Source organism: Megascapheus bottae, chromosome 30 (genome assembly GCF_031878675.1).
Source record: "Megascapheus bottae isolate mThoBot1 chromosome 30, mThoBot2.hap1, whole genome shotgun sequence".
Taxonomy (NCBI): Eukaryota; Metazoa; Chordata; class Mammalia; order Rodentia; family Geomyidae; genus Megascapheus; species Megascapheus bottae.
This window is the reverse complement of record NC_143538.1, coordinates 11,238,220-11,381,285: the sequence shown is the minus strand read 5'-3', so window position 1 is coordinate 11,381,285 and position 143,066 is coordinate 11,238,220. Positions and strand designations below refer to the sequence as shown.

The 143,066-nt window shown below is 48.8% G+C and overlaps 1 protein-coding gene across 6 annotated transcripts; it reads left to right on the top strand.

Annotated features, from left to right (window-relative positions):
- Positions 1-36,935: 36,935 nt before the first annotated feature.
- On the top strand, positions 36,936-113,347 carry Slco3a1 (solute carrier organic anion transporter family member 3A1). 6 transcript variants are annotated; one of them, XR_016533206.1, is made up of 12 exons: positions 36,939-37,279; positions 57,794-58,259; positions 90,500-90,598; positions 92,235-92,498; positions 94,391-94,555; positions 94,677-94,875; positions 95,114-95,240; positions 98,154-98,329; positions 98,842-98,906; positions 105,235-105,477; positions 109,614-109,714; positions 112,691-112,756. XR_016533206.1 is itself a non-coding variant. In XM_090321735.1 (11 exons), the coding sequence occupies exons 1-11, from the start codon at positions 37,100-37,102 to the stop codon at positions 112,771-112,773; spliced, it is 2,067 nt and encodes a 688-aa protein (XP_090177861.1). In that variant the 5' UTR covers positions 36,939-37,099; the 3' UTR covers positions 112,774-113,347. The 6 variants fall into 6 exon arrangements, 4 of the variants coding, with proteins under 4 accessions (XP_090177861.1, XP_090177862.1, XP_090177859.1 ...); XM_090321735.1 differs by lacking the exon at positions 109,614-109,714 and having other exon boundaries at positions 112,691-113,347; XM_090321736.1 differs by lacking the exon at positions 112,691-112,756 and having other exon boundaries at positions 109,614-110,100.
- The last annotated feature ends 29,719 nt before the right edge of the window (positions 113,348-143,066 follow it).

Sequence of the window (143,066 nt, the reverse complement as noted above, 5' to 3'; positions counted from 1 at the left end):
AACACACAGGCCTTTGGGGGCCTTGGGTGGGGGACACATAGAAATCACTCTATTTTGTTTGTTCCCAGATGGAGAGACTCCTCCAAGAAAGGACTGCGCCTCTCCCATTTTCAGCATTTAACTTAATGTAGAGCTTAAAGTGAATACAAGTCAGTGCGTGCCTGCCAGCGAGCTGATACCTGGCAGAATTCTCATCTTCTAGTGGAAATCGATAAGTCACAGTTAGTGGTAGAGGAAGGTAAATCTTGGCGTTTTTTCCCCCCTTAAACCGATTAGCAAAGCTGCCTTACAGGGACTATTGAGAAAATGATCACAAAATACCGTTAGTGCCTGAGCAAAAAAAAAAAAAAAAAGCACTCAAATTGAGGTTACATGACACAGCTGAGCTACCTTCATAGTTTCCAAATTAGGCTGGCCATAGAGCATCCATTGTGTTTCCTCTTCTGTCTTCAACTTCGATAGGCTGTCGACTGGAGAGAAACCTTCAGGACACCGTCATCAATATTACTTGGCAAGAATCCTGCCTCTTGGTATAATTAAATTTCTCCCTTGTGTTAATTAGCGTGCATGCCTGCGATCTCACTCTCCTCCCATTAAAAGCATCGCTCACCGACAATGCTTAACATTCAAAGCCAGTGTAAATAAGAAGTGAAACAGAAGTGCAGGCTCCGAGCTAGTGCTTCCCTGGCAGAGGTGTTTTCCTTCCGTACTTTGTGGGGTCACTTTTATGGTACTAACAGCTGTGCTATGGGGATGAAAACAATGGGTCACATTTATATTTGTGTCTTGAACTCTGGACCTGAGCACGATCTTTGGGCTTTCTCAAGGCTAGAGCCCTACCACTTGAGCCACAGCACCACTTCCAGCATTTATATATGTGGGACCAAGGACTCAAACCTGGGTTTTCCTGCATGTTACGCCAGCACTCTACCACTAGGCCAAACTCCCAGCCCAATGGATCACTTTTTTTTTTCCTTTTCTTTTTTCTGTTGACTCCTGTCACTGACGCAGCCTGGAAATGGGAAAAGAAGCACAATCCATGTTTGTGTTTTGTTCTTTTGTCTTATCGCAAGTGTGTGGTTTAAAGCTCTCCTTCTCAGATACTACTAAAGATCCATGACATTTTCTGAATTATCGTTGGCTGGTGACTGATGCTGTTATCACTCTTGTGAAAGACAATGAGACTGCATCCCCCCAAGTACAGTCCTGTCTCTGCTGCAGGAAATGCAAGTATCTAGACCTTCCTTCACAATTTTAAGGATCCCAGCACCCAGCTCTGAAATAATGAAATGGTGGACCTCATTCAGAACCAGAGATGGAATGCATTAGCAGGTACAAACAGTTTGGGAAGGATGGGAAATGTCAAAATCGCCCTTGCCTTTGACTTAGATTCTGAAGGTAGGTGGATCTGGACTGTTGATTCTTCTCCACAGTTGTTTCTTTCCCTATCTTGGCCGGCTCCATTTTTTCCCCTCTGTGGTCTGTTTCATGAAGACAGATTTCCTAATTCTTACTTCATTAATGTTGGCCTCCTGTGTGTCGAAGATAGCCAGAATGACTGTGATCATAGGCAGAATTTAATAGGGACGGGAAATATCTAATTACAGAGGTTAGCAGAGGAAGTCAGGAAGGTCCTGGAGGAAAAGATGCGCCTGTAAGTTTTAGAATCACCCAGCAGAGTGCAGAGTATCAACCCTCAGGGCCTGGGGTCAAGATCTCATCAGCCAAAAAACCCCCCCAAAAACCATCTTCCCAGCCCAATCCCAGAGCTTTTTTTTTCCCTTTACTTGGACTGTTCCTTTCTGATTGGTCCCAAACTGTTATGTAAATTTTGCAAGCCAAATTAGTGGCATCATGGCCTCATCTCAAATAGGAGAGGTACAGTTATCTTGGAGACTAGGTAAAAACTCTTTAATGTTCCTGTGATGTTGACCAAAAGTAGAAGTGTGGATTCCAGGCAGGTGTGGACAAGCACCCAGCCTGGTTCTAACCTCCCTCTGCTGCTCTCTTACAAGCTTCCTTCCCACTCCTAGGCAAATCCACTCACCAGGGATTACGGAGGGGGGGGTGGTATTGCAACACATTCTCCCAGTTGGGTTTGTTCAACAATTCAGAGACCTGTGTCCCTCATGTGTCTGCCTGTAGTTTGAGTCACCCAAGGCCCAACCTGGATCTGATAGATGGCACACCATCCGGCGTGATGAAACTGAACACAGAGGGGAAGAGTCACCCCTTGATTCAGTATCTCCCCATTGCTTGGATCGCCTGTACATTTGATCACGCAGCCCTCTTCCTTATCAGATTGTGCGTGCTTGAATTTATGCAACTGACAGTTTCTAACATGCAGGGCAGTGGTGGTGCTGTTCACTGACGAAGGCCCCCAGGCAGGTATAAGGTGCTTCCTTCAAAGGGAAAGCGGTGGTAGCCAGGGATCATTGAGAGTCAGGATTTCAGGTATCCATCCATCCATCCATCCATCCATCCATCCATCTGTCCATCTATCCCTCCCTCCATCCATCCCTCCAGGTTCCTGCATCTCCCACCCCACAATTCCATATCTTGACTATACATAACCAATGTATCCATTTTTGTCGACTCCGATTTCTTTCGGTGCTGTCACAGATGATGCGAAAGGAGTTATAGATTATTTCCATCACAGTCAATTTGAGAACACTTCTCCACATAGGTGTCTTCATTTAGGGTAATACATTTGGAATGCTTTTCTTCAGCAGCAAATTGTATGTGTACTAGCATTTCAAAAACAAGCGACTTCTCCTTCAGCGCTGAGGTTTGCTAAATCGGCCTCACAATTTATTTAAAATTAGCGTCAGCATTTCCCTTTTGACAAGGCGAGTTTCGCGAAGCTTTGTGACAATTTCATAAATTAGATGAAACATTGGATCCACTTAGGAAATCAGCCTAATTCATTATCTCCTGGCAGTATCTCCTTGCGAAATTCTTCTGACACATCACAACTCTTGCTTCGTTTTCTACATGGGCCCAAGAAAACAAGGAATAACAGTCAGAAACATCACGCTGGTAGTATCCAAATGATTTTCATTTAGTCTCGATCATAAGCCAGGCTCCCGAGAGGGTGTAAATTTTCGACAGAACTGGGTGCCTTCGTGCGTCTTCAGACACCCTCTCCTTAAAATAGAATCTCCAATCCAGCTCACAAGATTCAAGTTTACTCCACTTAGAAAAAGGAAAGGAGGTTGAATCATTTGTACTCGTGATATTATTTACTGAAAAAAAGGGAAATATCCACTTATGAATTCCTTGGAATATCGCAATACAGCAAGTATAGATAGGAAATATTTTTATCTTCCTAATTAGAAGGACAGCTGTAACCAAAGGCGATAGCTTGCAAATATTGAGTCTATCTTACTAATAATGTGGAGAAATTTTAATAAAAGAAATGCATAAGCATTGGCATGTATTTTACCAAATAAAATAAACTTAAAGTTATGTAAAACAAAAAGACAAGTCAGATTTTATGTGAAAAATTAAAAATACTGGATTATATAACTATTTAGCCTTCAGGGCCTTTTTTTCCTTTTCTTTCCTTATGATTGGAAAAGGAATGTAATCCAAATTATTAAGATGAACAGGAGACTATAGTGTTGGTGGCACTTTCTAATAACTTTATCTTGGTTAGGAAACAAGATTAGTGGAAAAAGACCTTATTAGTAGTAGCAATGGATAAAATAGCTAAAGTGTGATACAAGCTGGATACAAGTGTTTTAACTACACACGTTGCCCACTGGACTAGAAGTGGAATTTGATTAGAATAAAGGAAGTAGATAAGGAAAACAGTGGATATATAACTTGTATTCACTAACTCTGCTGTCTTATTTATCAGTGAATCTTCTGTTATCTAACAGTTGGACTTTTTGGCCTGGTCTGACTTAGAACTGTGATCCTCAGATCTCAGCCTCCTGAGTAGCTCTGATTACAGGCGTGAACCACAAGCACCTGGCTGAGATTTTGATTTATTTATTTTTGCCAGTCATGGGGCTTGAACTCAGGGTCTGGGAACCATGCTTGACCTTGGTTTTGCTCAAGGCTGAAACTCTACCACTCCTCTACTTCTGCGTTTTTAGTGATTATTTGGAGATAGAAGTCTCATGGACTTTTCCAGTCCAGGCTGGCTTTGAACCCTAGATCCTCAGGTCTCAGTCTCCTGAGTAGCTAGAATTTACAGGCTTGAACACAAGCACCCAGCAGAATAAGACTTTTAATAATTCAGTACTTTCTTTTCTACCATTACCCCTGCATTTACTTCGCTGAAAACAATTAGTATTCCTTCATATGAAAAATGAAGTTAGAGGGAAAAACATGTATTCTTTATTATTTATAAATCCAATTGTGCCTTTGCCTGATCCACTTGGTGCAGAATACCTTATTAAAATGGGCAATGAATTGTAGCAGCAGGAGAACATGTAAATGATAGCTTCCTATTAAATCTCAGCCTTATAGAGAGTGACCCTAATAGGAAAAATTGAGCTCATTCATTTAGGAAGCTATGAAAAATACTAAGAGAAAATGGAAATTAACTGATCAAATCTTAGCACAGGATTGGGATGATTTTTTTATATAAAAAGCAAAAACAACCAAACAGTGGAAGTTATAACTAACTAAGAGGAAGATTTTCATACCCAATTTATAATTTCTCAGAATCCTTCATCAGCCAGGGACAAAAGGGGAGATGTTAGCTTCAAATGAGAAAAAGGTTGATAAAAAAGTTCATGTTCCTAGGAGAGATTTACAATAGAGCAAAACCTAGATACATAAGGCCATCTAGTATGATGCTAAATGAAAGGACCTCCAGGATATAGAAACAAAAGCCATAGAATGAGTGATTGTTGTCCTTAATGCACTATGTTATCTCTCATCGCTTTTGCTGTCCCTTGGTTATCTCATATTGTTACAGTATTTTACCTTGTTATCTGATATATTGAATATATGCATATTTGGTTATTTGAAATCAGATAGGGAAGGGGGGGAAACAAGACGAGGAGTGGGGGTGAGGGGAAGGAAATGGGGACCAAGACATGAGAAAGGGGATCAATGTTTGTGAAGTAATGCACCTTCTATCTGGTGAATATAACGTAACCCTTCTATTAATTACAATAAAAATATATTAAAAAATTCATGTCACAAGGCAACAAAAGCTTTTGGTTTCCAATAAGTAAAGGGAACAAATGGTTTTAAAGCAGAGATATATCCAAGGCTCAAATGAGTATTTGAAATTTCCAAGCCCACTCACTCTTAATGAAATGGAAATTAGGAGAGCCACAAGATGCTGTTTTTTTAAACTTCAGATGAATAGAACTGTAAAACATTAGACTGGTCTGTACTGCAGGTGGGGTACCTCGATTCTATTCAGTAGAGCTGGACAAAACGTGGTTATCTTTGGCTTTCAGAGGAGGAATCTGGCACACAACCCACGAACTTTGAAAATATTCATAACCCTTAGTTCAGAAATTCTATTTCTAGAATCCTATTCATGGAAATAACCTGAAACAAAGAGAGGGATTTCTGTCTAAAGACATTTATTTCAATGCTATTTATAATATTAATGTCTGACAATTAACTATTTGCAAGCTACCTCCCCACACATACCCAGGAGGATATTAAATAAATGAGAGTAGAAGGAAATAATATATCCATTCAAAGACCTGCGATATATTTCAAATCATGTCATAAACTCTGTAGGTTTTAGTGTTAGGTATAAAAGTAGACTATGAACTTTATATAGAGAATGTGATCAAAGATGTAAAATGCCTATTCCGTTTAAAAGATGACTGGAGAGAATTAGAACAGCATAGAAGGTGGGTGCTGGCTTCTATGGGAGGCAGGGCTGCGGAAGAGTCATTTAGCTTCTGAGTGGAGCTACCTGGGAGATTGGCAGGGGGCTGGATCAGTGGTGGTGGACTGCATCCCGCTGCTGCAAGCTACATGGCTGCATTTCTCTCCAGTGAGGTGAACGCTAATTCTTGATGAATTATACTAGCCTACTACACAGACACATTTGAAAGAGGGTCTGGGATACGTGTGGTGAGACACACGGATAAAAGGAAACGATGGTATTGAGGATTGGAAAAATATGGAGTGGCCCAAAAGTAGGAAAATAATTCGTGGGAAATAATAAGGGAAGACGTTAAACAATGGCTCCGAGGTCCTGTCCAGCAACTGGTTTGCCAATCTCCAGGCCTAGCTTTCTTCCTCATGTGTGCCAGTCATCTCCTGAGAAGTCTCCTGGTGGAGACCGGTGAGCGTGATTGCATTTGTTCACCCATGACTCTTCTCCTTGCCCATGAAGGGGCTAGGTGCAAATCACTTCCCTTCTCTAAGATGCCAGGGGCTCTTTGACCACTTATGCGACATCCATAAGTGCTGTGGTCCAAAGCTCCAGCAAAGATCCTCAGGTTTATGACTTACCTTTCTCCCTGCTTGATCATATATAATGAAGAGACTTTCTGCAGGCTCATCAGCATCCCATCTTCTCTCCTTTTAGAAGAGAGAACCCCAAGACAACTCAGGTTGTGGGGGGAGAGGCCTCTGCAAGCTGAGGCAAGCTGAGCCAGCCTCCCTAGGCTAGACTCAATCCACGTGTAAATGGGAGAATGCATTGTGCCTGTCTGCCCAGGAGAGTGGCTGAGACTAAATTAGTTACATATACACACATGGAAAACAGCATGGTAAATATTATGCAATGGTAACAGCAGCGTGCACACACACATGTATGCAAACACACACACACACACACACACACACACACACACACACAGGGGTGGTGATGAAAGACGTGTATCAGCAAGGGAGGAGGAGAAGACCGCCCGTGGCTGTGGAACACGCGCGCGGGGCTTTGATGTAATGTGGTGTTTCAGATCCCAGTGCTTTGTGTGGACGAGGGCAATCTCCTCTCTGAGGAGTGTGTGATGTGCGTTTCCTAGAAGGGAGATGCAGAAGCAATGCTTGGTGTTTCATTTGAGCCTCTGTGGAGAGACCTACCTTTGACACAGGGAAGCGTGAAGCTGCTTCTTGTGGCCTGTATACATTTGACCTTTTGCCCATGACAAAGGTGCTTCATTTTATGATCTGTGATAAATCATGGGAGGGTGGGAGGGAAGGGAGAAAGCTACACCAATCCAACCAGAAGACCGACGCCCTGGAGTACTGCAAATGGGAGTGTAAGATCAAGCTGCATTGTACTTGTCAGTGGACAGGTTCCCTTGAGACTTCACTCCCTAAAGGTAATCTTTAGAAATGGAAAGAAAGCCCTGAAGTATAACCAGACTTAGGGAAGAGACCCCAGGAAGAGCAAACCAGAAAGGATTTCCCATACGACAGAGCACAGGTTTGCTGGAGCAGAGAGGGGCTATGATCCCAAGCCAGAGACAGGAACCTGGAGTGCTGGGACTTGGGAGTTTAGTCCTGCACAGCTTCAGATGGCGCTGATGCCCTGTGGCTGTCAGAGAACCCATCTCCAGTCCTCACCACCTCCTCTTCCTATAGTCACATTGACGGTAGAATGCCTACCTCTTTCCTGGCCATGATCTGGTGCCATGTTCTAAATGCAATCATACCATGGAGATCTCCTCCCAAGAAACAAACCTTCCTGTGCCTGGCATCCTGCGGGAAAATCCCATGCCTTTTATTATTATTTTTTAATGTCAGCGTTGGTAACAACTCCCCAAGAGTTATATTTAAGTTGATGCACTGCACTCCAAGGCAAAACTACCACTACACAACCTACCAGTACCACTGCACAACCTACTGCCAGCCTCACTTGTTATTACTGGGGACATTGTCTTCCCATCACCCGGGAAGTGCACCTCACATGTGTGTAATCACAGACGTGGGAACCTGGGAATGTATTCCCAAGCCACATTCCAGAGAGCAGCATCCATTTTCTGACTCATTACAAGGAGGTGGGAGGCGGGGGTCATCTGATAATCCCCTAAAGGCGTTGGGTAAATCTATTCCTTGGAACTGTCCCCCCCAAACCCCCCCCACCTCTGGGATAAACCAATAAAGCCATCATTTTGCTCACAGTGGTGTCTCTCACGCTAGTGGGCCATAATGGGGACTCCACAGGCATGGGGTGTGCCCACGGGGGGTGGGGGAGAGGGCTTCTGGTTTCCTTAGCAACACCCTGGCACCACATTCGTCCCAAGTTAAGACTCTGGGAGAGGGGGTGGGAGAAGGGCTGGCAGTATTTCAGTTGAGGCTTTACACACCTACACCCGCTTTACTCCAGAGAAAGGCATTCAGCATCGCTATCCTATTGGTAGTTGGCCTGTTGGTTTCTCACTGGAATATTCTGTCCTCCCAGCAGTGTGAGCTAGGATAGGAAGGCCCTGGGGGTAAAGGAGATTACACAAGATTTAATAACCCCACTTTCCAGGCGGAAGTCATTTTCCCATCGCTCCATTTTCCAATACAGCCCTGAGGGGAGCTAATTCAGAACCTCAGCAAGTCCCTTCAGTCCCATAGTATGGCGGTAGATGTCATTTAGTCTTTTCCCATTGTGTAATTTCATTATTGTTTTTTCCTCCTTCCAATAGAAAAGTTGGTATCTTGGTGAGATTGACTGCTGTCTTCTAATTCAGGGTTTTCAAGCTTGATTCTTCTGGTAATTATTATTACTGTGTTATTATTTTCTGTCTGTGGAGGATTGCTTTGTTTATCATAGGTGTCAAACTACATCTCCTTGGTGGCAGCCATCAGTCTCTTGGGAATTGCCAAATATACCCTGGGAGATAAAATGACTCCCATGGGTCTACTGTCCTCCCCTCCCCTCCAAGATGGCCTGGTGTAACTCTGTGGGCAACTCACTACCACTGTTCCTTGGTTAGCCCTAGGTTTCAGCCTCTTAAAGTAGATAACCGGTGAGGCGAGCTCTTAAGCAGTCACCACAAGGGTCCCCATCAAAGAGAGCTCTTGCTGGGCACACGCCTGTCATCCCTGTGCATTGTGGTTCAAAGCCAGCCTGGGCAGGAAAGTTCAGGAGACTCAAAGCGGTACGGCGCCAGCCTCAAGTGAAGGAGCTCAGTGAGAGCAGCGAGGCCCGCAGGTCAAGGCCCATGGCTGAGCTCTGTTATCGGATGTCTGATTTTGTAAGTTCTCTCAGCCATGAAGATATCCCACGTGAGAAGGAATGCATCCACCTTCCACTGGTTACTTCCCTGCTCGGTCATAGCCATTCTGACAGCACGATTCTCAAAAGCCAGGAGCCACACACACCTCCAACGCACAGAACGTGAACATGTAATTTGAAATGCAATCCTCATCTCTTCCTCTTGAATAGCGAGGATGATTTTATACCATTTTAAAAAGTCATAATTACTATTACTGTTTAGAGGAGAATATGGACCCTGCAGTTTTGCTACTGGTTGAGAGGCTTGCCAGCGCCCAGTGTGAAAGGACAAAAGAACAATTCATACCTCTTAGCCCTTTATATTCCGACACAGCTTTTTGCTTTAGCCCAAACTTCAAAAAATGTTTTAAAAATTGTTTCACAATAAACTGTTTCTAAACTTTTCCTTAAGCGTTTTTCCCCCAAATGGAAGCCATGTTTGTGAAACCAGAAAAACATCCATCAGTTGCTTAGCTTTCTCCTGAAATTCAAAGACCAAGACTAGGGGGAGAGAAAAGAAATGGATTCCTGATTACCATGGCTTCCTTTGCCATTCAGTGAAAAATTAAAGGCATTCACGCTGCGAGCTAGAGAAAGATTGCAGGTTGTGTATGCAATGCGCACTTCCTTTTCCCTTTTTAAGAGTAGTTAATTTTCTCCCGAGGATCTCTTGGCTGCTAGCCGCTCACTGATTCAGCATTCAGTGAGTGAAAGCCATTGTGTTTTTTGAACGGGGTTAAGGATGATATTTGTTTGTAATTTCACTTAAGAGATGAACCAGTTAAGACTTCTCTGTCATGTCGGTCCATGTACACATAGCCTGACCACAAGCCACATCCCTGGGATTTGAATGGGTGGTTTATATCCAAATTTGAGATTTAATTTCATATTTCAGTTCTGGCTAGGGCAAGGAAAGTTCACAGTTCTGCTGGTACATGTCCCCTGCTCCCTCCCCGTGAAGATAAATGAGAGAGAGCGAGAGAGAGAATATCAGTGTTCTCATCAGCTATTAAATAGATAAAGTAGGTTAACCCTCTGATTTATGAATCAGATGAAATACTGAGAAAGTGGGAACCCGGTAGCACAGAACAAGAAGAATGTGCAGCGCAGGGGGAGGTGGGTAGAGAGGACAGAAGTGAACACACCGTGGTGGAGCCCAAGCCATTCATGGGGTAAACGTAAGAAACTCTGCATCCATGCATCCCACCAACTACCAGCCAGACAGCATCCCAAACCACACACCCAAACCCTACTGGGCATGCTCAGCCTTCCCATTCTCTCTGCAACACACTATAGCTGTCATTCATGAGCCTCTATCAGTGCGGCAGACATTCCCAGAAACAGAGACAAGTTAGAGATGATCAGGAGGAGGTGGGGATAGGAAGAGCCCACTGGAGGCCAGCTCTAAGCAGAATTCGCCTTAGACCACATCGAAAACAGTCCGAGTCACAGTGAAGAAGGCAGGAGATGGGTCTTGTGGTCAGAGCCAAACTACCTGAGTTCAAGTCCCTCAACCATCGGGCAAAAGAAACAGCAAAGTTGCTATTTTAGATGTGACTTGGCTTTGTGGCCTTACATATTACGAAAGCCTGCGTCCCCACTGGTAAGTGGTGACTCATTTCAAGGCATAAGTAGTGTGTGTGACCAGCTCACAGTTAAATGCCCAGGGCTTGGTTGTGTTTCCTTAGCTCCCCACCTTCGTTCTGGACCTGGGTCAATGTGTTGGGGTGTGTGTGTGTGTGTGTGTGTGTGTGTGTAAAAATCTGGAAATGTGATTCATAAACAGAATCTTATACAAGTCTAAAGATGCTCTGTCAAACAACAGAGCTAGGAAATCGGTCCATGTTCTCGATCTTTTCATTCATGTCTCTGTCTGTCTCTCTTCTTTGCTCATTTTTCTTCTCTCTATCAGATCAGGGGCTCTTTCCGCCCCCACCCCCCAGATCCCCAGAGCCCAGTAATTGTGTCTTATTGATTCACACTGCTATTATCTGTTTATAGGTCTGAATCTCTCACCAGCTTGAGATGCTAAGGCTCTGTCTTCAATTTCTTTCTGTCCTTAGTACCCAGCAGCAAGTCTCCGGCACAGAGTAAACAGGAGATTAGTATACAGAAGGAATACACGAGTAAACGAATTGCTATCATTTAACTACATTGCTGGGGTACACAATGTTACATCGGAAATGACGGAGCCTTGCTATTCATGCCAAAGTACACAGTCTTAGCCTCTGCCTGGCAATTGTACTGAAGACGTCCATACCAGTTCTACGATTTGCAAATTATTAAATCCACTTAGGCTCATAGTCAACATAATAAGATCTCAGTGAGTACAGTGTAACTCGTAAAGCAAAATCACATGTAGGTAGAAGAGTTTAATCTTGTTTATATTAAGACAGATTGGAAAAAATTCAGCATGACATGAGAGTGCCAGATGGTGTCCGGGGCATTATACAGCCTGTCTATGCACACATTCAATTAGAGTTTAAATAAAAAACCAATGTGAGTAATTTATCTCATGGAGTTTTGTATACAACATCTGATTAAAAATTCCCATGCTGTTCAATTTCAATTCTTCACTTGGTAAACATTAGTCGATGAGAGGATGACATCTTTGAAGCAACAACAGAGGTAAAAGGTAATGGTTATGGTAATTCTAGATACAAGGTTATTTAGATAAAAATCCCACCGGGTCAGAAATTATATTGAATGAGCTACAGTCTCCTGCTCCCAACCCTTCTGCCCTCCTTAAAGAAATTGTGCAAACAAATCAATAACAACAACAAAAACCCAGAACTGTTATCTGTGTCTGGCTTGCCCTGCAGAGGATATGAAATAGAAATAGGAAAATATGAGGCCTTGATTAAATAAACTGTTGAGTCCCTCCCACCCCAGCTTCAAGTTTTTCCTTTTGTTGTATAAAAGAATTAATTAATTTCTTACCAGTCAGGCATTCCTCGTTTATTTAGGGGCATAAAAGTCACTACAGGTAAACTCAAGCTAGTAAGCTTGTATCTGTTTTAACAATGAGAAAGTTATTTACTTATTTTAACTTTTCTTCCTGTTTAGATTCAATCAAATATTCTTTTGCAAATCCACTATCACCTATGAGTCTTTTGTGAATGCTCCCAGAGCTAAAGGAAGCCAGGAGGATTATGGTAGGAGGGAAGCCCAATCAGAAAAGTCCACCAGACCCCATCTCAACAGAGGGAAGCTGGACATAGCTGGCCTGCCTTCCCATCGTCCCAGCAAACACAAGAAGCCTGAAGTGGCAGATGACACATGCCCGGGTGAGAAGCAAGATCCTATCTTCAAAAATATTCCATGAGGGGTGGGGAATGGATAGAAGGAGTAACTCAGCAACAGGAGACCTGCTGAGTGAGCATGAGACCCTGAGTTCAAATCCTAGTACCACCAAAAAGTTTTTTAAAAATGCCAAGGAGACCAATTACAAAAATGATAGGGTGAGAAGATGTACCAGCTGGGCCAAACTCCATACATAGGGATGTATTTCTTCCTACAAACAGTTTTCCTTCTTTAAGGGCCGTCTTGTATAAACTTATCTCAGCCATTTCGGAAACTATTTTCTATTTCTACTCTCTCTTGGAATCCCAAAGTTCCGTGTCATCTTCGTATTTTCTCTTCCTAAATTTGCCTCCTGCCAGCTAGTTTTTTTTTTTAATCAATCTACCAGTTCCTTCTCTGTGTGACCAGATTTAGCAAAGCCAAAAAAAAAAAAAAAAAAACCCATCCAGATTGAGAAGCAAAATACACTGAAAATTAGCTGTGTCAAAGTCGCTACAAAGTAAGTCCAGTCATGAATTTAGAACTGCATAGAAGTTGAAGATGCGATATTTTCCTGTCTTACATACTCTCACAAAACTCTGTGCTAGCCATGTCGACCATGTCTTACAGGTTTCCTGACTCCCTGGGGCTGCATCATGGCATGTTCTTAGGGCATGCCCAGGAGGTAAATGTCAGGAGCCAGCCTGCTTAGTCCTAGTTCTGCTGTGTGGCTGGGGGAGCTTCTAAATCTAACAGTGCCACTGTTTCTAATCCCGTAAGTAACGGAAATGATAAAAAAAAAACCCACAAAATTGCTGTGTTGTGTTTTCCTAAGGTGTTGCGATATTTCAGTTATGTAAGACTCTTGGAATGGGGACTTGTGTCCCAGACATATGCATGGAAACAAATGAAAAGCTGTGGCGTGTGGAGTAAGACTCTCAATACATATTTATTTTTTTGTTTCTTCTGTAACTAGTTTTCATTAAAAAAAATAGGAAGAAACTCTGTGGATTCTTCCCACATGAATCCAAGTTGCCCTCCAGCTGGCTTAATTGTTGAGACACTGAATTGCCAGAAATGCCCCACAAGTGAGGAGAGAGTTTAGACACAAAGGAGAACTTCCAGAAGGGTCTGAGGTGTTCTTCATGCATGTCCATACAAGGAAACGAGCTGGTGAAGTGATCTGGTGAGGAAATTTGCCTGATAGCCACGGGTTGGCCTGGACTCCTTTAACCAGCAAAGGATGTGTCCCCTTCTTCCTCCTATTCTCCTTTGGGTACAGAAGAATGTTCTAGAACCACATCCTTTCCACTTTATACCACACGTCCCAAACCAGCGTATGAAGTAATTGGCTGAAGGCATGCTATTCCTGGGAAGTAAGTATTCTTGAGCCCATTTCAAGTTCAGGAATTTAAATATCGGACGGTAGGACTTGCTTCTGTGGTCCCCTGGTGGCTGTGTTTTCAAGGTGGGACTTCCAGTGTGAAAAGATGGTTTGAATTCATGAGGGGCGGGGCAGCTAGACTGACCGCCGTGCTCTGGCCGATTGCAGGGCTTCCAGAGCTCACAGAACCTTGTCCTCAACCTAGTAGCATACTGGTTTGGTGGGGAAAAGTAAAATCCCGTCACAAGTTACTTTGCCCAAAAAAATGGGGGATTTTTTTGTCTCTGTCATGCTAGAAACCAGAGCTAATTTCCCTGACAAGCATATTTTATTTTTTTTCCCAGCACTTTAATCTGTGATCCATCACTTTAACTCAATCTCTAGAACCACTTTGGTCCTTATGATTTTCATTTACATAATTCATCAATTAAAAATATTGAGGGAGAGATAAATTTGTTTCCGTGGAGCACATACTCTGGAGTCTCCATCCATAAAATTATCTCCTATAAATTTTAGGCTTAACTGGGCTTTGCATAAATTGGCTAGGCCCCTAACTGCAAGAAGGAGTCTGTGTGTGTGTGTGCGTGTGCGCGCGCGCGCTCACACACACATATGCATGGTAGTCATTTGGTGACTTGACATTGACCTTTACTTTCTTCCTGGCCTCACTTGTTCTGTTCCTGGCAGCAGGCTCTCAAGAGCTAGGACCTCCCATTTTAGGTATGCCTGACTTTCAGGGAGCATGGGCGGTGTAGGGGAGAGTCCCATCGCTTTTTTTTTTTTTTTTTTTTGCTAGTCCAGGGCTTGGGCTCATGGCCTGAGCACTGTCCCTGGATTTTCTCCAGGCTAGGGCTCTACCACTTGAGCATCAGCACCACTTCCGGCTTTTTTGCTACGTATGTGGTACCGAGGAATCGAACCCGGGTCTTCGTGCATGCTAGGCAAGCACTCTATCACTAGGCCAAACTCCTGGCCCTAGTCCCATAGTTTTAAGATACGCTTCACATCATTGCATGCCATGTTGAGTCTCTAGATGGTATTTTGGCCAATTTTTCTGTTTAAGTCACAGATATTCAGTGTGACGTTGATAAAAACCATAGAAGAAGAAGAATGCCAGGGTTCCTTAAGGCAACCAACCACCACCACGTTTATAAAACCAAAAACCTAATTAAACGCTCAAAATATGCTTTTCTGAGTTCACCGGGAAACCAATGTCTGTAAAGCAACCTCTGGTGCTAAATAGCAGGCTTTGAGATTCTCCTCCTGAGTTGAGATAGCACCTTTCTTATTTATCATTATGTTTGCTTTTCAGAGAAAGAATCTGTCTTAGATTAACTGTTTACACTTATCTTTCAGACATGGTCTGGCTAAAGAAAACACCTTTTCACTGTCATTATCACAAATATCAATACTACCGCGGAATTGAACATTTTCTGTTTCTTTTCAGGGGCCAGCATTAACATAGGTGAGACAGGAGCACGGATCTGGGGACTCTGCTCCATAATTCTCTAGGTCCGCCCACTGCATAGGCACCCCGCATTCCTGAAACAAACACAGCCAGACCCCAGACGACCTCCACCCAGAACCAGGGAATGTGATGACAGTGTCTTAGTGCTCTCCCAGTGGTCGTGGTGGCAGTCAGCCTATGGCTTTGTCACAAATGAGGTGAGCTTCTGGGGGAAACTCTTCAAAAGGCCTCTCACCCCAAGTGGGGATTGACAACCCAGCAATGCTCCTGCTGAGCTTCAGAAAGAAAGCAGTGCCCCCACTCCACCAGGCACTATCTCCGTGAGTGAGAAAGCCACCCAGCCCATTTCCACTTCACTCGAGGAAAACCTGCCTCCTGGTGAGAGAGAAGAAATGTCCCCTGTCCTGGCCGATTATGGGGAGCTGATTCATCAGGTGTCACTGATTGGCTCTTGAGAAATTCATAAGGGCAAAAAAAAAAGCAAAATGACAGGGAAGGATTGGGGCAGCCTGTGAGTAAAGCACATCACTTGCTCTATATTAAGTCAGGAGAGAGAGCACTTAGCATGCTTAAAATGCCCTTTCTGACAACGCTCTTTCAGTCACAAAGAATAAGGCACTAACTTTGAAAGACGCAAATGTCAGCGTTCCAGGAGCTCGAGTTCCTTTCCTTGTGGCTGCGTTAGAAAGAGTATTATCTATAACTGCAAAATGGGAGCATGTTGCAACAGAAGTAAGTATGCACCATCATTTTTCTTTGTCAGTTTTATCCATATAAATAAATATTGACATAAAAAGTAATAACCAGAATGGATATAACAGTGCATGTGTTTAAGGTGAGTAATATCTATGTTTATAAAATTTAGGATCATTTCTAATTGTGGCTATTCAAAGTAAGACCGGCCTTGTGCCCAGCTTTGAGCAGAAAAAAAGCCAGGTATGTAGCCACAAGTTCAAACCTCAGTATTGGCACACACATACACACACACACACAAAGTTTTGATTTTGTTCTGCTTCTGTAACATATATGCGTTCAGTAAAGCAAAACCTAGAAAAGGTATATGTAAACAGGAAATGTTTTAGGGCTGGTAGATTATGGGTGATTTTTTATGTGAAATTAATATCGTTATATGTCATATTTTTTTACAAAGGTCAGAAAGAGTTTGAAAGAATTCATGTAACAAAAACACGACCCTGGAAGAGATGAGAAAAACGTTTGCAAACGCGCAGCTCTGAGACACATTTCACAGAATGGCAAACGAGAACCTGACAGATGTGGAGAATGGGGAATCTTCTCACCCTGTTCAGACCATTCCTGTCTTCTTAAAACATGAAGACATGTTCAGAAGTAGAATTGAAGGTTATATTGACATCATGTTAGGTAAAGAGCTGTCATTTTTCTGGAATTACCACCTTCCCAAGCCCCCCTAACTGTCGTCAATTACAATTTCAGTCAGCACTCTGCATAGCAATGCGTTTTAGAATACTTGGGATAAAATACCGAAGTACTTCAATGTTCCTTGCTCTCTTTGAGTCTTTGTGCTGCCTCTTGTTACTGGGTATCTTTCAAAACCACAATGACTATTTTTAAAAACTCTGTCAGCCTAAATTAATTGTACAGATAGAGATTATGAGAATTGAAACATGCATAGAATATACTTTGATCAAGTTTGCCCATTCAGGTTAGTATTGCTTAGTTTTAGCCCTGAAGAGCCACCTTAAATCAACTACTGGCATGTACTTACTGTGTCAGTTACAGTCTACTTTGTTCATGTGAACTATTATCAGAAGCAGAGAAGAACTGGGGAAACACTGAGAATAAAGTTATCGGCACAAGCCATTATAATAAGTCATTTGATTTGATGAATAATATTACGGTGACCTCCAGCCCTATTTATCTTTCAGGGAACCAAGCTGTTTCCATGTGTTCTCTAGACACCTTGAACTTCATTATCATCCAGTGTTCAGAAAACTCCAGACAAATGCTGGCATTTGGGCTGGACTAAGCAAGGCTGGCAGGTTCCCTGGAGAGCAAAAGGGGAAGCCATCTTGAATGAGTGGATTCTAAATCAAGGTGAGTTTTGTTAAGTGAAGAAGAGGTTTTTTGGGGTTTTTTTTCCTTCTAATAAAATACAGGGGGAAAAAATCTAACACAGTTTATTATCTAAGAGAGTGGAATGGCTTCTAAGAAAATTTACCTTGGCTGTCATAAGCCAGCTCATTATACAAATCCCCACTGCCCAGATAGGTAAGATGGATTTTTATAGAGCCTCAGCTTTGGAGCCAGATAGATGTGGATTTAGATTTTGCTTGGGGATCATTTGGGGTTACAGGAGAAGTAACATTTTCAAGTAAAATGTCATATGCAATAAAGTATTGTTTTATACCAAGAGGATGGGAGAGAGGATGGTTTCACAGTGTTTCACTCCAGGAAGCAGACACTGCCTGCATTCTTTATGAGCCTTCTTTGCTGTCTTGTGCTTTGGATTTTGTCCTCCAACGCTGGCTGGACACTGTAGCAGCTGTGTGTCCCCAGCCCCCCACAGTGACATCCAGTAAAGGGAGAGACTCACTCTCCTTTGGGTCCTATAGGAAAGGAATAAGCTTCTCTGGGACTTCAAAGCAGCCTGTTCCTTAGGTCTCATTGCTAATTGGGTCACATGCTTACCCCTTAACCAGTCACAGGCAGGGGATGGGAGGGATGGGAACATCTGGATTGGGGAGAAGGCAGAGAAATAGAAGCAGAAGAGCGAGGCAGGGAATTAACTTTGGAAGGTGGTAGGTATATTCTGGCCTTGACGGTGGTTTTACAGTATATTAAATTCTGGTATATCCTCTCATCAAGCTCTATTCATTGTATCTGTACAGCTTTTATTTGCCATTCCTCAACCATTCCCGAGTAACGTGGTTTTAAAGACGTTAATGGATAGCTTTTCCTAAAAACAAAACATTAATGGGATGCAGGTATGGCTTAACCATCAGGGGTCTGGTGGTACCACGAATGGGTAAGAGGAGATTGGAAGCCTGGATCTGGTGGAAGAGGCCCAGTGGACGTGGATGTCGCAGTCCTGTCGGGATCCAGTCTGGTTACGTTAGGAGCATCCACACATGCTGGAGAGAGACATCTGCACACGGGGTGACCAAGGATGAGAGGAGAGGAGAAGCTCAGCGGGAGGCAGGCCTTCTTGAATACCAACAGGTGGAGGCTCTGTCAACACCACAGCTGCCCCTGAAAGCCTTCTGCATTCCTCCAGCCACAGACAGCTCTTCCCTGAGGAAATCAATAGCAAAAGGTAACGATTTTAAAAATTAATAACAATAATAACGAAAAGTAATAAGAAGAATATAAAACCAAAGGCCTAAGCTTAGATCTTGTCTGAGTCTAATATGCGAGCTGGAGTCTTGTACACAAATCAGGTCACCTGTAGCCCCAGTCCACTGGGCCAGCATTCATCCTCCTTCACATTTGCCCATCATCATTTTCTAGCCTGCTTATTTCAACTTAATCATATTCATTTGTAGACTACTAAGGCTGTTTTTCCAGGCTGGCAAAGTGATGCCTTTTCTTCCATGGCCTCAAATGGCACCCAAAGGTCTTGCAGAGACATACTGTGCAAAGAAAATTAATGATTCTCCACCAATACATTAAAAACATTGGCAGAAGCATTTCTGAAATCTGCAAAGAAGAATAACTCACACTGGCATATATTTTCCCCCACTCAGAAACATAGTCTTGCACGCTTTCCAATAATGAATGTGTATTATGTGTTCAGTAAGGAGGAATAAATCGCTTTCAGAATGAATCAAAAACCCATCCAGTGAAGATTTAGCTAACAAACACAAGATGGTACAGGCATGTTACTAAGTGTGCAGAAAATAGACTTCAGGGGCCTCAGAGAATTGGTGTATTTTCCCTGTGATAGCTAGTGCAAGGGACATTGGAGAAAGGTCTATTAAGTCAAGAATTATTTGGCCCGTAAACCATTAGTGAGACTTGAAAAAGGTTTTTACTGATTAAATATTTACCAGTCACAGCTTGACAACAACCCAACCACTTCTTAAGCATTCAAAGAAGTGGCGAAAGTGCCCCAGAGGAGGGGAGCCGGGGAAATCACAAGCGGACATGTTTTAGCAACTTCCTGAATGCATTCTTTGGAATACTAAGGGAATGTCTGGTCAGCCGTCCACTCTGCACCTCTGTCTCTATGGAGGACACACACACACACACACACACACACCCTCCCTCCCCCCTCTTCTTCCCCCCCCCCCCCCCGTGAGTATGGAGACTGCAATTTTGAGCCACTCTGGGAATGACTCACACTTTTGGTAGAATGCTGATACACACGTCACAAATACAAAGAAGCCTGTGGCCAGAATCCCAGGAGGCTTTCTTCCAAAGTAGCAAAGAGTAAAGAGTCCAGTTGAACTCCATACTAAAGTCCCAGAAAATGTCAATTGAAAATCGATGGAAATATCTGCCTAGGGCTGCCGGGAGGTGGCGGGGGGGGGGGAATGTTTCTTCAAAGAAGTTATCACCAGTAATAAGCAGGCAGGAAGGGTGGGGAGAAAGAAGAGTAACAATGAAACAGTCTTTTTTTTAAAAAAGAGTTTATTATCAAGTAGTTGTACTTTTGTTAAAAAGAGTTTATTATCAAGTAGCTGTACAGAGGTTGCCGTCTATACATTCAGCTGAGCATCTAATGCATCTCAACCCACATCACCCCTTCCATTATTCTCCCCATTTCCACCCTCGAGCTCAGACCTGAGGGTTTAATGTACTCAGCACAGCACTCTTGAAGAAAGGGTACCACACATCTGCCACTGGCTGCAGGCATGCACGGCCTGGAACAAATCACTTCATCAGCTGGTTCTTTGGTGAATTCCTCTTCCAGTCCAGGGATGCTCACGAGGGCAGCCAACCATCGTGGGCCCCAGACTGTCTGCATCACCCTCTGAGGTCTTTCTCTTCCCGGCCTACATCCTCAAATGCTCCGGACACCAAGTAGGTGTGGATTTCTTTCTTGCACCAGCTCTGGCTCAGATCCCTGCGTTTACTATGCCCGCCGGCCACTACCCCATGACAGATGCCTGCTTCTCGCCTCATCGTTGCCTCAGGAAATACCAAGGTTGGTTGGATGTTTTCTTTCTTTCAGTATTTGCTTAGACCCACGTGCTAGGAGTCCAGCTTGCTGCCTCCTGCCACAACTTGCTGTTACTTCTCTCCTTTTGTGTAGCTCGCTTTGCGTTCCCCTTTGGTGTAAACCAAAGCAGCCTGGGAGAGCTTCTAGAAATGTCTCCCAAACCCCAGTTGTTCCCTTGAGTTGACTGAGTTCACAGCCATCGAAGGTGGCATGAGATAGGTGGGGATGAAGCAGAAACCGTGTGGCTTTGTAAAGGCAAGAGAAACAGAGGGTTGAATCTGGGTTGCTGCGATTCTTTCCTATCCGCCTGGCTCTTCTGTTCTTCAGGTATGATTAGGGTAGAGATGGCGTTTCCCTTTTACTTCATACCATCCTGCAATGCGTATCTGCGTCATGTGTGCAGGGATGACTTAGACATAAGAACTTGCCAGCAGACACTGTGAGACCCACAGGAAGATAACCAATGCCCATTTTCATGTGCTATGGGGAACAACTAAAAACATCATTTCTTTTGCACAGTGGCATGGATTCAGGTATTTTAGGGGAGGAGAAAGAACTAGCTATAATTGGTGTTGATAAAATCAATTTCTGACATGTCACTCACTGTATAGGTGCAAAAAAAACCCAGAAAAAAAAGAAAATTTTAACTCGGAGTACCAGGAGTATGCAGATCTTTGGCTTTATATCCAGATGATATTCAAGACTAAATCTGGGTTGTTATCTTGTTAGAATTTCAAATATTTCTCCAAGTTTCTCAGTATAAAAAGTTTAAGGGAGTTTGTGGCCAAGTTACCATTTCCTAGGCTCTCTGTTGAGATTCCACTGCTGTAGAGGTCCCCTTCACTTTTTCTTACCTGGACTGCTAGAGTCAACCTCATCTCAGGCCTACTTTCTCACTTCCAACTTGTATTCTTCATGGAGCATCCAGAATGGCCTTTGAAAATAAAAGGGATAAGGTCTATTTTTACAGTGATAGAGAAGTTGATGACAGATGATTTCTTTCATGCTTTAAAATATATTCAATACTATGTCTATAAGGAAAAGATAATAAAATACCTTTTCATCCTTATAATGGTCTTGCTTAGCCAATAGCTAAAAGCACTACTAGAAGAACAGATAGTTGAGTTGGGTATCAGTAGCTCATACCTGTCATCTTAGCTACTCAAGAGGCTGTGATCTGAGGATCATGGTTCAAAGCCAGCCAGGGCAGGAAAGTTCATGGGACGCTTATCTCTAATTAACCACTGGAAAACCAGCAATGGTGCTGTGACTCAGAGTGGTAGAGCTCTAGCCTTGAGCTGAAAAGCTCAGGGACAGCTCCTAAACCCCGAGTTCAAGGACTAACAACAACAAATAGTTGTAGAAGGGTTACATGGTTTTCTCAACATCAAGAAGATAAACAAGACAAGTTACACAGTCGGAGAAAATATATGCAAATGACCTATTTTTATAAGGAATTTATCCAAAATGTAGAAAGAGCTCTTAAAAACTCAACCGCAAGAGAATGACCGGATTAGTCACGACACTAAGACATTAAGATGACAAACATAGTTAAAGATGCTCTTCAGTCAGTGTGTGGCAACAGGGAAATGCGCAAATAATATTACCACTTCATGCTTATGCGAGTGGCCGAAGTCCAGAAAACTGACAACACACCCAAAGCCTGGCAAGAATGCAGGGCATTTCCCTGGCCCAGTAGAATGAACAGAAAGGTCTGGCTGATTCTTATAACATTACTCATACTCTTACCAGACAATCCAGCAATTGCAAATCTTGGAATATAGCCAAAGAAATGAAAATATATATATATACACACATACTGAAATCCTACCTGCACAAAAGCCTGCACATGGATGTTTATAGCAGTTTGATTCATGATTGCCCAAACCTGGAAGCAACCAAGTCGCCCTTCAGAATAGGACTGAGTTGGCTGTAGAAGAATATTCCATATCAGATTGTGATGAGATCCCCAGTGTTGGGAGAGGTGGAGGAAACTGAGGTAGACTATGCTGACTGAGGGAGGGAAGGAGGGAGGGAGTCAGTGACCGGACTGCACACTTTGTGACTGGGACACAGGGCATTCAGGGTTAGGCAGAGTGGCAGGGACTTCGTGGGGCTGGGAGAAAACGAGGGACGAGCGGGTAGCGAAGAGGGGATTGTGGGGAAGTGGTTTGCTCTGGGTGAGGCTACCGTGGGGGGTGAGGTGTCCAGGGTGGCATCAAGGGACGTGGGCTTGGGGCCCTTGGAGGCCCACGTTTGTTTCCCTGACCCGAAGTTCAGCTGGTGTTTCCCTCCACCCACTCAGGATATTTTGTGAATGGATTCAGATGCTGACTCACCTCTGCAGAGAGCTTGTTGGCACAGGGCATCCTGTTTAAAATTGGCCTCCCTCCTCCCAACTCCCCTCTTGGCTCTACTTTTTTTTAAGCATGGAGTTTATCGCCATCTGGCATACTACAGGCGGCTCTTCCTCAAGCTTTCGTCGTACTCATTCCTCCACTCGCGTGTAAGGCTTACGAGAGGAATAAACGGGCAGGTCCTATGCTTTTCCTATTTGGAAAAGCACCTAGCATACAGTCTGTGCTCAAGAATGGATGAGTCCAAACTAATGGACTGACACATGCTGGTCACTGACACAGGCCCTTTCTACCCTTCTGAGGGAAATTGTCTGATAGAGGTAAAAACAAAAACAAAAACAAAACAAACAAAAAACAGTGAAGATAAACCTGTATCCCATCATAGAGCTTCTCCTTTCCATAGCGCCTCTGGCTTCTGCTCAAATGCTTCTTCCCACAATGCCTTGGGTATCCACCAGACAAATGAAAAGATCCAGGGTAAAGCCTGACCAAGCCACCAGCCAGTCAGCACAAAGCCCAGGGGAAGAGCTAGGGAGGAGCCTAAGGGGGTCACAGCAGGCCTCCCAGAAGAGCCATCTGGATTCCTCTTTGGGGATCATCCCAACTTGGTTCTCCAAAGTATACACAGGTCTCAGGGTCTGAGAAGGCCAGCAGATGATCCAGGAACAGACGTCATTCCGCTCAGCCCACAGCCCTGACCGCACCATTGCAACCTCCCGGGCTCGGGTCTTGCACAGATGCGGTAGAGATGGGCCTTCGTGCCTTTCTCTCAGCTCTCTCTAGAAAGATGCTTGCTTAGCGCCATCCTCTGCACTTTCCTCCTCCTTGACAGCCAGGCCTGTGTGACTTGAGCCAGAGACGCAGTCAGTATTCAAATGGCCTATGACTGCAAAAAAAAAAGAACCCATGTCAGCTCATGTTCTGACTTTGTGATTTTCTGACAGATGGTTTGGCTCGGCCTTTTGTCTTCTTGCTTAGCAGTGCGGGAAGTCATTTAACTTGAGACAGCAGCAGTGGCTTCACGTAGCCATCAGGGACAATGGCGGGCAGAAGGTGATGCTGGCCCAGCAGGAAGAAGCTTAGAGCATTCCCCCATGCATCAAGGAAAGCAAGAGAGGTGGAGGTGGAGGCAGAGCTAAGTGTCTGTTGTCGAGTTTGTAGTGGACCTGCAGAAAGATGGCTACAGTGATGTCAGGAGCATCTCTAGTTTCCGCTCAGATGTAAAGTATGGGAATGCGTCTTCAACTCTGGTGAACAGTCAGTGCTTTTTGTTTTTGGACACTCTGTATTTTTCTGCATACAAATTGTATGCAGATGATGGGTGAAATCCCAACACAGTGGAAAAATTGCACACTGCTGATGTCCTGTTATTAACTTACTCTTCGGTGAATTAAAATTCCATGGCTGACTAATCCTCTTAAAGACATGGAGAATCATTTTTATTATCATTGTTGTTGTTTGTATCGGGATAATTCTCATTTAGATTTAGCTGGGCCTTAACGTATCATATGTTGAGGTTTTTTTTCTTTAAACCAACTTTTAATTAAAAAATAAAATAGAGAAAATGTTTTAAGAACAATGATTTTGACAGTAGTCTTCTGCCTGTCGGTAGTTTTGGCCTTAAGAATTGGAAAGTATTTAGAGAATTAGTAGGTTGTGTCCAGTGAGGATGATTTTTCCACTGATGGGAAAAGAAATGGACTTGGGGGATTTGAAGCAGCCTGAAAGAATATAGCTAGTGAGTTCCCCAAATCCTGCCTGATTTGTAAATTTGCGTTTCTATGGCAACAGGAGAGTACAGTTAAATAATCCTGTCTAGGACTGAATCCCAGCAACCCTTCCTAAACTCTCATCCTATTCTAATCCCACCACGGTTGCCATGGAAATGATCAGATAACATGGGGTCCTAGAGGCAGATGGGCCTGTGGTGGGAGCCAAAGCCTGGCCTACATCTTGCTGCTGCTGCAGTCAGCACTGCTTTGGTTTGGTTTTCTCCTGACCTCTGCATTACGGAAAGCAGGTAATGCAGCGTAGCGTCAGGTCCAGTTCCAGAAACTTTGCCTGAGAAACTCCCTCACATGTGGCTCCCCGAGGAGAGACCCTTTACCCCACTCGACCCCCTACCCCAGGAAAGGGCACACCAGACTCTGCCCCGGGCTTGCGTCCATTCCCTGCTGCTCCTCTGAGAGGACTGCTGTTCTTCACAGTCATGCAAACTCACTGCAGGCCTGCAGGGTTCTCATGGCAGCCACAGGTTCTTCTCAGCCTCCATCACTACCCCATAGTGTGTGCAATCTTGCAAATGGATCGTTTTTTGGCAAAGAGCTCACTTTAAATCACTGTTTCGGAACCACATCCAGATGAAGCTGTGCTTGGGTTGAAAAAGGAGGAGGAAGAGGAAGAGGAGGTGGACGAGGAGGAAGAGGAGAAGGAGGAGGAGGAGGAAAGTAAAAAGGAAGGGAAGGAGGGAGGAAGCAGGAGAAAGAGAAAGAGGAGGAGAAGAAAGGAGGAGGAGGAGGAAGAGGAGGAGGCGAAGGAAGAGGAGGCAGAGCATGTTGTCTTTGAATGATGTGGTTTCACTCATGATGAAAACCACTGGGATGTCAGGAGATGGAGCCGTGTACCCGAGCAAACTCACAGCAACGAATACAATCCCAGAAATGGAAGAGACCTGGAAGGGCATCTTGTGTGCGCGGACTTTTCAGACTCAGGAGCTGAGGCTGGCCCAGGGCTTCCTGGCTCAGGACTCCCATGTTTCCCCTTCTGGGTATCTTCCTGCCACCATCCATTTAGGGAAGGCTTCGAAGCAGTCCAGCCGTCTTCATCTTCATTCTCCTTTTCAACTCTGGTAGCCGAATCACTTAGCTCTTGGTGACTGCCAACTTTTAGAAGGTCTCCTCACACCTGCTATACGCTTGCTTGTCGCTCCACACGGGTAGAATGGCTTCAATAAACACTTGTTGATCTCCTGTAGGCATGGCGTGGTTCAAAAATCTCCTGGCAGCGCCTTTGGGGTAAGGATCTTGGCGTTCCCCTGCTCGTGGCCCCTCCCCACACTGTCTTTACAGAGCCGCATGGCGCGTTCCCGCCCCTTCTCTTTTGGTTCAGGCTCTGTGGAGTCCCCTGGTGGTTGTATCTCTTTCCACACAGGGGGTAAGAAGGTCAGACAGCTTTGCACCTGTAAAACTGCCCCTGGCCTCCTTGACCAGGACTGGGTATGTAATGGGATGGTTGAAGGCAGATAGTCGTGCCAGTTGCACAACTCCAGGGGGTGCCACGGCTGTGTTCTGTCTTGTGAGGAGATAACCTGGAGGAGCAGAGCCTCATTTGTCTTCATGCCTCCAGCAACCAGGACAGAGCTACGCAAACAGCCGAGGCTCCATATCCACTAGAATAAAGGTTAGTAAATAGAGGATGTGGGTTGAGCTGGAAGAGCGGAGTCGTATTTCAGCTGGGCTCTTTAGTTTCCATTTTGAATGAAGACATGAGAATGAAGAAGCTCCCCAGATTCTCCTTCCAAGTGACAGGAGGTTTCCCATAGTGAGACCAAAAAGAATAACATAACCTTAGCTAACTTTACTCCCAGAAAATGTCGCCCAATGCTTGAGCGTCTCTGATTCTGGATTCCATACAGACCTTGCTATGGAACTGTCAGACCTTTAAAAAAAAAAAGTAAGACTTCAGTGGCAGGCTGATCCCAAGGGAGAAAAGAGATCCAAAAATATGTGACAAAAGATTTTTAACAGTTTCTTTGGAGGAAAAATGGAAGAACTTCGAACTCTTCTGTAGTAAGCTTTCCAAGAAAGGACTTAAACATCTAAGTGCTTTGGCTGCCAGGAAAGGGTTCAGACTAAATCAAACTGGTTCACACCAGGCTAATCTAGTTCGAACTAGACCAAACTGGTTCAAACCAGATTATACCAAATCAAACTGGTCTTGGCTGTCCCGGGTCTATTCGCTAAGAGCTCCGTGAGTTCTCCATTCTAGCTCTAGAATCCTCAAGAACCAAAAGCATCATTGGGCTGAAGTCTTCTCTCCTAAGGAAGCTGAAGCAGCGTAGTCTGGGAGAAAGAAATGTTTCCCAGGTCCAACAAGCTGAGCTGAAACCCCACCATGGCTAACAAGTAGCTAGCTGTGTGAGCAGAGGATCAAACCTAGCCTCAATGTCTTGACAATCTTTATCTTCACAATGACATTAGCAGTGCCTCTTCTAGAAGGCTCTGAATAGAACATTTACCTGGGTTGCAGTAAGCCCTTAGTAAATGGTAGTTGTATCTAACATGGCTTCTTTAGCTGCCAGACACCCATTGCCTTAGCTACCATTACAGTGAGGGTATGACTCCCAGGCCTTCCTAATGGAGAAATGATCATTGCTAAACTCAGTTAGCATCGCAATGCCTTGCTGTAAACATACCTTCCAGTAACACACTGCCCATGTCTCCATAGTTACCGGTCCCTAAACTTAGTGCCAGTCCCAGCTCACCCAGTTGCCCAAGAGAAAGCAAAGGCTGGGTCCTCTGACAGAACTAACAAGTCCCTTTAGGATTTGGTTCAGCTCTCAGACAAGAACAGGAGGCTGGGAACATCTGTCAGGCCTTGGAAATCACACCCACACCCTGCCCTGCTGATGTAATCGGTGGCTAACTTGATCATATCACTAATTGAGTTTCATTGTAATTACTCCTACATTTCTTTCTCTTGGGCAGTACTACGTGTTGTGTGCACTTCAAATGTGTCTCGTTCCTTTCTCTGTCTTCAGTGCCTGCCTCGTGTAGTTTCTGTCACCTTCAATTAGGTGGGGGAAAAGGCTGGATAGTGGATGGATGAATGAATGATGATGAAGTGGGTGGATGGGTGGGGTGGGTAATGGATGGATGTATGGATGAAAGAATAATGGATGGGAAAATGGGCTAGTTGGATGGGTGGCTAGATGGATGAGTGGATGAGTAGATGAATGAATGATGAAGGAATGGATAGTTGGGTAGGTAGATGAGTAGAGGGATGGAGAAATGATGGATGGATGGATGGGTAGATGAGTAGATAAATGAATAGATGATGGTGGCTAGATGGGTGGACAGGTGATGGATGGGTGAGTGGACGAATAATAAGTAGATGGATGGATGGATGGATGATGGGTAAATGGATGGATGTGTGACTGGTTAGGTGGGGAATAAGCTGAATGGATGATTGTGGGTGGATTGCTGGTTATGGATGGGTGGATGGAAAGGTGGCATATTTGATGTTTGGGATCTGCAGTTGCCTGATTTTTTAAATTTTTCAAGTGCTCTCTTCATCGTGACTCAATGTCAAATCTGTTTCACAGGAAATTGACTATGGTAGCTACACACATAGCAGTGCCACTGGACTATGCCTCGTAAGTGACCCAGTGAGAACTGAGGTAGAAGGGCACGTTAGGATGGATTTGCACGTTTATAGGTAGCAACTCCTGCAGATTCAGCTCAGAGTTTTTCATCTGAGGTGAGCTTCTGGAACCTTCTAGAACCTTCCTTGTAGATTCTAGAACAGGCATGGTTTGGTTTTTTTTTTTCCCCAGTTTCCAAACTGAGTAGGGAGTGTTACTCTACTGAACTGAGCCCTAGAGTAAAGGGCGGCCCAGACTGGGTGATCCCCTGCAGCGGGGCCTAGGACCCAGCCAACTGATCATCCAGCAAGAACAACAACAGCCCCAGTTTATCCTCTGCCCTTGGCTTGAACCAGTGCAGGCTGGGGCCTAAGGTTGAAGCATGGACTGGAAACTTGAACCAGCAATCTGACCCGGTTCTGGGGTGACAACCCAACCCTGCCTCAGAGTGGCATTTGCTACTCTGCTGTCCCGAACAACATGGATAGTGTTGCCATCGCCCCAGATTGGGGAGGGTGAGACGGACAGAGGTGAGAATGTCGGCATCCTGGCAGAGAGAGGAGGCTGTGAGCGAGCCAGAGACCTTTGCTCGCTGCAGCCTGCAGGGGGGTCAGTACACACTTACTTTTGCCTCTGTACCTTGGTTGCAAATGTTTATAGCATCCCTAAAAGCCAGTGGAAACGCAGCCCTACCATGGTCGTCAGAGGCCTTCCCTGCAGAACCAGCATCACACGCATTTTCTGAGTCCAGGGGAGGCTTGCCTTTCTCTTGTCCGGGTCAAGAGAGATTTCTATTTCCGACCACCTATTCCATCATTTATTATGAAGGCCAAAGAGGTCAAGTCATGGGCATGCAGGACCACAGAGTGAGACCAGTATTGGCTGGACAGAAGGTTATGTCTCTTGTTGTCCACCCTGACTTGTCAAGATGGCCCTATAAAAGGAAGACCTTGTCTGCGTGATCCATGAAGACTCTACGATGAGAGTAGTTGATGTTTTATTCCATGAGATTAGGAGTAGCTAGGATGACAGGCATGAGCCTGCATTCACCCATCATGGTTCTCTTCTCTGGTTTGGTCTGCCTGCCTCAGACACTGCCCCAAACTTTCTGACTTGGTCAAGTCCCAGTAGAGAGCATACCAGGGCCATGTATCTCTTCTTTCTAGAAGTATCTCCTGAATCGAAAGAAGAGTCACTCCATGCGTGTCTCTTTCATGTTTGTGTCTTGACTGGCCACAAAGGAGAGGAAGAAGCTGGTTCTCTCAGCATGTTGACTACTATTCAAACCCACATTGGGTTGTATATTTAATTCCCATTTGCCTTCCTGGATAGGTAGAGTTTAAGCATTGTGCCTGGTGTTAATCACCCGGCACCTGGGTGCTTAGCTCAGTCAGTCCCTGGGGATATCATGGGTACTTATGTACAATATGCTGAGAGTAGAGAGAGAAGGTGCCATGGTTTGGCTTCAAGCAGGGTCATTTTTTTAGCCCTGAATTTGGGCGCATTTCTTTTGTAGCTGTAAATTTATCCTCTGTCCAATGCAGTGGGTGATATATAATGCCTTCATGAGTTGTCACAAAGATTAAGTGAGGTAATTAATGTAAAAAAATACTTAACACAATGCCAGGCATGTAGTTGAAAATAAAGGTTTGAATACTTACATTCATCGTCAGCCCTTATGTAATTCCTTCAGAAAAAAAAGCCAGTGGCTTTCTCATGCTTAAAAAGCCAATATGATATTTAGTGGAGTCTAAACTAATGCTTTTCCAACTTAACAGATGAAGAAATGGAGAAAGAGGAGTGCAGTATTTAGTTTCTTGGTCAAGGTCAGTGGTTGTCTTACGCCCATTCTTCTGTTTTGGTAGCTTAGACATGACCTTTTTAAACTCTAAATTCAGTCACAAGTGCCTAATGTCAGAAACCCATCACTTTCTCTTTATGCATTTGGTTTTTTGCCTTCCATGTTGCTCTTCTGTCATCCCAGCTTTCTCTCCCCACTCTCTACCCCTGTCCCTTTCCTGATACCCATATTAGAATGAAGGAAGCAGCATGCATTATCCCTCCCAAAGGGCTGAATTTGAATGTGTTGTTGCATCATTCTTCATCCCTCATTCACAGATGCCCCACCCCCGGGGAGCCGAGAGGAATAAAGATGACTGCATGGATGAATGGTATTCAGGATCCTACCAGGAAAGCAACATCCCGGGCTTGTGAAATCCATCTGATGACTTCCAGACCTTTCCCACAGGAGGGTAAATGTTGACATCTCTCCTGTCTCTTCTAAGGCTAGCCTTATACATGGATCCTGGCCTGAAAAATGCCTGAACCCTTCCTAATTCAACCTCATCACCGTCAACGGTACTGATAGATGTTCTTTGTGGACAGACGAGGGAGAGCCATATCCTGTTAGCAAGTACGTTCGCTCAACAAAATAAATGTCGCTTAACAGCACATGCCCAGTCTTGTACTTGGCTGTCCTGAAGTGGACAGGATAAGGGAGGCCCACAAGGCCTCCTTCATAATTCTATGAGATCCTCCATGGGGATGCCTGAATCTCCCCACAATATGGGGGCTGAAAGAGAGCTACATCGTGTCGCTTCCAGTTTCTTGTAGAAAGTGGAAACTGGAAGAACTTGTGGGTACCTTTTTTATATCACTCCGTGAAGAGCAGTGAAGAGGTGAGAGGCAAGAGCAAAGAGGTTGATGGAGGAAAGACTTGGAGATAAAGCACACAGCTTCAGATATTTTGATAGAGCAGGAAAAGCAATGCAGTTAACCGGGTAGACTCAAGTCTACTTCCAGGGTGGACAAGACAGGCAAGGCCTACGCAGGGTAGGCAGGAAGAAGTGGCCATTCTTTGCAGCTGACCTCTCTCCCTTTCAGGTGGTGACATGTCAGCCACCTTCTACCAGTGGCAGCCAAGCTTTCAGCTGCTGCTTTTTAACTGATCAATCATGGGGCTTGAACTCAGGGTCTGGGCACTGTCCCTGAACTTTTGTTTTTCTTCAAGGCTCTACCACTTTGAGCCACAGCTCCCCTTCTGGTTTCCAGGTGATTCACTGGAGTCATGAGAACGTTTCTGTCCAGCAGGCTGGATTTGAACCAGGATCCTCAGATCTCAGCCTCCGGAGTAGCTGAGATTATGGGTATGAGTCACCAGCGACCAGCTTCAGCTGCTTCTTTATCCTAGGAACAAAATGTTTGGATCTGGTTGTGCAAGACTCTCTGGACCTGCCAAAACTCAGAGTACTCTGGGGATTAGAGATGAGGCCCCAAGCCTCTGAAACACATTGCTGGCCTCCTGGTTAAGCTCCCATGGGAAAATGGTAAGCTGTTGAAAACAGGGTTCAGAGAGATTAACCTTCCAAATCCAGCCATCAGTCTACACAGAGTGAGTCACAGCCTCACACGCGTGTGTCTTGAGTGAGTAGCTTTCTGGCAGGAACCTGCTTTGTCCTTTGAAAGCAGAAATGCCTGAAAGTGCTGATAGGATGTATTAAGGGCTCGAGGGTCTCCTTTTGTGGTGTTTGTCAGGGGAGGGTTGCAGGTTCATTGGAGTCAAAGCTACAGCTCTGAGAGCCTTGAAACTTGGCGAAAGCATTTTCCATATTTGTCTTTCTAACTCTATCAGGTCCTGCCTTTTAGGATGGCTACATTTCGTGTGATTCTCAGTTCACGTTAGTATATTTTAGTGCATACATTTTTAGTATATTTCCTGCAAGAAACCTCTTGTGTCTCTGCAGGGAGGAAAGAGGAGTTATATTGTTTTTTATAATGCTGAAATAATTTTTTTACAAGAATCTTGACATAGAAAACCATTTCTTACTAATCTGTTCTCCTTCCATCTTTCTCCTTAGATTTCTGTGTTGGATTTGGAAAGTTCATTCACCAAAAGAAAAGTATACTTTCCACGCACATTTCCATTTGAGGATATGTTTTCTTGTCTTCCTCTATGCTGCCCTCATAGGAATGATCTGGACGTTCATTACGAATGGGCCCTCACATTCATTCAGGATAAAATTTTCAGGAAATGAAAATGTGAACAACCTAGATTGTGCAGAATGGCACAATAATAATTTATGTTCATAGTAATAACCCAGAGGCATAAGGAGCCTAAAATAGCTCCTGAATCATCAAAGAAAGATTAAAATTATACTCAGCATTTTTTTTAGTGCTAAGTGAATTTGGTAGTGTTCTAATTCTCTAAAAACTGACAATTGACATATGGGATGTGTGGTGTGTGTGTGTGTGCGCGCGTGCGCGTGCGTGCAGGAGCGCGCGTGCGTGCATGCATGTGCGTTCTGATTCTTTAAAAACATATAAGGGCTAAATAGTTGTCTTTTCCAATACCACGTACTACTTAGCACCATTAGCACCAATTATTACCATGACTACTGCACCGTGCACACATACGCACACATATGCACACAAGTGGTTACCCCCTCATGCAGCTGCCCATGGGATTCATCAGGACAAAGAAATAGAAGAGCCAGGGTTCTGCTCTGCTTTCCATGTTTCCCACATAAAGTCCTTAAGGGCCCTTTTCAGGCCGAAGACCTTAGTTACGTGGAACCTTCTAGATTGTGGTTATTTCTGCATATCTGCATATTCCCTAGGAGAATGCATGTGCTGCTCCATGGCAAGAAGATTGGCATTGACTTGGAAGCCTTCATGCTGTAAAGCCAGCCAGAGGCACCCGATTAAATAAGCAGGAGAGGAAAACAAAGGTCAACAACTCAGTCTTTGAAAGAAAACATCCCACTCCTAGAGAAGAAAACCCAGATCCACCATGCAAGGTAAGTAAGTCACTGGAGGACCCTGTGTGATGACGCTGAGCGTGCGTGGCCACTGGAGGTGGGTGAGCCTTCAGAAGAATGCCCTGAGGTGCAGAATGACATGGTCACTTGGCTGAAGCTTAGTCCTGAGAGCATGAAGCAAGGAACTACTTTTTACGAGAACCAGGAAACAAAGCGGAAAGCAGCCAGCCCTGGACTGCCATCAAGGAAGACCAGGACCCCAGACACCAGCTAGCAGTCTGAGTCCTCCGTGGTGACACCGTGAACACCCCACTGTTGGGGTCCTCACCGTTTGTGGGTGGCCTAGTGGGATGCCTGGCCTGTGGTGGGAGGAAGGGAAAGTTGGCCCCAGGTCCAGGGGCCTTAGTGGAGTGGACAGAAACTGGATCACCACAGCCACTCTGCCTCTCTAGGACACAAGCTCCTCTCCACGTTCTTTTGATTTGCATTCCTGCCCTCAGCTCCTCAGAATCCCTTGGTTTCTGATTGCCCATAAATTATCTTTGCTTGGCTCAAAGCTTCAGGGTTTATCCTGGCCTATTTTTTATAAATCGACTCTGCTTCTTACACCCAATTTGCCTGGACCTCAGCCATTTTGCCTCTGCCTCTCAGATGCCTCTCAGATTTCTCCTCTTCACACCAAAGGCTGCATTCTCCCACTCGAGTCCCCCCGGCCAGGCTTTGCTTCCTTGCTCCTTATCCACAAGCAGCTGCATTCCCAGGGTTGGAAGAAAGCACCTGAAATAGTCATTAAGAGTGAAGTCTCCAGGTGGTAAGGAAATCCTAAGGCAGGAGAGCCCAACATTCTAGTCAGGATGAGTTCTCAACATGGCCCGTTGGTAGGGGAAGGACACAAATGGTGGCTTCATTATTGTTGTTTCTTGAGACAATTAGAATTGGCAGGGAATCTAGATATTAGGATATATATATACATATATATTAAGATGTACATATATAGTACATTATATATTACTATATATAAATTACTTTATGGGTGTATCCTTCCCTTTTTAACACATGCATTTATTTGCCTGTGAACGAAACTGAAGATGGCAAAAAGGTGGCTCATGTGAATTACTTGAACAGTTTCTCACTGTGTTGGATTAAACGCTGGGCAGGTGGGGGGGATAATGGGGATCTTACTACTTTCTGTGATGGTACAGCAAACTGTCACTTGCTTTTTTTTTTGTATAATCATGAAATGAACCCATTTTATCCCTACAGAAATTGATTGACGACCCTTTCTCAAGTGGAGAGAAAAACTCCACAGATCCCAGTCGGTAAGCACATACCTACCAATTTGTTGATTATTTTAGAGATAGAAAGTCAGTTTATCTTCCCACATTATCCTACACCAGATTTGAACAGGACATCGCTTCTCAGTGTTTGCAGCCAATAAAGGAAGAGTTTACACAGCCATAAGCATATTTCCATCTAATTTGGAAAAGCCAGGTTGTATCCGGAAAAGAAAGTAAAAAAAAAAAAAAAAAAAACCTAATTGGAAAGGATTTCCACGAGCCAGGCCTCTCACCACTAGAGGAGCTGGGCCTGGGCCAGCGTCCAGATGTCTGCAAGGTAGCTGTCAGGACCACCCCCTTGAGACTGTGGTGGGCTTCAGCCCCTCAAGTGTCTCTCTAGCCTCAGATTGCAGAGACAGAAATAGGACCACCAGCCAAGGTCATCTGGGAGAAGGTGGCTTGTAAGACTCAATCCCCAAACCAAGATGAGTGGGGCGGACAGAACTACCATCCCAGCCAGCGCTGAGGAGGGGGTAGGAAGACCCAGTCGAGATGGGCCTTGGACAAATGTGAGATGACACCAGAAAACCAACAAAAGCACAGAAAGGTAGGGGCTGAGTCAAGTGGTAGAGTGCTTGAGTCTCTGAGTTCAAAACCCCACACTACAATTATATGTGTATATTATATATACATGTTCTGTATAAATTATATCTGTATATACATGATCCACAACATAGAATATCATATATACTATATAATAATATATACCATAGCGTGTAATATATAATAAAATACTGTATCTGCAGCATACTACCACACATATTACATATACTAGACATAATATGTCTGTAATCATAGTGAATTTGAACATGTATATTCGTGGATACACATCTATGTATATATTTAAGTCCCCTCCTGCTTAGCTGTGTGATTGGGGTCTGATAACTACACTTCCCTGAGACAAGCTACCAGTAATGCCTGGGCTCCTAGACCGACAATGAACGGGGGCCATGGCTCAGAGTGTGTCCTTGAAGAGGCCTGATGGGCCCTTGGCGCCCTGAGTTTGAAGCTGGGGTGTTTCAGGACTGGCCTGGCAGGGCAGCCTTCCTTGTGCTTCAACCACGTGCGCAAAGGAGACCTGATGGGGGCCAGCCAGCCAGGCCTCAGGCACGCCCTCCCCAGAGGGAGGGGGCGTGGGGTGGGGGGTGTCCAGGCCGGGTGGTGTCCAGGCTGTGGGGGGATGATCAGGCCCCGGGGGTGTCCAGGTGGGGAGGGGGGGTGGGGTTGTCCAGGTGGGGGAGGGGGTGACCAGGGGGGGAGGGGGTGTCCAGGTGGGGGGTGCGGGGGGGGGGGGGGAGACCAGGCTGGGGGGGGTCCAGGCCAGAGGAGGGGGATGACCAGGCTGGGAGAGGGGGTTTGTCCAGGCGGGGGGGGGGGGGGGGGGGGGGGAGTGTAGGGGGGGCAGTGACCAGGGGGGGCGGGGGGGGGGAGTGTCCAGGTGGGGGGGAGTGTTATCCAGGATGGGGAGGGGGTGTCCAGGTGTCCAGGCCTGGGGGTTGTCCAGGCAGGGGGGGTGTCCAGGCTGGGGGTGGGGTCCAGGCCCGGGGAGGGGGTCCAGGCCTGGGGAGGGGATCCAGGCCTGGGGGTGGGGTCCAAGCTGGAGGGGGTGACCAGGCGGAGGGGTGGTGACCAGGCCGGAGCAGAGCTCCACCGGCTCGCCTGGCAAGTGACAGGGATGAGGGTGAAGGGGCCGATAGGATCCTAATGGTTAGACTTGTGCAGAAGTGGCCGTGCGAACGAGTGCGGGACATGGAAACGGCCCCTGTGTGTGTGAGGGGGGGGACGCAAGAGAGTCAGGAGGTGGCCTAGACTTTGGGGAGGAGGGGGAGGACGCAGGAAGCAAGGGAGAGGTCGGCAGCCCCAGGGCCCGGCCGCCCCAGGGCCCGGCCCGGCTCACCGGGTCGCCCACACCGCGCTCTCCTCTCCCGCGGGCGCCGGGGCGGGGAGCGCCGAGGGTTTGCAGGGACCCGTGCACTTTCTCCGCCGGGGCCGAGGGCGGGGTGAGGCTGGAAACAGAAGATGGCTGGCCCCGGGGCGCAGGCCGGCCTGCGGCTCGCCGCTTCCCGCCGGCGGGGGCCTGGATTCGGGCCCTCCGCGGGGCGTCCGCGCCCGGCGGCCGGGGTGGGCTCTGACCTCCGGCACCGCCCCGGGGCCCAGCATCGGTCCCCAGGAACGCCAGCCCCGGGCGCGGGGGAGGCGCGTGCCTGCTCCGGGAAAGCGCCCACGTCTCTCGGGGCCTAGCGTGCCGGCGGCGCCCGGCCACGAGATCGATCCCCGCCCGGGCACTCGGGGGGGCCCCGCGCCCCCGGCCGCAGTGCCGCCTGGTGGCCGGGCGTGCCGTCCTCGCCCTCCCCACGCGTCCCCCACCCTGAGACCCCCCCGACCTTCCCCGACCTCTCCGGGTTCTCCGCGTCCGTCCCGGACCCGGCGCCCCCAGCCTGGCGCCCCCGCCCCGCGCGCGTGCGCTCCGCCTCCCGGGGCGCTCGGCTCGCCCGGAGCGGCGCGGGCCGGCGGGGGTGCCGGGCCCGGCGGGCGGCGGGCGATGGCGGCAGCGGGCGTCCGCGGGCGGCGCGAGGCGCCCCTGTGATTGGCACAGCCCGAGCCGGAGGAGGAGGCGCGGCGCGGGGAGGGCGGGGAGGGCGGAGGGGGCGGGGGAAGGGGGCGATCGCGGCGATCGCGGCGGTCGCGGCGGTGCGGGCGGCCGGGCGCGGTGCCTGTCACCTCCCCAGACCCCCGGCAGGACACCGGCGGCCGCCGCGGGCCCAGGCCGGGGACGACGCGCAGCCTCCGGGCCGCGGGCCCGGGCGGGCGGCGGGCGGCGGCGGCGGCGTCCCGGACACCGGGGCCAGGCCGGAACGGGCGGAAGGATGCTGGGGAAGAAGAAGCCGGGGGTCGCGGCGGGCGGCGGGCGGAGCGGCGAGCTGCAGGCGGACGAGGCGCAGCGGAACAAGAAGAACAAGCAGGCGTCGTGCTTCTCCAACATCAAGATCTTCCTGGTGTCCGAGTGCGCCCTGATGCTGGCGCAGGGCACGGTGGGCGCCTACCTGGTGAGTCCCGCCGACAACTCGGCCGGCACGGGGCGGGGGCCCTGCGGGGGTCCGGGGAGGGCGAGGGGCGCGGACGCGCGGCCGGGTGGGCGGATTCGGGCGGGGCGTGGAGGGGCGGTGTGCCCTGGGCCGGGGCGGCCGGGGCGGCCGGGGGGGCAGGTCCGGAAAGCGCAGCCAGATGGTGAATTCCGTGGCTTCCTTGGGCAGGAGAGGCATGGTGGGTTTGGGGTTCATTTTCCAGATGACCCCCGCACGTGGGGGAGAAATGCTAGTTTACCATCCCTGCGTCCTCGAGTCCCGTCTGCATCCTTTCCTGCCCAGGGCCAGGGGAGAGGGAGGTTCGGAAGCTCAGAGTCCCAGGCCAGGGCTGCCAGGTCGGGTGGGGGAAGCCGCTCCCCCCCACCCCCCATCCCTGGGCACCTGCCGTAAAGTTGCAGCCGCCTCTGAGAGCAGCTGGGAGTTTGTGCACTTCTCGCTCCCCACTCTTCAGAGCTCGGTTCCCCACCCCGTGTCCCCAGGGAAGAGCTGGCGGTGACTCAGCATGGCACAGGACCTGACCCGCCTGGTGGCTGTCACCCGCCCGGTTCGGGGGGACCCCTGGGTGAGCCCCCAGCCAGACCCGGCTCCCCAGGAACTGACAGCAGCCTTCGCCTGGCTGCTGACCCGAAACCAGAATCAAATGGCAGACACCTTGGGGTGTCACTAAGCAAGTTCGGTGGCGGGGGACAGCGTGTCATTTCTTGGAACCTCATACCTGGAGGCAGAGCCCCGCCTGCCTGATGTTTTCAGGTGTCGTCAGCTCCTCCTGCCCTCCCGGCGTCCCTGTGGGTCAGGGCCGGAGGCGTGGATGCATCCTCTCTTTGCCCATCCATCTTCCGAGCCCCCTGTTTCATTTAGGGAGGAGAGTCTGTCAGCGGTTGTTGGTGTTGGGTATCAGTTCTGTGCTTGCACACTGTTCAGGTCTGTTCCCCGGGGGCTCCACCGTGTGTGTGGTACACAACCCTTCTCTCCTGGGCATGTGAAGCCTGATGCCAGAAGTACATTTTGTGTCCTGTGTGATGAAGTCACTGGTTTTTCATCCACTCGTGTCCATCGTTACCGGCAGGGTCTGGGACAGGAACTGTTCTGGGAACAGCTGTTTGGAGCTTCCTAACTAAGGGATGCCAGGTGCCCGCAGCTCCCGCTTGATACCCCTAGCTGTTCAGGAGCCTTGAGATCTGAGGATCACAGTTTTAAAGCCAGCCGGGGCGGGGAAGTCCGTGAGACTCTTATCACCAAGTAGCCAATAAAAAAGACTGGAGTGGAGCATTCCTCACTCAAGTGGTCAGAGCACAAGAGGGAGAGTTGTCAGGCCCTGAGTTCAAGCTCTAGTACTGGCACAAAAGAAAAACTAAAAACTGAGAAAGGTACATAGGTTGCTAAGACGTACATTTCTGCCGTCCATGTGCGCTTCTGGATAGTAGGCTCCGGGTGGAAGCCGGGGCTTAGTACAGTAACAGCTGCCTCCAGTGTAACTCTAGTGGAGATTAGGCCTGGCCTGGGGACAGGGGAGGTGGGCTTTCATCCTGGGAGAGTGGCATTGTCCTGGCACTTTTGGCCTTTACCAATAGGAAAGCCTGACTGGGGTGGGGGGGAGGACAGGAGCCCAACAGGTGTCTGGCAATGGAGGCCCTAGAGAAGACGGACAGGCCTCACTCTGAGTGCAGGTTGACAGGGCTCTGTGTTCCTGTCCTGCCCTTGGCCTTTTCCTTGCTATCTTGAAATCATGAAAATAAATAACTGGCCTGCCTAGGGTCAACATGGTTAGCCTGCTCTGAGCTACTCTGCAGGTTTCTCTTGGTCTGTCATTTGGGGCAGGGGGCGGGGGGTGGGATTGGAAAGAACAAATCTGCTGCATCTTCCTTCAGCCTTGAGGGAGTTGTGAGAGGCCAGGGCAGGGGATTCCCTTCCCTCTAACTCACTGTGGCTTTGCTAGGAGCCCTGAGATCCAGCCCCCCTCCCCTCCCCTCCCCTCTCCCCCATGCAGGGCATGTGTGCATGTGTGACACAGCCAGCCAGAGCGCTTGGCATGATCCACCAGCCTGCCCCTCCGATGATGTGGATTTGATGAAGGCATGCCCCGCGTGTCTCGTAGGTGTTACCTTCCATGGACAGAGAGGAGGCTGGTCACAAATCCAAGACCCACTGGCATTTCTGTGCAACTCCAGGCAGTTGCCAGAGTTGCCTTTTCCTTTTCTTAAGGTTGGGAAATTTTATTCTGTCTTCTCCTCCTCCTCGCCCCTTTCGGAAAAGACTTTGGCTTTTCCCAGTGTCCTCAGCGTGCCCTCTGTGACACTGCTGTGAGTTCCCACACTGCGCCACGGAGGCAGGAAGTTGCCTGGGATTTGAGAAGCCACTTGGGAAAGTAGGACGTGTGTGTGTGTGTGTGTGTGTGTGTGTGTGCATGCACGTGCTTACAAACCTGCCCAGGGAAGGTCACCAATGGCTGGACTGGGTCACAGATGTGCAGTGATTCTTGCCTGGGTGGCAGGGGCTACAGAAGAAAGTAGAAGGGCCTGGATGGTAACAGCGAGACTCAGTGCTGAGAGGACAACCCTGGGTGAGCTGTGAGTTGTGAAATCGGTGATGGTCCCAGGTAGCTTACAGCTAAATCACCCGTTATGAGAATATTAATTTAGCTGCCTGGCTCACCAGGCCATTCATTATTTTCACCTAAAAGAGCAGCCTGCTTTGCTGGATAGCCACAGAGAGGGACAGAGCAGGCTGTGAGGTGAGTTTAGTAGTTGAGTCTTTGCAAGGACAGAAGCTTCTGCCTTAGTCTCGGACCGCACAGTGGGGGCACAGGGAGAGAACAATCGTGTTGTGTGCATACTCTGTGGGTGTTTTTCAGAGGCCCCCCGAGGAGTTCCTAGCTCTGCCACCAATGGAAGGCCCTGCCCAGAAGGGTTTGTGATATTATCAAATTACAGAGCACTCAGAGGAGATAAGGATGCGTACAGGAAATTAAAACCACAGGCAACTCTGCCTTACATACCAACATGTTTGTGCTTCATCTGGGTGGAACTGGAAGTGGGGCTTCTCTGGTTTCCTGGTTGAGGCTCCAGCGAGCTCCTAGGAGGCAGAGGTGGGCATTGCTTTAGTCCAGGTCATGCAGAAATGGCCCGAAGGTTGGGGGGGAGGGGACAGATTAGGGACATAGATGACTGAATGTGGTTCACAAGCTTTGATCGTATTGCTTTGAAGTCACTTATTTTTAGGTTAAAGGACACCAGGTGGATTGGTAGTTTGTGACTGTGGTAAAGCCGCTGACATGGTTCTTCCGGTTTTCTTTCCTCGAGAAGCATCGAATGTTGCTGGACGCCAGTGGCTCACGCCTGTAATCCTAGCCACTCAGGAGGCTGAGCTCTGAGGATCATGGTTTGAGGCCAGCCTGGGGGAGGAGAGTCCTGTGGTTCTTTTCTCCAGTTAGCCACTGAAAAGTGGGAAGTAGAGCTGTGGCTTTACAGAGCTAGCTTTGAGGGGGGAAAAAAAAACCCAGGCCCCTGAGTTTAAGCTTCAAGTCCTCGTACCAGCACACAAGTAAAGCATCCTGGGTTTTTAGGAATATTACCCAGAAACAGTCAACTCAGAGTCCCTTTTAAAGCCCTTGTCAAGTTGGTAGGATGACCAAGGGAACTGTATTTTACTTAATCAGATTATTTTTATAGGCTCATATTTGTTCAAAAGTCACTGAAGAAAGAAATCTTCTCTACCCTCCTTGTGGCTGCAGGCTGGTTTCTTTGGGGGCATTGTTTGAGTGTCCTAAGAGGAGAAGAATCTGAATTTACTGTGGCTAATTGTGATGTGCGCACACAAGCTCATCCTTGAATCTCCCCAACTCTTCTCCCAAGGAGAGTTCACCCTGCCCTGTCCACCATGGCTCTGCCTTACATTTGCAACTGCTGTGAGTGCTGTCCCAGTGGCCTGCTGTCACCTTGTCCCTGTCACGCGGCCTGAGCTTCCACTTCTGCAGTCCCTGGGTGGCATTGGACAGGCTGGTGCAACTCCACACAACATCTCAGCATTCCGTTTGCATCTCTCATGACAAACTTGGTGGGGAGGGGGCGGCTCTGCATTGATAAGGACTGGCTTCTCGCAGTTCACGGGTCTGGATATGAGGTATTGCATAGACTGATGTAGAAGGCTGCGTGTGCCCCATAAATGGATCATTCTCCTAGCCATGCTCCTCCAGCCCCTGTGTGTATGTGTGTATTTGCAGAGCTGTGTATTGGGTTGCACACACACTATACTATATGCTGAACTTCTTTGTTGTTTTCATTTGTGCTGGCACAGGGGCTTGAACTCAGGTCCTTGCATGCTCACTTAGCTTTTTCTGTTCAAGGCCCCCGTATGCAACCACTGGACCACACCTCCACTGCTGCCATTTTGCTGGCTCACGGAAGATGAAGGGTTTTGAGGATGGATCTGCCTGGGTTGGCTCTGGGCTGTGATTCTCAGATCTCACCCTCTTGGGGAGCCAGGGTGCCTCGCCCGCACTGGGGGTTTGGCCGTGTGTGGCCTCCAGGTAGACTGAGAATCCAGGCTCTTCTGAGGCAGGTCTGCCATGTTGTTTTTTTGACCCCCACAGAAATGCCTCCGCTCATCCAACCCCACAGAAAGATTTCTCTGGACCCTTGTCTGTCTTTCTTTTTCTTTTAATTTCCTGTGCCTGTGTGTTTTATCCACAACATTGGTCATAAGTAAGGGAGGAAAAAGAATGGGGTTTCTGACCTGGCTTCTTTGGAGAAGAGAACTTGATGTGGCTCATAGACCCTCGTATTTCATGAATTCCAAGAGTTGTGTGTCTTCGTGAGAAGGCTTACTCCTCAGTGATGAAAACCTCAGGTTAAATGATTTAAATTCCCAGGTAGAGATGTCGGAAGGCCTGGGATCCTCAAGTCCCTTCCCTGGCCTGCTCTGTGAAAAGTCCTTGGACTTTCTCAAGGCTCGAGCTCTACCCTTGAGCCACAGCACCACTTCCAGCTTTTTTCTATGTATGTGGTGCTCGAGGAATCAAACCCAGGTCTTTGTGCATGCTAGGCAAGCACTTTAACCACTAGGCCAAACTCCTGGCCCACAAAAAATTTTTGAAAACCATGAAATAAGATAAATTCCAGTTGCTGTTTCTGGGTGTGTACTTATTATAAATAGAGTAATCTTTTCCTTCCTTTCTTTCCCCTTCTCACTTTCCCTTCTTCCCCCACCCTCTCTCCTTCCACCCTCCTTCTTTTCTTCCTGCTTGCCCACCATACTGGGTTTGAACTAGGACTTGTGCTTGCTGGACAGTCAGTCCCTCAGTGGCTGTGTGCTGTGTCCTGGTGGGCATGAGTATATTAAAGGAGTTGCTCTTGGGAACTTGGGAATCCCTGGATGATAAACCCAATTGGCATGGTTGCCCTCGGGAATTCTGGGTAGCTCTGCACCATTGTGGTTTATGTCCAGGCCCGCCCAGGCTTCCCGGGGTGTATGTGGGAGAGAACCCTGTAAGGTGCTCCCCCTGGAGAGTGAGATGGAGCAGAAGAGCAGCCACACAGAAAGCCTGAGAAGGTAAACAAGGTTTTGGTTTTTGTTTTCTAGATGGCTTTTCTTTCTTTTTTTCTGCAATACCGGGGCTTGAACTGTGGGCCTGGGTGCTGACCCTGAACTTTTTGGCTCAAGGCTAGTGCTACCACTTTGAGCCACCTCTGGTTTTCTGGCAGTTCATTGGAGATAAGAATCTCACAGACTTTCCTTCCCAGGCTGGCTTTGAACTGTGATCCTCAGATCTCAGCCTCCCAAGTAGCTAGGATTATAGGCACGAGCCACCAGTGCCCGGCTGCTGCCTGTTGTTTTACCTTCACTTCTGCACCTGGTTCAGTGGTGTTTCCCAATATATGAGTATTGGGAAATAATGACTGTTACCTCCCCCATCCCTGTACCTGGCCTTCAGAAAAAGCTTGAGGAAAACAGGGGTGTGCCTTCTGTCACCGTGGGGTTTTGCTCTCTCCTATCCCCTGTTGGTTCAAATGAGAAATGACTGTTGACTACAAGCAGAGCTGGGATTGGAGAGCTGCCCTCCGCGGATTGCGCAGACACAGAAACGCTGCACCTGAAGAGCGCGTGTTTCCTGTGCTCAGGATTCCCCTCAGGAAGTCCCAAGCTCTGGAGCCCCCTGGGGCCCCATGTGGTTTTCTGTGGAAGGATGGTTGCTGGGATTCAGCCTGCCTGGTCAGGAATGATGGAGGATCGTTCATCTCTGCAGAGTTGTTGGAAGCACAGTCCATCTCTATTGCCACCTGGCCACTCCCCTTTCCCCTCCAGGGCACCGCCTTCTCGGCCTGTGGAAGCTCCAGGCCTCAAGGTAAGCAGAGAGCCTGCTTGTCTGGATAGCTGTTACAGATTGCTTGAGCCTTTCAGTGGCTCTCTGGGAATCCTGCGTTGTTGATTGTGACCCATGTCAACAGTATAGTTCTAAGAGGTGGAAAACAGGTTGTGTGAGGCCCAGAGTTTAAACTGTAGTCTAGAATGTGTGTGTGTGTGTGTGTGTGTGTGTGTGTGTGTGTGCACGCACACACACATTTAAAAACCCAAAACTCCGTTTTGTTTCTGGCCAGGTGCTGGTGGCTCCCACCTTAACCCTAACCTGCAGTCCTGGCTACTCCAAAGGCTGAGATCTGAGGATCAAGGTTCGAAGCCAGCCCAGGCAAGAAAGTCCTTGAGACTCTTATTTGTCATTAATTACTCAGAAAAAGCCAGAATGACAGTGTGGCTCAAGTGGTAAAGCACTAGCCTTGAACAAAATGAAACTCAGGGATAGAGGCCAGACCCTGAGTTCACACGCCAGGACCAACACACACACACACACACACAGAACACAATATACTGTTTGGTTTTTCTCTTTATGGTGTTGGGGATAAATGCCAGCACCTTATGCTTATTTGAACCTTTGCAGATTTTGCTATCCGAGGGATTTTCCAGGACCACACCCACTGAGATAGGAAAGAGCCATCATGCAACTTTGTAAAAGCCTCCGAATTTCCTGTTTCATTAGAGGTGAAAATCAGGGCACAGAATTAACACCCAAATGTGCAGAACCCAGGAGTGCAGGTGTAAGCAGGCACACAGTCAGCAAGTGGGGACAATTGTTACATTCTGGGCAGTTGTGATTAAAAATAACTCAATAAATTTAAATTTAACCCCAAAATCCGGAGCCTGAAACTTTCTCAGGGCTACATGAATGGAAAATTCCGTGACGTCCATCACATGGGAGTTGTCGCTGTCCAGATGCAGGCCCACGCACAGTGCCCTGCGAAGTGACCTCTCCACATGTGTGAGGCGGGCACACCTCCATTCCTTTCTCCTCCAGTTAGTTTTATTGAGAGTGGGCCTCACTTTTTAACTTTGAGGGGCTTGCCCCTCCCCATTTTGCCTTTCCTGCCATAGCTGAGCTGACAGATGCATTGTCAAACACACTTTTTCTATTGAGATGGGACAACCTCAAACACCTGGTCCTCGGGCTAGACTCCAACTCTGATTCTCCCCACCTCAGCCTTCTGAGTGGCTGAGATTACCGGTCTCAGCCATTCCGCCTGGCTGGGCCCAAATGTGTTAGCTAGGAGATCTTAACTCCTAGTTCATGCTGGTTTCTTTTTTTTTTTTTTTTTTTTTGCCAGTCGTGGGCTTGAGCTCAGGGCCTGAGCACTGTCCTTGGACTTTCTCAAGGCTAGAGCTCTAGCCCTTGAGCCTCAGCACCATTTCTGGCTTTTTTCTATGTATGTGGTACCGAGGAATCGAACCCGGGTCTTCATGCATGCTAGGCAAGCACTTTAACCACTAGGCCAAACTCCCAGCCCCATGCTGGTTTCTTTAGCAGAAGCTAAGATTTCCCTTTTTCCTCCCTTTGCCGAAGTCCTGTGAGATTCACAGAGGCTGCAAAGGCTTTTCTCTCTCCCTTCTGCGGGCTGCTCTTCAATTTGCCCAGGGTCCAACAGCCATGTGACCAAACCAGCATTGCTGAACCAGGGATCCAGGGTGGGATAGGATTCTCGTTTAGAATAACAAACAGAACACATGCCACGTGCTGTTGTCCCAAGCCTGTAACCCTAGCTACTAAGGAGGCTGAGATCTGAGGACCAGAGTTCTCAGCCAGCCCAGGCAGGCACCTTCCAACACTCTCAAAAGTCAAAAGTGGAGTTGTGGCTCAAGGGGTAGACTACCACCCTTGAGTTAGGCCCTGTGTTCAGGCCCTAGGACTGGCACATACATGCATGCACCTCAGGTTGGCCTCTGCCAAACTAATTAAATTTGACAAGTGTGAGAAATGTGGAGCGGGGTGAGGTGTGGTCCTCTCTCCTGCTGGGGGACAGGACATGTTTATCAGCTTTTCACTAGTGACTCATTCATGTGAGTGCCGTGGGCCCCGGGCCAGGCGGTGGCCGAGCCCTCTGGAAACCTTCCATTTGGTGCAGTCTGTGTACAGGGTGGAGGAGGCTCTGTGGACGTGGAGCCAGGAGTGTTAGGTAGGGGTGAGGCTCGGTGGGCTTCAGGGGTACGTGCTTGGAGATGGAAGATGAAGTCCTCAGCGTTGGTCAGGGCACTGCCCTGGAGCAGGGCAGCCTAGAAATCCGGGGCTGCAGACACACAGAGGGCACCTGTCATGATAAAGACAGCTAGGCCCGTGCCTCCATCTCCCCGAGTTGAAGGGCTACGGCTGGGAGTTTGCCAGGCGGCTGCTGGAAGGAATCAAAACCCCGGGCATGCACCGTGGTGGTTTTGTCGCGAGGTGTGACCAAGGGCCGAGCACCGGATTGTTCGGGAACACGGTGCTGCCAGCATGGGGTGATCAAAGAGGCAGGCTGGCTTCTAGCCCAAGGACACGGCGACACCTCTGTCCAGGTCCTCTCTCTCCTAGCTACCGGCCGACTAGACTCCTGCAAGTTGAGCTAAAATTAGGAAGAAGGTCAGATCCAACCTAGCTGCTGCCCTCTCTCCCTCTCTCTCTCCCTCCCCCCCCCGTCTTTCTCACTTTATCTTGGCCTTAGATGTATCCATTCCAGATAACTTGAAAACTGGTCACAGAAAGAACTGTGTTCACAGGCAGGAAATGTCTCCAAACAAAAAGTGGGAATGCAGTTTACAGCTACAACACCGGGGAGAGAAGAGGCTCTCGGAACTTCCCTCTCCACTCTTCCTCCAGGAAAGGCCTGGCAGAGGGCTGAGACGGCCCCCCTCCCCCCCCCCCATGCCCCTGCCTTCTTGAAAAAGGCTGTCGTTTGGATTAGCGACAAAAGCTGGCCCTGCTGGAGCGGGGTGGGGGGTGACTGACAGTGGCCTGGAGGCTGGAGTCTGACTGGGATATTTCTGTGCTGTAATTATTTTTTTCTCCACACACCTTTGGCTTCGAGGCCTGGGGAACAAAGTGTGTCCGTCTGTTTTCTGTTGCTGTAACAAATAACCTGGGGCTGGGCAAATATGTATCAAGGAAAGGCCGGTTTGGCTCATCATTCTGATAGCAGAAAAGTCTGAACTGCCTGGCGCCAGTGCCGCTGGTGGCACCGCCCTGTGGCAGAGGCAGGGAAGGAGCTGAACGGTGGGAAAGAACCAAGTGTACTGGCAACACATCAGCCAGCCCTGCCACCAGGGTGAACTTTCCAGTTCACTCATGAAGGGTTTTCCTTTCTTTGAAAGTGTTTTACCCTTGGGCCAGGATCCTGGCCTAGTGGTAGAGTGCCTGCCTAGCATGCATGTAGACCCGGGTTCAATTGCTTGGTACCACATACATAGAAAAAAGCCAGAAGTGGTGCTGAGGCTCAAGTGGTAGAGTTCTAGCCTTGAGAAAGTCCAAGGACAGAGCTCAGGCCCTGAGTTCAAGCCCAGGACTGGCAAAAAAAATAAATACATAAAATAAAGTGTTTTACCCGCCTCCCTCCTCCCACTCCCAGAGTGAATGGCATTGTTTTACCATTCTCTCTCTCTCTCTCTCTCTCTCTCTCTCTCTCTCTCTCTCTCTCTCTCTCTCTCTCTCTCTCTGTCTCTCTCTCTCTCTGTCTCTCTCTCTCTCTCTCCCCCCTCCCTCCCTTCCTCCCTTCCTCCCTTCCTCCCTCCCTCTCCCTTTTTGTTCAATGTGGGTCACTGTCACCAGGCTGATTTGCTCAAGGCCAGTGCTCTCCCACTTGAAGCTGTAACTTTAATAACTCTACTTCTCATTTTCTGGTGGTTCCTTGGAGATAAGACTCTCGCACACTTTCCGGCTCAAGCTGACTGCAAACTGCCATCCTCAGATCTCAGCTTCCCAGTAGCGAGGAGGACATAGATGATATTTTAATCAGATTGGCCCACTTGCCTGCTCTCACTTTTCCTACCCTTTCTCTAGCCATTACCCAACAGCTCGCTCTGCAGATGGTATCTTATTTATCTTCAAATGCTGTTGTGTGCCTTCAGTTTATTCCCTTAGGGGCACCATGTTGTTATTTTTTTTTTCCTGGGTCTGAGCACTGTCCCTGGGCTTTCTCAAGGCTAGCTTTCTACCATTGGAGGCACAGCACCATTTGGGGCTTTTTCTATATATGTGGTACCGAGGAATTGAACCTAGTGTCGTGCATGCTGTAGGCAAACATTCTACCACTAGGCTATACTCTTGGCCCTATTATTATTTTTTAATGTTGCCTTTGAGTTCTTCCTGTATTAAACTCATTCTCTCTCTCTCTCTCTCTCTCTCTCTCTCTCTCTCTCTCTCTATTTCTCTCTCTCTCTCTCTCTCTCTCTCTCTCTCTCTCTCTCTCTCTCTCTCTCTCTCTCACACACACACACACACACACACACACACAGTTATAAAGTTTGATTATATATCACAGATTGGCCTCAAATTTGAGTCCTCTTATCTCAGCCCACTAAGGGGTGAGATTCCAGGGATCTGACATGGGTGCTGGATTAGAACTCATATTCTTTATTCATCCCTGTGGCTCCAGGATTTGCGGAAGGGAATCTTTTCTGCGTGTGGATGATGTTTTCTGTTAGGCTAAGTTCTCCGGTGATGCTGCTCTGTGGTTTTCTTGTCTGCCTTCCAGGAGTCTGTGTTTATACATGCCTGTGTTTGGGTTTGTTTGTTAGGCTTGTTTTGTTTTGTTTTGTTTTTTACTTTACTCTTGCCTGAGTAAGTCAGCCCAGGTCTGTCTCTCTTTGTTGCCGAGCAGGAGGGATGGTTTTTTGATCTGAAGCCTGGAGATTTTTTTTTCCTCCCCTGCCACGGGGACAAGTTTGCAGGCTGGTTTCTTGTTTCTGGTGTCTGCTTTCTGTAGCCTGAGGCCAGCCCCCGCCCCAGTGGCTAGAGCTGAGTCATTTTGGCTGGGAGACAGAAATGGCTTAGAGCTCTTGCTTCTGGAATCTTGGAAATGTCCTGAGAAGTGGGCTTAGCCTTCCTGTGTGCGGGCTTCCTGACACACAGGGATCTTTCATTTACCCGTGGTGGTAGGGAACTGGTGCTAGATGCTGATGAGAATATGGTGCCGGTGTTACTTTATGACCCACCGTGGACTCTTGTCCACGGGTGACACTGGGGAATTCTCCTTTACTTATTTCCTCTTCTTTAGGAATTGTGACTATTTTTTATTTTATCTGCTTTAAAGAGTTCTTGGTGGTGGCTGCATGATTTCCAAGGCAATGACATGAGTTATGATATTAAATACTACAGGCAATCCTGGAGATTGAGGTAGAACATTCCCCCTCCATTTCTGTTGTTTGGTTTTGTTTCTATGCCAGTCCTGGGACCTGGGCACTGTCTCTAAGCCTTTTTGCTCAAGGCTAGCACTCTGCCACTTGAACCACCGCACTACTTCTGGCTTTTTGTTTTTGGTAGTTAATTGGAAATAAGAGTCTCACAGATTTTCCTGCCCAGGTGGGCTTCAAACCTCAAGCATCCGATCTCAGCCTCCTGAGCCCAGCTGTCCAGATAGGATGCTGTCTGATGTCCATTTTCTGCCTCGCCATTCCTGGTGTGAGCATGGCCTACCATGCGTCTGTCGTCTTTTCTTCCTGGAGTGCTCTCTTCTTCTGCCTCTCCCCAGGCCCAGTGTGTGCAGGGCCTGCCCAGGGGTGGGGAGCCATCCCTTCCAGCATGGACCAGAAGACAGCTCCTCCCTGAGCCATTCTTAATCATCTGCAGCCTCTCCTACTTGGTTTATTTCCTGATCACTAAGCTGGTACTTATTGACCGCCAGCATTACATTTGATTCTGCTACGAAAGCATCCTTTCCCTTACATTTTAATCTGTGCTCCTGACCACTTAAATAACTACTTAGTCACTTAATTAATTTGATGTGAGGCCTCTGGAAAGAGTAGTAAAAGCTTCTCTTTGTTTAAAAAAAAATGGTTTTTTTTTTGTTTGAAGCCAGCCCAGGCAGGAAAGTTGGTAAGATTCTAGTCTCCAATAAACTACACAGAAAAAGCTGGAAATGGTGGTGTGGCTCAAGTGGTAGAGCACTTGCTTTGGGCAAAAGAAAGCCCAGGGAGAGAGCCCAGGCTCTTAGTTCAGGCCCAAGGACTCGGCTAAAAAGAAAAATGAAGAAGGGAGGGAAGGAGGGAAGGAAGGAAGAAAAGTTGAGAAGAAGGAGAAGGAAGAGGAAAAAAAGAAGAGAAGAACTTCAAGCCAGAAAGCACCTGCTGGAAAGAACATTCCTTGTTATGTCCTTGGGCACGGCCTTGCCTTCTCTGCCTGAGTCCGGCCTGGACTGCCGTGAGTGGCGCTGGAAGGGCAGGCACAGGCTACCGGGTCTGGCCTGTTGACCGAGAAGGGGATGGCTCCCGAGTGTGTGCTTGTCCTGTTCTTAGACCCACGATCTTCATCTCAGCCTCCTGAGTTGCTGGGGTTCCAGATGTGAGCCACTGGCATCTGTTCCATAATGTCCCCTTTTAATAGGCGGCAATACGTCGTGCGGGGCTCACTTCTTCAGGGCTTAAGAAGGCTTTGCAGTTCTCACACTCTCTGTCCTGAGAATGCAGGGAGGGGCTTCACACCGGGGCCCTACAATCCCCTCTTTGGGGTTCATCGCCCCTGGTATGAGATGTGAGAGACCCTGGTTCCCGGATAGAAACAGCTCTTGTTCAGGGGTCCTGTAGCTGTGTCCTGCTTGGCTCTCCTGCTCTGATTTGGGGGGCTTCTGTGTTCTACACCCCCCACCCTGCCCTTGTACCTCCTTATCCTCAGCAGTCATTTCTGCAGGGAACCCTTTCTCAGTTAGTCATGATTATCTCATTTTCTGCTGTTTCATACTCTTCAAGTGGCCGTGGGTGATAAATTCCAGGTTGTGATTTATAATCTTTGGTAATTGCTTACGAATCACTCGGGATTGTTTCCTGTGTTGTGACCATTCCACGCGTGCTTGTGGAAACTCCGGCTCTGGCTGTGATCCCCACTTGACAGAGAGCATCTAGTGCTGTGAACTGTGGCTTCACAGGCATGGTTTGCTTCACCTTCACCCTGGGCACCCCAAGAAAAGAATCTGAGGGGCACCAGACTCACAGTAAAACTCCCACAACAGGATGCAGCCCCAGGCGGACTTGGGAAAGGGCCTGGAAGGAGCACTGTGTCTGAAGCAGAGAGTGCCGGGTAAGCTGAGAGGTGGCCGGAGGATAATGGTTATCAGGAGCTGCCCAGGAAGGCTGTTTGGGGGTACAATGGGCCCTGCACTCACCCCTGCACCCTTGCCTGCGATGGTTTCCGTCCATTAGTGTGCCCATCCCCCCTCTCTGAGCCTCTCTTTCTGTATCTCTAATCGGAAGTTAGCAGCCCCAGTCCTACATGACTTGTGCCAGGATTTAATGAGATAGTGTTTACTGAGCACTCCTTACCCTGGTCTTGGCTTACCGTCAGGCCACTCGGGATAATGAGCTTTCTTAGTAGAATCTCAAGCAGGAAAGAGAAAAGAAAAAGCCACATACATGCTTGAGAGCGTGAGGGCTGTTGTCCTCTGTGGTGACTGGGCTTGGCAGAATTCGGGCACTCTTGAGGGCACAGTACAGGGGGTTCCAGGGTGCTGCCGTTTGTGTTTGGCTGGCATTGTTTTCAGCCGATCCAGGTTGGCCAGCCGGCGGTCAGGAGGAAGTCTGTATTTCCTTTGCTGTTCCTGCGGGGATGGGGTCAGGGTGGAGCTGACGGGGGGAATGAAGGCCGCTGGAGGGCTGCACCCTGGCCTTTCCCGCGCCTGCTCTTCTTGGCCCCGGTAAATGGACTTACTTTCTCTCTTCATTCGCTGCATTCCAGGGCTACGGGCCCAGAATTGGCCTTTTCCCTTGTGTGTAATGGGGCCGTGGCTCCAAGATGGTTCTCTTGCAAGGGGAAAAGACACCTGCAGTGCCAACACACGCCTGTAGTCCCAGTTCTCAGGACAGAGAGGAAGAGGATGGCAAGATCCAGGCCAGCCTGGGTGACATAGCCAGCCCAGAACAGAACAACAGCCAGTTCCCACTTTACACATACATATATGTAGATACATACATGTTATATGTGTACATATCTTACATGTATACATATGCGCATGTATATTGTGGGTATATGTGAGTCACTGCACATGTATAGTCAGAATGTCTATGTGCATGTGTATGTATGTATAATATATATACATATATATTTACATACACATTGGCTGTTTACCCAGACAGATCAACCAGACCACTAAGTCCCTGAGTTTTTGGTTTTTTTCCTTAGGTTGTTTGCAGGATTTCACTTGGCATCGTGTTGAAACTGTTGCTTCCTTCTGACATCTAGTTTCTACACGCTGTTTGCCACAAGTGACTTCCTGTTTCATTTGGCAAAACTTACTTTAAGGGAAACAAGAGCTCTCATTTCCTGAATTACCTGGTCTGGGAAGTTTTGTCCCCAGCTTTCTTGCTAGAAACAAAGCACAAGAACCCGGCTGCTTACACCATGCAAACCCCAGTCTGCCCTCGTTCATGCCCTCGTGTCTGTGTCAGGGACTTCATATAGACGCATACATAGTGTACATACAACTTCCTGCCCGGGGCCAGCCTGCACCCCACACACACCCAGAGAAGAAATCGGGGCTCGTCCTCTTGGGTCTCCGGTCTTGTCTTCATCAAAAGCCTTTTTCAGAGGTACTGCATGGAGCCCAACTCTACCCGGTGTTTTGTTTTGTTTTGTTTTGCCAGTTCTGGGCTTGAGCTCAGGGCCTGAGCCCTGTCCTTGGACTTTCTCAAGGCTAGAGCTCTACCACTTGAGCCTCAGCACCACTTCTGGCTTTTTTCTATGTATATGGTACCAAGGAATTGAACCTGGGTCTTCGTGCATGCTAGGCAAGCACTTTAACCACTAGGCCAAACTCCCGGCCACTCTACCTGGTGTTTTGATTCTCTTTGACTATGATGTGGCTGGCACTCACACATCCTGCACCGGTGTCTGATGTGGGTGGTAGGGGGAAGGCTGGGACCCCCCCCCCCCACACACACACAGAGGGCTAGGGGGTGTGGACTGAGCAGCTGACACCGTCCTGGAAGATCTGTGAAGAGACCGAGTTGGGCCCCTGGCTGGGACTCCACGTGGATATGTGGGGACTTGTGAGGGAGTCAGTCTCCAGGGACTCAAGGAATTTTCTGGGCCAGGACAGGGACGTCCGGGCCTCTTTTCCTGGGCAATTATTTCCCAGCCTGTGGCAGTGAAGGCCATTGGTTTCAAATCCAATCACCAGAGCTGCATTTGAAGAAGAGGAATTTACATGTGAAAAGGGAGCCTCCAAAAACACCAGGTTGGAGTATACCAGCCTGTATCTTCCTGGGGCTATTAGCACAGCACTCTCCCGGACTGGGCTGGAGGGGCAGAAAATGAGACTCCTGCCACAGAAGGAAGTGGGCCTACTAAGCCCTCCTGGGTGGGTCTTCATGAGCCATGGTTGGGGAAAGGACCTGTCAGGAAGTTTAGTAGGCAGTTATAGCGGTTTACCTGCGGGCTGTTTGGAAATGAGCCGACTCCCGTGTAGAGCAGGGCTCAGTCAACCAAATTGATCACCCGGAGCCAGAACGGAAGGTTTGATGGAGGCTAGATCTCTATGGAAGTTTTCATGTCAATGCAACTACCATTGGATTACCAGGAGAAAATTCCTGCGACTTGTCACCTGCTTTTTTAGTCAACATTGTTGGTTCATGGGGCTTCAAAGACGTCTAATAACTTGCTTTGCTGCTGTTTCTCCTCCTCCTCCTCCTCCTCCTCCTGCTTCTTCTCCTTCCCCTTCTTCCTCTTTTCTTCTTCTTCCTCTTCTTCTTCTTCTTCTTCTTCTTCTTCTTCTTCTTCTTCTTCTTCTCTTCTTCTTCCTCTTCCTCTTCCTCTTCTTCTTCTTCTTCTTCTTCTTCTTCTTCTTCTTCTTCTTCTTCTTCTTCTTCTTTCTTCTCCTTTCTTCTCCTTCTCCTTTTCCTCCTCCTCCTCTTTCTCCTCCTCATCCTCATCCTCCTCCTCCTTCTTCTTCTTCTTCTTCTTCGTCGTCGTCGTCGTCGTCGTTGTCGTCGTCTTCTTCTCCTTCTCCTCCTCCTCCTCCTCCTCCTCCTCCTCCTCCTCCCCTTTCTTCTTCCTCCTCTTCTTCTCCTTCTCCTTCTCCTTCCTCTTCCTCCTCTTTCTCTTCCTCCTCCTCTTCCTCCTCTTCCTCTTCCTCCTCTTTCTCTTCCTCCTCCTCTTCCTCCTCTTCCTCTTCTCCTTTCTCCTCCTCCTCCTCTTGTTCTCTATTTTTTTTATTTAACTAGTTGTACTGAGGAGTTCTGATTCACAGACAGCTTGGGAGTACAGTGTCTCTTGATCAGTGTCACCCTATTCTTCCTTCTCCCCCACCACTCCCATTTCAGATGACAGGAAATCCTGAAGCTGTCTAAACATGATGGTTATAGCCCTGCGTAGCCAAGTCCATCTTTCTTCCATCTCCTCTTTCCAGTTCCCTGGTGCAGTAGGTATTTCTTATTGCAGGTTATTAAGTTACCCTGTGGAGTTTTGCATTTTTATTGTGTTCCTTGCATCTAACAAATGCAAATCTTGCCCTCAGAGTCCATGTAGGCTTATTTCTTTTAAGCTAATAAACCCGAGGCGAGGGAGGATACAGTGGGAACGGCCAGCCATACGCTGCTGTTTTTACAAACACTCAGCCAGCTCCTGGTTTTTGTTCCTCTGAGAAAGACTGGGTTTTCTAGTGCCCAGTATTTGTTTTTCCCTTTTGGTTCGCTTCCATTTATGGAATTAGGGCTGACACCAGAGATAAGTGGCTAAAAGGAAAATTCCAGCTAGACAAAATCAAGCAAAAAAAATACAGACATGGCTTAAAAAAATAAAACAACCCTTAATGGAATATTATCATTTTGTAATATGGCTCAGAGAGTCATGCTTCTGCTCTGAGCATAAATGCCCTATCAGTCTGTTCTTGCCTGGATGGGGACTTGGCCCCTCTAATGCCCTCCAAACTTCTATGTGCCAACAAAAGGAACAAGCTTTGATCCACTCCCAGTTTCTCTTCCACGGTACAGCTGTGGGCAGGAAGTACACAAGGAGGTGCTTTTATCTAAGGGGCACTCTGCCCAGGGTAACTGAAGGTGGCCATTATGTAAGTTGTCAATCACTGGAGCATGTTGTCTCTTGTAAGAAAATAGCTGAAATCCTGCTTACACCTTCTCTCCCTGACACACCAGCCAGGAGTCTGCTGAGATTCACCACAAGATTAGGAAGCAGATCGTTCTGATTCGAGTCCAGTTGTGTGACCACAGAGAAGAGGCATAACTGATCTAGGTCGTCTCATCTCCTCTGGGAAGTGGAAACAGGAATGGCCCGTCCCAGCAGCTAGAAAGTTGTGGAAACTCCACAGCCATGGGCGACAGATTTCCTGCCACTCTGTCTGTTCTTGTTTATTTAGTTCTTAATTGCTGGTTTTTAAACAAAACCAAAATCGATCTGAGGTCGGAGGTGGCAGGTAAGGGTCTTGTCCTGGTGTTGTGTGTGTCTTAGACCAAAATGAGAAGGCCAAGGCTTCGGGTGCCTGGCGGCCTCTCCTCGCTGCTGCACGGACTGTCTGTAAACACAGTGGCAGGTGTTCTGCTCCCTGAGACAATGCCACCACTGTCTTCACCACAGTGTCACTCTGCCTGGGTGCAGACTGCGTGGAGGGTCTGTTTGTTCCCACACATGAGGCCCTGAGAGCCCAGGCTTTGTGGGAGGATGCTCAGATAGACGTCCAAGGCCTGTAGTCTTCTCACCATACTGGGTCTGCTTTTGTGCCCAGGAAGTTTGTCAGCCATGCACTGACAAGGATGAGTTAGGACAAACATGACAGGGTTTAGGATGTGTGTCTTATGTTCTCAGAAATCAACTTCAGATCTGTGCTGGCTGAGTTTCCATAGAATATGGAACTTTCTCTCCAGCTTCGTCCTGCTCTGCTCTGTATATTCCACCGGCACATGCTATTGATGCAGTGTTTATGTGATCGAGTGCCTTTTAAAGAAGCTAAAAGAAGGTGGCGGTGGGGGGAGGCCTTCCATTTGTACAGCCTTCCTATGGACAGATGAGTCTCTGTCAGTACTGAGGAATTCTGTTGTATGCTTTTTGCAGGAAGTGCTGACGGTCTTTCTTTTCTTTGACCGCCAATCCCCTGGCCTTCATTTTCAAGAGATGGTTTTGTCGTTGGATGTCCGTGGCTTGGTTGGTTGATTGGTAGGGTTTGGGTTGGCAGGCACCAGCTTCTATTGTTTTCTGGCCCTACTTCCCTTCTCTCAAAACACCCACTGTCACTCTTCTTGAGTGTACTCCTGCTTGTACAGCTGCCAGGCTCACCTGTGTGGGGCAGGCGAAGGTGCAGACTCGTTCACCAGTAAAATGTTTGTCAGCCTGTTGTGCACTTTTAACTGATCTCCTGCATCCTTACACACACACACACAGTTTGCTCCAGTCTTACCATGATTTCTTGAAAGGATTTGCCAAGCTTTTTCCCACTGCCACAGCAGCCATCCAGTCCTTCCTCCACCCCGTGGAGAGGGCTCGAATGGAGAGGGCTTGAATGGCGGCGTGGATTGTGGCCCTGGGGTTGAGTCCTGTACCTGCCTTGGGCAGGGTGCAAGGGCCTGGGCAAATGATTAAAAACCTCTAGGCCTCTATTTCCTCATCCATAACTCGGAAGTGAAACGGGCAGGAGCACGCAGGGAACGAGAACTGCACTTGGCACTGGAAACGCTGAACTGGGGGTACTTTCTGCTGGCTCAGCGAGGGCAGGGGCTGTATCTTCTTAAAACATCTGAGCCCCAGCACTTTTGGACATGGTCAACTTGACCTGGCCCTGCTCTTCTTTACTTAGTGACCTTGACCTTCAGAGGGATGCAGGTAGCAGCTGGAGGACCTGCGGGTACAGGGAGAGGACACGGGATTGAAAGCAGATCTGCACACTTGCATTTTAGAGCAGTTAATTAACACAGTGGCTGCTCTCTCAGACGTTCCCTAGTATCCCCCCAGTCTGTGGTGGCACCTGTCCCCTTGCGCCCCACCCTCCCCCGTTGGCAGAGGTGTGGAGATCACATGGCAAATATAACCTGAGGTTTGTGTCACCTTCAGGTCCCCCCCATCTGCCTTCCTGCCTGGTGACTCACCTGCCTCTCCATCCTGCCTGGTTGTTGTCCTAGGCTTCGCCATGCAAAGAGCAGCTGCTCAGTAAATATTTGTTAACCAAATAGGAGGGCAAGAAATAGTCCACTGTTGGGGAGAGCGGAAGGAGGGTCCTCGGCAGGTTTCTGGTGTGTTTACCTGATGTCTTCTGGGAAGGCCCAGATCGTTTAGAAATTTCCAGAAGTTACGGAGAGCGTGAGATAATCTCATGGCACTGCTTGGGCCATCCATTTTGCTGCTTTGGGTCTGGCTCGATTTTCATTATTTTCTCTCCCAGCCTTGGTATGGTGGTATGCACGGGGGATTTAGGAACTTATGTCACATTTCATGGGCAAAGGCATATGGGGGTGGGGGAGGGATACATTGGAAACACTTGGAGTTGGGCACCACTTTGGCTCATTTATTGAGATGGAGGTCAGGTCTCCTTCACTTGTTGCCTTGAACCAACCGTCCACCTGCGCATCTATCCATTTCTTTCTTGAGTAGCTGGAATGATAGGGCGATGCCACCATGCCCGCCCATCCATCTGCTTTTGGGGAATAAAAATAATCTGTAGGTTTTTAGTATCTCTGAGTAGCTGTATGAAAGGTGGTTCCGCACGGGCTGCTCGCGTAGGGCGCGGGGCTGGCGGGTGCCCGGGCCGGGGGTCTCCGCGTAGGGCGCGGGGCTGGCGGTGCCCGGGGCGGGGGTCTCCGCGTAGGGCGCGGGGCTGGCGGGTGCCCGGGCCGGGGGTCTCCGCGTAGGGCGCGGGGCTGGCGGTGCCCGGGGCGGGGGTCTCCGCGTAGGGCGCGGGGCTGGCGGTGCCCGGGGCGGGGGTCTCCGCGCGCCCCTCCCTCCGGGCCTGACTTCTCTCCCCCCGCCCGCCCCAGGTGAGCGTGCTGACCACGCTGGAGCGCAGGTTCAACCTGCAGAGCGCCGACGTGGGTGTGATCGCTAGCAGCTTCGAGATCGGGAACCTGGCCCTCATCCTGTTCGTCAGCTACTTCGGGGCGCGCGGGCACCGGCCGCGGCTCATCGGCTGCGGGGGCATCGTGATGGCGCTGGGCGCGCTGCTGTCGGCGCTGCCCGAGTTCCTGACGCACCAGTACAAGTACGAGGCCGGCGAGCTGCGCTGGGGCGCCGAGGGCCGCGACGTCTGCGCCCCCAACGCCTCGGGGGGCGCCCCCGGGCCCGCCCCCGACCTCGTCTGCCGGAACAGGACGGCCACCAACATGATGTACCTGCTGCTGATCGGGGCGCAGGTGCTGCTGGGCATCGGTGCCACCCCGGTGCAGCCCCTGGGCGTGTCCTACATCGACGACCACGTGCGCAGGAAGGACTCCTCGCTCTACATAGGTACCCGGGGTCGGGGGCCGGGCGTGCGCCCTGGGCGCACCGGGTGTGCGCGCAGGTGCCAGGGGCTGGGGGGAGGGGGCGCCCAGGGAGTGGATCCAGGGGACAAGAGAAGGGATCACTCCCCTTGGGAAAAAAAAATCTCTCCCCAGTGGGTTCTCATGGTGGTTTAAACACAAAACCAAAAGCTTGAGCTGCCTGCGCTGGAGTGTGATGGGCCCTGGTCTGGGCAGAGGTTCTGGTGTGAGGTGTGCCTGAGCTGCGTGGCTGTCTGGAATGATTAGTTCCCCAGGGTGGGTTTTGGGGATCCACACAGCAGGGAGGGGAAAAAAAAGATCCCCATCGTTTGGAAGAAATCACAATGGAACGCTGGGCGTCGTTTTGGTGGTGAACAACTTCTGGTAGTTTGAGCAAGGCAGGAAGGGGCTGGCTGGCTGTGTAGGAAGAGGTGAGGTCCCTGCGGGTGTGTAAAGCAAGGCTCTGGCACCTTCACTGTCTCGGACGCTTCCTCCTGGGAAGGGTCAGAGCGTCAGGCTGCTGTGTGGGGATTCCGTTGATGGGTCAGGTGGAATTGGTAGCACTTGTGTGGCAACCGTGCTTGTATTCCCTGCAGCTGTTGGGTTGCTCTGAGGCCGAATGCTGAGCCCTGAAATTAAAAAGTCAGCCACACCTGGGGAAGCTTGCAGCTCCCTTAAGCAAAGGGCTTGAGGTACAAGTTAATTATAACACGCAGGCTTCAGTTAAAGTAGAATTTGAGCCGAGGTTGCCATGAGCTTTCTGCACCATGTCGGCACTGGTCTATAGCAAAGAGCTGGTCTTGCTTTTGTCTTACTGCTTTTTCATTTCTTCTTGGGCCCACACTGGGGTTGGAACTCAGGGCCTGAGTGCCCTGTCTCAGGGCTTTTTCTGTGCAAGACTGGCACTGTACCTCTTCAGCTACAGCTGAACTTGGAGCTTTCGGTGGTTCAATGGAGATGTCTTGCAGACTTTCCTGTCTGCTGCTGATGCTCACAGCTCAGCCTCCTGAGGGGCAGCTAGGGTTACAGGCGTGAGCTACTGGTGCTGGTCTCGGGGCTGACATATTCGCGGATGACATTGTTTTAGCTCTCTGTGTGACAGGAGGCCGTGGGTGATGGGATGAAGAGTGCATGGGTCTCCATCTCGTACCCCGCCTGTGGGCTGAAGACAAAAATGCCTGGTCCCTTCCCCTCCCCAAAAGTTAGGGGCTTGAGTGTGTGTGTGTGTACAGTGCCTCAGCGGTGGGAGGCCAGGTAGCTCCTGACTTCTTTCTTTCTTCTGGTCCATGGATACCTGAGTGGCTCTCCTCTGACAGGATTCTGCAACATGACAGCATGCAGTCCTGCAGCCAGCTCCCCTGAGTTTCTCCATAATTATTTCAGTGAACAGAGAAATCCTTCCGCACAGACTGGCCTCTCTACATGGCTTTTTAAAAATTCCATGACTGGTTAGAATTCTCCCAGAAAACTTTCTTCCCCCCCACCCTAAAAAAACTGTAGCATGCACATCAAAAACTGGCTCATGCATTTCTCATTGAGCCATGGAAGAGAGTTGGTGATGGCGTGAATGTTGGGGTCTTCATCCCCCCTAATTGGACACTAATTCCAGAAGCCACTTAACTTTGTTTCAAGAAGTACTTGGGGGAACTTAGGCTGCAAGAGTAGGTGTAGAGGTGAGCATTAGGGTGAGACAGCCCCACCCTTAATTCCAGCTCCTGCAAAAATGATTGGGACAGTGGCTCATGAGGCCTTTGGTCACAGGCGGCTGTGTGACATTGAATGTGCAATAGAAAGAGGGCAGATCCCAGGCTTTTTCTACCCGTGACCTTTGCCTGTGTCTGCCAGCAGGGAGAAAAAATTGCCATGCAAGCCAGCTAGAGGCAAGCTGGGAGTTCCTGCTGAGACAACCACTTCCTTGGGGCCCAGCCTGGCACACTCTTGGGTTGCTGTGGAGTACCCCCAAGGGGCCTCTCTGGCTGATCCCATTCTGTGGCTGGCCCTTGGCCAGAATGAAGAGGGAACTCATTACCAAGTGACTACCCTGGCTGACCAGGGGATTGGGCTGAGCTGACCGGCATCTCAGCACTGTATGGGGCGGGGGAGGGGGGCGGCCTCCCTGGGTGGCCGAATAATGACCGGGGTGGCGCGTGGCACTTTTGTTCCCAGAGGGAAGGCATGAGCTCAGTGGTGGTGGAATCCAGTGGGTTCCCTGCCGAGGTCTGAGCTCCTGCCTGTGTTGTTGAATCAGCCCCTGTTTTCTTAGTTGTCTTTTGTTTGTCCAAGTACAAAACACAGCGTTTGGTGGTGGTTGTTTTTCAAACTCGGAGTGTGTATGTGGAGATACTGTAATGGACTCCCTTCACTGCCTTCTTTGAATAGCCGCCTCACTTGACTCTGGCCTTTTTTTTTTCTTCTCTTTTTCTTTTTGGAAAGAAGAGGTGGCAAAGATTTTTCAAATAATATTATTCCTTGTTGATATTTTATTACTGTTGACAACCTACCTTCCTTCCCTCCCTCCCTCCCTCCCTCCTTCCTTCCTTCCTTCCCTCCCTCCCTCCCCCCTCCCTCCTTCCCTCCCTCCTTCCTTCCTTCCCTCCCTTCCTCCCCCCTCCCTCCCCCCTCCCTCTCTCCCTCCCTCCCTCCTTCCTTCCTTTCCTTCCTTCCTCCCTCCTTCCTTCCTTTCCACCCTAGGGCTTGAACTCAGGGCCTGAGCACTGTCCCTGTGCTTTTTCACTCAAAGCTAGTGCTCTACCACGTTGAGCCATGGCGCCCCTTCTGGTTTTCTGGTGGTTCACTGGAGTTAGGAGTCTCACAGACTTTCCTGCCCTGGCTGATACAGGATCTTCAACTCTCAGCCTCAGGGTAGCTAGGGTTACGGGGCTGAACCATGAGTGCAGGGCAGAGAATTTATTTTTGAGGTTGATAGCCCGGGAGATAGAGGTCTTAACAGTGCAGCTGTTTGCGCAGTGCACAGAACAACGGCTCCAAGCTGAGTGGCAGATACATTATACACAAACGTGTCATGTTTTCTTTGTCATTTACACCAAAGCCTAGAGCAGCTCTCAGTGTTCCAGATAATGATGAGGGGGAAAAAAATTATTCTCAGATTGCAGCCGTCAAGTGTTTGTTTAGAATAAAGGTCACAAGAAAAGCAGTCAAGCAACCAGAGAATCATATATCTCTTCAGAGCCCCGAGAGCTGAGTGTGCTTTTGCTACTGAGTTTTTTTTTTCTTTTTAATTTCAACGTGATGTTGGGTTAAAATGGGTTCTTTTTAAATACCCGAAGGAGTGAGGAGTTGGGTATGGAGTGATTGCATGGTGATGTTAGTCCTTTGGGGAATGAAAAATGAAAAAGCTATTCGTCCTGGGAGCCAGCAGAGATCATTAAATTCATGTCACGTCAGTGATGTTGAAGATGCCGGAGGGCTGAGCTCCAGGCCCTGTCCCCGGCTCCTGGACCCATGTCTCCTCAGTGTGGCCCCATTGTTCACAGGCACCTTGCTAGGCACCGTGCCCTCGGCTCCCATCTGGCTCCTCCATGTTGCTGGGCTCTTAGCTGCTCGCGTTCCCGTCACTTATATCCCGTGGTTCCTGGGGAGCCACGTTGACTCCCTATCGATGACCTCAGCCACTTCACACCGGGCCCTGGAGCCCAGCACTTTGGGAGATGGGAATCCTCTCCCTTCTCCTAGACCCTGGGCATTGCGTGAGTTGGTGGCCATCTGCGAGTTCGTGGTCAGTGAAGTGGGGCTGGGCTTGCACTCGTCACATGTCTGTAAGCCTTGAGTGGTACCTTGAATGTTGCGTACTTAACCCTAAGTCGTGAGTCGTGGGTGCTCTGAGCATCGAGCAGTACGTGCCGTCAGTATTACGGACACAATCCCTAAGCATGGGATATTATTGTCTCATGGTCTCTAGGTGCCGAGTCACCTTCTCAGAGTCCTTAAGCATTACATGCTGTACAGGGAGTCTGTAACCCGTGGGCCATGTGCCCACGGCTGTGTGTGGGCAAATGGTATCCTGACCCTCTCTGGCTGGGCCGTCTTGCTTCCTAGACATAGCTGAGCCATTGAGGCATCCAGACTCAGCTGGATGCCTCAGGCAACCCTTGGTCCTTGCCCTGTCCTGGGTCATTGTTCACCAGGATGCAAATCCCTCTTTGTTAAGTAGACAGAAAGACCAACTAACTGAATGCCATCTCCCAACCCTTTGTGGATCAACACAGTTGCATTATTTTTGGACTGGTGAACTTCAGACTACCTTGCCCCTTGGGGACACAAAGAAATAAAACAAACAAAAAATGCCACCACCAGGATCCAGCATTTTCTGATGTGCCTTTTATCAGGAGGCATTGGGTTACCAGGGAAAGGAGCGGGGGTGGGCTCTGCACAAACCCAGGACTCCCTGTGGCAGAATCTGCTAGTCTAGCCGACCTCTCGTCCACCACCTTGTAAAAACCAGGAATCACTGAATGGAGACCAAATGGCACCCCCACACACAAACTAAAGGAAAAATCATGTTCACAGTCCCTTTGAGAATACTGCAGAGGAGAGACCAAAGCCATTTGGGATTGGTTAAGACAAACTGGCGCATGCTTGTGGCATGGACCACAGCAGTGCGGTACAAGAGAGGAGTGCAGCATCCTGTGATTGACAGGCAGGGCCCAGGCAGACCTAGCTGAAGATGCATGCAAAGGAGTTTCTTTCCGGAAGAGCCAGGGTTCGTTTTCAACACCACCCTCTTCCTGCACCTGACTGCTGAATGCAGACTCATTTTCCTTTTTCAACTGCTGCACAGATGTTCTTAAATAAAGAAGATAGTGAGATAGTTTCCCCCCCCCCACCCGCCCGCCCCTCCCATGTTGGTTTGTTTCTAGAATGTTTGCCTTTCTGAGAATAATACCAATTTCGTCTTCCTTTTGTGCACTTCACCTTTGAGGAGCCTTCTGCGACAATATGTGGGGTGAGGGGTTTGGAGGTTCTGTGGAGGCATTTTGCCTTGCTGTTTTTAGCGCTGAGGTTTGAGGTTAATAACCTTCCTCTTCAGTGGTGAGTCGGTTCTTCATTTCTGGAATGGTCTGCAAATGCTCATTTGTTCCAATGACAAATCATTACACAGAGAAGGGATCAGATCTCCAGTGGCTGGCCAGGGAACAGGCCAATCCAAGCCCACCACGGACTTGGAAAGACTGCTAGGTAGAAGAACTAGGAATGTCCATAGAGCTCAATGTCTGTAGTCCTTGCTGTAAGCAGAGGACTTGGCTGGAAATCGTAGACCACGGAAAGGAAGAGACATAAGAGGGTTCTCTAGATCCAGCACAGAAAATCCTGGTTATCGATATTCCTTTCTGCCTCATGGAGTCTTCCTCAATGTCCTGTCGTGTCTGGTAGAGGCTGGGTTAGAATGCTTTCCACTTGAGATTCGGCCAGATGCCTTGAGAGATCACAGTGCCAGCCCTTTCTTAGTACCAAGATTTTCACCGCCACCCTGACTGCCTCCTCCTACCCCATAAATTAGAAAGGGCCAGGGTGACAGGTCCTAGGAATTGACTCACGGTGTGTGAATGCCTGGAGTCCTGTGTAATTTATCATGTCTTCCCCTCCCCGCCCTTTTCTTTTTGGTGGTACTGAAGTTTGAACTCAGAACCTCTTGCCTGCTCAGGCACTCTGTTGTTAAGCTGCATCTCCTCCAATTCTCTCCTCCAGTCTTCTTTTGCATTGGTTATTTTTGAGATAGGCTCTTCCCTGGAGACCACTGACCTGCCATCCTCCTGTTTTGTTGTCATTCCCTCCCTTCCCAGCTGGGAGAACAGGAGTTATCTTCCATTGAGCTGAAGTCTGGAACTGTGACCCCTTGTTCTCAGTCTCACAGCTGGCTGGGGTTCCAGGCATGAGCCACAGGTGCTGGGTGCATTGACTCCTCTTGACAGTAGCAACATGGAGCATGGAGGATGAGGCATTTTCCCAGTAAGGAAGAGCTGGGATCCGGGCCCAGGGGGCCTGCTGGGCTGAGATATATTATGGATGATTGTAGCCTATCACTTCCAGCATACCAGACCCCAAACTGTCACCAACATGCAGCATTTGAAACATCAGAGTAGGGAAGGAAAAGCCAGGCGGATGCATCCACGTGCATGTGTAGATGTGGACTTGCTGAGGAATATTGTACATGACTCCGTCCATGACACACAACATCCTCCAAGAAAGAGAAGAGAAATGGTTGTCTGTGCCGGACATGGCTTCTCTCTCTAAGAGGTGATTTCAGAGCCAAAAAGGACTCTTGTCCAGCCCCACAAAATAAGGGGGAGATAGATGCCTCTGAACCGGCCACCTGCACAGAAGTGGAAAAAGCACTCTGCAAACATAATGGCGGGGGCGGGACCAGGGTTCACCTTCCTGCCAATCACATAGGGACTTCCTGCCCCTTCCCTGGTGCTTTCCACTGAGTCCCAGAGGCCACAAAGAGCCCCTTGGACCCTGAGCTGTCAACTTCAGTGGCCTCCCCCAACCCGTGCTTCCACCTCTGTCCTTGGGCTCTGCCCCTAGCCAATTTGGGAGGCTGATTTATTGGAAAATGGAGCAGTGAACAGGAAATCAACCTTTAAAATCCATGTCCCTTTTTTTTTTCTCTCACATTAACGTGCAACTCAATGGCTATATGATTAGGGCTCGTTAAGCAGCCAGTTCCACGGGTGATTGTCCGAGGTGAAACCGCTCCTGGGCAGGACTCCCTGGCCTGTGAGAAGGTCACGGAGTCCTGGACCAGGCGACACTCATTCAGGGATGAGAGTGAGGGACAGCTGGCCAGCCAGGACAGCACCCTGGGCTGGGAAGCGTGTGATGGGCCCTGCAGACTCATTGTGGGTACCTCTCGATGCTGTGCTCTTAGCCAAGTATTCCCTTTGCCAGAGATGAGATGAGGTCGTCATTCTGTAGAGCAGAGCATAGAGGGGACTTCCTTAGTTCTGGAAAACAGTTCCTGGCCATCAGTGTGAGGAGGAAGAAGACCAGTCTTTTGTTTGTTTGGTGGTGGTGGGGCTGGAACTCAGGGCCCAGGCGCTGTCTCTGAGCTCTTCAGCTCAAAGCTAGCATTCTTCCACTTTGAGCCACAGTACCACTTCCCATTTTCTGGTGGGTGCATTGGAGATGAGTGTCTTATGGACTTTCCTGCCCCGGTTGGCTTTGAACTGTGATCCTCAGACCTTAGCCTGAGTAGCTAGGACAACAGGCTTGAACCCCTGTCGTCTGAAATCTTTGGATATGGCGCTTACTCTTCTGCTTACCTGCTCGGGGTTGGTCCCACTGTCCATGGAATAAAGGTATATTGGGTCCAGAGAATGTTCTGGACCTGCAGGGACAGGGGCTTCTGGGAAATGAGCTTGTGCCCTACAGCACATATGGTCTCCCGGGAAAGCCAGCAGGAAGGTGATCAGTGCAGATGGGTGTGGAGGAGCCAGCGTGGGTGAAGACACAGGAGACCCCCAGGAGCACCCGGTGTTTAGCAGATGGACCAGCAGACTGGCAGGGCTGTCGTGCCGTGAGGGAGTGTCCCTGAAGCCACAGGGCATGCATGTGAACTGGGTCCACTGGCTCTTGGCTGTCCCCCCCCACCACCCCGGGAAATGGCAAGGAAAAGGCTCTCAGGGAGAATTCTCAGCCAGAACGTGGCACCATTGGGCAGAGGGTGGGTGGATTTGCGAGGGGCTGGCTCAGAACAGTGGAAGGTTCTGGAATTCTCTTTCCTTAGGATTCCCCTTCGTGGATCCCATAGATCTTCAGATGCCCAGGGTTACATGAGTGGCTATTTAGTGGGTGCTCAGTTGATAGTGGCACACACGTGTGTGAAGGACAGTGCCGTGATGAGTCATGGGATCATTACCTTGCACTCGGGAGAGACTGAAAAAGAATGCCAGGACTGCCGCCACTCTCGTCCTTGTGCCATTTCTGGTTTGTGTATCAATAGTATTTGCTTCCAGCACTGGGGACCCCTGTGTGCCTGTGTGTGTGTGTGTGTGTGTGTGTGTGTGTGTGAGAGAGAGAGAGAGAGAGAGAGAGAGAGAGAGAGAGAGAGAGAGAGAGAGAGAGAGAGACTTGTTCATTTGCTATCAACTCCACGCTGTAGCTTGAAGAATCCGTTCCACCCCGCCTGGCTCTCGGGTGAGTCACCCACCAGGCATCAGAGCCTCTGCTCCTGGCAGTGTCAACAGCCTCGGGTTTGCCTGTCTGCCTAATTATGGGCAGCAGACTCTGATCTGGAGTTACAGAGTTGAGTGGAGACTAGTTGAAAAGTGACCCAGACTGAACAGGCTGGCGCTGGGTGCGCTGTGAGTGAACCTATGGCTCAAGAGGAGGTCGGGGCATGTTTTGCTTTGTGACAGATTGGGGACATGGAGAACAGAGGATCCAGGCTTTGTGCTGACTGGGTCCAGCACTGGGGCCGACGCCCATGGAGAGACTCAGAGCCATGCAAGCCCGGCGTGGCTGTGGAGGAGGGGCCATGGCTTGTAGGAAGGGGTTGTGTCGCTCTGACCCTGGATGCACAGAGGGGACCCGTCGGTGAGGACCTGGCACAGAACCGCAGTTCTGAACATGTAGTCCTGCCAGGGTTTGAATCTGGCATCCAAAATCCATGGTGTCGCCTCGACCCAAGCCCCAAGCCTGACCTGCCTCAAATATTTCATGTCCCTGCTCTTGGCACCCTGGACATGAGATGGAGGACATAGGAAACTATGGTGAGCAGACAGGAGTCAGCAGGGGAAAGAGTAGAATGAGCCCCAAACCCAGCCAGCTGTCACCCCACGCTCTTGGGTGTGTGCCCTGTTGATAAGCCCTTGTGCATTTGCAAATGCTGGATCCAGCCTAGAGCCCAGTGAGCATCCGTTGCTATAGCAACAGGATCCGCAAGCCAGGAGAGTGAGGGCTCTAGGAGCCTCTGGTGACTCCAAGGGTGGAAGCATCCCAGATCTCCCCCCTACCCCAAATCTGGAAGAAGCAGAAACAAAAAGGAATCGAATGGAATCACAACTGATCAAAGCCGAGCGTTCAGCTAGAGGAAGAGCTGCAGCATCGTGGTCTGAACAGAATGATGGTGAGAACTCATCAGATTTCCATCCCACCGCACCTCCTCGAAGGCTGCGCCTAACTCCTCGGCCAGTACTGGTTTGATGGGCAGAAGCAAGCGTTATTTCTCTTCTAATGAAAAGCAATTTGGTACTACCAGTCCAGGGACACCTGTGAACACCACAGAAATAGTCACCCGCCAGCATCTCTTCTGCCCTTTCTATTTTGGTCACTGTGCTAGCTTATCAAAGTGCACCAGAGGACTAAAATCAGACAGAATCCAACGTAATCGCTTGGGGGAAAATATTTACTGAGATAGTAAAGAAGATTAGGAGAATGAAAACCATCTGTTAACACAGAAACTAGAGAATATGTCACGGTCTGAGCACGTGGCCCAAGAGCTCTGCTTTCGGCTATCTCTCCTTTACTGCTGGTACCTGGGTTTGAACTTGGGGAGGTGTAGGGCGCCAGACTGGCATTCCTGTGGCACTCTTGTTACACATATGAGTGATCAGTGATGCTTTAGAGGGGAAGTGATTTCTGCTGGCCCTTGAGTACCAAATTCTTGATGTTACACACACACACGTGCGACAGGATGGTGAACGTCTGTTGTTTTAAGCTTCTAGTTTTTTGAGGCGGTTGGTCACCACACAGTAGGTGAATGACACATAGTTCTTAACATGTGTGACGGGTGTTTTGGGGCCTTGGTGAGTGTCAGCCCTTCTGTCTGATACCTTTGGGGCCGCTTCTCGTTCTTGTCCATTCAGAAGCTGAGGTCGTGAGCTACGCTTGGGGAGGGGAAGGTTGTGGTGCACTTTGCATCCAACCTTCTGTCCCTGGATCCCCCGTCTCTCACTACTGGGAAGTGGTACCAGTTATGAGCACGTGTCAGGATTCAGTTGCCAAATCAGGTGACTGATAGTGGTGGAGGGTGGATGTGTAAGAGCTGTACGGGGTTCAGGAACGTCTTAAGTTCATTTCTTCTTTGGAGTCTCCATCCACTCATCCATAAAACCAGGATAGTCCCTCCCAGGGGGACATTTCACGAATCAAATGAGATAATGCGTGATAGAACATTCGGAGAGTTAAATAATCCTGTTGGTTGGGGCCCACAGCCTGAGTTCCCCTCCTGCTCACCCTCACTTCTGGGAATTGTGTTCTCTCTTGGGGGAACCATTTCCCATCCAGTCTCTCCATACCTGAACGCTGCCTGCTCCCCAGCCTCCAGGGAGCAGGGCCCAGCCTCCCGGCCCGCGTGGACTCGGCTCTCAGAAGGGACTCCAGGTGGTGCACATCTCTTGATGTGCACATAGGAAAAACCCCCTTCCGGAACACTCCCCGACCTTCCTCGTGAGCTCAGACTCACAACAGTGCACCGTTTCCTGTGCTTAATTACATTACTCACAGCCCACTCCAGAGTGGGTGGTTTGCAACCCCAACCACTAATTTAGAGTGGCTGGAAAGACAAAAATAAATCACAGGAAGGAGATGGCACCACGGGCTCCGTGAGGCCTGTGCATCCCGGCCTCCGGAGCCTTCCATTGGGTCTTTGGACCTGGGTTCAAATCCCAGGGCCAGTGCGTTCTGGTGAGAGACTTGGTGAGGTTTGGATTCACCTCGTGGGAGAGGAGGGAGTGGACACGGATTGCATCCATCCTTTGGATGGGCGTCGGTGGACACCGGTCCACCTCCCTCCAGCCTCCTGGGCGGCCGGAGGTCAGGAGTCCAGGGAGGTCTTGTGGTTTTGTACAGTGGAAATGCTGGATAAAGGGCCATTTTGAAATTAAAGAAGAAAACGTTGTTATTACAATTTTTTAAGTCTACCAAAAAGGAGTGCCACCCTCTGCCCAAATACTGGCTAATAATGTAGTTGTGAGCTATGGTAATGAGGGGGGAGAAGGAGGAGGAGGAGGAGGAGGTGGTGGGGGTGGATGGTGATAGTGATTGTGGTGGTGGTGGTGGTGATGCAAGAATCACACTCTCTTCTTTTTATCACTGTCAGGCCAGAGGCATTAAGCATTGAAAAAGACAGGAAAAATGGGGGAGGGGGAGGCGTGGGATTTAAAAATAAACAAAGCTGTCCATGTTATAGATGATGAAATTGTGGATGTCAAAGTGACAGTCCTTTAATTAATAAGATGTCAGGTTGAGGGCAAGAGGCATGGTTCAGGTGACAGGGTACCAGCCTAGCAAGTGTGAGAGCCTGAGTTCAAATCCCAGTTCTGAAGGCAAGTACACAAACTTCAAGTTTAATAGGTAAGAGACACCTGTACAAAAGTCGGCGGCATTGCTGTGGAGACGTAGCAAAAGTAAACAGAGATTTAAAAAAAAGACTAAAAGAAAAAAAGATTCTTTGCAGTAGCAACCAAAACTGCTACAGTAGCTAAGGAGAAAAGGCTGGCAAGTAAGCATTTTTGTGGAATACATACTGTACAACTAAGGCTTGGAAACAAAGCACAGACTCTCTGCCAACAGCCCTGGGCTAGATGGCTCAGAGTCATAAAGATAATAATTCTTCCCCAACTTGACCTGCCTGCATAAGATCAATTCTAGACTTGAGGAATAAATGCCCCCAAACAAGGGACATAATTTTGTGAACGAAGAACACAGCCCTAGGGGTTTTCAGAATGCCCGGGAGTGATGGTGGCACGAGCTGCTGATGTAGGACTGAAGATTCCTGAACCGCCCTGAGGCTGTCTCTGTCCTAGCCACCAAAATGCCACCGTCACCCAGGGGGAAAATGGTGTGCCCGTGAAAAGTGTCCCCCCGCCATCCCATCATCATTCCCCACCCCCATGCGCAAGCCAGGGGATGGAAGACAAGTTCCATCTTCATTCTGCTCACAGAGCTTTTCCGCCATCGGAAAAGCTGAAAAGCACTTGATCTTCTGGAGGGCAAAAAAACAGATTCTGCGGGCTGCCCTGATGAGATTATGATTTAGAACGCCTTGAAAACAAGGTACCACAAACCAAATTAAAAGACAGCAGGACTCATACTAGCTGAATGTGTATCTGCTACTCATGACCACTCATGGATAAACATCCAGAAGGTTTAAAGAATGCTGCAAGTCAGTGAAGAAAACAAACAAACCAACAGATAGCCTTGTATAACTGGATACAGAATAGAGCAGAGAAACCGAGAAGTTTCTCCCAGATTGCAGGTCAAGCCTTGGACTCCGACATCAGGCAAGAGTGTTGGCTGGAAATGTAGGGTGTGGCCAGACACCGCCAGTTCACACCTGTCATACCGGCTACTCAGGAGGCTGAGACTTGAGGATCACAGTTCAAAGCCAGCCTGGCAGGAAAGTCCGGGAGGCTCTCGTCTGCTGTAGCTCAGGTGACAGAATGCTAGCCTTGAGCACAAGGAGCTCAGGGACAGCGTCCAGGCTAGCATTCAAGCTTCAGGACAAACCAGCAAAAAAATAAATAAAATGTAGAGTGTTGTAGGGTGTTTATACAGTGCTGCTGGGAGAGAAATTTGGTGAAATCAACTTTAGCAGCTACCTTCTCGGAGAAACCAACAGTTCTGGAAATACTCTAGGGAAAAGCGCGTGGGCTCCAGGAGACATATTTAGGTAAGAGCATTCTCGTGGTAACAGTTCAAAGCTGTGACTAAACCGTCACTCAGGACGGAAGTAACTTTATCCAGAGTACTTTATACGTGGAAGGCAGAATATCATAGAGCAGTTTGGGGGAGGCGTTGGCTGAATGTGATACTTTACTAGGAAAGCACTTGAAGTTAAGTATCCGTACTGTTCACATCCCAGAAGAGGCCCCCAGGCCCGCCTGTCTGCTAGGCAGGCACTCTGCCATTTGAGACACGTCCCCAGTCCTTTGGGTTTTTTTTTTTTTTTTGGCTACTTTTCAGATAAGGTCACTCCTGTTTGTCCTAGGCCAGCTTTGGACTGCAATCCGACCAGCGTCCATTATGGCTGGGCCTGGCTGACGTGTGACCTGGTACTCACCACCATTGCTTACCACCAGATTATAAAACCAAGTCTGGGCAAGGCATCTGGGAGGGTTACAGAGTTTGTGTGCTGTGGGAAGAGGGGAGGAGGCTGGATTGGACCCGAACGAAGAGGTGATGGCTTAGCTCTTTAAAAGAAAAACAAGACCCAGTAGTCAATACCACACACAGTGTGAATGTTAAGGAGTTGTTGATGGTAATGAAATATTTTCCTTGCGTGTTTAAAGCCCTTTATTAAAGCAACAGCCACCAGCACCCTTCCTAAAGGAGCTATTATGGAAATCTGACCCTCCTGTCTCCCACAGAAGATAGTGTGTGTGCGTGTGTGTGTGCGTGCGTGTGCGTGCATGCGTGTGTGTGTGTATGCACGTGCACGTGCCCATGCACATCCATCTCGCACTCAGCCAGTGTTACCTTGGCAACCTGGGTATTGTGTTATGTCTGCCTCCCTGCTAGTTGAGGGACAGCACACAATCGCTTTTCATTTCCCCTGGAGCCAGGCTTGTCTGTCTGTCTGTCTGCCTGTGCCTGTGTCTCCTACGTATGTGATCCACTTTATCTGGGTTGCCTTCCTGTAGCTCCCTGGCTCACGGCCTGAGTTCCAGCCACTCCTTCCCAGTGGATGGTCCTCTAGATGAGCGGGCGGCCGAGGGAGGAATCTGATGCCAGCACCCGTCCATCCTCCCGGCCCTGCAATCCTTAACGTGGATGGCTCTTCATCCATCAAGGATGGCCGGGAGGTTGTTTATCAAGGCAAAGGCTGCCCAGAGGGGCCTGATCCTCTGTTCTGTGGATGTGCTCGTACACACGTACACACGCAGTACATACGAGCCCTCGCACACTGGCACGGGGTGCCAGCTCAGGGCCTTGCGCTCCTGCTAGGCTTTTTCACTCAGGGCTGGTGTTTTATCACTTGAACTATCCATTCACTTCCAGCTCTTTGCTAGTTAATTGGTGCTAAGCATCCCCTGGAGTTTTCTGCCCAGGTTGGCTTTGAACCTCGATCCTCAGATCTCAGGAGTGAGCCAGTGTGAACATGCGTTTGCTCTTTTCTTCTTTTTTTTTGTACCAACTCAGAAGGGTTGATCATGTCGGTTCTGTGAAGGATCTCCAGATGAACCTCTCCCGCCAGCTGGGCCTCCCTGCCTTCTTCCCCTGTGCCAAGCCATGTGGCGGGCAGAGATGGGAGGACAGGCCTTCAGTGCCCCTCTCTCCACACCCGTCTGTACAGCACCCTCTTTCCCCAGCACAGTTATAGGATCCTCTGTGTGGGGGCCACGAGGAAGTCTAGAACCTCAGCCACAAGGTCCCCTCATCCTCCTCCCGAGCCCACTCGAGGCTCTCTACCCCAGTGGAGTGGGGCTGGCTTTGGAAAGATTTTCGGAGGTTGCTTCTTGTTCAGCCCGTCTGCGGTAAGGGGCGTCGCGGTCGTGCAGCGGGCTTTCGCAGCCCAGAAAGTTTGGTATTAATTGAGATGGGTAACTGGATCCCATTTTCTCCCTTCCGTCTCCTAGTTCCGGTGTGGCATTCTGAGAACTTTTTCTCCCCCCCCCCACTCCCAATTTCAGCCTTTGCCCACCACTCACTTGGGCTTCCTTGTGCATACGTGGCAGATGTAAGGTTTCATGGGAAGGCTGTTCTCAGAAATCGGTATGAATCCTTTCCCCGCATCCCCCACTCTCTTTAAGGACCTGGAGTAGACAGGGGATTCCATCTTAATTGAATATTTTGTGGTGTTTGAATTAAATTTTCCCAACTGCATATCTCTTCCAATTAAATAAGCGTAGTTAATTAAGGAGACTTTTTTTCCTCATAGCATGCAGAGGACGCCTATGCCGTGAAAACTGTGGATGCGGCTGGGTTAATGGCACCTGGATCGTGGCACCACCGGGCCCCAGCCTGCACCAAAACCAGTTATTGGCAGTTGAGCCCCAAACCCTGAGCCTCCAGGCCCCAAGTGTGTGGTCAGGGTAAAGACACGGGAAGGTCACACATGTCACGCCCAGCCATGCCTGGTGTCCTGGAGGGGTCACTACCAGAGCTTCCCTGAGATACCAACATCCAAGAACAGTTGAGTCCTCCCCCCCCCCCGCCATGGTGTTTGGACAGAACCTGTCTCTCAGTGCTTATGATACTCCCTTCTGTGTATTAGCAGCTCTGAGCAGGGTTAGCTTGTGAGGCGGCAGAGGTGACGATGAATACATGAGGGTGGTGATGGTGATAAACCTTCCTAGTGGAGGGGATGAGGATTCAGATGCTGCAGTGATTTTGCTCTGTGCAGTAGAGCACAGTGGGGGGGGGGGCGTGCACATCTGGAAAACCACCACTGAGGGAGCCTCACACATGCAGAGGGCCCATCGAGTTCAAGGCCCAGGTCACGGGGCTTTTTTTTTTTTTTTCTCCACAAAGCCACCCAATGTCCACTAAAGACTCATTGACTTTCAACAAATTCCAGAGCCAGAACCCATGGCTCACGCCTGTCATCCTAGCTCCACAGAAGGCTCAGGTCCCAGGACCATGGTTCAAAGCCAGCCCAGCAGGAAAGTCTGTGAGACTCTGATCTCAAATTATCAAAAAAAAAAAAAAAAGTCATTAGAACTGTGGCTCAAGTGGTAGAGCACTAGACATGAGCAGAAGACCTCAGGGACAGAACCCAGACGCTGAGTTCAAGCCCAGGACTGGCACACATGCGTCACACACACACACACACACACACACACAGGCAATCTCAGCTTTTCAGGAAAGCACATACACTTTTTCCCTTTCTCCTGGGGAGGCAGATTTTCACCAGGTAAAATGCCAGGAGACCACAGGCCACACAGTAGTTTAAATCCACGCAGGATGGACTCGAAACTTCTCCATATTTACTGTGCTGAACAATAAGCACGTGGAAATTCCAAACCAGGGTATTTTGCATGTCTTGTTTTTTTTTTAATTAATTTTTTGTACCATACTCAAACCAAAATTGCACATACAACAAATCCACAAATGGGATGTGCTTATTGTAGATAATTGAGCATCTGTTGAGTAAACGGAGGAATTATTGGTTATTTTGTTGACAAGCCGAACACAGGAAGCCAAAGATATTAGCTCAGTGGATTAAATGTCACCGTCTTCTGGTACCAACAGGCTCTCCACTGTGATTTTGAGAGAAGCTTTTGATCCAAGCTTGACAGGAAAGAAATGCTGGGAGTGGTGGGGAGAAGTGAACCAGATGCCACCCCTCGAGCATTCTGGGGAGCCCTTTTGTCCTGCCCCTAAGATGACACTCAGCTCAAAGCTGGTACTTGTTCCCTAACATCCAAACATTTATCTTTTTAAATTTTTTTTCAATGCCCTAGTTCTGGAAGCATCCAAGGCTGCAGCAAGCATTTGCTCTTGGGTTGACACAGAGCTCCAGCCAAACCTCCTGAAATCTCTGTCACGGGGCAACTTATTCTTCGTAAACTCCAGTGTATAAAATCAGAATCGTCATACTTGTTGGTCATGGGGTTTGGGTTTGTTTTTTTGTGGAGTGGAGGGGGCGGGTTATTACTGATAAAATATCTAGCTGAACAGCACCAGCAAAGAACTTGAAAAGATTGATTTTTGAACATTTTTCATTTTCAAACCCCTTTGCCTGTGATCATTTTTCTGAGCTAGTGGTAGTATATGATTCAGGTAACTCAGACTTGTTTTCATGGAGTTTGGAGAGTCCATAGTGGCATGAAAACCATGGATAAAGGGGTAAAACTTCACGTAGGGGTTGGTGTGTAAGGGTTTCACATAAGGGTTTCATGGATGTGTGTATAGGAATGGGTTGTTTAGTGAATATTTTTTCAGTGAGTTTGGCACATGCGACTCATAGGCAGGAGGCACAACTCATCACTTTTTTTTTTAATATCTCGTACAGCAATGTAAAATTGCAACTGAACATCCATCTCTTCCTAGAGCCAATCAGCTTTGGACAGCACCAGGCCTGGACGGGAATGCATGGCAGACCCCTGCTTGCCTGCCAAGCACAACAGCGTGTCTACCTCTAGAGACGCTGTTGGAAGGGATTTTTACGGATTTCTGATGTGTAAAATGACTCTGTGCCGTACCACAGACAGAGTCGTTTGTGGGGAGAATGGAAACTACATTCCTTCTGACCGACTCCACTTGTACTGAAGTGACACGTGTACACGCTGACAGGTCCTTTTTCTGCTCCCTCTGTGGGCCCTGTCATTATCATCATAGTTCAAGGTCAAGGGCTGTTCTGGCCCCATCCTTGGGGCCTCCGATGGGGAAGGCTGTGAACCTTTGCTCTAGCAGATTTTCTAGAGGAATAACTCTGACATTGAACTCTCAGAAGGAAGACAGAGGGTCTCCAGGTTTCCACACAGCTCCACTTCTCAGGGCCTCTGGGGTTCGGTGATGATTCTGGCTCTGGGCACTGTGCTGAACTCATTTCTCCCAGCCTACCCATCAGTAAGGCGTGCTAGTGAGGCAGATAGGAGTCCTGGCACAGCCTTTACCCTGTTGGAATAAATAAGTCAGTAACAGGTCCACTGGAAAAGATCAATGCAGACTTTGCCACCAGACCAGCGGGTGGATGGCTCAACCACTGCGGGAGTGGGGGGGGACTCGAATGGGTCCCCTGATACCTGTAATTCTGCCTCGCCTGGCCACCTTGAGCAGTCTGCACCCATCACCTGGATCAGATGGAGTCAGCTTGGGATTGGGTGTGGTTGTCTGTGGTGTGCGTTACAAGAGTGAGCGGGGCTGCCTGTGCTGTGGCCCTGGACGAGTGTGGGTCTCCTGGAAGGATGTGAAGTGATTAGAGGTGTACCCACCCCCACCGGAAGACCCCCCCTCCGTGCTCTCTGTCTCTCTTCCCACTGAAGAGGGCATAACCCGCTTGTTCCCGCCGTGCGCCCATCTCCACGCGTCCAAACCTCTCAGAGCTGCATGAGCCTCTCTTCTGTCCCCAAGAAGTGACTGAACATTCTTCAGGGTGGCTTTCCACGCCCTGCATCACCACTGGCTTGCCGCCCTCCCCCTCCTATCCCAGACCCCATTTCCATTCAGCTTCTGACATCCAGGACGTTGTCTTCCTTTTTTTTTGGTTGTTGTTGGTTGCGGTGGTTGTTGGTTGTGGGGTTTGAACTCAGAGCCCAAGCACTGTCCCTGAACAATTTTGTTCAAGGCTAGCGCTCTACCACTTTGAGCCATAGCACCACTTGCGGTTTTCTGGTGGTTCTTTGGAGATGAGAGTCTCACGGACTTTTCCTGCCAGGGCTGGCTTTGAGTAGCTAGGATGACAGGCATGAGCGCCAGCGCCCGGCTTCCTCACTTACTTTTGACTCCTGTCAAATGCCAACGTACCTGACAGCTTTTCTCCCAACCCTGCCAGCCGTGACTCTTTGTCGCTTGCCCCGACTGTTTATATGTGTGGCTGACATCCGTGGGACTGGTCAGTGCCTGCCTGGTGACGTGTGGCCTCATCTCTCTCTTATGTGTCTCCCCCACACATACAGGGGACAGTGGCCAGTTGCCTGCAGCCCTCTTTGCTCCCAGCCATGCTCCTGGACCCGAGCATAGTTCTTAATATGCAAGCAGAGTTCTGGGAACTTGCAGAGTTCTGGGAACTTCCGGTGTTTACTGGAACCCAGCTGGCTGGCAGCTTTTCCCCAGTTCAACAGCTGCCCAGTAAACCTCTGCTAACCGAGGAGCCTGGAACGTACGGGCAGATCTGGAAGCTGACTCGGAGTCTCTCCACCATTTCAGGGGATGGCTCTGCAGCCAGATGCCACGTGTGGCTTGAGTGCTTTCTGCCAATGTTTGTCCATGTGGCCCCTTACAAGTGCCGTCCTCTGAGCCTTCTTAGTTACGAGTCTTGGAGATAGGAGGGGCTCACTCTCAGAGGTCAGTTTAGTGATATCAACACAGGACTCGGCCTTCCTTGGACCTGAGGTTTTCGTTTTTTGCATCCCTGCCCCCACTCCCCACCCCCTGTCCTAGGGAGCTGGAGACGGGCTCGTGGGCCACAGAAGGTAAAACAGCCTAAGACGCTTCTGAGAGCATGTCATCTACTGAGCACACAAGTTCAGTTTCCCCACCAGAGCTTCCACAAGCCTGGAACTGGAGACTCTGGGTCCTAGGCCCTTCCAGAAATAGCTGGAAGTTCTGGCAGTATGTCGCCAAGGAATCCTGAGGAAGAAACTCTGCTCTCTGGGTGGTGGCAGAGGCAGGATCTTGGGTATGTTGGAAGAAGAGAAAGGAAGGCTGCATGCAAGGCGTGAGGGGCTTTGAATGGTAAAGTCTAAAGTCAGGCAACATTGGCTGCCCAGTGGGGTATTAAATTCTGTGCTTGGATTCTGTCTGTCTGTCCCTTATCTGTCTGTCTGCTCATTTGTCTGTCCGTCCATCCATACCAACCTATCTATCTACCTCCCATCCATTCATGACCATCTGTCTGCCTGCCTGCCTGTCTCTCTGTCTCAGTTGGGTGTCGACATAGCCATTTCAACAAGCCCCCGCCACCACCCGGGGTAGGATCTGACTTGTCAACCCAGGACAGAAACAATTCACAACATGGCAAAAGGTCATTTTCCAGTGATACAGAAAATGTCATTCACCATCAAACTTCATTACTTGGTTTTAAACTCATCTGAGATGTGGATCTGTGGGGAAATGGTGCAGTCAGGAGGATACACGGAGGTTTGGGGTGGGGGGGCAACAGAGCGTGGGCACAGGGGCGGGCTCACGCCCCATGCAGCTCTGGACGTGGGACAAGGCATTGAGCCTCTCCGAGCCTTGGTTTCCCTCCTTGACCAGTGGTGCGAGAATGCTGCTCGCCTAATGGTGATGGGGACATCATGAAATGCCAGGTGTGCAGTAGCTTCTGCCAGGCACGGGCCGGTCTCCCTGGCCTGGTCAGCCTTTGTCCTCAGCCAGGCTGAAGCTCCATTGCAAGCCAGGTGGTCTGCGGGGAGGGGAAAGGGCAAAGAAAATCTCCATCTTTCAGGAAAAGCAGAAGCCAGGTGGGTCTCCCACCTGGGTCTCCATAGCTCACTGGGTGAAGCGGGCTGCTGACCACCTGCTGGCCCTCTACGTGCAGTCCACTCTGAGCCAAATACCTGGGCATTGATGTGGAGCGAAAGGGTCATGAGAAGGAAAAAGAATATATAAACTGGAAAAATAACAAAAACAAAAGCAAACACAGCCGGTGTGCTTTCGGAGGGCTGGAGACGCGGCGTGGCCTGCGTGGACACCTTCTTTCCAAGCTCCTGTTTAAAAGCACAGCCATCAAGAACCCCACGCTCTGATTCTCCCCAGGCTGCAGCCGTGTTCCAGCCTCACGTTTAGAGAGTTCTGCCAGCCTGTGGTCCTGCCCTCCCATGGGTGGCTACAAAAGACCCATTTGGGCCTCCAAAGCTCAAATGACCTTGAATTACAGGGTGTGTGGTGTGCTAGGCCACAGGATGTGAGGTCACTGATGGGGACCGAGCTGTCCATGGTGGGGGGAGCAGTAAACACCAACCCCCAAGCATTCTGGGAGTCCAGCAGCATGGCTTGTGGGAAGAAGCTGAGGAGCAGGATCTGACCTGGAGGCTATGCCAGCCGGCTGGGCGGCTCCACTGGCAACAAATCCCTGTAAGCCCTTTCCTTTCCTTTTTTTTTCTCTCCTTTTTTGTCAGTCATGGAATTAGAACTCAGGGCTTGGGCGCTGTCCCTGAGCTCTCTCTTGCACAAGGCTGGCGCTCTACCCCTTGAACCACACCCCACTTCTGGTGTTCTGGTGGTTCTTTGGAGATGACTTCCTTGCTCAAGATGTCGAGAGTCGAGATCTTCAGATCTCAGCCTCCTGAGGAGCAAGGATTATAGGCATAAGCCACAAATTCAGGGCGCCATGAGCCCATTTGGGGAGAAAGGAAATAAACAAAAATTAATGTTGATAATATTCGAGTGCTACGGAGAAAGGCCTGGGTTTTACAGATCAAGTTTTTAGCCAAGGAGATTGGTTATTTAGAGTTGTTTATGTTTCAGAAACATCGACAACTGTAGGGGTGTCTGTGTTTGGGAGTAAAACAAGCCATACCTTCCTTCCAGTCAAGGGTTAAATGGCATGGGTGGAGACACGCAAGATGTGTCTCTCTGGAAGGCCCAGGATTCCCTGAGGTGCCTTATCTCCACCTTCCTGCCAAGCACCTGTGGGAAAAGCTATAAAGCTAAACAAATCTGATCTCTTGTTTATGAATTCATCCATCAACTATGTTCATGATGGTTTCCCCCTCCCCCCAGCCCCAAGTCTCTTGCCCTCTGGTGCTTATCCATCCATCGATCCATCATCTCTCCTCCCATCCATCCATGAGTCTGTGGATCCTCCCATCATCCTAAGGTCACACCCTTGAGTAGTTCTCACTGGATGCCATTTAACTACTTGGAGCGGCTGTCTTCTTTTGTAACAGCTTGGTCCAAGGCATTTTTCTTTTGGCTTTTTCTTACGAAGCACATGTCTTTTCTGTTGTCAGCGTCATTTTTTAGTGTTACACAGGATATAGGGTCAGAGGCAAAGTTGGCCTGTTCACTTGAAGTCTTCTTAGATAACACCAACACCACAGCTCTTGGCATACTTGGGGAACCATCAGTGGTTTGGATGCCATGGTAGGGGCTGAGCCAGAGGCACTTAGTCTGACTTTCTAACTTGGGACATATATTCTGCAAGGCAAGCCAGCCCATGCCACATGTGACGAAAAGGAGGCTGGGGAGAAAGCCTCAGTCCCTTCCTTGCTTTGACCACACCTGCAGCTGCCTCCTGGGCCCAGTGGTGTCCAGCTGGGATGACTCAGGCCAGACATCTTGTAAATAAATCTCCCTGTGTGTCTTGAGTCTCGCTGTCTACCTGGCGGAAGCTCTCTGATCCATCATGGTGAGAGTTAATATTTCCCTAGGGCTCTGGGGAGCTCAAGGAGAGCCACAGAGCTTTCTGAGTTGCTTAACAGATCTTTTATGAACTGCTAATTACCTCGTAAAGATGTCTGGTTGAGCCAAGGGTGCTCTGTGATCGGTCCTACCAGAGCCAAGCTATGTAAATAGCTCAGTGCTGTAGACTATTTCTGATGCTCTGAGCCAGTGTTACCCCCCTCCCCGCATATATGGACCTCTTTTTCTAAGAGAAGTACCATCTGTTCTTATTCGAGCAAGGGTATGGCCGCTTCTGGATTCTCAGAGGTTATGTCGGCAGCGTCTTTTCCAGACTTCTCTACGCAAGTTGGAGAATGAGGGAAACGTATTCCCAGGGGTTTCTGCAGGTCTGGAAATGAGAGTGTTTTTACCTTTTGCTTGTTCGTTTGTCTCTGGTAACAATTTGAAGGCCCCAAGGGTCTTTTAGAAGTGTTTGTGTGTGTGTGTCTGTGTAGCATGCATGCACACACATGCACACGCCAACTCCCAGAAGAGCCTAACCATGATCCAACCCCACAGCTGGCATGTCATTAGAAAACTCTCCCATCCCCTTTACCCCCCCCCCCCATACACCCGGGGCATCCACTTACGTAAATACTTTTAATTCATTGGCCACATCGGTTGCAAAGTGATTTCGTGGAGGAGAGGGGTGTGAATGGAGTCTCTTCTGGGGAAGTTGTGCTGAAATCACCGGAACATTTTTTTCCTTAGGAAGAGGCTGGTGTTGGGAAAGGGCTGCATTCTGTGCCGGGAAGGAAAGGAAACAAACGGATGGTGGAAATTTGTCCCTGGTGACGTGGGAAGAGGATTTGGGATGTTCCCATCCTCTTGCCAGCCAGGCCTAGCCATGGCCGTTAGCTCTGGAGATGATCTTGTTGTTTTGTCGGTCATGGGGCTTGAACTCTGGGACTAGGCACTGTCCCTGAGCTCTTCAGCTCAACCCGCTCACTCTGCCACTTGAGCCACAGTCCTACTTCCAGTTTTCTGATGATTCGTTCAAGAGTCTCATGGACTTCCATGCCTGGGCTGGCTTTGAACCGCGATCCTCAGCTCTCAGCCTCCTGAGTAGCTGGGATGACAGGCATGAGTCACCAGTGCCTGGCTGCTCTGGAGATTTGAGAAATTTGTGTTGAACCAAAGCCGGCTTGGGTAGGTGTCGTTGTGAAAACCCTCCAGCTGACAGGCAGTAGTAGCACACGCCTGTAATTTCCAGGTTCTCAGGAGCCTGAGATCTGAGGACCGAGTTGGGAAGCCAGCCTGGTCAGGAAAATCCTTGAGACCAAAAAGCAGCGAGTGGCTCAAGTCTTCAGCAGGAAAAGAAAAGCGTTGCTTGGGTTCAGACCTGTGAGTTCCCTTGCTTTTGCAACATTTTGGTTATATATTTTCTCGTAAAAGATTACATGCTCCCTATAGAGAATTCGGAAGGGTAAGTGGAGAGTAAGAAAAATAAGAAACCGGCTATTATGTTTCCTTCTTCCTCCCGGGCCTCCCCCAAAAGCAACGTCATATAGGTAGACACAGAGCCACTGAATTGTTTCATAGGATTTTGTGCAAAGATAAGGTAAAAGGCCTCTGGGACCTGGGACCCCTTTGTAGCTGAGGCCAGCTTCATCTGCCAGCCTTCATTCATTTTCCTAGAACTCGTTCCTGTGTGGAAAGGTGAAAGATGGGGGCATGGGGACTGGGCCCCGGTAAAGCTTGTGACCATCTCAAAAAGGCCACAAATTCGTGACCTCAAAGTAGCCCCCGTCAGGTCTACTCGAGTCTGTTAGGAAGCTAAGAAAACGTTCTCAGCTATGTTTTCTCTCTGTAACCAGCTGTAATAAGAATCCCCAAGGAATTAGGCGTATTCATCTGGAACAGAATTCTCTCTACCCCCCCACCCCACACCCAGCCTGCACAGCTCAGTTTTGCTTTTGAATAATTGAATCCTGTTGATTCTTGTGTATTTCATTTCCCAAATCGCCCCACAGGGTTTAGTTGGTTTTCAAAAAGCTACACATTAGAAAGAGGTAGCTCTTTTTTTTTTTCTTAACCCATCTGTGGATTTGAGATTTATGATTGGATGATTTGATTTTTTTTCTTAGACATATACCAAAAAACGCACAGTTCCCCCCCCCCCGGAAGTTACCAAAGCAGATAATTTCTGGGGTTTTTTTTTTGTTGTTGTTGTTGTTGTTTGCCAGTCCTGCTCTTGAGCTCCGGGCCTGAGCACTGTCCTTGGGATTTCTCAAGGCTAGCGCTACTACCACTTGAGCCACAGCAGCATTTCTAGCTTTTTTCTGTGTATGTGGTTCTAAGGAATCGAACCTGGGTCTTTGTGCATGCTAGGCAAGCACTCTACCACTAGGCCAAACTCCCAGCCCCAACTTCTCAGTTTTGAAGGAGTTTGTGGTTGAGGCTACAGGTTGGCATTTGGTATCGGAGACACAGTGATCAGAAGCTACTCTCCCACCCTACCCCAGCACCAGCATTCCAGCCACAGAAGGTGCGAGAGCATGAGTGCTATAATGGAACCCTGATCACCGGACATGAGCTTTGTCCTGAACGCCCGTGGTGACCACGAGATATTTCACATGGCCGTCTTTTGAGATCATTTCTTCTTAAGATGTATAGACAGGTCGAGTGCTGGTACCTCTAATCTCAGTTGCTCAGGAGGCTGACAACTGAGGATCAAAGCCAGCCTGAGACTCTTACCTCTCATTACTCCCACCAAATGCCTGGAGGTGTAGTTCAAGCAGTAGAGTGCCAGCCTTGAGCAAGAAAAGCTAAAGGGACAAGTGTGGGTCTTGAACCCCGAGGCCCTCAGTACAAGCCCCATGCCCTTGCAAAAAAAAAAAAAAAAAAAAAAAAAAGACAGGTGATGAAAATGGAGGCTGTGGGAGGGAGGGGGCAGCCACTTGACCTTGGTCACTTCCAACCCCCTGGGAGAAGGGACAGTGGCGCCCAGTCCACACTCCTGGCACCTGCAGGGATCCTAGGCAAACCAGAAACCTTGTTGACTCAGTCATCACAGTGACTTTGAAGTAAAATAATGACATGAAACTGCACGCCCACAGATCTGACCACAAACGTGAGGCCCAGGAGGGAGGGCGGGTGGCGGGGGGGGGGGGCTGGCGAATGTCCACTGTTTTACAAGAAGTGTTCGCACTCGGGCCTGAATTCTGGGGTTCCTCTAGGGTTGTATTTAGTGCCAGAGGGCCCCCCCCAAACTCTGAGGAAAGCCAGGGGCTGGGAAAAGAAAAGACAATGGGTAGCTACAGATGGGAGACCTGAGCAGGGGGGAAAAATTAAATAAGCTAAACACCAGAAGGAGCTTTTAAAGAGAGATGACTCAGTGGAGAAATAATAGCAGTGAGAGAATGAATCTGAAAGGAATGAGGGAAAGACAGAGTGTTAATTAGGTTAACCTTTTAGAAGCTTTTCTGTGCTCAGCAGGAACGGGGCTTTAGTGGAGGGAAACCATCCAGCCGGCTAGAAGACTTCCCGGCTTCTCAAATAAGGGGCTGAGACGCAGCACAATTGTTCTGCTAATGAGACCCCTGGGTCCTGAACTTTCCGAGGGCTGGGAGGGCCACTCTCCCCCAATTTTGCTGGCTCTAGCTCTGGAATTTCACAGTTCCCTGGAGGCGATGGGGGAGTCGGGGGAGTTGATCTGAGATCCATCGAGCCCAGGACCTGGCCCACTCTGGGGCAGAGGCCATGGCCTCAACTTCACAGCCAGAGGGAGCCTGCGGGCTTGTATCCCAGGTGGCAACTCCTTTGCCTTGGCAGCGCGGGAGCTCTCAGAAGCCTGGGGCAACCTGGAAGGCCCTGGGCAACCGGGGCTTTCAGGGTTCATTGTGTGTGTGTGTGTGTGTGTGTGTGTGTGTGTGTGTGTGTGTGTGTGTGTGTGTGTAGCCAGCTCTGGCCGTTCAGAGGTTGTAGTTGATGGTGATACTAAGCCTGTGCCCCCCCTTTCACCTGTCATTGTCTGTGTCATTTGCATTGTGGGTCCCCAGTGGCCTGTTTCTAGGTGAGAAGATCATGCCGTGCCCTGATCAAACTGTTCTGTAGTTTTGCAAATGTAGGGACTGTTCTGTGTGCAGGTGCACGGCAGGTGTGTGTGTGTGTGTGCGCACGCGCGCGCACGCATATGTATGAATGAAGACTTTGGGCTCCCAGGACTCCCAAGAATCCTACAGTAAATGTGAGGACTGCCTCCACAGTGGCCAGGTGAAGAAAGAGCTGTGCTGCTCTCTGGCCCCTGGTCTAAAGTGTGGGTGTAGGGAAGGGGCAGGCTTGCTCCGGAGATGAAGCCGGAAAGAGGGGGGTGGTTGGGGATAAACGCTGTGGGCTTTCAGATTTTCTTGCGCGTGTAATGGATAGACGCTTGGAAGCTCTCGGGTGGTGGGGAGGCTCTGGGTTTTGGCAGAAGACTCTGGGTGTAATTACTGGGCTAGGGGAGCAGCTGCAAATGGGAGCCTCAGAGGTTATGGCTTGTGACAGACCCGGGACCAGGAAGAAGAGGGGACAGTACTGTGAGGCTTGAAGTCTGTCCAGCTGGTCGGCTGAGATGGAAGGGCAGGGCGGGGACAGGAGGAGTGACAGAAACCAGGCTGTGCTGGCTGTTTACCACCGGATGCCGGCCTCTCCCACCCCAGGGTCGCCAAGGTCAAGTGTGGGGTTAAGATGGAGCCCAGGAGACACTTGGTACTATTACAGTACACAGAACGTTAGAATCTGCCGAAGAATCGCATCTGTTTAGTCCAATAAATAAAATAAAACCCATCAGGCACCGTTGCCTTGTAGACCTGTCACCCTAACTACTCAGGACACTGAGACTCAAGGATGGCGGTTCAAAGCCAGCCTGGATAGGAAATTCTGTGAGACTCTTACCTCCAGTTGAGCACCAGAAGAAAAGAAAAGAGAAAGGGCAGACGCAGAGTCGTGGCTCAAGTGGTAGAGATAGAGCCGTGGCCTAGTTCAGGGAGCACCTAGGCTCTGCCTTCAAGCCCCAGGACCGACACCAAAATACTACTCATAATTAAAGAAAAACATCGTGGAGGGGGGCGTTATAGACAGTCGTGGAAGATGGTACTCTTTGCTTTTTCCTTCGTCCAGACTGTGGCTGGTTAAAAAGCCACTGTTATATGGCCCCAAGGGATATTCATATATTACATACATACTCCAGATCCCTTAAAGTATCAAACATGCCAGTTCAGGTCCATATGTCCAGAGCAAAGTGTGTTATCATGAGAAAGGCCTTGCCAGGCCTCATGATCTGAGAGGCCTGGAGTGATGGCTCCCTCCTCTCCCTGGCTGAGAACATGCAGTTGGCCTCTGGCCAGCTCCAGGGAGCTCTGAGAGGAAGGACACAGCTGACGCCATGCCAGCTTTCCAGTTTCAAATAACCAAGGAGCCAGGTTCACCTTCCTGAGAGAGGAGACAGGAGGTGGGACTGCTGAGCCTTGCTGGGCTCTGAGTCTCCTATGCCCTGTCCACCTTCCCTGCCCTCCCCCCCCGTCCCCCCCCATCTGCTGGTTCCCAGTACACTTTGATTCTTCTCTTTACTGTTACCATATTACATTCACACAGTGTCAAAAAAAAAAAAAAAGTGCCAGGCACAAAAGCCTACTCAGAGAATCTTGCCTGGTGAGCCTAAAATTAATTTCAGAAGGGAGAAATGTGGCTGGTGGCAGACAGAAGCGGAGGGCAGCTTAAGGAATTGGCGAGGACTGGAGTTCTCACACAGTTGGGCTTACGCCTGGGAGGCAACAGAGCGATCTGTCTCTAGGGTTGCTTGTCTTTGCTCGTTGGCATTGGGGATGAGGGATTGAAATTAGGGCTCGGCAGCCGCTGGTTAGGCACTCCACCACTTGAACCATGCCTCCAGCCCTTTGTGACTTCCTTGTTATTTTCTGAGTGGCACCAGGATCACCAGGACTGTATTTCGCCTATTTCTGTAGCTAATGTGGCAAATATTCACTGCTGCGTGCAGCTGTTGGGACTGGTATAGAGTCTTGCATTCCTTCCCAGGCTGTCCTCAAACCCTGAGCCTCCTGATTCTGATCTCCTGAACAGCTAGGATGACAAATATGAGTCCCTGTGCCAGGCCTGCTGGTCCCTGTGAGCCTCCTAGCTCTGTGGAAGGCCCTGCACTGGGACACATTCTTGTTTCCAAAGGAAGCCCGTGCAGCAAGGTACAGAGACGTGGGGAACACACGTTCCTCTGCCTGCCCCAGCTCCTTCAGTGGGCATCTCCACTCCACTCACCAGGGACAGGCCATCAAGTTCAGGTTCTCCTCTCCTGGCACACCCAGGAGATGCTGGCGGTGGCCGCATCACCTCCCACCTTGGCCTTCTTATCTCTGGGCCTCTTCTCCTCCCTCCATGGCTTTGCTCCCAGTCCCAGACTGCGACATTATTCAAGTCCCTTCACCCAGGAGAAACGATGGTATGCTCTTGTCTCCTGGAACTGTTCTTGGGCCAGTCAGCAGTGTGCATTTGAGAAGAGGGCAGGTGAGACGAGGCAATGACCGGCTCTCCACCCCCCTGCACGCTCCTCTGAGCCGATCAGCTGGGGCACCCCAGGCCCTAGTTTAGCTGCAGGAGGCATGAGCTGACATCTGGTTCCTTCCATTTCCCAAACAAGAAGAGGCCAGATCTGCACCCCCCACCCCCAGCCAAATTGATCTTTACCAACACTTAATGAGGAGTTAGCTGGTTAATAGCCCATGACAAATCCACAGGCTGTTAGGGGGCCTGACAACCTAGATATTAGCAGCCGCACCAATTTCCAATAGATGACGGACACTGAAGCCATTCAGGAAGATATCCGGGAGGAAATGTTCGGAGATTTCGGTTTTGTTTTTTCAGGCCTACTCAGGGAGGGGGGAAGAAAATGATGAAGTGGCCACTTAGTCGCTTAGTGCCAGCACAGTGACACTGGCATGTCTACGCAGGAAACAGGGAATGTGGGTGGAATTTCCTCCAGCATAGAACGAGGTCCCCAAAGCCATCACCCCCACCCCAAACCCGATGGGGATTGGATAGTGACCAGCCAGCTTCAAGGAGTGTCCCCTGCACACAGGTGTGGCCTGGTGCCTCTGGGAATCCCCTGAGCTTTGTGTGGTGACACTTCAATGCCTCCCTGGACACTCAGGGACGGGGGCCAGCCACAGTATCATCAGCAGCCCCCTCTCCTTATCCTGCCCTCATCGCTGATCCACCCTGGCCTCTGCCATCGTTTTTCCTCTGTGGCCACAGCTGGCCTCTAGGCCCTGTCCCTGCCAGCTGGGTTGGGCGGCCTCTCGTCGTGCGCTGGTTAGAATCCTGACTGCTTGTGTGCCCAGCTGTGGAGCTGGTAGCTGCCTCCCTCCCTGACCTTCGTCTTTCTACGCTGTCCTCGACCATTGTGACTCAGTCTCCAGAATCCTCTGGGCTGTTCCGACAGTCACTGGTCAAGACTTCCGCTGCTCTCCTGCCAGTGGGAACGCCGCCGCGCGTGCCCGTCCTGTCGTTCCATCCTGGCCGGTATTGTCTGGAATTACTGTGTTGACTTCTTTGTCCACATCACAAACAGCCAGGAGAAGCTGGACACTGGTGACTCAGCTGAGCTCTGAGAAGCACAGTTCAAAGCCAGCGCAGGTGGTTCACTGGAGTCGCACAGGCTTTCCTGCCTGCGCTGGCTTGGAGCTGTGGTAGAGAGCTAGCCTTGAGCCACCAAGACCAGGGACAGCGCCCAGGCCCTGAGTTCAAACCTCCTGATTGACCAAAAACAAACACAAAACCAACAGGATAGGATGCGACAGTGACTTGGGGCTTGAAACAGAGGCGCATTTCCAGGGAGGGGTCGTGGACAGAACGAAGGCACAGAGACAGGCAGACATGCCACCCTCCAAGACAGCTTTTGGCCCAAACACCTGTTGCCTTTAAATAGGCTGAAGAAGCTGGGAGCCAAGTGCAGGGAGGAGGGAGCAGGTGGCAAGGGCAGGAGCTTCAGCCTACATGGAGTCAAGGAGGCTCTTTAGAGTTGTGAAACTTCATTTTCCAGCCCAGGGAGATGAGAGATGTCCCATACCCCGTTCCAGGAGGGTGAAGTCATTGGCCCCATCCCTTTCTCCCTCCCTCTGCCAACGTGGGCCCGATGAGGATCACGTGACACTGCTCTAATTCCAAAGGCCCGGAGCTTTTCCGTAGCAGCCAGATGTCTCGGCTATTTTGGGCGGCATTCCGGGGAACAGTTGGTGATGACCTCACTAGGGGGTGACTTTTCGAGACCCAAAGGGCACAGCTGCTGGGAACCTGGCAAGCTGGGCTCTGCCAGGGCTGTGCCCCAGGGCCCTTGAACATCCAGCATCAGGATGTGTCTGCATTCCTGGTCCCCCCACTACTCCAGGGAACCAGGATGGGGAGCGCCAGCGGTCCAAGCCAGTCCCAGGAGAAAAGTTAATGAGGCCAACTCTCAACTTACAAAGCCTGGCACGGGGGGCCACACTGTAATCCAGACCTAGAGGAGGTATGGCTCGTTAAGTGGATGCAGTCTAAGGCTGGGGCAGGAAGCAGCCCTCACTGAGAAGGCCTGAAGAGGGGAAGGGGTCCCGGGGGGGGTCCCCCAGGACTGTAGAGATGCAGGCTGGGTGCACGGGAGACTTGGATTTTTGCCACTGGGGTCAATGAGCTGGGCCTGGATATGGTGCACTTTTCCTGGGAGATGAGAGATGAGGCATTTCTAGGCTTGTGCTGCCCTCTAGTGGTGGAGGCCCAAGACGCTGTGTGAATTTCTTTATATTTTCTTTATATATATATATATTTTTTGCCAGTCCTGGGCTTGAGCTCAGGGCCTGAGCACTGTCCTTGGACTTTCTCAAGGCTAGCACCCTACCACTTGAGCCTCAGCACCACTTCCGGCTTTTTTCTATATATGTGGTACCGAGTAATCGAACCCCAGCCTTCGTGCATGCTAGGCAAGCCCTCTACCGCTAGGCCAAACTCCCAGCCCTCTTATTTATTTTTATAGATTGCTTATTTTCTGTGCCAGTCCTGGGGCTTGAACTCAGGGCCTGGGAGCTGTCCCTGAGCTCTGTCATTCAAGGCTAGTTCTCTACCACTTGGTGTTGAATTGGAGATGCGAGTCTCATGGACTGTTCCTGGCTCTGAACCTCCATCCTCGGGTTCATCTCACCCTCCTGAGTAGCTAGGACGAGAGGTGTGAGCCACCAGTCCCTGGTTTACTTGGTTATTTTATTGACTGCTTTACATTTACAAATTGGCTTGGTCTCAGGGCCTCATGCTGCTCTTCCTTGACTTTTTTCCATCAGGGCTGGTGCTCAACCACTTGAGCCATGCCTCCCTGGACGGCAAGTGATGTGTGTGCCTCTGGCTGTCTGTCCTGTCCCAGGCTGTCCTCCTCCAGGCACAGCAGGGGGCAGCACAGAAGGAGAAGGCCCGCAGAAGGAGAAGGCCTCCCTGGCCTGTAGTTGGGAAGCAGAGTTCTGTGCTGGGCACATTTCAAAGCAGGTCATACAAAGATGGCAGCTGGACAGGGTAGAGCCGGGAAAGCAAACTCAGGCGTCATTTTCTAGGAGATGGAGGTGGGCCTCGCTGGCCCCCAGGGGACAGTGGCTTCCAGGCTGTTCAACTCTGTCGATGTCCCCGGATCTTTCTGAGATTAAAAAAGTTTGGCCTAGTGGTAGAGTACTGGCATCGCATGCACAAATACACTGGGGTTCGATTCTTCCATACCACATACACAGAAAAAGCCAGAAGTGGTGCTGTGGCTCAAGTGGTAGAGCTCTAGCCTTGAGGAAACCCAAGGACAGTGCTCAGGCCCTGAGTTCAGGCCCCAGGACTCTTCCTTCTATTTGCCTCTAATCTCATAAAATAATATCTATGGAAATGAACTCCCAGAAATAGAGACAAGAGGTTGCTTTTCTTCATGGTTTTTTTCTTTTCCTTTGGTCCTGTTCATTTGTCTGTCTCTCTGTGTGTGTGTACGTCCGGCCTGCCTCAGTGGTTTAGGGGTTCTATTGGGTTTCTCTGAGATTGGAGGAGGTGTTTAGGGAAAGTGACCCCTGGAGGCTTCGCTGAGCTACCGTGATGCACAGCTGGCTTCAGAAAAAAAAAAAATCTACCCAGATCCTACAAAATTCTGGCGTAATGTGTTTGTGGGGTTCCAAAATGGAGGGGAGAAGCCCCACTGCCCTCCCCAACCGATGTGAGGCCATTCGCAATTCTCACACCTCGCCACTGATGGATGTAAAATACCCCTGACCTCCTCTCACCTTTCAGGAATCCTGTTCACGATGTTGGTGTTTGGACCAGCCTGCGGGTTTATTCTGGGCTCTTTCTGTACCAAAATCTATGTGGATGCCGTCTTCATAGACACAAGTAAGTGAAACGACCCCTGTCAACCCCTCCGTTCTGGTAAAGGAGTCTTCAGACCACCTGCTAAGCCTTCCACGACTGTGACAATTAAACCTCAGCTGTCCACTTCACAACAGGGCAGGTTTACTTGGCTCAGTGGGTTCAGAGGTTCCAATCCATGGTCGTCGGACCTGGTCATTTGGCCCGTGGTAAAGCAGTGCTCGTGGCAGGCGGCTTAAGGTGCAGCCTGGCAGTGTGCCTCATGGCAGCTGGGAAATGGAGAGAGAAGGGAGGGACCAATATCCTCCTTGAGGTCATGCCCCGCAATGGCCTAACTTCCTCTGCTGGGCCACGCCCCCTGAAGTCTCCACTTCCTGTAGTGAGGACGGCAGGCCTGGAGCACAGGGTTGGAAAGAACCACCCCCAGGAAGCAATCCAAGCCAGCTTGCGCCAATGAATGGAAAATCCAGCTTGGGCAGCAGCAGTAAAGACGCCAGCAGAGAGATAACAAGAGGGACCGGGCAGGCAAAAGGCCCTGGGGAAGGGCTGGGGCCTGCTTGAGAGGGAAGCCGAGTGGCCAGGTGGTGAAGTTTGCCCTGAGCGTATCCGTCACGGTGCCTGAACCCAAGCCTGTGAGGGACCGGAATCTCTTGAGCTGGAAAGAACCATGGAGCTGGGCCCGGTGGTTCACGCCTGCCATCCCAGCGACTCACGAAGCTGAGGTCTGAGGGTCGTGGTTCAAAGCCAGCCCGGGCAGTAGAATCTGTGCCACTGTCCTCTCAGTGGACTGTGGAGGCCGAGGCATAGAGTGGTTCTTCTATTCCATTGGCTTCTCACCCCGGCTCGGCCCCGCGGCTCGTTCTGGCTTCATGTCTGTCTAGGCCTCTGGCTGGCAGCATCCGTCCCTCACCAGCTGGCAGCCACTCCTGAGGGCCTCTAATGAGCCCCGAGGGTTCCGGCTCCTGGCCCTCCAGCGAGCGGTGCCATTGCAGCCCCTGGCCAGCAGAGGGCAGAAGAGCACCGCTCTCCCTCCATTGCTTCTCCCTCATCCTGGGATGTATTTGGAGGAAGGGATGCTCCATTTTATTTTATGGAGAGCCTCCCTTGTATCCTTTTCCTCCGTCTACATAAAGCAGAGCTGTCCAAGCTAGAGGACCCTAAGCAGGAATGCCCAGGGTGCCGTGGCTTAGCCACACGATTCTGAACCTCCAGCACCGCCCCGGCCCCGGTAGAGGGAGAGGAGGGAGAAAGCTGGGGAGACCCCGTCTCCAAAAACAAGTGGTTCACACTTGTCATTCCAGTTACCAGGGAAACTGAGATCAGTGGGATCACGGTGTGAGACCAAGGGCAGACAGAAAAGCAGGTGACTGTCGTCATCGCAGTTGCGCAGATGGGTAAACCGAGGCACGGGCTGGGCCCAGAGTCCCACAGAGAGAAGAGAGCAGGATTTTAAGCCAGGCCACAACAAGATCTGAGTCGTGTGCCTGCCTGGAAGCAGAGGACCTGACTGAAGACAGAGGGGGCTGGGGTGGGGGGTGGAGATGGGGGCGTCTGCACGGGGAGCTGGGGTGGCAGCAGGGCTAGTCTCCCACACCCCTGAGCGTAGTGAACCCCTCCACCCTGCATCCCCCCCCACTAAGCCCACCCTTGTCCTTGGCAGGTAACCTGGACATCACCCCCGAGGACCCGCGCTGGATCGGAGCCTGGTGGGGTGGCTTCCTGCTCTGCGGGGCCCTGCTCTTCTTCTCTTCCCTGCCCATGTTCGGGTTTCCCCAGGCACTGCCCCCCCACGCGGACCCCGCCCTGGAGAGCGAACGGGCCATGCTCCCCGACCGAGAGTGTGAGCACCCCAAGCCCAGCAACGGGGTGCTGGGACACCCCCTGGAGCCCGGCAGCAGTGCTTCCTGCTTCGCACAGCTCAGAGGTAACTGCGTGTCCCTGCCCCCCCTGTGTGGGGGGACTGCGGGGGGACCCCAGCCATAGCAGCCAACTCCAGGTCCTTAACTTACAACCAGGCTGGCTTCATAGAAGCCTCAGGAACCAAGCCCCCCCACCCCAGCCCAGGTGACAATGACATGACTCAGGCAGGGGACTGTGGGGGACACACCCCAGCTCATTCCAGGGTGTTTGTTGAGTGAAGGAGTGAAGGAAATAAGGAGAAGGCAGAACTTCCTGATTGGTGAACTGTGAGGCTTCTGGGGTGTTGGTGGCTCACGTCTATAATCCCAGCTTCGCGGGGAGATCTGAGGATCATGGCTCGAAGCCAGCCCGGACAGAAAAGTCTGTGAGACTCTTTATAGCAACAAAATGAGGAGTGCAAGCGTGCCTTTGGTGATAAAGCCGAAAAAAGGAGACAAAGCAAGGCCGAAACGGCAAGGCCTTGAGCTCACCCCTCCTTTTCATCAAAAAAGAAGACAAGGAAGCCTGAGGTGCCCACGGTGGGTGCGTGCTGCCATGCCCGGCTTTGTCTGTCAAAAGGAGGCCTTGCCATTTGGAGTGGTAGAGCTGGGCCAGCCTCAAATGGCAGTCCTCCCTGCTTCTGCCTCCCAAGAGTGCAGAATAGCAAGTCTGAGCCTCCAGCACAGGTTTGTTATGGATTGATACATTGGTGCTCCAGCAACCAGAGTCCTCAGGAGGTCCCCAAATCTGCCATTCCCCACTGCGGGACCCACACAGGAACAGGAAGTCCGGATCCTACCAGAAGATGCAAAAAAAAAAAAAAACAAACACTGTGGGGGTAGAGCAATCTGTTTGAATGAACAAGTCTCACATGAAGGAGTGGCACCTGGAAAGGAGTTAATTGAGCCTGGGGTTGTAGCCAGGAGATTTTTGCGGGGTCAGGTTGGGGGATTATCTAGAAACACTAGAAGCCATCGCATTAGAAAACCGGAGATGGTAGAAAGAGCAGAGGACCTGAGAGAAAGCTGTCTCTGCCACAAGCCAATCAGCTTGGTGAACAAAAAGAAAAAAAAAAGAAAAAAAAAAGAAAAAAATTGTTCATGCAGCTAAATGCAGCAGGGCTTCTCCCTGGCCTCCTGTGCAATGGTTCAAGAACTTCATGATTTTCACATCTAATTCAAGGAGAAATTCATCATTAGCTATTAAGACAAAAGCAGGCAGACTCCTGTCTGGACCAAGAGTCCTTCTGACACCAGTGGGATTGTCTGGAATAATTACGATGCTTGCTGAAGTAGAAAAACGTTCCATTAACTAGAGACACCTTTTGTCCAGCAAGACCCTTCCTTCGCTCAGTTGAATTATGAAGACTGATCAAGGGCAAGGAAATACCAGGGCCGAGGGAAAGAGATGGTGCCAGCAAACCAAAATTACCCACACTCAGTGCGGGTTGGGGGGTTGTTGAACTCAGGGCCCAGGCGCCGGCCCTGAGCGCTTCAGCTCAAGGCTAGCGCTCTGCCACCTGGAACCACAGCTCCACGTCTGGTTTTCTGGTGGCCCATTGGAGATAAGAGTCTCATGGGCTTTCCTGCCTGGGTGGCTTTGACCCGTGATCCTCAGATCTCAGCCTAGGACAGGTGTGAATCTCCTGTGTGGGGCTTTCCACACTCATTTCTCAGCCAGATGATGAAGGGAAAGGAAGGGGAAAAAAGGGGGGGATCACTGTCCAGAAGCATGCCCAGACAGGAAGTAGGACCCCCCCCCCCCGTGTCAACAACAACAAGCCCCGGAAGGGCAAGATGCGACCGGAGATCCATGATGTCAGGAGTTCACACCCCAGGGCTCCTTCCGGACCCAGAGGCCCCGAGATGGAAGCTCCACGGCTCATGCCCTCGAACCAGCGTCCCCTCCCCCCCATAGTGATCCCCACCGTCACGAGGCGTCTGCTCTCCAACCCCGTCTTCACCTGCATCACCCTGGCGGCCTGCATGGAGATCGCCGTGGTGGCGGGCTTCGCCGCCTTCCTGGGCAAGTACCTGGAGCAGCAGTTCAACCTCACCACCTCCTCCGCCAACCAGCTGCTCGGTGAGTGTCCCCCCTGCCCCCGCCGCGGGTCCTGAGGTTCCGGGCTGGACAGAGCGGGGCCGGCCAGGCTCTGCCCACCCGAGGGAGGCGGCTTCCGACGGGCGCGGGCCTGCCTCCCCAGGGATGACGGCCATCCCGTGTGCCTGCCTCGGCATCTTCCTCGGGGGCCTCCTGGTGAAGAAGCTCAGCCTGTCGGCGCTCGGCGCCATCCGCATGGCCATGACCGTCAACCTGGTGTCCACGGCCTGCTACGTCTCCTTCCTCTTCCTGGGCTGCGACACGGGGCCCGTGGCCGGGGTGACCGTCCCCTACGGGAACGCGTGAGTCCTCCCCCCCTACACCCCATCATCATCCAAGAGGAGGGAGGGAGGGAGGGACCCCCTGCCCGCTTCAGAGGGAAATTGCCAGCCTTTGAGTGAGACTCAGCCAGATACCAGATTGTGCAGCCAGGCTGAGAGCACTGTCCCGGGAGCACCATCCACCCAGTTCGAGGACACGGAGGGGCCAGGAGGGAGGGGTCTGACTGTGGCTCACGGGCTCCATCATCCCCTTCTCCAGCTCGGCCCTGCACCCCCACTCATCCTGCAATAACAAATGCGCGTGCCAGACGGACTCGTTCACGCCCGTGTGCGGGAGCGACGGCATCACCTATCTGTCTGCCTGCTTCGCCGGCTGCAACAGCACGGTAAGGACGTGGGGGGGAGGGGAGGAGAAGGGGGAGGACACCTGGACAGTGCACAGGCCGCACGCAGAGAGCTTAGAGCTGAAATCCTCCTCCCCCCACCCCCAAGAAACACAGATCTGTGATTTTCATCTTCAAAGATTCTGCTTCTCCTTTGCTCTTCATATTTCCTATTCCCGGCCCGAGATGAACATTTTCCATAGTGGAAATAAATCATTCCATAGAGGAACGAGTTCTTTTTAAATTAGATGATAAAGCAATGTCTTTATAGGAGTAGAGATAAGTGTTTGCTTTCAAAGAAACGGTTGGGGCCTTGAGAATGGTTAAAATAAAAACGCGAGCGATTCGTGTTCAGAGCAACTTTATTAACATTTTAATTTTGTTTTCCAAAAGTTCTGTAAATCAAGCCTCTTCATTCCAAGTCAGCAGCCTGAGACCAAGCAGCTCTCATAACTTGTGTTTTCTGCCAGGCACTGGTGGTGCACGCCTGGCATTCTAGCTACTCGGGAGGCTGAGATCTGAGGATCACTGTTCAAAGTTAGTCCAGGCCATGTCCAAAGCCAAGCCCAGTGTCCTGAATCTAACTTTACCTAGTCAGGACATCCCAGCCTGGGCCCTAGGTGTCTCCCCAGCCTCGGTCTCCCTCCTCTGCCTCTTAAAGGTCCTAAGGCTGAGGGGAATTATTTCAAGTTCCCCCAACATCCAAGCTCTCCTTTCGCCTCCGGGCCTTTGCATGGACTTTTCCTTATTCTTCCTTAGTCTCTCTCACTGCCACTGAGATCCTTCTTCTCCCTGGTCATCTTGTCCTGTGTCCTTCCTGTCCACCCTGCCATGCCTGCTCACGCCTGTACCCTGCTCCCACATCTGGTCAGCCTAAGAGAATCTGCTAGCACTCCTGTGACCCAAGACTTCCCTTGCCACCTTGGCTGAGGGTTTGGGGTTTTTACCTTCCTTCTTCAATGCTTATGCCAGGCAGAGTCCACGGGATGCCTTTAATACCCAATTTTTCATTCTGCTCATGGCGTCCGGCCGGGAAGGGGGTGTGGAACAGATTGCCAGGTAATTCTGTCAGCTTCCCTCTGGCGTGAATCTGTTGCCTGAGTTGATTCTGTGCCTCTCCTAGCAGAGAGCCGGTTGGCTACTGTTGACTGATGGATTTACCCTTCTGGTGTCTTGAAGAATCCATCGGGGGTGTGGGGGGCAGCTCACCTCCCTGCTATCTGAGCAACAGATAGCAACTGAGCATTTGTCTTAGCAAAGCTCTGTCCTGTGGTCCCATGAGCTTGTGATTCCACATACAAGTCTCCATCCATCCAGGCATCCGACACATCTGTGCTTGCCGAAAGCTTTCCAGGGCACAGCTGCCCTGGCGGAGCGGACATTTGGGTCAGATGGTTTGTCCTCAGGGGCTGAGTTCTCTGCCTGCTGTGTGGTTAACCAGACTCTGGTCCTAGGAGTATCCTGTTCTCTCTCCTCTGCAAGGCAGGTGAAGATCAGGCAAGATGAAATCTCAGGGTGGTTTCTTGGTATGTTTCCCGGCCACCGGTGCCTCTTCTTTCAAAAGGCGTGTGTTTGGTGCATTTTTCCATTTATTAGTTGGGCTGATCCTTTGAGAGTGTATAGGGTGTTTCACTTTTCTTTTTAGTTCTATGTATCTTGGTTATTTATCTATCCCTTGATTTCCTCCCATCCCTACTGTCGACTGCCTCTTCCATCTCAGCACCAGCAGAGCAGGTTAGCTGAACGCAATCCCGTTTGCCAGTCCTTGCTCTTGTTTGCTGAGCTCTTTCTCAAGGTGACTGCCCGGGCTTGTTGGTTCTGGTGTCTTCCTTATTCTGTGTCCTGTAGTATAAAGCCAATGGTCTCAGGTCTTTCTCTTAAGATCCTGGATCCACTTTGATCCTCGAGGAACCAGGAGTCCGTTGTGGGTCTTCGGTCATGGCAAGGGTGGGGGCCGGCCCATCTCTTGAGCCATAATGGAATCATCCCTTAACCTTTCCACAGAGAAAGGAGGGCGGGAGGGAGAGGAAGATGAGCAGAAAAGCCATTGGTTTGACCCTCTGGAGACTTTCTCCAGGCAGAGCATAGCGATCTGATCAGGCCTGGTAAGGAAAGCCATGACTCCTCTTGATTGGTTTTCACTTTATACTCCATAACCGTCTCTGCACTGTTAGGATTGAACTTTAATTGGCTTGGCGCTGGGCACTGCCTCTTCCCACCCTCTTTGCTTCCCTTTGCTGTCAGAAATTCCTCGAGTGAGTGGGGGGGGGGGGTGAGTGAGAACAAAAGCAGCCAGGCCAGAGCCCCTTGGAAGATCAAATGCAACCCAGTAGCTTTTCTTTCTTCTTCTGATCATATATTAATAAGAGTACCCTGGGTGTTCACTCTGTTCCTCGTGAGCTTGCTCTAAGCTCCAGAAATCTCTTACCCACTGGAACGCTTGCCCATCCGCTCCCGGCTGGCACAGCCCCCTGGCATCGGGGCTTTACCTGTGACACCCTGCATGCCGCCTTTGTTTCATGTGCCTCGCCGGGCATGGAACCAGAAACCCAATGTGGGTTACCTAATTCCCTTCTCTTAATACACTTCAGTGTAATTAGAACTGCATAAAAGAGAAGACAAATTGGCAAGTAATTACAACGTTCATTTGGCAATGTTTTCATCATATTTTGGAAGTGTGATTCCCTCTCTAATTGTGCCCGGGGGAGGGGGGGAGGAGAGAATGGGAGGGAACGACAGGGACCCACCTTTTGAGGACACAGCTTCCTGAGGGATTCTGGAGAAGGGCAGAGGAAATACCCAGGAGACAGGAAACCCAGCTCTCCGCTATTTGCAGTCAAGGCCTAATGAATGGGATTCCACCAGATGCATCCTTCGGCTGGGCAGGATGTTAAAGGTGGACTCTCTGCCTTTCAGAACCTCACGGGCTGTGCGTGCCTCACCACCGTCCCCTCCGAGAACGCCACCGTGGTTCCTGGAAAGTGCCCCAGCCCCGGGTGTCAGGAGGCCTTCCTCACCTTTCTGTGTGTGATGTGTATCTGTAGCATGATTGGTGCCATGGCCCAGACGCCCTCTGTTATCATCCTCATCAGGTAAGCCAGCAGGCGTGGCCCCTAGGGACCACACAAGACAGGGGACACAGCTGGCCCTGGCCAGTAGAAATTTCCCAAGTAGGACATCATTAAAACATCCCAAAGTCTGATAGAACTCACAGAATGGCCTAAGCATCACACACACACGCATGTGCTCAGACCTGGTGTGCAAAGCCTGGCTCTGCACTTCAAAGTTAAGGTTCTGTTCATCCTGGAGTCCCACCCACTGGAGAGACTGGCTCACTGAAACCAAACCACAATGGCTGCATGTCCACGTAGCCACCAAATGTGCCTTCTCAGGACAAGGTCAGCTGGCTCTGGTTATTCTGAAGGCTAGTAAATTCCTCAGGTCATCTGGGCATGCCAAGGTACAGCATGTTTGTTTCATCGGAGGCTTTAAGCAGGGAAATAAAGTGCTAGTTATTTTTTTTCCCTAAAGGAGAGCTCAAAAGTGCTGATAACTATCTCCTCCCCCCTCCCCCGCCCGTTCCCCCATTATGTCTTTCACGTAGGACAGTCAGCCCTGAGCTCAAGTCTTACGCCCTGGGAGTTTTGTTTCTCCTCCTTCGTTTGTTGGGTACGTATTGTTTGTATTGTGTCTTTATAGTACAAGGTAAGCACGGCGCTCCGAGAAAGCATTCCATTTCTTGGGCCTCTCTCTCTCTCTGCATTCCGTGACGTTGGCATGCATTCTCCCTCTTGTCCTTGTGGATTCTCATCCCTCCTTTTGGTACCAAAGGGAGAAACCGCTGCTGTGGTTAGGTGCCCTCGTGAAGCACGCCATGCTTGTTTATTGATGCCGTCGCCAGCGGCAGGCGAGGTCTCACAGTGCCTCCCCGTGGGAATGTGGTATCCTTTCACTTATGCCAAAGCAATTTCATTCTTTCACCATTCGTGTCCAGTCTGGGGCTGCGACCGTGAATGACACCCCCACCCACTCCTCTTGTTAGGCCACAGTGTTGGACTTACTTTAAGAAGGCCAAGATTGAGATCATCTTTGTTCAAATTTGGAATGCGAGGACAAGTCGCCTTTTGATGGTATTGGAGTTTGACCTCAGACCCCCTCCTCCACTGCCATCTCAACAAACAAGCCAGGCAGGGTAAGGTATACCTATGATTCAAAGCCAGCCCTGGTACTTACTGAAAACCAAACAGAGAAGAAAAGGAGGAGGTGCCAGGGTCTTATCTGAAACACTACAGCACCCACCTGTAGAGCTGGAATTCAACCAGTGCCATCAGAAAAGAAAAATACATTAATGAGATCAAATCCCCTTTGGAGAACAGCAAATCCACAGTGGACATGGCTTCTTCCGAATAAGTGTAATAGCATGAAATGAAAACAAAGAACGCAAGCTATTTCTGAAACCAATGAAAATTCAGAGGGATGTGTGCTGTGGTGGTCTTGAGATCATCGTGCCTGTGATTCAGGAGAAGACATATATGTCTCGCGTCCTGGCACACTGCAAAGCCTCCCGTGACGGAAGACCTTGAAGAGCCCCGAGAGCTTCAGTTGTGGATTTTATCATCCTTTTGGGTCAAATCAGTTTGGAAGAATTCTTCCCCCTCACTGGGAGATGATATGACCTCACCTTTTCATGAAAAGCAGCTCAGCAGAGAGGCCTTGGCATAATTCTATTTCACACGGCACCCAGGAAGATAAAAGATGGCTCTCTCTAATGAAAGGCCAAGAGAAAAATCAGGTCCATGACATTGCTGACCTCAGTAGTCAGCTCGTGTCTCAGCGTGGCTAATGGGGACACACGGGCGAAAGCCCACTGTGTGGGTGACAAGACGCCTGTGGAATCTGCTTACTGGACAGCAACAGGTCACCAGGCCACCTCCTCTGCATGTGACATCGTCTAACCTAAGACCGAGAGAATGAGGAAGCGCTGTGAGCCAGACAAGAGGAGGGACTTACAAGGAGAAAGGCCCAGAGGGAGGGAGTGAAAGCTAGGGCATGTTTGCCCGCGCTGCAGGAAGCCCCTAAACCAGCACTGATGGCTCGAAGCCTGTCATCCTAGCTGCTCAGGAGGCTGAGGTCTGAGGATCGCAGTTCCACACCAGCTCAGGTAGGAAGTCGTTGAGACTCTTACTTCCAATGAATCACCAAAAAAAAAAAAAAGCCAAAAGTAGAGCTGTGGTTCAAGTGGTAGAGCGCTAACCTTGAGCAGAAAAGCTCTGGGACAGGACTCAGGTGCTGAGTTCAAGCCCCTGGACCAGCATAGGCACACATGCACGCACGCAACACGGGGGACAGAGCTACACATAGCATTTTGGCAGCACAGCACATCTGGCTTTGGGTCCAGCTCCACTCTTCCTGTCTCCGGGCAGTCTTTTCCCAGGTTCTTTCAGCTCTGAAGCCTGGCTAGCTTTACTAAGGGACTTGGGAGTAGAATGGGGAAGGAGTTCTTAGACTTACCCCTGGGAGATACTTCAGTGCCGTCTCTCCTGGCCTTGCTGAAGCGGAGACTGGCAGCTCCCAGCAGAACACACAGGCGCTCTGCATTCCCCTGGAGCCGAGCTGGCCAGGGTCCCCGCTTGAATAGAGGCTCCCCAGTGGATCCAAGCCTCAGCAGGGAATGGAGGGGTGGTGGTTAGCCTTTTACATGGAAATGGAAAAGGTATTTTCAGCTTCTGTTTAGTCTCATAAAGGAATGTGGATTGATTTTTCTGTTTTTTTAAAAAAGCCTTTCCATTCACTTTTTAAATTTAGACCAAAGAATGGAAATAGGGAGGTGGTGGGAAGCAGAGTCTAACTTTTATTTTTTCCAACCACACTTGTGAATGAAATAGTCAAACTACACATTACAGGCCCTGAGGTTTTAATATTGGTTAACAGATTTCAGGAAAAACACAGACAATGGCCTTCAACAGGGATGCGATAAGGGAATCCTTTTAATAGTCCCGGTGGTAGCACGGGATGGTCCTGAGCTCTCACCTAGCCTCCTGCCCAGGACCAGGGGCCCCCACAACAGAACCCCATTAACGTTAGCCTCACCCCCACACTTAGTCAGGAGACTCACAGGTATGAAACGATAATGCTTCCAGAAAGAACATGTAGACAGCCAGGTTCTAAGGGAACCCCCTCGCTCCTTCCTTAGGTCCCAAAGAGCCTAACAGGGTGAGGAGGCACAGGCCCATCGAGGCACAGACGCACACCCACCCGGCTTTGTGGTTATTTCTCACAATCTGACTTGCTTTTTAGAACGTGGACGCTGTGTAGACTGGGGTTTCCAAAGTGCGGGGGGACAGCGGGCAGCTGAGAGACACAACCCTGATATGGGGTTAGGGATGGTTCGGGGTGGAGGGGGTTTCGGATTGACTGTTGGCTTTTCCATGGGCTGTGCAGATTGGTTGTTCCTTCCGGTTTGAATTTCCCACGAGGAAAGGTACAAGCAGGAGCTGGCTCTGCCGTTGTTTCCTCATTCTGCTTACTTGCTCTTAGTGTTTTGTCCTGCTTCCTCATGTAAGGGGGAACTTGGTTGCCCCGTGATTATTTCTATAACCCAGGAGTCTGAGGAAAAACTATGGAACTTCCCTAAGATCCCTCTTTTCTCCTAGCAGCAAAGCTGCAGCCCAGGATCTAACACAGCCATCTCTGGTTTCCTCCATCAGCAAAGCATCTGGGGAGACACGTGAGCTCCCTAGCTGTGCCTAAGGTGACAAGGACAACTGAGAACTCGGTGTCTCTTCATGCTGACAAGTATCTGCCAGTACTTCTCAGGGCATTCTGCCAGATGCCAAGAGAACTTGTTCACCAAAATAAATCAATCAGCAAGGCTCCCAGCTCCCAGCCTTCTCTAAGCACTAGCCACCCAGCAGAAGAGGGAGGGCTCTTACCTTTTGCAGTCTGTGTGTGTCTGTCTTCATGCCTTGAAACCAGGCCTGCACAAGCTTGACAAAAAGGTAAATAACAAAACCTTTTCTTTAACCCTGAAAATCCCTGGTAAGAGCTTCTGGGGAAAAACAATCAAATCAACAGATTGAATTAGAATGGAGGGGAATTGTTGGCTTTGAGCTGTCAAACTTGAGGACCGGTAGTGGCTCCTCCATTTCTTTCTGAGTAGACAATTACGACATCATGAAAAGGTCTCATGATGGATACAAGGTTACTACAAGGCTGTCAGTGAACTGTGCAAGCCACCATAGTCTAGAAATTTCCTGTTCATCTGGCTGGAGGTGAACCAGTTTCTTGGGCTTTTGTTTACTGTGAGTGATAAATGAATGAGACTCACTGACTGGATGAGTCCAAGAATGGTCAAGACCATCACTGGAGAAAAAAAAAAATCCAGTGAGATTGTCATCTTTACTATTCTGGTAGCTAAAGCCATTCCCCCTTGAGGAAAGATTCATAAGCTGATGAAGGAAAAGATGGGTGTGGCAGAAAAGGAAGCCAGTACTTTCCCGAAATCAGAAATCTCAACGAAGGTTATGTAGTTCCGATACTTGACCTAGATGTGAACCGCCGCTCTCAACACCCACTAACTGAGCAAGTCTATTGTGACAGTCTTTGCAGGACAATTAATTATTAGACCTCATTTGTAGTATTTTCTACCCCTTGACCAAATAGGTACGCTAGCTTCCTTGTGGGTGTGTACACCAGTACCAGTCCTGGGGCTTGAACTCAGGGCCTGGGCACTGGCCCTGAACTTTTTTTACTCAGGGCTAGCACTCTACCACTTGGCTGTACTTCTGGCTGTTTTGTTGTTTGTTTTGGGTAGTTTAGTGAAGATAGCAGAGTCTCACAGACTTCTCTGCCCAAGCTGGCTTTGAACCAGATCCCAGTCTCCTGAGTAGCTAGGATGACAGCTACTGGCTCTAGCCATATTTTAAAGAAGAAACTGAGGGATTGCGTGATCAAGGCGTTTTTTTCCTACTGTTTTTGACTGGTAAATTTTAAAACCCATCTTCACCACAGATACTCAGAAAAACAACAACAATACAAACACCTGACTGTAACCCGAAACGTTTTGCTTTCTAATTTCTATCCACTTGAAGGCTTTTTCTAGCTCCTGGAAAGCTCTGGAGTAGAACTTGACAAAAGCATGGATGAAACTGAGATCTCTCACACAAAGAGAAACACCCTGCTTCAAAATAACACACGTACTACCACAACTCGCGGGCACAGCTGCATTGAAGTTATTCTCCACGGCTCTTTCGAGGTGGTATCTTGGCTTGCACAAGTGGCCCAATACCATGCAGTTTGCCAAACTCGTGCATCACGGCATGTAGCACCCCTCTCCCTCCCTTCTGTGGTAGGCTTACTTCTGGCATTTGCCCTCTCTCTCCCTTCACCACCCAGGGACAGGTGGCCAAGGATACGGTCCCTAGAGACCAGAGGCACCGATCTTCTCCCCTTTCTATCTGCTGATCGCTGGATATTAGGAAGATGACTAGATGGCTACGGCTGTGGTGGACACGGGAGGGAGGGGTGAGGTGCTGAGCGTCTGGGCAGCCTGGAAGGTTCCACAAGACCCCTGGCCTGTACAGAAAAAGAGATGCAGGGACGTTGAGCTTAGAGTTTGTTAAGTTGCTTGGGAAGTTTAAGGATTAGGATTGAACTCAGGTCTTGGGTTTCTTGCTGGATTTTGTTTTACTGGTTATTCACAATTTACACTCTACTGCTTCATCCACCTCCAGAGTTTTGCTGATTCATTATAGATAAGCGTCTCTTAGATGTGTCTGCCTGGCTGGCTTTGAACTGCAATCCTCAGATCTCAGCCTCCTGAATAGCTAGGATGACAAGCCTGAGCCATGAAGGTTTTAAAAGTGGTACCTGGCTCGCCATGGAATGAATTCTCACCAGCACCATGTTGAAGAGAAGATGCCCGTAGGCCTGCACCTGTCCTTGCATTCAAATGAGAGTACTGACCTCTCACTGAGCCAAGCCTCAGTGTGTGGCTATGTAACCTTATTATAATATAGGCGAGCTGTTAAATCATCTTGCTCATGGAGAAGCTAAGGTATAGAAATTAAGATCAGTAACATTGCCTGTGTATGCCAGATAGACATGGAACCCAGGCTTAAACTCAGGCCTTCCCCCGCTATAGGCCATGTATTCACTCATACTGCATGAAGGTTATGTGTGTATACATTTAATTTATATAGGATATATACTAAGTTAGATAACTTGCATTTCTATTTATATATAATAGATAAAATGATGTAAGTGATGTGTATATCATCTATATTTATATAATCCATACTATATGTAGCGTTGATATTTCAATAATGTACATATATCATTTATGCTTATATAATTTATAGAATTATAGTATTAAATAGCATTTCGACTTCACATTTGCATATCATGCATATGCATCGACACGTAGCTCATTTGTATGCTCATATTGTTACATCTAGTTATACCCATATGATTTGCATGATATGCAAATGAATTTCAGCATATATGTAAATGATCTGCCATTCAACTAGTAGACTCCGTCCATATCTATTCATATGCTATACACCCAGTGATGTAATGTATTCACATTCAACGTCTGGTGCCTGGTTCTTCCCCACAGAGTCCGGAAGCCCACGCAGGAACTATATTGTCCCACGCCCCTGAGAAGCTGACACTACAGGAAGGACTTTCCTTCACAGACTGTCGTGTTATATTTTCTGAGTTTCAGGCATGGGGCACACACACCTAGCTACTTTCCATAGGTTTAATCTCGGCAAAGACGTGTTGTTATAAGCCAGGCGTGGATAACAGCCACTCCACGTAGCAAGGGGAAGAGCAGGGATTTGAACTCGCAGCATGTGTTTGAATCCCTGAGCTACAGAGCCATCGAGACCCATTCTACCTGCTTTCCTAGGGGTCCTGTAGAAAAACGTGTGTGCACAGCCGGGAATGGAGGGGCCCAGCTCAGCCAGAACCCAGAACCTTCTTTTTCCTTTGGCAGGCTTCATCCCCCCACCCCTGATCTTCGGGGCGGGCATCGACTCCACCTGCCTTCTGTGGAGCACGTTCTGTGGGGAGCAGGGCGCCTGCGTGCTGTACGACAACGTGGTCTACAGATACCTGTACGTCAGCATCGCCATCGCGCTCAAGTCCTTCGCTTTCATCCTCTATACCACCTCCTGGCAGTGCCTGAGGAAAAACTATAAACGCTACATCAAAAACCACGAGGGCGGGCTGAGCACCAGTGAGTTCTTTGCCTCTACTCTGACCCTAGACAAGCTGGGCAGGGACCCCGTGCCTGCACACCAGGTGCGTAGGACCAAGTTTATCTACAACCTGGAAGATCACGAGTGGTGTGAGAACATGGAATCCGTTTTATAGTGACTCCTGGAGGGCTGAACGCTGGACTAGAAAATCAAAGGGTCCCTTTTTTCTTAACAAAAAAAGACAAAAAAGGTACAAAAACATGATAAATTCAAGACACACAGAGATGAAGTCACACACACACACACACACACACACACACACACACAACGTATACCAGCCTGGTCCTTTTTTTCTCCAAATCACAGCCAGTCAGGGATCAGGAGAGAAAAGAATGATCACGGTGGATGCTCATCCTACCCCCCCAACCCCGCTACTGGGGCCCAGAGTCCGCCTTTGAAGGGCGCCCCCCCCCACAACATGCAACAACTGCAAGCAACGTGCACTGCCAAATTCAGGGAACAGTTATGTTCTGCCTGGAAGATGGACACACTTATGGGAATATACACACACACTGAGAACATGGCCAGATGGCGCTCCAGCCAGCCTCTCTCTAACTCTTGCAATATGGGTCACTGGGTAGAGAGGTTCCCCCTCCATTCCCAAGTCAGCCTGTGGAATTCGAGGACCAGGATGCCCTCAGCGATGCTAACCAGTGAGCCATGCTGGAGTCGGTCTCTGGTCCCTCGCACCAGCTCCATTTTCACATTCAAGATGGAGGCCTCCCCCGGGGGAGGTTGGCTAGCAGAGGCCAGCACTTCCTCTGGATGCCATCTCTCCTCCAGCCTCGTACAGTGTGACTCAGGAAGCCGTTGTGCTCACCTGGCTATGACTGACGTGCTCAGAGCCCGTGAGCTGGCCCAATACAGCCCAACTCATTTGCTCACATTTGCCAAACATTTTTCCATTTTTTTTTCAAAAAAAAAATACAATACATACGAATTTCAAACTGTTGTGTGTATACCCTTCTGATCCTATTTTTAACATCACTAACACAGCCTCATACAATCAGATTTCTTATGCTGGTTGCTTTTACTTTTCTCCTAAAAAAAAAATGATAATGTGATTCCAGGGGATGCAATTACTCAATTGTCATGTTTTTAACATTTTTATCCTCATTTGAAGGGGGGAAAGAAAAAAAAAGTTTACATGCAGCTTGCCTTTAAAAGAAGAGACGAGATGGGATAAAATGAATAGCAAATTGGCTTTCTGGCACTCGTGGCCATGATCAGATGATGCCATGGAACCCTTTTATAGACCCGCGCTTGCACTTTCTTTGCAGCCTGTGGAAAAGGAGATGTGCCTGGAAATGGTTTTGTATAAATGGGTTGCAGTGTTTCTGGGGATAGAACTAAAGAAAGCATGCAGGGTCAAAGGAAACATGGCACTCCAACCTCATCATCAAGTACGGATGCTTCGATGCCTTTCAGGCTTGGGTCCCTTACCATACAGGTTTTGTTTTGTAAATGCACTGTTTCCTAGGTCACTGTGCTCTTTTAGACTGTTCTGTACCACTCAGAGACTTGGTAAACACACATCAAAAGCCCTAGCATCTAGCATTTGTTTCATGGGACTATTTGCTTTTAAGAAAAAAAAAAAAGAATTTTTAAACTCTTTGTATCTTGGATTTTTTTTCTCCCTCCCTTACATTTTTAGAATGAATGAGAAAAGATGTTAGGAGGAGAAAGGAAAACACAACCCTTTATCAAGAGTTGATGGATTTTATCCAGTTAAAGCCCCCCCTGGGGCAATATGGCTTCAGAGCATCACATCACGTCAGGAGTTTTCAGTCTCTTATGTATTACGGGATGGCAAATTCAGTCTAGTCTTCATTGTCCCTTTGGGCTGCAAAGAACCATTGAATATCCAGAGCTAGATCTAACCTGGGCTGTCTGTTTGCTTTTTGAGTAGGGTTTTTTGGTTCATTTTACTTGAGTAAAAAAAAAAAATGTCCTAGTAAGCTCTGTCTTGATCTTGCACATAGCCAAGTGCGAAGGTATGGAATAAGCCTAGAAAATGGAGCTCCCTATCTGAGTTGCCCAGCAACTCAGCAACAGATAAAAAGACAGTGCATCTATGTAGAGACCCAGAGGTGTTTTTTGTTGCTAGGGTTTTTTCCTTAAACTGATATTTCCTTATGAAGTAAACACATTTTCTTCCGTCAGCTTAGGTGAAAGACCTGTCTCCTCGTTTCCTCCTTCTAACCAGGAAGGACTTAGACTCCTGAGTTCTCTAGAGCCACTGCAGAAGGTATGAGGAATGGGGAGAGAGATTCCTTCAGTCTCTCCCCACTCCCAGAAATTAGTAACTAGCACTGAATAAGAAACAGAATGAGAAGCCAAAGGCTTCTAAGGAATTGTTTGGCAGAATTACTTAATGTCTTCTGAGCAGAGAGAAGTGTACTTCTAGCTTACGAGTTTTTTTTTTGTTGTTGTTCTCCTAAGCTCCATGTCATTCTATAAACACTACTCAGAAATATTAAGCAATACACATCAACTGTAGAAATCCACGTGGCTGACCATACAGCCCTGAGTGTTTTTCCACTAGTGGAAGCTGCACTGTGTTCCGTTGTTTGCGGTGGTTGGTTTGGTTTCAATGAGCAGAAAAATGGAGAGGGCAAATGGTCTTTAAGTCCAAAATACAAAGAGTATTTGCTACCTTTTGCAGTTCTTACTTGATGTTTTAAATGGCTTGGGAAAGCCATATGCCTGGCCAGAATTCAGGCATCCTTCATGATTTTCTCAACCATGATCTATTTCTCTTGCAGCTTTAGGCTAGAATCCCAGTCAGACACTCAGAAGGCACCAAGTTGCCCAAAAGAGGGCACTAGCAAAAGTTAAGATCACTTTAGGAACTCCCTCTTCCCTTCCCCTCCCCCCACCCCACCCCCTTCCCCCCCCCCCCCACCTCCTGCCACTTCTCTCCTGCATTCCTCATTCACTTACATCCTCATCTTGGCCAAATACACACCAAGCTCCACCTCCCTGTTCAACAACCTGAGATTTCCCAACCACAACCCATGGCGCCCAGAGCCCACTGGAAGACTTACTGGCAGCTCATGCATGGAAGATTTCTTGCACTGACCCCCCCCCACACACACACACTCCTCCTTACATGCTATAAGGCCCCTCAACCACTCTGAGTGTTTGATCACCATGCTGACGACATCAGGAAATTCAGAGAGACAAAGGCCATCTTGTCTCCCAGGAATCCATGATACCTCAGCCACAGACAAGAGCTCCCACGCCTCACATACCAGCAAGACAGGGTTGATTTCCTTCGAGAAGGTATTGTGTATATTGATTCATTTCCTTGGCTGGGTACAAGGGCAGAAACAACAACAACATGGCCACTGGGCTCCAGCTCAGAGTTCGGTGAGCTGGACAGACCTAAATACACGTAAAATCAAGAAACTAGCATAGGATGGAAGATCGGTCTAGCTTGGGAGACCTGATTCACAGTGACGGTTCAGTTCTGACTCACGGCATCAAGCCAGGAAGACTTCAGAGAAAGTGATCTAGCCATAGAGCTAAAGAACAGCAGGGATGGGGGATGGAGAGAGGACACAGAGACCCTCTGGAGAACGTTTCCGTCCGGGCCCAGCCAATCACTGCTTCAGGCCTGGTAGACCATTTGTCTCCACTCAAACCACTGAACCTTGCTGTTGTAACCTAGAATCAGCTGTAGGTGGAAACTAGGTAAATGAGTGAGCCAAGAGCCTATAAAACTTGTTATAAAACCCCCCTCGGGGCCTGGAAGGGAAGCTGTGGTATGCTGGCCCCACTTTCAAATACAGGCTGAGGCCCCGAAGCATCTGGGGGACATTCACATCCCAGCATGGAGGCACCCCAAATTCTTCCATTGGTTGAATCATTTCCCTGGAACTTCCAAGAGTTGGTGTCTATCAATGCTAGTGAGCTTGCTCACGAGAATCTAGTTCAGATAGCACATTCATTTCCAAGGAGGTAAGTACCTTTTTTTGGGGGGGTTGGGTTTTTTGATTGAAAGGAACCACATTTCTGTTGTGTCCTGGAGAGAATGTGAATTACAGAACTCAGTCCTTTCTCTCATGCTCAGCGATTTGTCTAACACAATCCTCCTTTCTTTACCTGATAGAAATGGATACTTAGGGGAAAAATACAGGACCTAGAAGGAGAAGAGTGACTCCAGATGCTGAAGAGAACATTTAATCTCTTCCTTCCTTCCTCCTCATCTAGGTAACCTATCTGCCAGGCAGAATGAGTCATAATAGCTAATCATAGGTTTTGTTTGTTTGTTTTTCCCTTGCCAATCCTAGGGCCTGGTCACTGGCCTCAAACTTCTTTTTGTTCAAGATTAGCACTGTATCACTTGAGGTTCCCTCAATCTCAGCCTCCTGGGTAGCTGGGATTACAGGCGTGAGCCACCGATGCCAGGCTTGAAGCTAACATTTGTCAGCTACTTATTCTGAGCTACCTTTGGGCAGAGTTTATTCTGGGTATTAGTTTATTTAATCACCCGATGAGTGAGTCTTAGAAGGGGAGGGAGAAAAAAGTAGTCTTGATTGGTAGGGCTGAGATTCCATCTCAGGTCTCTGAATCCAGTGCCCCAGGTCTGTGAGCACTTTGTGTGTGGGGGGGGTCCCTTCCTAGCAGGAAGCATGAGAGGGGGCCCAGTTCCACCTTTAAGGGCTCTCAGGAGGTCTCTGCTCAAATGGCCTAAGGGGTGCTCACCTAAGCCCATGCATCCCCAGTACAGACATGATGGCTGCTATATCCGGGGGATGCCTGCCTCCTGCCTCCCTTTGTTGCTCTTGAAATGGGCAGGCGGGGTGAAGTGCATTCTGAATGCGCTTTCTGAGCACCCAGGGACAGGGAGGGTCCCCCCTGGCGGGGAGGTGGGCATCGCAGTAGCCCAGTGGGTTCTGGATGCTTCTCAACACTAGAAACACTATGTCTTATTCCCAATTCCAGACTTATTCTGGTCCCAGTTCCAGACTTTTCTGGGTTTTTTTTTCTGTATATTTTTAAATTGTAATTAATAGAAGGGTTACATTATATTCACCAGATAGAAGATACACATGGATACCCTTTTCTCATGTCTTGGTATTTTTTTTTAAATAATGACTCAAATGCTGAACATCAATGTTGGATTCCCCCCCCCCCGTAAGGTGTAAATGATTGTTATTATTTGTTGTGATCAACTGGAAATAACGTAGTAAATTATCCAGAAGCTTTAACATCCTGCAGGTGGAAGTTACTGTTGTTACTGCTTTATTTATTCATTCATTCCATTTTGTGGTCAGTTCTGGGTCTTGAACTCTGGGCCTGGGAGCTGTGTGCTGTCCCCCGCCCCCTAAGCTCCTTTTGCTCAAGGCTAGTACCCCAGCAGGGTACAGCACCACTTCCTGGCTTGCTTTCTGTGATTCATTTGAGATAAAATGTCTCACAGACTTTCCTACCCAGGCTGGCTTCGAACCATAAGCCTCAGGTCTCAGTCACCCAAGTATCTAGGGTTCTAGGTGTGAGCCACCAGTGCCGGGCTATGGTTTGTTCTTAAATTTCATGCCAGCCTCATAGAAGACAGCTCTGGTGGGGACATGTCTGCCATCTTGTTTGATTTAGAATCTAGGGACATAAAACAAACGGCAGTTATGCAATGTAGAATATTTCATGGCAAGAAGGCCTCCTCCACACACAGAAAATGGGTGGTGGTCCAGTACCAGAAGGCAGGGAAGGACGGGGGTTCCTGTGGGTTTGGAACTATCTCTGTGTCGAATGATCCCTTTCTGGCCTACCAGCCTTTTCTTTTCCCACTTTGCAGAACCAAAAAGCAAAGCTCAGAAAATTCAAGACTCCCCAAGAACATCAGCTAGTTAGAAAAGCTAGCAGCCAAAACTTAGACTGCCCAGGTCTTTCTTTCCAGTACGCCACACAACCACCAAAATGAGTGCATAGACACAGATCTGGTGCCCAAAGAAACAACAACAGAATTAACCTCCATGAAGCCAACAGAACACGTGCCTTCAGGGGAGCCCACCTGCCCCCCAAGAGTTAATAGTTCAGAGAGAGCTAAACCAAGATCTGCACATGAGAACCTCTGAGAGTGTGCCCACAGGCACAGGGAGCGAACGTGAGGAAACACCTATCTGTTGCTTTAATAATCAAACAGTACAGATCCTTAAAAGCATCTGCACCTTTAGCCATACCAGAAGTTTCCTAGCCAGCCACCATCTTGCTCTCACATGTTCATCTAGCCAGAAGCCACCAGGCTCTTTTCACTTTATTCCCTCTCCTTACCCTAAGTCTTGAAGCAGAGACCCAAGGCTCTTACGAGGCAGGGCCTTGCAGAAGCTGAGAAAGAACCCAGGTCCTCTGGATTTGTTCCTGCAGGTGCCAGCGCTTAGCATCAAAGAAGTAACGTTTCCAGACCCTCACCCTGGGTATCTCCAGCTGAGTGTGGACAGACAGGTGAAGAGAAATAGTGAAGGCCTCCCTGTGTCGCCTATCATACAAGAAAGCTACAGGTGGCAGCTAGCAAAGACCTCCCAAGTTCTCTGATTGCCACAGGGACAAGTTAGATATTTAATACCATTTATTCACTCATTTAGTCAGGTGTGGGCCTTGAACTCGGGCTGGGTGCTGTCCCTGAGCCTCTTTGTGCTCAAGGCTAGTGTTTTACCTCTTGAGCCATACATAACACCACTTCTGGTTTTGAGTGGTTAATTGGAGATAAGAGTCTCCAGGCTGACTTGGAACTGAGATCCTCAGATCTCAGCCCTCTGAGTAGCGAGAAAGACAAGCGTGATCAACCAGTGTCCGGCTCTTTACTAGGGTGCAAAGTGACTGTCAGAAATAGTAGGACATGGGTTTGTTATTGACGATTTATATAATACAAAGATAAGCTCAGGATTGCGGTCTGCCAATTCATGTCCTCCAAAGAAATCTGTAATTAGGTGTAGGTACGGACACATAGATTAACAAACCACTCAGAAATGTCTGCCATCCGTAAAGATCCCAGGGCTTGCAGTGTGGTCCCTTAGGGTGACATGAAGCAAATGCCAGCACGTGGGTGCTTAAACATCCTGCTCTGACTTCCTCGGTCCACGGGAAAGCCAGGATGCTATGCTTTGAAACATAACCCAAAAGTAGGATGCACAAGCAAAGACCGATCTCGTTTTCCTCTTGGCTCTTCTTCCCTTCCTTCCCCTTTAGGCACAGAGTACCAAGACATTGAGGCTGAGAAAACGTGCCCTGAGTCCCAGTCACCTTCAGAAGCGTCCTTTGAGAAAAGCTGAGGGGCTCCACTTCCGGCAGAGAACAACCCACCACCACCCACAGACCCAGCGGGCCTGGCTTAGCATGCCCAGAACCCGAGGGGTCCCGAGGGATTGTCAGACTGGACGCTCCTTTGAGGCCCCAAGCACAGGCCTGTGACAAGGACCAAGGCAGTGGGTGGTCTGTGGGCACCAGTGGCCCTGGGAAGGGGCATTTCCCCTATCTTGGTTGCTAACAAATGGACGCTGGCCTAGTCTGCCCATTTCCCTCTCCATTTCCCTCCTCTGGCTCGGGTGGGGGATGGCTTTCTGATCACACTTCTCTTAAACACCTTGAGGTTGCTTCCCTCACCAAGGGCTCCAGCAGTTCCAAAGAAATCAGCGGAAGCTGAATTTTACCAGGAGGGGGGGTACAAATTTAAAAAAAAAACCCAAAACTTAAAAAGTTGCCCATTTTGCAGAATAGATGAGTACATACTCAGTAGACCTTGAGTGTGGTATCCTGTATTTTGGCAGCTTCTTATTTTCCAGATGAGCAGTTTAGAAATATATGATATAAAGTACATACTGTACACTCGCTGAAAATTATATTAAAAAGCGCTATTTTAATTCTGTAATCTTTGTTGTCTTTCTCTGTCTCGGGGTCTTTGGGTAAACGATCCTAGCAGAGCCCTGTTCCTGGCTGGGTGTGTTCTAGACACTCCAAAGAACCTAGGCTTCGGAATCAGGAACCCATTTGAGCTCAGCTCCTCCTCCAGTGCCTGCTGCTGTCGTGATGCTGACGGAGTGATCTGAGTCCCAGCTTGACCTTTGAGAAAATGAACATACTGACACTTGTGCTTCCTACCACTGTGATGTCATTATGATCACAGATCACCATTCGTGGGGCACAGATGGTTGTTCATGGTGACCTCCTCCACCTGGGGTTGGAATTGAACTGCGCACAGCACTCATTCCCTCAAGGCCCCTGCACCCAGCGCCATCACGCATTCCCCTTCCATGGTCCCATTTCTGAAAACCCCAAGAAGCACGCCTGGGCCTGCCATCAGGACGTGTGAGGCTGCTTAGCCACACGAAGGATGCCCAAGAAGCCTGGACACCCTGGGGAGGTCCAACTCCAGTCACATTCCTTACAACGGCATCTGCCTCCTTTTTTCTGGGTTACCTGACCCCCACACGAGCTACAGATGACTCTCCTGCAGCCTCCTGGTACCCTGACAGGTCACTTGCTGATTGGCTGGTATCGTGGCAGGTTTCTTGCTTATTGGCTGAGCTCATCTCCACATCCTTATTTGCTCACTGGATGGTCTCCTACCTCCTATGGACAGGCTGGTCAAGTTAACCTCACCACTCACCTGAACCTTAGAGAAGCCATTGCAGATCATAGGCCAATAGGATGCCCCATGGTTTTGCTGGGGGGGGTCATTTTCTTCACACTCTGTTCCAGCGTGGATATTAACCCTTGTCTAGTCCGGCCATCCTTTGTGTTTATGCTCACCCCCAAACCAAAGCTCCTCAGCCAGTCTTCTTCAAGAGCTTCATCTACTCTAGCTCTGCTTTCTCTTTTTGCTCTGGGATTCCAGTGTTCAGGAAGCAGTGTCCTTGACCTTCTTTAAGAGCTAGTTATTGGCCTGGTGAGAGTTAGGGGCTCCTTTTTTTTTTAAGCTTGGCTCTGCTATTTATGCAGTTATTTATGTATTTACTTACTTATTTTGCAAAACAACATGATTTATTCTCTCCAGCAAGAAAGTCCCAAGAAAATGCAATTTCAACACTCTGTCCTGCCACTAGAAGATGCTGAAGCAGCAGTAAAGGTTAGTGTTTTTTCCCAGGAGATGAAAATAGAAGAAGAGAAATTCAGATGAAGACAGAGAACAGAAGGGCTTAAGATATCTGTGCATTTGGGAATCCAAATTCTCCCTTATTGCAGTCTAGTTCCTTTCCCCGCACCTTCCTTCCACTAAAGTTCAACCTCTCCAAGGCAACAGTATCTCTGATGTGGAGGCAAGACATTCATCCTTCAGTAGTTTATCATTCACCAGGGATCTGTTCGCTCAGGTTGTTTAACTAACTCAGCTAGAACAGATGGCTTAGATGAGACCCTGGATGTTATCTCTTCCCCAGGGCCTCTCAGCCGCTGTGGGCCACAGCAGAGGCTTAAACCCGTGACTACGCTTCATGGGATCTTCAAGAAAGGCCACTACAGGTCTTCCACAATCTGGCTTCTCTGCCCCTCATAAGAACCTTGAAGGGCAACATAAGAAAGGCAGAGGTGTCCCCAAGACCAACAATATAGAAAACACCCCCGCCCCTCTGGACTTGAACTCAACGTGGAGAAGTTTCAGCCTCCCTTAGGATGGGAGACATTTTGCCGTGAGACTTCTATAAGCGACAAGAGACTGAGAACATCACTGCCACATCCCCACAACTGAAAGTTAGGAAGGGGAGAGGGAGGAGGAGGAAAGAAACGAGGAAGGAAGGAAAAGAGCTGTGTTCTAGCATTCAGATGGTAACTTGCGTTACCACAGGAGCTCTGCATTCTCTGAGACCCTCCCTTCGATAAACTTGTAGCAGGAGTAATAGAAGTGGCTCACACCTGTAACCTTAGCTCTTCAGGAGGCTGAGATCTGAGGATCATAGTTCAAAGCCAGCCTGGGCAGGAAAGTCCATGACAGTCTTATCTCCAATGAAGCCACCCCCTAAAACATAGGACAGAGGGCTGTGGTTCACGTGGTAGAATGCTAGTCTTAAGTAAAAATGCTAAGGGATGGCACTCAGGTCCTGAGTTCAAGTCCCAGTACCGGCAGCATCATTGGTGTGTCAATATCAACATCCTCTTCCTCCTCCTCCTCCTCCTCCTCATCATCATCATCATCATCATCATCATGCAGATGAATTTGATCAAAGGATATTTTGTGAATGTATGGAACTAGCACAATGACACAATTGAAAAAGACTTCTAAAAAAGGGAGAAAAACATAAGCTTATCATCTAGATTATCTTTTAAAAAAAAGGAATGTCTATATATCGTAACCGTTCTGGTAAGAGCCGTTGAATGGTAAAGAAGCTAGCGCGGATGGGAACTCAGAGAAGAAAGCACTCCTGGAGTCCGAAAGACAGCAGAATGCCCGGGCATGGAGGTGGCTCTGCGTATGACAAATGACTCCAGGCCCCATTTCTCATTTCATCTAAATGCACAGCATACTGTCCTGCCTCTGAGAATGAGTAGTCCAGGCATCTGAGGAGAGTCTGAACAGTGACTGAGGACATAGACTCTGACACGAGGATGGCAATTCCTTGCCAAGCCTTGGATTAAATTCTGTATGACGGTATCTCTTCATTTTACCTCCCACAACACCTAGTGAGACACAGGTCATCTCACACCAGCCATCTCAATCCCTCCACTGACCTTACCAATGTCAAGGTCAGCATGGGAGGTGGTAAGGACTCCTGGAATGACTTTCACAAAGCATCACACACCTAGGAAATTTACCCTGCACATAGAAAACACATTGGCTCTTATTTCTGCATCCATCTGACAGGGAGTTATATTTCGAACAGGGGTAACTTGCATGGGTAAATAATTATAAGAGCAATCATCTCCCTCAGGGCAATTATTCGCTTTAGCAACTTACGCCCACTAATTACATGCATAAGAAGCAAAGCTGCCCATTGGAAGATAAATGCGATTAAACTGCAATAACGATGTCCAATAGCTGATTGGATTAATGAAAGAAATTTATCCCCCACAGGTATTTTCAAAATGTTTTCCCCAAGCTGGGTCCTTTTATTTTTCTTAAAACTTGTCCTCCAAATTCAAATTATATATTAATTCTTTTCCACCAAATCAGCATGCATACAACTCTTATAAACATCATGTACCTCTGAGTAGCTATAATAGTTTATAAACCACACACACGCAAAGCCATAAGCCTTCTGATCTTCATTTTTAAAAATGCATTAAAGAGACAATTCTGTGCTTTAAAAAAACAGCAAATATTTTATCTTAACAATGTATCAAGGTAATTTAATTTTAAATAGGATACAGGGCGGGTCACTTCATAAATTTAGATAATTTTCCCTTATGCTGTCTAAGAATATAATTGGCTTGGAAAACCTTTAAAAACTGAGTTTCCAAACTCTCAATTTCTCATAAATTCAAAACAAACTCAAAACCTTATAGGGTCCAGGTTTAGGAACATTGGGTAATAAAGATATTTTCTTTCTTCCTCACAGAGATTTTTTTCAAGTCGTTAATTATTCTTACAGTTATGAACATGACTCTAATATTTCATTTGCAAATCTCTGTGTGATCACTGCTTCTCTCTAAAAGCCTCAAGTTAATTGGTATCTGTGAGTTTACATGAATTCTTACCCATGTCTTCATTTATGAATTTAGGTGGCAGCTTACATTGGCATATGTCTTAGGTACTTGAAATACTTCTGTGAAGTAGAGATAAGAAAACCATACAAGTTTATTTTTACCACTGGAATAATTCCAAAGAGAAAAGGTATCTTTCCCAGTAGCCCTCTGCATTTTTCTCAAAGAAAAATAGAGATCCATCTATACCAAGATGGCTGCTTCTGGCCTGAAAGAGAATTTCAATCCATCACTCTTACACTTTCACACATAAAAAGGAAATTTCCATCCAAAGCTAGTTCAGAAGTACAAATGGATTCTTTTAATATCCAATGCTCTTAGAGTCCAGGCTGCGCACAGCTCTGACCATGTCAAGTTGCACAGAAGTTTATCTCTGGGAAACACACACACACACACACACACACACACACACACACACACACCCCACACACACTAATTATCCAACCCAATTAAATGGAAAGTGATGCATGCCCACACTGCTACCAACTTCAACATTATGAAAGACAATTTAATGATCTTTCTCAATGTTTATCTGAAATGGAGACTTCGTTAGAAAAATTTCTATGTCATTGTTTTCTTTTTAAAAATAGAAAGTCATGTGCCAGGCTGGAGGTGCCTGATTGTAATTCCATAATTCAAGAGTAGAGAAGTAGAGGCAGGAGGCCAATACATAATAGGAGCCTATTTAGGTAAGTAGCATAGATAGATAGATAGATAGATAGATAGATAGATAGATAGATAGATAGATAGATAGATGAATATAGAAGATAGATGGATATAGAAGATAAATAGGTGATTAATATAAAAGTTAGACAGGTGATTGATGACAAATATAGAAGACAGATAATAGATATAGAAGATATATAAATACGTGTCTGCGAAGGAAGACTGGCCTCCCAAGATTTTCCTCTGGCCACTCAGCTGCAATCTGTCTTGATAGTGCCCAGCGTTCCCCCAGGGAAGTGGCTCACACAGGGTCCCTGGGCTAGGAGGTGGCAGGGGGCCAATGGGCAAAACCAGCTGCTGTGTAGCAGATCTGTCATCTCTGGGGCTTCTTGTCAAGAGCTGGGTGGCAAAACTCAAGGACCTGGGGACAGAGGGAGACAGGCAGTGCCCGCAGCCTTGACTCCTTGCAACCCAAAACTGGTGGAAATTACAGGCACACCGTAGTGCCAGCCATGTGATGGAATATTTCCATTATTTTTTCCCCTCACCATAGCCCTCCCATCATCCCGTGAAAGGATTTATCGATGGCACAGAATAATGTATTGGAAATACGAATGACCTTTTTCTTTTTTTATATGTGCTTTTCTGTTCTGAGCCTTGTTTTCTCTCCTTCTCCTTCTCCCTCTCCTTCTCCCTCTCCCTCTCCCTCTCCCTCTCCCTCTCCCTCCTCCTCCTCCTCCTCCTCCTCCTCCTCCTCTTCTTCCTCTTCTTCCTTCTTCTTCCTCCCCTTCTCCTTCTCCTTTTTGTCACTAAGATCATGACACGTTCCCTGCCTTTGGGGAGAGGTTTGATACAAGTTGCAGAAGGTCCTTATGATGGCTTTAGGCCTTTAGCGATGGAGTCAGTTGGGATGGGGGATAAATAATCAAAGTCACTGCCTTTTGCCTTTACCTCAGAAGCCGTCCTCACACTATTCCCCAGGCTGGGAAAAGCAGCAATTAGAAAAGCAGCAATAAAAATAAAAGAGGACAGCAGAGCTATTGAGTGCGATTTCCTGCAGAACTGACTCCAGGCTCTGCTCCCAGCACTGAGCCCGGACAGAAAAGTCCCCGGCTCCTTTCTAGAACATCAGACCTCATGATTTCCAGCACATGTCGCCAAGTAGAGGAACAGAGGGGACAGTCCATCTCCAGAGGACTGCTTGTAATGATGCACATAAACACACACACACACACACAGACACACACACACACACGTACAGCGTGCCTACTCAGACCCTTTGTCCCTCCACCCTAGTTTTCAGATTTCAGGACCTTGCCCAGCTTAGCACAGGCCAATGTGGTGTGTTGTGTTGTGTTTTGTTTTGTCCTAAAGTATGCAATGTATTAACAAGACATAACAAATGCCAAGTTGGGGAAAAAAATATTTAAACTATCTACATTTTTTAAAGAGTAAAGCTTCTGACATTAAAAAAAAAAAAAAAAAGAGGGGCCGGGAGTTTGGCCTAGTGGTAGAGTGCTTGCCTAGCATGCACGAAGACCTGGGTTCAAGTCCTCAGTACCACATATATAGGGGAAAAAAAGCCAGAAGTGGTGCTGAGGCTCAAGTGGTAGAGCTCTAGCCTTGAGAAACTCCAAGGACAGTGCTCAGGCCCTGAGCTCAAACCCAGGACTGGCAAAAAAAAAAAGAAAGAAAGAAAAACCAGAATACAATGTCCCTGTGCCAGTTGCAAGACAATGAGAACTTTCTCAGAATTAACCCCAAGCTCTGGAAGGGAGCCTGGAGCATAACTGGAGAAGCTTGCGGTTTGTGTGGATTCAAGGCCTCTGGCTCAGGGCCTCTCTGGCAAGTGTCAACTCTGACTTCCAGCCTGGATGGCCCTGTGGGCACAAGGCTCTTATTGGGGCGCAGGAAAAGGAAGGCCCACAACCAAGCTTCCTGCAGTTTCCTTAACCTTTGCAAACTCTGCTTTGGGGAAGGGTAAGTGGAGGCAGGCTGAGGGAAAAGCCCGTTCCCTAGGATGAGGGGGGGACATTCTGTGTCTCCCAAGTTACGGAACTCCTGGGAAGGCAGGGCCGGGTCTCCCTGAGGTCTCAGCTCTTGATAATGGAGTCTCCCCTTCATCTGGGGCTGCCTACCGGTTGCCATGGTAGCAGCAACATCTGCTCCAGCGGTCACAGCCGCCCATCTGCACTGTGCCTGGTATGCCAGGCTGTCTCCCCCCCACCCCCCGCTGGATGGCACTTTGTCAGCAAAAGGGACTGCTTGTTCGAAAAATAGAGGAGGGGGGAGGGAGGAAGGGAGAGAAGGAGGGAGGGGGAGAGAGGGAGGGAGAGAGAGAGCTATAATTCTGAGAAAGCAACCTAGACAGGAATGGCAGAGTATTGGCTCTACTGTTGATCTGTTGATCTAAAAATCCCTCCTCCCAGATTTCATTTATTAGCATTTGTTTTCCAAGAAGCATACATTGTTTATCCTTTTTAAGAAAAAAAAAACTTCTGTAAGCCACTTAACATATATACAAATTTCCATTTGTGGCTCACTTATTTTTTTTTCTTCTGTCATTTCAATACCTCTCTGGTCTAATCGTTTGGATGCCTTTCTTTCCCTTCATCGATTATTTTTGAAACCAAACAAGATAGATTATAAATCTGGGTTTCCTGTTCTCTGAGGTAATATCTTTATTCCCACTTCTCCTTAAATATCTTGAACACACACACACACACACACACACACACACAATGCACGCACACACATGCACAAACACACTTTATCTTGCTTTCTTTAGTACTTACAATTCTCCTGAGTGTCTAAGGAACTGGAAAATGTGTGCATCCGTGGAGAGAATACAGAACTCAAACTCCTGTGAGTTTACTGTCTGCTTTGCATTCCATGTGACCTCATAGTATTTGGCCTGAGCCTTTACCCCCTATTAGCACTGAATGTCCAACAAGGAAGTGACTGGCTCGTGCCTCTCCAGGCTCCTTGTCCTCTTGCTGTATGCACTTCGGAGAAACACACTTTGCCTTTTCAATCCTCAGTCGTCTAAATTGCAAAATGACCACAGAGAGGCCATATTGGGGACCAGTTAATAGTTCAAGATGTTAATACTAAGTTTTTTCAAGTCCACGTAGGGCCATTATTATATATTCATCTTAGCTCTGAGATCCTAGAGATTCGTCTTGAGCTACTCATTCAATCAACACCCGAGAAACTGCTTGCTCAGGTCAGTGCGTTTCCTAAGGCTGGGAGCAGGGGTAGGTGGGGTCGTCGGGGGGCTCCTGCATTCCAGATGCATCCATTCCAGACAGCATTTATTCTCAATACCTTGAAAAGCAACCCCAGTGAGGCAGGACTGCTCAGAATCGATTCCAGCCCAGTCAGCTGACTCAAAGAACATCACACTTTTCCAGACATGCTTTTTTTAATCTTTGGTGGCAATTTGTTTCTAATAGCAATCGTATTCATAAACCAATCCAGTGTTAGGCCTGCTGCATCCTTAAGACAAATCAAATCCAAACCCTTCGTTTTCCCAACCTGTGTGTATGTCCCTCTTTCCAACCCCAACCTTGGGGACCCAAATGGTCTTTCTGGGATTAACCATGCACTTGTCAGTGAATTCTCCCAATGAACTGCACCCCACGCAGTCCTGGCTCTATTTGCTGCTGCAGTCACAAAATCCAAACCAAAGAAAAACTAACTGGCCTCATAGAAATGGATGAATGATGGATACAGACACTTCAGCAAAGCAGATCTAGAAGAAAGATAAATATCTAAAAGTGTCATCGTTACTCACTGGACACCTGCCACGCTGAACCATAATGAGACACCTGTTAGGATAACTGAAGCAAAGTGAAAATCGTTAGGGCATCCAACACCTGGAGTTCCCACATCTTGTTGGAAAAGCGAAGTAGTAACTTTTAGAGAGCTGAAAAATCCTAAATCAAATCAAATAAAATGGAAAGAAGGAAGCCCATGATCGAAGAATCCATACTGGTCTTAAAAATCAGGAAGAACCGCGCTCACCATGTCAATGAAAAACTAACAAGGGACATCGAGATCTTCATTTAAAAAGAAAATGAAATGGAATGGACTGGGCACCCATGCTCACGTCTGGCATCCCAGCTACTCAGGAGGCTGAGATCTGAGGATGACTGTTCAGAGACAACCCAGGCAGGAAAGTTCATGAGGTTTTTATCTCCAATTAACCACCAGAACGTGGGAAGTGTAGCTATGGCTCAAAGTGGTAGAGAGCTGAACTTGAGCTCCTCAGTGACAGGAAGGAAGGAAGGAAGGAAGGAAGGAAGGAAGGAAGGAAGAGAGGGAGGGAGGGAGGGAGGGAGGCAGGGAGGGAGGCAGGGAGGGAAAGGGAAAGGAAGGGAAAGGGAAGGGAGAGGGAAGGGAAGCGAGAGGGACGGGAGGGGAGGAAAGGTACATCAACAAATCAGAGAAAGTTCAGAGGAGTACTAAGCAAAGACATAAAAAGCACTGTCCCAGGTGTCACCCAGCCACTCAGCCCTGAAAAGGATTTTTTTGAAATACCAGTGCTTAGTATTTGCAAGGGCTTGTTAGGGTGTATCTTGTCATAAACTTCCCGAGCTGACATTATTTGTTCGCGAGCGCGTGTTACAATATGATTTGTAAATATCTGTCACAGGCTGTAAAACATCTGTGCCATCCACTTTGAATCAGTAATTTTTACTTGTATGAGGAGAGTCTAAAGAATCATCAAAACATGAAGAGAGAGATTTATCTATAAAGAAGCTTATAGTATCATTCGTTTCAATACTGGGACCTCATAAACAAGCTCAATACACAAAGTTAATGTCCAATTATAGCATAAATATTCTTTGGCTATTAAAAATATTCATGAAGAGTTTTTGATAACCTGAGAAAAGACTTCCAACATGGTGATTTGGGGAAGGAGGGAGGGGAAAGGGAGGGGTCTTCTGCTTCAACTTAATAAACCAAAAATATACAGAAGGTCAGTTTCCCAAATTTCAGAGGAAGGGCTGAGATTGGAGGAACAAGAAAAAGGAAAGTGGCCCCAGAGCTCTTGCTGAGGGCCCTGTGACTCACTCACCTAACACATCGCTCTGCCTTCTGCAATCAAAACCCAGCAGGGCCAGGCCATACCAAGCAAATACAGTAAAGAGCTTTTTATTTCTTTTCTTTTCTTTCTTTTTTTAAAACCCGATTCAGGGCTGTGAGAGACATTTTTTAAGCCATTTTAAGCTAATGACTGTTCCCGATCTTGTGCATCAAATGCCATTTACAAGGTCAGTGAGTGGAATAAAAGAGAAAATGACAGGCTTCGAGGGGAGGGGAGGCCAGCATTTAACTACCCAAAAGCACAGAAATGGAGGTCATTTTTCTAAGGTACCCAGAGGTCAGATGGAGACAGTGGGATGAAGGAGAAAAGGCATCCAGGTATAGCGGAGACAGTGTGGACCTGAGAAAGAGCACACGGGCAGAGGAAGGAAGGACGGGCTGGGTCTTGGCTGCCTGGCAAACTTTCAGAGGCTTCGGATTTCACCACGGACCTTTGTGCTGGGTCACTGCTGTTGTTACCCTAACTCTTTTCTAGACACTTAGCAGAATCACGAAAGGGGATGCCATAAAAAGCCAAGGCTCTTTGGGCTTTGGCCACGGCTTATCCACATTAGGGAACTACTTTGCTCTACTCAAGACTCTATTCAAACGTTCATCTTATCCCAAAAGCACCCGTAGGGCCCTCTCAGAATGACCAAATACCCGGTCACCTTCTAGTTTAGTTAAGTCGATCATTCAACTAGCTGTCACGAAACAGAAGAGCATGGCAGAAAATTAAATAAAAAAGAATGCTGCTCTATGATGCTCCGCACATCATCATAGTAGCCAGTCGAGGTGGGAGGGCTACAGAGAGTGCTTCCTGAAAGAATCATTAGAGGCCAGGGATGGAGGAGGCTGTGCGTGGTGTGTTCCCGGCTTTAGACAGTGGAGATGATTATGGACCATGAGCATTAAGAAAGAAATTTAGACAACAACCCAGGATCCCCCAACCCCCAAGGGATTCCACCACAGTGCCCCCTGCCCAAAGCTACGTGGTACAAATTCCTTCACACTCCCAGCCAACTTCTGGATCCATATCATCAAGTACTATCCCAGATCCTTTGAGGTATGAAAGCCTGGAAGTTTATTAAAAGAAACTTGATTTTTAGCAATTTTCCTTGAAAAACAAAATGGGTGTGCTCTCGGACAAACCCATGGGGGGAAGGGGGACAATGCTTTCCTGGAACTCTCTACCCCTTCCAGAACACAACTGAACTAGCAAAGGAGCTGTGGAGAGGCCATGGCCCTTTGCCAGCTAAGCCATCTTTGGATGCGTGGGATTACAGGCAGTGTCTTGAGAGATGGTTTGGTTGTTCAGTGTTTTCTGCCCAAATGGCACATGCAACTCGACTCTTCTTCCCTTCCCCACAAATCCAATTGTAGCTGTGGAAGCTGGAGGCTGCCCTGGGTCCAGACATTTGCAAGTTCTTCACACTACAATGGATTCATTTATCCGAACATTGATTCGCCCAGGCTAATCTATCAGGAGGATGGTATTATTTCCATCAAAACAATCCCATCCACTCCCCCATCTGGGGAGGGGGGAAACTCCCTCTGATTAGGGATTTCCCTTTTCTTCCATTTTCAGAACACAGAAAACTTTTTGTGGTGTCTTCTTGGGCCCGGGAGCAAGTCTTGCACTGAGCTACCAAGAGATCTCTAAAGCCTCTGAAACTTATTTGTGCCCAACTTTGCTTTCAGGACTGCCATTTTCTGAAGCTCGTGTACCTGTTGTAATTATTTTACGTAGCCCATCTCCTAGGAAATTGAAGGAAAAAAAAGATAAAACCCTAAAAGAACAAGGCATTTAGTCATCTTGCTGCTCAAATGGAAAGATAAAAGGAAAGGAGCAAGAGGAGAGAGGCAATTTCTCTTGAGATGCCACTTCAAAACATTTGGAAAATGGGCCCAATGTCTGAGTCCTCTTCAGGCCACGCCACGTGCTGGGAAGCCACCTTGAACTCTAGTTCCACACATTCTCTGTGGAGCTCCCTGCCTCAACCACCTTTATCTGCAGGCCAAGAACCAAACTTGACACTCAAGGAGGTGTTTGTTTGTTGTCAGTGGCAGGGCTTGAACTCTGGGCCCGGGCAGCTCTTTTGGTCAAGGTTCTCTGGGGAAAACAAACCCAGTCACTGGTTGGTGGTCACTGATTTCTAGCAGTAGTCTAACATCTGATTCAAAAATAACATCCTTGAGCCAGATACTGGTAGCTCATACCTGTCATCCCAGCTACCCCCCGAGGCTGGGATCCGAGGATCATAGTTCAAAACCAGCCTGGGTAAGAAAGTCCTATGAATTGCCCAAAAGCTGGAAGTGGAGCTGTGGCTTAAGTAGTAGAATACTAGCCTTAACCCCTCCCCCCACCAAACAAAAAGCTCAGACAGACAGCATCCAGGCTCTGAGTTACACACACACACACACACTACTCTGATCTGTCAACACAAAACGCTCAAGGAAAATTCTATTCCACCAACCCTGGGCCAGCAAAGGTTCCTAGCCCTTGGGAAAAAGAACAAAATTGCTCCTCTCTGATCCCAGAAAAGGGATGAAAAGAGCCCTCCAAACACCAGCTCCCATGGGGAGATGATCCTAGGAGAAGATGAAATAAAAAATAATGCATCTGGCTCAACTCATCTCCACGTACAGAAAGCCCACCTTCCCTGTGAACTCGTGGCAGGCAGTTTTGACAAGGGAGAAAGTGGACCCCTGTACAACAACGACCAGCAGAAACAGGCAGAACCAACAGGCATCCGAGTGACATTTTTAAAGGAACATTTTTAAAACTCCACCTAGAATTTTACAGCTGGAACAAAAAAAGAAAGAAAAGAAAATCTGTCCAAAAAAAAGTGAAGGAGAATAAAGACCTTTTCAGACATTTTTTAAAATCTAAAGAAATTTACTGCCAATGGAACAGTGCTACAAAAATTTTAAAGAAAATCCTTCAGACCAGACAGGAAAAGAATGTCAGATGAACCCTCGAATCTGCGCCTGCACAGATACAGGAGAGCTGAGTCCCAGCAGATCTGTGAGGCTCTGATCTCCAGCATTTTGTCCCACAGATCGCAGCTATTTTGACTTTTCCCAACTATTAAGAGACTTCTGGAAGGAACCAGCCTCCTGTACTGAGGCCTGAGTTGATTTATTTATCTTATTTTGTCAGTTGTGAGGCTTGAACTTGGGGCCTGGGTGCTGTTCCCACACTCTTTTGCTCTCTACCACTTCGAGCCACAGTGCCACTTTTGATTTTTTGAGTGGTTCATAAGTGGTAAGAGTCTCCCAGGGACTTTTCTGCCCAGGCTGACTTCAAACCACCATCTTCAGGTCTCAGCCTCCTGGGTAGCTAGGATTACAGGCATGAGCCACCAGCACCAGGCCATTTTTTTTTTCTTCTCCTTTTGACTACAGACCATAGCGTTGTGAGCAGCCACCTCATATGTGTGAATCTGAAAGTGGCACCCATTAAAGAGTACGTCTGCCTAGCTGGACTGTGGGCATGGAGGAGGCCACAGAGGAGCCTTTGGCACAGGTAGGTGATTTATTAATGCCACCAGAATCCCCTTACTCATCCCTTAGACTTAGGCTTCATATTATCTGTATGGTGAGCGTGCTGGCCTCTGCCTACAAGGCCGATCCACCAGCCAGGCAACCTGGCTATAAAACATAGGCAAAAATGATATTGCATTCCATTTTACTTCAGAAGAAAGGAGACGGATTGACATGAAATTTCAGTATAGCTTCTCTCGCTCTCTTTCTCTTTCATCATCCTTGCCACAGTTTCAGAGGCCATTGTGAGCCCAGAGATACCAGTAACCATTGTGGAATGCAACTAAATCCTTCCAGAGGACATGGGAATCTGCTGCAAGGGCTGGAGAGATGGCAGCCAGGATGAGGATGTTTGAGGACTATATGCCTCCTCTTCTGTGAGCTGAGGGTCACCAGACTAGGTACCACAGAAATCCACGTTCATGCACCTTCAAACACAGGCATAGTAAGCTAACTCCAAAACCCAAATGCCCAGAGAACAGCTCAAATAGCATACCTACCCACTCCCCCGTCCCGCATGACAAAAGATTCTCTTTAGGAATAAACACACAAGTGACTATGGCTGTTGATTCCTGAGACGCTATGCAACAGATATCCATCACTGTCCTCCAGGGAATAGCATGCAAGAAGCAGATGACACTGGAAATATAGCCTCCCAGAAGAAGGAAAAAAATTCACATTCAAAATGAAGTCACACTTCGTAAGTCAACTAATAGTTGTAGAGTTCCATATTTAAGAAGAAAGTGGTAATTAGGTGATAAAATATTAGCAAAGCTCAAAGGGGGGGGGAACAAGCAGACTTAGAGACACAAAGACTGAGTACAGATAAAGAGAATGGAAGATGGCAGATCTGGATGGGATCTGGGTTTGCTCCTGTGGTGCTCACAGATCGTTCCATTGAACAGGTTCTAGGCCCATGTCACATGCCTGCCTGGCCAGCTCCCGGAGAAACAGAGGCTCAGGAAAAGAAATGTAACCCCAACCTGCCTGCCATGTGTAACAGAGAGCCACAAATAACACATAGCTTCTGCTGGGTGCCAATGGCTCACGCCTGTAATCCCAGCTACTCAGGGAGCTGGGGTCAGAGGATCGTAGAATTCAAAGCCAGCAGGAAAGTCCATGAGACTCTTATTTACGCTAAATTACAAAAAAAAAAAAAATCAAGAAGTCATGCTGTGGCTCAAGTGGTAGAGCACTAGCCTAGAGCACAAAGGCTGAGAGACAGCACCCAGGCCACATCTCACTCACACACACAAACACACGCGCACACACACGCACATGCATGCACGCAAATGCATACACATGTACACATGCACACGCACGCACACGCACACACACACATGCACGCATGTGCACACGTGCGCACACACACGCACATAGTCTCCAGCTGTGGGGCTGTGGGCTCAGGGCACAGATGTTTATGGCTGGCCCAGGGGCTGAGCCCTTTGATGGAAATGCATGCTCAGATGGAAAAAGCCCCGCTGCTCATGAGCTTGGAACAAGTGGAAGCTTGGACCAAGTACTCACTGTAGTACTTAACAGACAATTCACCTTTCCCCTGAAGAAAGACCTGATTGCCTCTGAACAAGGGATCCAAGTAAAATCCAAACATAATCGTTATCATCATCGTGATCATTAAAAAGCACTTACATATTTAATCCATCCTGAGGAAATAAAGGACAAAAGACAGTAGCTAGTATGCAGATACTGGGAAGGTGTTAGGCTCAACACCCAGACACAAGTTAGTAAGACATGATACAGTCATTTAAAAAATTACATCTGGGAAGAACAAGCCATTATTAACAGTATTATGACAAGAGAGATTTTGCTAGGTTAAGTTTGAAAAGATGGATACAAAATTGCACTTAGAACTTGATTATAGCTATAGTCAGAAAAATAAAAATAAAAACTACAAGTGTCTATGAATACCTGAAAGGAAAAAAATCTCTTAAGTGTAGGCATTTTGTGCTTGCTGCTGGAATTCTTCAAATTTTGCTTCTCCTCCCTGTCCCCAAATGTTTATTTAATAGGTTCACGCTAAATCTATAATGGAAAAAAATGAGCCCTTTTTTAAAATTATGGGGTTTTTTAAATCATGTTATTTTAATGCTAAAAATGTTATGAGGGGAAAAAAGGGAAGATAACAAATCATTGCTCTGTAATTACAGAGATGTTAAGACATCTATAAAGCAGAAGCGAGCGCACTGGTAGTAATTGTTTTCATTGGTACTTGGGATGGATTGGAAGAGGTGTCTCCAAATTCATTCCCTGGGGTTTAAGAATGAAACACAGAGCCAGGTGGGTGTCTCACACCTGCCATCCCAGCTACCCAGGAGACTAAGTTCTGAGAACCTTGATTTGAAGCCAGCCTGGGCAGGAAAGCCTGTAAGATTCTCATTGCAATAAACAAGTCAGAAAAAGCCAGAAGTGGAGCTGTGGTTCAAGCATAGAGCTCTAGCCTTGAGCAAAAAGAATCTCAGGGATGCGAGTTCAAGCCCTGGGACTGGCAACAAAAAGAAAAGAAACAAGAAATCTGCTGTGCAGAGTAGATTTTCCCAACAATTTCCCAGGGTTTGGAGAATTCATCTTGAATTGAGATATCATGTCAACACCAGCTTGCTTGGTGGGATCTTTTAGGGTGTCATCCTGGCCTCTCAGGGGGGTCCCCCCACACTATAGCCTTGGTTTCCCCTGAGTGGCAGATGAGCAAGCTCCATCACTATCCTAGCTGGGGCCTGAGTAAGCTAGAGAGTGTGACTCAATTCTCAGCCCTTCACACAGCTCCTGAGAATTTGAACCCTGATCCCTTACTGGCTTCTTTCCCATCGCCCTTTTCTGGGGAAGGGGGTGGGGGTGTCTTGTGCTCTGTAACTGCTCAACTCCGTGGGTTCAAAAGACAGCAGAAAACATCAGTTCTTCCACAGTCACGCCAGAGTGGTGTTCGAGGCTCCCATTCTCCCCAGGCCGGTCCCCACAATGCCCGGCGTGGGGGTGTTTTGCTATTCCTTGAAAGTACGCAGGGAAACTCAGGGACACCTTCGCCCATCCAGTGACTATTTCTCACATTTTCCACCTGCAAACTCTATGGGGCCCGGAAGACACCGAGTCCCCCTAAGCAGGTATCCAAGTTTAGATTCTGAGGCAGACGAGAAGAGGTTCAGAGGAGTGACCCAAGACACAACCTGAAGCCAGCATGGGGCTGAGGGAAGGCCTCGGGCCTGGGCAGGAACCAAGAGAGACAATTTGATAAAAGAGAAGGTCGTGGCGGCTCACACTGTAATCCTAGCTTCTCTAGAAGCTTAGCACCTAGGATCGCAGGCAGACAAACTGTAAGACTCTTCTCACCAACAAACCAACAGAAAGCCAGAAGTCTTGATGTGACACAAATGGTAGAGCTGCCATGGCACAGGCATGAGAGTGCCAGACCTTGAGTTCAAGCCCCAGTACCAGCCCCAAAAGTGGGGTGGGGTGGGGGAGAAGGAGAGATTCTTGCAGGTGCTGAAACATCCCACGGAAACTATATCCCAAAGGCAGGGTGGGGAGAATGGATTCGATTAATGCAGGCTATATGCCTGTGTTGAAATATCACACTGCATTCCTAAGTATTATTAATATATGTTAATTTTTTTCCTAAACAGGCCTAGGAGGAAGAGAACATGATACATTCATGGGATGCGGAAGTAATGCAGAAACGCCCAGAGCAGAGTTAGGAGATGACTCAAAACCACAAGGGAGTTGTGGTCTGTAACATATCATCACACCCACTAATCCCCCACCCACTAATCAATCCTGGGGGGACTAGGTATGTGCTCTGATGTTCCCAGGTCTCCGAACCCCGCTTTGGGCATGGGTAACATTAGGTACTCGTCAGATTTAGTCACTCTTGGATCCATCCTTCCTACCCTTCCATCTGGACCTTTCAGTTAGTGACTTTTCTCTCTATAGCTCTTTGCTTTCTCATTCTCCCACAATTTGAAGCCAGTCCTTACCGGAAAAAGAAATCCATCAGACTCTTTATCTCCAATGATCCACTCCCCCCACCAAAAAAAAAAAAACAAAAAAAAAAAAACGGGAAATGGAGCTAGAGCTCCAGTGAGAGAGGAACAACCTTGAGTGAAGCCAGAGTGTGAGGCCCTCAATTCGAGAAAGATGGCCGAGGAAAGGCAGCCAGAGTCCCAGGGGACAATTGACCACATGACACATAACTACATGGCCCAAAGAGGAGTGGTTAGCACAAAATAACATGACAGACTTTGATTATTTCATATCTTTTTTTCATCTACTACACGGGCATTTTCTCATATCTGTAAAGAGTGAGATCTCCAATGGTGCTGCCATATTTCTATCACCATAAGCTTAGATACCCACAATGTATACAATGGATTCTCTGTTGTTAAAATATTTTGTTGGTAACATTTGGGGGGTGGGGAGGTAGGAAACTGTAAATATTGCTAAGGTAAGATTTACTGTGCTTGGCATTGACTGTTATCTATCATAGTAGAAATCTGACAAGATTAAGCCCAATGCTACCAGTGACAGAATATGTCCTTGTGACAGAGACTTAAAAACAGTCTTTATCTGAAGATGACATGCGTGTTTACAGAGAAAATGCTAAAGAAATCTACAACTAAAGTTAGATTTGTTAACAAAACTGGGCCCTGTAAACTAAATGTGCGGAATCAATTGTACTGGTAAATAGTTGAAAATGGAATGCAGTAAAAAGCAATTCAATTTACAAATAGCATGACAACATAAACTGTTTAGCATGTAATGTACAGGTGCTTTAAGTCTTCTGTGTTAGAAAATTATAAAGCATGCCAGAGAGAAATGGAAAGATCTCTCAATAAAGGGAGAGAAAAGCCATTTCATGGTATCAACATTTTGTATTTGGCAGTTCTTATCAAACTGAATTTCACTGTGGCAGTCATAATACAACTCAGGCTTTTATAGACGTAACAGAGTGAGTCTAACACCCATACTGGATATTAAGAACTCCAAGATCTGAATCAATCTTTAAAAAGAAGAGAAAAGTTGAAGGCTTAAACTAACTAAATTTGACACAACAAAAGTTACAGAAATCAAGAAAGAATAGTAAATTGGGCACTGGTGGCTCACACCTGTCCTCCTAGCTACTCAGGAGGTTGAGATCTGAGGATCGTGGTTCAAAGCCAGCCCTGGGCAGGAAAGTCCATGAGACTGCAATTTCCAATCAACCAGGAAAAAAAGCTGGAAATTAGCCATGCTTCAAGTGATAGAGTCCCTGCCTTGAGAAAGAAAAAAAGCTCAGGAATAGCACCCAGGCCCTGAGATGCTCCAGGACTGTCACAAAGAGAGAGAAATGAAAAGAACAAAGAGAGGAGGAGGAGGAGGAGGAGGAGGAGGAAGAGGAGAAGGAGGAGGAGGAGGAGGAGGAGGAGGAGGAGGAGGAGGAGGAAGAGGAGGAAAAGGACAAACAGGGTGGGGAGAAAGGGGGAGAAGGGGGAGGAGGAAGAGGAAGAAGAGGAGGAAGAGGAGGAAGAGGAGGGAAGGGGGCAGATAGAAAGGGTGGGAGGGAAGAAGGGAGGTCCGTCCTCAGGCCTCAGTCTCCTGAGTGGCTAGGATTACAGGTATAGCCTCCAGCGCCCAGATGGGTGGAGGCCTTTTTAATTCATTTCCCCACCAACCTTAGCACATCACCAGGGCCCAGAGGCTGAGAAGAGGTCCCATGGACTGGAAAGACACCAGGTAAGCAGCCCGCCCGGAAGTCAGACCCTCCTGAGCCTGTGGATACCCCAGAAACAGCAACGCCAAAACCAAGAGTGGTTGCTCAGATACTTGATAAGGATCCCCAAAGCCATCTCAACTTGGAAGAAAACACTGAAGCAAAGTAAAAACCAACAGCACTTTAAAAAAACAAAAACACTAGGTCACCTCTCTTAACTCCTGTTCAGCTTTTAAGGAATTAGGTCCGGAGCAAAGCAGCGGGACGAAGCCTGCAAAGTCAAGAAACGTCTGCAGAGCTATCGCGCCATCACCCTCGGGACTCAGATTAGCGTCATTTCACTGTCTGATTTGCACGTGCTCATCTTTCTGGGATCCCTTCAAGCAAGATATCGGACATTCTCCTGGTGACTGAGACAATGTCAGGTAAAGTGGTGTGTGTGTGTGTGTGTGTGTACATGTGCCCATCGGGGAGCTGATTGTCTGTGCTGTGTCATGAGGGCTACATGACGAGAGCATGGGGTGGGGCTGTAATCTAACTCCTGTGGTTCAGGAAAGTCATTTCAGCACCGCTCACCGGCGCCTGCTGTCAGTGTCACATATCACAATGACAGGAAAGCAAAGGATTTCATGACATACTCTCTGAACCACTTTGAAGCCCTTGGAGTCGTGGTCCAGAGACGTATCACTGGCTCGTGAACGGCAGGACAGATAGTTAGCAAATAATCCATCCTGAATTCCTCTAAGTGACTCATTTGCCCTCGAATAATCCTTGATGCTTCTTTGTCCCTTCATGGTTCCGGAGGATAAGTAATATTTGTCCTTGTCCATTCTGAGAACTCACAACACGCTGGGGCAGAAGTACACAACAGTCTGAGAATCCTGAGCCGTGTCCCTTACAGTCAGCTGTGACCTCACGACAAGCACGGATGTATTTGTTCACTGTTCTGTTCTCTCCTGACAGCTGACTGGTCGTCCCTTGGCCTCAGAGGCCCATACAGTAAAAACATCAGCATCAGGACCCAGAACAGGCTGCAGGAGGTGCTTGCCATAAACCCCTAAAAATTCAGCCAGGAGTTAGGCGCTGCTGGCTCATACCTGTAATCCTAGCTGCTCAGGAGACTGAGCTCTGAGGGTGGAGGTTCAAAGCCAGCCTGGCCAGGAAAGCCTGTGAGACTCTTATCTCCACTGAACCACCTACAAACCCATAGCGGGACCTCACCCCATCTAGAGATGGCTTTTGTGTCTGTAGAGGCCTGATATGGTGGACTTGTCACAAGGTGAGATGCAGAACGCACACAGGCGTTTGCATGTGTTTCAATGGTGGATGCCAACCTGAGTTATCTCCTGAAGGCCCCACCCCTAAACGCCTCGGCCAAATGACGTTTTCACCCTGACGCTCGCTCACAGTGGAGATTCAATGTCAGCTTGAACTTCGGGACACTTAACACAGAGATTTGACCTTTTCCAAATATTTGCCAAGGCAGCTTTGAGTAAATGGAGACTTGAGACTCGTAGAAGTACCTGGATTTGATGACAAGAGACATAAGTGTGGGGAGAGGGGGGCACATTACAAATTCAGGGACTGCATCCACGTCCACCAGCCCAAGCCGTGTCTCCAGAGACCCCTCAAAGCCTGGCGGTCACACTCACAGCCGCCAAAGCCGCCATGCTCAGAGTGCAGCCGTCCTGAGAACCACCCAGGACACTTAATCCTGCATGTAAATCCTCCTGATTGCTAGCCTATTGAAGAGGTTAATTCCATCATCAAAGGTTAAACTGCCTCGGGCTCGGTATTCAACAAGGTAGAAAATGAACCTCTTAGCCCTGGAAATAAGATGGGCAAAGGGAGAAGAAACAGATTCTGCCTTGGCGTCAAGGCACCCCATTAAAAGCTCCAGGAAGAGCCACCCATATCAGCACCCAACCCCTAAGTCCAAGAGAGGCCTTCCAGCCTTGTCCAGAAGAGCAGCGCCGAGGGAAATGGCCGGGCTCTCTTCCCACTTGCCCAGCTTTCCATCCAGTGCAGGGAGAGGGGTGGAGACCCCCCCTCCCTGTCAACACACATGCCTTTAGACAGAGCAAAGCACACACCTGCCAGCGTCATGCTAACTAGACTGGGCACAGTGTTGGTGCCAGGGGAAGTATGCCATCCGATGGCACATGCTGGCTAAAATGAGGAAGTAGAGGGAGGATGCTTTCCACCAAACCCCAAGATTTCTCGGTGCATATTTCACACACAGCCTTCGGAAGGTGCCAGGTTTCAAGAAAATGAATCTTCGACCCAGAGGACCTCCACTTAGGAGAGCAGCAGGAAGAGGGCCGAGAAGCAGGTAACTTGTCAAGCCAGTCAGATGGTCCAAGTGCTGTCCACAGGTATTTTTAGAAGCCTAATTCAGCTGGGAGAGGAGGGAGGGAAATCTAGGTGTGGGGGGGGGGAGTGGAGGGGATTGTACTTGAGTCCAATGGCAAGCAATTGAACCTCTTGAAATCCACTCCTGACCTCAGCTCTGGGGAGAGAGTCCTGCATTGCCTATGGAGTGCTCAGAGTCTTGGCTCACAGCTCTGGGCCTAGAGTTTGTTGAGCTTCAGAAGAGAGAGGTGCCCCAGGCTTCTCCCCTCACCAGGAACAGGCTGCAGGGCTCAGACCACCCAGGGCCAAAGTAAAGGGGACCCTTCCTGTATCTCCTGAGGTGTGTCACCAGCAATTGTCACAGAGGGAACTCAACAAAGGACTCCTAGGACGTCATCACTAATAAGAATCTTGGAAATAATGTGGGTCCGAAGATGCCTGTGGCTCAGGCCTTGTCATCCCAGCTACCCAGGATGCTGAGAGCTGCCAGCCCAGGCAGAAAAATTCAAGAGCCTTCATCTCCAAAATAACCATCAAAAAGCAGGCTGGAAGTGTGACTCGGGTAGTAGAGTACCAGCCTGTAGACAACTGGGATTGTCTCTGCATAAAACTCATACACATACCCGCTTTCACACCGTCCACCTTTTAAACAATTTGTGTTCTCTTGGGCATCTGTGGCTTATACCTATGATCCTAGCTACTCAGGCTGAGAATCATGATTTGAAACCATCCCCAGCAGGAAAATCAGAGAGAGGGGGATGGTGAGATGGGGTTTGAGCTCAGGGCCTGGGGGTTGTCCCTGAGCTCTTTTGCTCCAGGCTAGTACCCTCCCGCTTTGAGCCAAGGCTCCACTTGTAGTTTTGTGGTGGTTCACTGGAGATAAAAATATCACAGACTTTCCTGTCCAGGCTGGCTTTGAACATGGTTCTCCAATCTCAGCCTCCTGAGTAGCTAGGATGAGACTACCATGAAACCAGCAAAAAAAATAAATAAATAAATAAACCAGAAGTGAAGCTGTGGCTCAAGTAGTGGAGCACTAGCCTTTGAGCAAAAAGAGGCTCAGGGACAACGCTCAGGCCCTGAGTTCAAGCTCCAACACTGGCGCACACACACAAAATTGTTTCCAAGCACAGTGCACCTCTACCTACTTCTCCGGGGCTGTACCGGGAAGGCGGCATCTCTGAAAAGAGTGGGTCCTGAATTTGGGGATCACACCCCAATATACTTCAATGGGTCTGGCCGTTTGACAGGCATGCTGAGGGAAAGGCCTAGAACGATGGACCATTTTGTCAGGTGGACAGTCATGCTCCATGACAAACACTCCTGACACTCGGTCAGCTCTTCTTCCTCCTCCCCAAACGCTCTCACCCCAGCTGCTAACGTCCCCCTAGCCAATGCCACCCTTTCCCCAGCAAACATTCTCTTTGCCTACAACCAGAGGAATTTCGGGAAGGGCGCAGAAGCCGGGTTGGTGGATCTGGATTTTCCTCGCATAGACGGCAGGCGGCTCTGGGTGACCATTGCTAGGCAACATGTCGTCGTGAATATTTCATGTCTCAGAGAAGCCATCCTTCTGCTATTCTAGTACTCCAGCTCTCCTTCAGAAGAAGAAGAACCGAAAAAAAAAATAGAAGTAAAAACCTCCCTCTGTGTTTCCTGACACCCAGGATGAACAAGTCAACAACACTCACATGGGAAACGTAAAACCTAGGCAACAGCAAAAAGGGAATTGGAAAACACAAAGGGCCAAATTCCCCCCCCCCCATTCCTAGTATGGTCTTTCTATGGTAACGTGGCTGGGATGAGCTCGCTCACACTTCTGCTCAAGGTCACGGGGCAGCAGATTCATCTTGGGGTGAGAGCCTGGTTTCTGGCTTTGTTCTTGGTGTCTCTCCGCAGGGCAGGAGGGAACCCCGCTCCCTGTGGTAGAAGGACATAGATCCTGCAGTGGGTCCCATCTGTATGTCCATCCCTGGGACCCCATCAGAGCCTGAGTGCCTCCCACTGGCCCCATCTTTCACTGCCACCCTCTGCCACTACCACAGGAGTTGGGGACGTCAAGGTGTGTATTTTAGGGACCTAGCACTGGACCAAAGTCTTTAAATTATTGTGGTGGGACTAAAAAATTCAGCCCTTTGGACTTTAAAAAAAAATCTTTCCAGTGGGGGTCCAGAAAGAGAAGGAAGAAAAGCAATACTGCTATTCCTGTACTAGGTAGAAATTATGTAAATTGTGGCACAGACAGAAAGGGAGACCTAGGAGGAAAAGCAAAGCAAAGGGGTGACACAGTCCAAAAAGAAAAATGTACTCATTACCTGACTTTATGAAACAGTTGCCCCACCATACAACACCTTAATAACAACAATCATATTGTATTAAAAAAAAAAAAGAAAGAACTTGGTGGCAGTAAGTTCTGTTACTTCAACTACTTTGAAAAAGGAATACTTTAAGATGCTTACTATTTTTTTAAAGAAACACTTAAACATAGGAATGACAAGGATCTGAAATACAACCAAACTATCAGAAATGATTTAGGGGTGTTGAGGGGTGGAGGCAGAGAATTTCTGTCCATATGGTAAATAAGGCTTCTCAAGATTCTACATGCTTCATAAAACCTTCTCTCCCAGCTGCAAACCCCATGGGCTGTCGCTCCTTAGTTATGCCATGTGATACAGCAAGAAGAAATGCCTGCAGAATCAGTTACCCCAAGACCCCACTACTGACTTACGTTCGGTGCTTATTTGTTACGCAGCAATCATTGACTGATACACGGCATCAGCTTAAGTGAGATGCACTGATAGACAGTAAGACTGGGGATCCAGCCAACCTTTCTATACACCGTTAATCTCACTGTGTTAACTTGATGGCATTTGCAAAGACCTGATTTCCAATCAAGTCCCACACACAGGCACTGGGGGCCAAGACTGGACTTTTTTTTAAGGACACAATTCAACTTATACCGCAACACTTGCCCTGCTGTCTATTTTAGGATTATGACATCTCTCTGTCATATTCTTCATTCCTTGTTCTCCCTCCCAGCCTCACCCCTTCCTTTAATTAAGATTAAACCCATCAGCCATAACCCACCCGCTCCTTGGGGCAGGCAGACTGTCGTTTCCAGTCTCTGGTTCTTTCAACAGTACCCTATCCTGCAGACTCACTGTGAACGATTCTTACCCTACCATCACACAGGTGGCCACTTGGAGTTTCTACTCCAGAACCTCTGCAGAAACCCTGGGCCTGGGTGGGTCCACAGAGCCTCTCTGAGCTAAAGCGGCAGGTGCTTTGCCACCAACCCCAGCTTGAACGTATGTCAGCTTCAGGGGGAGCCAGGGACGCTGAGACACTCAGCTCGCTCCCCAGGCCAGGACAGATTGCTGCTGCATACACATCCCGCCCCTGCCCCTTTATTTATTAATTTATTTGCAAAGTAGCTGGAAGTAGGTTTCTTCTTTAGGAAGAAAGGGTGTTTGGTGGGGGCAGGAAGGGAGGAAGCTCATTACAAATACAGCTCTGGGTGAGCCCGCTGGTAACCTTTAAAAGCAGGGGAGAAAAAATAGACAAGAAATATGGTTGAGGTCTCCAGTGAGTGGTTGAAAGAAAGAAAAAAAAACAGCTGTCAGATTTAATTAAATCATCACAAATGTCTTTTAAAGGGCTCTGTGTGCTTGTCCTGTGAGGCTAAAGGAACTTGATCCAACAGGCAGGCAGGCTTGGAGAGATGCCAACTTCTGTCCTTTCCCAGGGAAATGAAAAGAAGAAAGAGAAAACACGAGTCAGCTCTGGTCTTGATGAGGAGCCAGAAGGCCACTAGCGACAGAGCCGATCTCGGTCCTGCAGCCCAGCACGGTGTAGGAAGACTGCCAGACATCCAATCTTTCTCCCGTGAACTCGCCTAAGTCTTTGTCTGCCGTGCTTGTATTTGCTGAGTTCCAGATTTCCCCCACTGCATGAGGCACACACTGGAGCAGGCTCAGATCTCAGTTTCATGCCACGGCCATCTAAGTAATGAGGAGCAATATTTCCTGTACGATATCTGTGACCATGTCTGTTCTAGTATTTCATAACCATACGTGTGAATTGACAACCAATAGATGTCAGTGATCCTGACACTGCTTTAGGTACCTTACAGGTCTCTGAAATACAAAATAGATCTGGGATGACACAAAGTGCACTGTGTATGTCATCAGAGCCTTCTCGTGCTGAGTACTTAAGCGAATCACAGGCTGTCCCTTGTTATAGCTGCCCAAACAGACAAAGACACAAAGATTTTTTTTTCTACAAAAGTATAGTTCTTAAATACAGAAAACAAACAAGACCACATTGGGGTTGAGAGGGCTGAATAAAATTGCAAGCAAGGTATTCTCTGAAGCCCAGATTTCTTAATTTATCCACCCACTGGCAGAAGTTGGGGTATCTCACATAGGGAGTGCAGCCTTACTGTCCAAATGTGGATTCAGCTTTGCCTTCCACATGGCTCTCTCCTCTTCTGTCCAGTGTCTGTATTCTATAGCCTAGTGCAGGATCCTGGCCACACTGCAAAGTCTACCCCCACCCCTGGCTCTCCTTGAGCCTGTGGGCCAGGGTATACAGGCCTCACGACTGTCACAGAACATCCAGGGAAAAGGTCTGATTTTTGTCTCAACTATTTCCTTTTCTGCTAAACTCTAACTCCGTACAAAGCTGGAGAGTGTTTTGGTTTTGTTTTGTCTGTTTTTGGAGTCAGTCCTGGGGCTTGAACTCAGGACCCTGGGGCCCATTCCCGAGTCCTTTTTGCTCAAGGCTCTCTACCACTTGAGTTACAGAGCCACCCCAGCTCTTTCTGAGTGGTTTATTGGAGAGAAGTGTCTCATGGACTTCTCTGCCCAGGCTGGCTTCAAACCTTGATCCTCAGACCTTAGCTTCTTGGGTGGCTAGGATGACAGGTGTGAGCTCTGGGTGCCCAGATGGAAAACTTGTTTGTTTGTTTGTTTGTTTTAAGCTTATGGCTCTCACTAGGCACTGGGCCACCCCTCTACTGTCTGATATTCTCGTAATGGCAGCTATCTTGTTGATGGCTGTTCACCATCACCGTAGGCCTCAGAGATGCCCTCTCTGGGTCTCCAGGTCCAGGTTTTGTTATGGACTCACCTAGCAAATTCCTATTGCACAAAAGGACCCCTTTTAACAGCCAGCTGGGGTAGGAAGTAGAAAAGAAAAAAGGTCCTATCCTTGGACCACATTTTAGTTGAGTCATTCTCAAAAGATTCATCACTCAAGTGCAGGAAAGGGTGAAACCTTCTGGAGGCCACTTAATTACATTCTTATAGACTATGGTACTTTAAACATTAATACTCTGTAATAAAAGAAACTGGAAGAAATTTGGATTCATCAAAGCTTGGAGATGGAATAAAGGACACATTATGGAGATTGATGGCCTGGGTTAGATAACCACAGAGACATAGGGGTTCAATCAAGGAAGTAATTTTTCAACTCTGGCCCTAAAAAGTACTAGGAGTCCCCTGGGAATGCTGAAAGGCCACAAGGATTCTGTTTGGTTTTTTTTTAATGCTCTGAAATTCTATATATTTTACTGTTTCCCCAAAGTCTAATAAAAACCTGCATATTCAAAAATAATGTGGCCAAAATTTAAGTATGATTGGAGTCTACCGGTACTTTAATTTGCATACTCACTGACCGATCTTGTAATAAATAACAATCATAAAATCCACATGTGTTAAATAAACACACACACACACACCCCTCCACTAATGTAAGATATCCATAATGTAATGGGAAAACATTTTCAGCCCTTCATAACTGGCCCGGACTCCTCTCAGGCCTGTCTGTGTTCTCTCAAGCCCCATGTGTATATTTAGCTATGGAATTGTGTAGATCAGCTCCTCTTCTCCCACCATTAGTCAGGCAGTTGCCCACAGCATGCTTCCAAGGGAACAGATACATCAAGCAGTAGACCCACGGGGAGAGAAAAGTTGGGGGCTCATGCTTGTAATCTTAGCTACGTTGGAAGTGGAGACCCAGAAGTGGCACTGTGGCTCAAAGTAGTAGAGTGCTAGTCTTGAGTGAAAGAGCCCAAGCCCTGAGTTCAATCCTCAGGGATGGGAAAGAATTAAGGAAGGGAGGGAGGGAGGGAGGGAGGGAGCGAAGGAGGGAAGAAGTAGGCAAGGAGGGGAGGAAGAAGGGAAGGAAGGGAGGGAGGGACAGAGGGAGGGAAAGAGAAAAAGTTGTTCCTTCTCAGCATTGCTTGTCCACCTAAGAATATGGCACGTTTGGCCAAAATCTCTTGAGCAGGACACAACCAGGGGACGAGGTAGCCCTGTGTGGGCAGTGATGGATGTAGAAGCCCCATATTTTCTTCCATCAGCAGGGACGGTGGACAGAGGCCCCAGAGTTATGAGGCGGATTAAATAGAAAGTACACCCTGGCCCATAGTTGCAACTCAGCTAATGGCCTTGTTTTTCCAAAATTTCTTTTGAATGAGTGAGGGTCGCTGGGTGGTTTGCATGGTGCCAGAGAATCATCTGCTTCCCTGCATCCTGGCACGGGAACCCAGCTTGGCACTGAAATCCTACCCACAGTATCTCATTGCCTGGCTGAGGCTGCAGTACCCAGTTCCCGCTGCACACTGATCCAGGTAAGTGGAGCCCAGCTGAGACCCTGTGGTCCACAGATTAGCGCCCTCAATGCTGACAGCTTGTGGGGGGGGTCACAGAGCTCCCCCAATGGCGAGCCTAAAATCTCAGTGGTTTCTCTCTTGTTTTGTTCATTTCCTGGGTAACGACACTGCTGGGATAACGTTGCACCAGATGCAGAGGTTTCTCAGAACCACTCTGCTCTCCCATCCAGCCCAGGACCTGCAGCTGCTTTCTACAGGCACTGGAGAGCAGTGGTGCAGCGATCACCGCCTCAGGTATGTGGGTTGATCTATCTCTCCACTGATGACCCTCGTGCGAAGAGGCCAGTCAAGAGGCTCCACTAAATCACAGGAATGGGAGCAGCTGGAAGATCAAGTGGATGGAGGAGACAGAAGCATTTGCCCCACTTTCCTGCAGCTGCTCTGGGCTTACTGGAAAGACTCTTTTCGCCTTCAGTATTTCATTGTACCACGTAAAGATTGAGCGCCAATGATCTGTTGGGTCTATACCCACAACCTGGATGCAGACAATCAGAAGATGAAAGAGACACTGGGCCCCGTGGCTCACACCTGTCATCCCAACCACTCAGGAAGCTGAGATCTGAGGGTTGCCATTCAAAGCCAGCTCAGGCAGGAAAGTCCATGAGACTCGTATCTCCAATAAACCATCAGAAAAGCAGAAGTGAGGCTGTGGCTCAAAGTGGCAGAGCACTAGCCTTGAGCTGAAGAGCTCAGGGACAGGGCTCAGGCCCTGAGTTCAAGCCCCACGACTAACAAAAAAAAGGGGGGGGATAAATGAGCTTGATGAACCTGTTCATATTTAATCGAGACAGACCTGGAAACCAACAATGGCTATGTCACATGACAAATGCTCTCAGAGCGATTAGCACGGGGTGGTGTGTGGTGGAAGAGTCAGACTTTTTCCTGACAATGTAGCTGCCTGATCAGAACACTGCCACCATTTCACCAGTAGCTGCTGTCTCACAAGAAGCCATTTTAGTGGTGGCACATCCTGTTCTTTTTGTAGGGGGTAGCAGCAAGGTTCAAGTGGTACAGCGCTCCCTGAGTAAGAATTTTTCTGACTAGTCTTAGCAAGGCATCCTGGTTAGGGAAGATTGCTTGGATAGACCTTTAAATCCTTTTCAAACTAGCCAGTCACACAAGATTGCAAACATAAGTTCTGACCAATCAAAGCAAAGGACAGTTAACGATTATGTACCAATAGTGTTCTGCCTGCCTAGCATTTTGTCAATAACACACCCTTCTGCAGAAGCAAAGTCTTGCCTTTGATTACCCCAGTATTCCAAAGTATTTCCATCAGTGTGTGTGTGTGTGTGTGTGTGTGTGTATAAAAATGCCTCACCTTGCCTGTGGAGATGTGGACAAGGGCATGAGGTTTGCTGGGACCTGAGAGTGGCTTTCTAGGGAAAGGAAGAACATGTGGCATGGGTGGAAGAAGAAAAAGGGAAAGGAAGCCAGCGCTGTGAAAGACTCTGAGAAGACAAAGGAGGGGAAGGCTTGTAGAGCCGCTGAAAGAAAGTTGAAAAATAAATAAGCTACTCTGTCATACATGCTGGCACGCATGGATACACACACACACGCACACACACATACATGCATATACATATAAGCACATACACACACACACACACACACACGTCTTCTGCATGCCTCTCCAGTGAGCTGAGGGATGAGGAGCTGGGTCTGAGAGGTGAAGTCATGGGAGTAGAGTGAGAAGAAAGAAACTAAGTCACACAAGGAGAGAAGTCTAGGACTCTTCACCCCATCCTTGCCACACCCCACTGAGCCCCACCAGGCCTACTCCTTGTCCGTACTCTTGTCTTGTGCCGTGCCTGTGAGAAGGCCCGGTTCCAGAGTTACCCATACTTGGCATCCATTCGCTATGGAACCATGTGATCTGCGCTCTGCCCCTGGCCTGCCCG

Bases quoted from the DNA above. Each gene is read 5' to 3' on its own strand.
- Slco3a1 (XM_090321733.1), top strand. From the start codon at position 37,100: ATGCTGGGGAAGAAGAAGCCGGGGGTCGCGGCGGGCGGCGGGCGGAGC. The intron at 58,260-90,499 runs GTACCCGGGGTC...CTCACCTTTCAG, and splicing joins GGACTCCTCGCTCTACATAG to GAATCCTGTTCACGATGTTG. The intron at 94,556-94,676 runs GTGAGTGTCCCC...CTGCCTCCCCAG, and splicing joins CTCCGCCAACCAGCTGCTCG to GGATGACGGCCATCCCGTGT.